This window comes from Coregonus lavaretus, assembly GCF_964263955.1.
Source record: "Coregonus lavaretus genome assembly, chromosome: 5".
Taxonomy (NCBI): Eukaryota; Metazoa; Chordata; class Actinopteri; order Salmoniformes; family Salmonidae; genus Coregonus; species Coregonus lavaretus.
The window spans coordinates 7974877-8119055 of NC_139992.1; the positions used below are offsets into that span (position 1 = coordinate 7974877).

The window sequence follows — 144179 nt, forward strand, 5'->3', positions numbered from 1 at the left end:
CGCAAATATCTGTACACAATTCCTGGAATCTACAAATGTCCCAGTTCTTCCGTGGCCTGCATACTCACCAGACATGTCACCAATTGAGCATGTTTGGGATGCTCTGGATCAACGTGTATGACAATGTGTTCCAGTTCCCGCCAATATCCAGCAACTTCACACAGCCATTGAACAGGCAACAATCAACAGCCTGATCAACTCTATGCAAAGGAGATGTTGTGCTGCATGAGCCAAATGGTGGTCACACCAGATACTGACTGGTTTTCTGATCCATGCCCTACCTTTTTTTTTTTTTGTATCTGTGACCAACAGATGCATATCTGTATTTCCAGTCATACATGTGAAATCCATAGATTAAGATGTCCTTATATGAACTGTAACTCAGTAAAATCTTTGAAATTGTTGCATGTTGCCTTTATATTTTTGTTCAGTATATGTTAATTGCAAGCAAATAAAGGTTGATTCGCTATCACAGGTACAACAGAAGCACAATCATGGCCTCAGATTTGCAGGTGGAGGACTTCTGTGCGGAGGGGATCAGCTCTACTACTTTAAGGAGATATCTGAAACACAGTTTCCAAATGCTGACTACACAAGCCACGCGCTTGCGTCCGTATGATTTTGTCCATTCCCACCAGATGTAATCATGACATGCAGGTTCAAATATCAAAACCAACTGTCAACCAACTATATTAATTTGGGAGCAGGTCGAAACACACATGAAACATTCATGGACATTTAGCTAGCTCGCTGTTGCTAGCTAGTTTGTCCTGGAAGATGAACATTTGGTTGTTATTTTACCTCTTCTTTGTATCTGGTTCTTTGCATATGTGTTTCTACATTTTACATTTACATTTTAGTCATTTAGCAGACACTCTTATCCAGAGCGACTTACAGTTAGTGAGTGCATACATTTGTATTTTTTTCTACTCCAAAGATTAATTCACAGATAAAAAGTGAAAGCTAGTTAGTTTTTAGTTTTCTTTAATGATTCTCTCCTCGTTTGTCTTTTAAGCATCCGTGTGGGTTTGTATCTTCCTGATATCCAATAGGGGACTTGCAGCGCATGGAGCGTCTCAATTAGAACCCATTTCTATTTTAGCACTTGGCTACACAGATACTCGTTCACGCACGAGCGGTGTGGGTGAAATGATTGAATAACGTGAATTTAAAAAAGGTGCAATGCTCGCAAGTGAGGTTTGCATGGGCTACACAGTATTCATCACAGAATAAGCTATCCAATCATTTCAGATACTGCAGAAAGGCTATAACGAGACTCTTTGTGATTCCTTAGTAAAAGGGAGTTATGAAATCAGAATACATGTTACGTTAACCAAGACACATTAAACCAATCATATTCACTCTTTCAAACATTAACTTCAGCGCTGCACAGGTGCGTGAATCGTCTTTCTTTGTCTTTTTAGTGAAATAAACTTTGTGGTTCCTTTAACGTTGTGGTTTCCTTAACATAAGAGGTCGGAGGATGATGATGCTCTGCATGAATCTCAAAAATAACTCTTAATAGGCATGACACACCCATTTGTGTACACTGAGTCAAAACCATACTTTCAGTTGGTATCTGGTAGACTGGGACAGTAGGTTAGATAAACTGGGACCAGTACATGGTATGCACATTTACATCACAATTTGGCACAGTGCATTATTTATGACAGTTTAACATCAAAACAGAAGAAAAGCTATGTCACTGATCTAACTGTCTGCTTCACGGGGTGAGCTTCCTGTTTGAAGCTTGCCCTAATCCCCTCTATGATGTCACACCAATGAAGTGATGTGATTTTGATCACATGATTTCTCTGCAAGGGCTTATTAACAATAGTTTTGATTTTCTCTGGTCAGACCAAGAAGTAAATGTGTCAGGATTACGCTGTTCCAGTTTATATGATGTCCCACTCTTTATGAATTCACCCTACGTCAAGTCAAAGCTCTCAACTGTGTCAGCCTGCTCTTTGTTTCTATTCAGTTCGACTCGCCACAAATTCAGTGTCTGAACTTTGCATAAGTTAATTGAGATGAAGGTTGGGCTGTGTTGGGAGAATAAATTGAGAGATCTGTCATTCATTCACTGATTGATTTGTTCAAGAGAGATCTCAAGAAAACAGCCGTTTTGAAGATGCTTTGGTGCTGAACATGGTCCTTTAGGGCTCTATTCAATCAGATCCGCTTTAGCTGACGTCCACATAGCAGTTGTTTTGGCAGTTGTTTTGGCAGTTGTTTTGGCAGTTGTTTTGGCAGTTGTTTTGGCAGTTGTTTTGGCGGTGTTGGAGTTGGAACTACATTAGAGCTGTCAAATCTCTCAATTTGAGCTGAATTATTTCTACATAGCCACACTTTCTCATTCTGAACTTCTAATGCGAGTGGAGCTTGTGTGGCTTCTTGACAGTGATTGCAAGAGCAACTGCTCACCGATTTGACGGATCCAATGCAGTTCCACCTCCAACACTGCCAAGAAATCCACTATGCGGCTGTCTGCTATCCCCGGGTTAACGCTTGATCAATTAACATTTGCACGCAAAGCATCAACTTTAATGTCTTACAGAATGGACAAACCAAGTATAAATGAAACGCTGGTGTGTGTGTAGTTCCCCTTGGGAAGCTGACTTCTTAACACTGGCATGTCGGAGAAAGAAAGCAGATAAGAGGTGGTATGGATGTTATATGACCGGTTGCCTCTGCGTTGTGTTTTGATCAGCAAAAAGATGACGAGAGGATCAGGGTTGGTATGAGGTTTTATTTTCTGATAATGGAAATACTTCCGTAAAAAAAATGCTGTGCTGCCCTTTTACGCCAACTCCTCTTCCGCATGGATACAGTAGAAAGGGCCCAATACAACAATCATCTTCTTTTACATAACAGAATATTAAAAGGTAAATGCAATGGACAGTATGAAATAGAAATGTACAGTATAGCCCAGTGTTTCCCAACCATGGTCCTCGAGTACCCCCAACACTACACATTTTCATTGTAACCATTGACAAGCACACATGATTCAACTTGTCAACTAATCATCAAGCCCTCAATGAGTATGGGCACAGGCTTGCCAATTTTCTCAATGATTGCCAGGCGTTATGCACAGTGACATGATGTGTACTTACGAACAACTAACAGTCAGTAAAATTTCGTCCAAATATCTTAACAAACAAAAAAACATGACATACCTGATAATGACAGGAAAGACTTCCAGAAACAAAATGGTGTGCTGCCCTTATTCACCAACTCCTCTAAAGTACAAATGAACAACGAAAGGGGTCATGAATAGCCATGCTAGCCCAATGACGACATGTACAGAGAAAAGTACAGAAACTAGCTAGCATGTACAGCATTCACAAATCAACAGATAAAAAGTTCATAAATGACTTAAATGCATACATATCACAATATAATGGTAGGAGACCATTATAATAAATGGTCAGTGACCATACTAACTCATTATACTGTAAGTGTAACATATAGGGTTGATTATGATTTCATGGGACAATTTTACAGTAACAATGCAAATAGTCCGGGTGGCCATTTGATTAATTGTTCAGCAGTCTTATGGCTTGGGGGTAGAAGCTGTTAAGGAGCCGTTTGGACCTAGCCATGGTGCTCTGGTACCACTTGCTGGTGAGGTAGCAGAGAGAACAGTCTATGACTTGGGTGACTAGAGTCTTTGACAATTTTTTGGGCCTTCCTCTGACACAGTGCTACAGAGCCAGACGAGGGTAACATGTTGACACAGTGCTACAGAGCCAGACGAGGATAACACATCGACACAGTGCTACAGAGCCAGATGAGGGTAACAGGTTGACACAGTGCTACAGAGCCAGACGAGGATAACACGTCGACACAGTGCTACAGAGCCAGACGAGGATAACACATCGACACAGTGCTACAGAGCCAGATGAGGGTAACAGGTTGACACAGTCCTACAGAGCCAGACGAGGGTAACAGGTTGACACAGTGCTACAGAGCCAGATGAGGGTAACGGGTTGACACAGTGCTACAGAGTCAGATGAGGGTAACAGGTTGACACAGTGCTACAGAGCCAGACGAGGGTAACAGGTTGACACAGTGCTACAGAGCCAGACGAGGGTAACGGGTTGACACAGTGCTACAGAGCCAGACGAGGGTAACGGGTTGACACAGTGCTACAGAGCCAGACGAGGGTAACAGGTTGACACAGTGCTACAGAGCCAGACGAGGGTAACGGGTTGACACAGTGCTACAGAGCCAGACGAGGGTAACGGGTTGACACAGTGCTACAGAGCCAGACGAGGGTAACAGGTTGACAAAGTGCTACAGAGCCAGACGAGGGTAACAGGTTGACACAGTGCTACAGAGCCAGACGAGGGTAACGGGTTGACACAGTGCTACAGAGCCAGACGAGGGTAACAGGTTTAGTCCAGGCCTCTCTTTATTTTCCCTGCTGTTTATGGACAATCAGGGTGATGTTTGTTGATGTACAGTATTAGGACTTTGATTCGCATGGTTTTATTCCGGTCACATTTTCCTCTCTGTTTGGCCTATGCAGCTCTGTGTGCCTGGGATTCTCTCAATCTGTCTTCAGACAGAGGGTGGTGTCTCTCTCAGAAGGAGTTTTCAAGCAATGTAATAACCTTAATGGGTAAATGTTTTGTGTTCTATTTTAAGAATATAATTTCCATTACTCTAAGTGGCTGTTTCCCCAGCTACAGAGCCAGATGTGGGTCACTGTAACAGGTTTAGTCCAGGCAGCGCTGTTTGTCCCCTACTGTCTGTTAATAATTACTCTGGTAGTAACTCACAGTCTGCCAGGTTATAATAACTTTGATCCCAATGATAACATCCAGACTACAGTTTCCTCTCTGTTTGGCCTATGCAGCTCTGTGTGCCTGGGATTCTCTCAATCTGTCTTCAGACAGAGGGTGGTGTCTCTCTCAGAGGGAGTTTTCAAGCAATGTTAGAAGAGTGTTCTACTTTAATGGGTGAACTGTTCACTGTGTTCAACATGTATTTTATTTTAGTAAGACATCCTTGGCGGACCATATTGTATGTGGTGTGCCAGTTAGCTAATGCTAATGCTAGGCTAATTGTTTATAGCTTAGTGGCTAATTCTATTTCAGTAGCTGCATGACCTCTCTTTAGCTAGCTATGTAGGTCTCCAGACAAATAGATGCAAAACACTCGCCACTTTACATGCTCTATGTAAGTATGATACGGTCAGTTTAAAATAAGTAAACTAGGTCACTAGCCACCTAAAAAACATGCCCCTGTTGACACTGTATGTAAAATAACCTAATCAACAAGACCTTGGGGTGGTAAGCTGAGAGAGCCATTATTCATTCCATGATTGAGTTATTCAAGAGAAATCTCCAGAAAACAGATGTTTGAAGATGGATGATCATGTCTTTGCAGCAATAAGTGGACCCATTTCTTTTTCTGCTATAGTACTGAACATTGTCTTTGCCTTTTGTCTCCTGTGTCCTCCAAGTGTGCAGGGGGTGAACCTTCAGCAGCCTCTACAAGTCCTCCTGGTTTCTACAGTGGTGTTTAGTTTTATCCACCAAACAACGATAATGTTCTTTGTTTGTCAAGTTGCCATCACTCCTTTTGTCTATGGACTTTATTTGACCCTGAAGCAATTGTTCTACTTCACCAATGTGGTCAACCTGTCTTCAGTGACCTGGATCAGCATCCTGTACTACATCAACATTGTGCCAAACAACGGACAACTTTTCATCTGGATAAAGAGACACATCAAGAACGTGGTGTACTTTGGTCTCGTTGCGGACAGGGGTATTGTTCTAACTGCAGGGGTATTGGACTATGTGTCAACACTCAGGCCAGAAGAACAACCCTTGAATTCGTCGTCCTCTTTCAACGTCACTGCAGAATTTGGGAGCGATAGGGATGTATTTTTCTATCTGGGGAAAATATGCACCGCAATATATTCATTTCATCTCCTCATCTCCTTTGGGACTATGATTCTGTCTTGGAGCAGCACCTACATTTACCTGCGAAGGCACATGAAGAGAATGGAGGAGAGTAGCAGTTCTTTCTCCCAGCCCCAGCTACAGAGCGAGATGAGGGTCACTGTAACAGGTTTAGTCCAGGCAGCGCTGTTTGTCCCCTACTGTCTGTTAATAATTACTCTGGTGGTAACTCACAGTCTGCCAGGTTATAATAACTTTGATCCCAATGATAACATCCAGACTACAGTTTCCTCTCTGTTTGGCCTATGCAGCTCTGTGTGCCTGGGATTCTCTCAATCTGTCTTCAGACAGAGGGTGGTGTCTCTCTCAGAGGGAGTTTTCAAGCAATGTAATAACCTTAATGGGTAAATGTTTTGTGTTCTATTTTAAGAATATAATTTCCATTACTCTAAGTGGCTGTTTCCCGGACACTGTTTAAGTCTACTACTAGACAAAAAAAAAAAGCATGTTCAATGGAGATTATACAGGACTATGCTTTATCAGTGTCCGGGAAATTAGCACTAAATAGTACATGAATTAACTTTCTTGGTAATTAATTGTGGTGATGGGTGCAAGTCACAGATGACTGTTTGTGTTAGCATTAGAACTAGCCCAGACCAATAAGGTACGTTTATTTTAGATAAGGCACATCTGGTGATTTGCTTTATTGTATTCAACTATGCAAAACTTAAAGTTGAGTTGAAGTGTAATTAATTAATGCCTCATTAATTTCATTTGATGTCAGGATTTGCATGAACTATTAGAGTTTGTCTTGGTAAATGAGTATGTAAATACTGTAAGTTAGACTTAGGACTCAATTCCACCAGGTTTCAGTCATAAAGTTGGACTCTTTGAGAGCAAAGTGAGAGAAAGACACAGAGCGAGAGAGAGAGATGGAGCCCCACATCAAGATATTGTTGAATGGGTCCATCATCGGTCTTCTGGTGAAGGTCTTCTATCTCCTCTGCATGCTGGCACCTGGGAAGGACCCAGAGAGAGCTCTGAGTCAGCCCGTGAAACTGCTATTTTTCTTAGAAGTGGGATACAGTACGGCGCTTCAAATGTCTGTGCTTGTGATACTTTTTGCGGAGTGGTACTACAACATTCTGGACTATTTGGTGAGGTTGGTCATGCTGGCTTGCATGTCCTCATTCGTATGGCTCAGTGTCTTCTACTACACCAAGATCGTCCCAAACCAGCGACCGCTCTTCATCTGGTTGAGGAGGAACATCAGTGCAGTTGTCGACGGTGGCCTTATTGTTGACACGCTCTACCTTAGTACAAAATGTGTACTTTTCGTAGGTTATGAGTATGTTGACTCCACCCACAGCTTGAACAAATACACAGTCTATACGTTTATATAAATTGAACTATTTTTCACAGACACACACACACCCTGACATTCTGGCTAATGAGCTATGGTTCAAATAACGGCTCCTGTTAACTTTAACAAAGTCTGCGTGGAGTTGCTTAGCACAAATCTATTTCACATAAGGTTGAAGTCATCTAATTTCAGGGACATGTTGAAAATGTGCTAAAACTAATTACAAAGAATAATATAACCATAATATATGTAATGTAACTACTTTTTGAGCTCTGACAGAAATGCAGTATGGTTTCAATAAAGAAATCATGAAATACTCATGTACTTTTCTTCCGTGCTTTTGAAAATAAATACATTTGACTTCATATCTATGAAAAACATGCAACTGGGAAACTTTCATGGAAGTAGGTCCCCTTATTGAATCTAAAACTAGTTACAGTTTATCAAGGAATCTAGATGAGATACACTGTGACTTCACATGAGAAATGACAGTAGACGGAGAATGAGGTCTACAGTAGATCCCTTATCTGGGATAGATGAAAACAAAGGACAACACAGCAGAAGCCTCTGTAGTGCGAAATGTGTGTGTGTGTGTGTGTGTGTGTGTGTGTGTGTGTGTGTGTGTGTGTGTGTGTGTGTGGTGTGTGTGTGTGTGTGTGTGTGTGCTTGCGTGTGTGTGAACAAACACACAGACATAGTATGGGATTCACTGCGGGTGGTATCTCTTGATTAAGAATTGATATGTTTGCTTTATAACGAAAACTTTGGAAAGCTGATCATGGGAACCCATGCCCACACTGTTACCGTTGATGGCACATTAACATATCACGGAAACGTCTGAATCTGCACTTAAAGAAATTGAAAGTTTTACATAATACATTAGCACACACATCAATTATTTAAATAATAGATTTAAGGTATTCTAACACAACAGAACATATCAAGGAAATTGCACTGTAGAAAAAGTGTTGAGACCATCAAATATATTCAAACTAAATTGAAAAAAGTAGCACTTTCTGAGAGGGAAAAGCACTCCACACACTGCGGTAGCAGCATAACATGAGAAATACTTATTTGAGATAAGAAATAAAAAATATTGCTGATGGAAAGCCACAGAAGAGTCTCAGGCAGAAATAACTGATTGTAATGTATGCCATAAAGTTTGGCACAATCACAACGATTTCAGCCGATTGGTGCCTGTACACATATAATAACTCTTAACTACAAATATCCTGCCGTTAATTTACAATTCATGTAACTAATATATTCAGCGTTGTAGATGGGTGAGAAACATGTAATTAAATACCTTTTCAGGTGCGTGCTTGCGTGTTTGTGTGTGTGTGTGTGCGTGAAATCCTCTGAGATAGCCAATCAGAGGTCTGTCTGGGCCTGCCTGTCCATGGGAATGTAGCACTGGATGTTTTCAGTCATTACAATAAACAAGCATCCATCTAACGGATGAGGAGACTGCACTAATGATACAGCTGAGGCAAAATTATACAGCCAAAAACCTGAACGTTTGGTTGGATAATCAAGTGTATTGGTATATTGACATAAACAGCAGAGTGATACCTACTCTGACAAAAAGAATTCAGACAAAACATATTACAACAGGCTACGACAACTACCAAATCAACAGACAGAAAGGGACAAAATCCTTTAAACATGTCTATTGAAAAGTTATGTGAAAGTTCAAGTATGTTAAAATAAATCCATAGTCAGAACTGCATCCGATATATTTCCAATTCATGAAATTAAATAATAAAAAATGAGTGCCTGCAGCAGACTATCAAGGGGCATTTAAAAAAGGAAACCATGCAAATAGATAGTCCTTTTAGTACACTCAGAAAATACATCTATATGGTGTTTTATGCATACACTAAATTTCACTAAATGTGTGACCAAATTGAAATGACACTGTAATGCACAGGATAGGCTACAGGGCTGCTTGCCATACATCAGGGGTACCAGCTGCTTCTCTTGTTCATCTGGGCCTAATTGTTTTGGGTGTTTTAAAATCGCATCTGATTAAAGCTGGAAGACATTAAAGCAGGGAAGATTGCAGGGCTATTCATCAAGTTGAAGTTCAGCATCATTGCATTGTTTATCATTTTCAATAGGTTCATTTGACTTGAATAAAAAAGGCTTTTACTAGGGATGGAAAGAGGCTCAGTGATATTGAAGTGGGAAAGTAATTATACCTTGGGTCATAATTTCATATTCTGTCGTTGTCAGACATGCATATAAATGTACTTATAGAGGCCAAGAAAGGAAAGAGATGGTTAATGTTTATGTATGAGAGAGAGAGAGAGAGAGAGAGAGAGAGAGAGAGAGAGAGAGAGAGGGGAGAAAGAGAGAGAGAGCGAGAGAGAGAGATAGAGAGAGAGAGAGAGAGAGAGAGAGAGAGAGAGAGAGAGAGAGAGAGAGAGAGAGAGAGAGAGAGAGAGAGCGAGAGAGAGACAGAGAGAGAGCGAGGGAGCGAGAGAGAGACAGAGAGAGAGCGAGAGAGAGAGAGAGAGAGAGAGAGAGAGAGAGAGAGAGAGAGAGAGAGAGAGAGAGAGAGAGAGAGAGAGACAGAGACAGAGAGAGAGAGACAAATAGAGAGACAGAGAGAGAGAGAGAGAGAGAGAGAGAGAGAGGGAGTGGGAGAAAGAGGGAGAGGGAGAGAGAGAGCGAGAGAGAGAGGGAGGGAGAGAGGGAGGGAGAGAGGGGGTACTAAAACTAAATGCATGCTTTTCAATCGAACGCTGCTAGCACCCGCCCACCCGACTAGAATCACCACTCTCGACGGGTCTGACCTAGAGTATGTGGACAACTACAAATATCTAGGTGTCTGGTTAGACTGTAAACTCAACTTCCAGACTCACATAAACAATCTCCAATCCAAAGTTAAATCTAGAATCGGCTTCCTATTTCGCAACAAAGCCTCCTTCACTCATGCTGCCAAACATGCCCTCGTAAAACTGACTATCCTACCGATCCTTGACTTCGGCGATGTCATTTACAAAATAGCCTCCAACACTCTACTCAGCAAATTGGATGTAGTCTATCACAGTGCCATCCGTTTTGTCTCCAAAGCCCCATACACTACCCACCACTGTGACCTGTACGCTCTTGTTGGCTGGTCCTCACTACATGTTCGTCGTCAAACCCACTGGCTCCAGGCCATCTATAAATCACTGCTAGGCAAATCCCCGCCTTATCTTAGCTCATTGGTCACCATAGCAGCACCCACCCGCAGTCTGCGCTCCAGCAGGTATATCTCACTGGTCATTCCCAAAGCCAACACCTCCTTTGGCCGCCATTCCTTCCAGTTCTCTGCTGCCAATGACTGGAACGAATTGCAAAAATCTCTGAAGCTGGAGACTCTTACCTCCCCCAATAACTTTAAGCATCAGTTGTCAGAGCACCTTACCGATCACTGCACCTGTACACAGCCCATCTGAAATTAGCCCACCCAACTACCTCATCCCTATATTGTTATTTAATTTGCTCTTTTGCACCCCAGTATCTCTATTTGCACATAATCTCTTGCACATCTAGCATTCCAGTGTTAATACTATTGTAATTATTCTGCACTATAGCCTATTTATTGCCTTACCTCCATAACTTGCTACATTTGCACACACTGTATATATATTTTCTGTTGTATTTCTGACTTTATGTTTTTTTTTTACCCCATATGTAACTCTGTGTTGTTTTTATTGCACTACTTTGCTTTATCTTGGCCAGGTCGCAGTTGTAAATGAGAACCTGTTCTCAACTGGCTTACCTGGTTAAATAAAGGTGAAATAAAAAATAAATAAAAAAAAAGAGAGAGAGAGAGGGAGAGGGAGAGAGAGGGAGAGAGGGGGAGAGGGAGAGGGAGAGAGAGAGGGAGAGAGAGAAAGAGAAAGCATGAGAAAGAAAGAGAGAGAGATGAAGAGATTTTCAAAAGACTAATCAAAACTTTGTGACCAATTTTGTGTGTCATCTTTGCAATAATATTACTCACATGGTTGCCAAGTGAAGTGTAACAGTTGATGAATATAGTGGACATACATACTAGTCCATACATACTAGGCCATACCTACTAGTCCATACATACTAGGCCATACATGCTAGTCCATACATACTAGTCCATACATACTAGGCCATACATACTAGTCCATACATACTAGTCCACACATACTAGGCCTTAGATGCTAGGCCATACATGCTAGTCCATACATTCTAGTCCATACATGCTAGTCCATACATGCTAGTCCATACATGCTAGACCATACATTCTAGTCCATACATTCTAGTCCATACATTCTAGTCCATACATGCTAGTCCATACATTCTAGTCCATACATTCTAGTCCATACATGCTAGTCCATACAGTACATTCTAGTCCAAACATGCTAGTCCATACAACAACCAAGTGCTCTTGTCAACACAATGTGCATAGGCCTCAATACCTCTCTAGGCCCTCCACATGTGTCCCTACCCCTGTTGAAAATGTGACAACTTGACAAAGTGACGTCCATCGTCACCAGAGGGGAAACACTTCACTTCTGCTCAGGCAGGTATTTTTAGACGAGGAGATCAGCACGCTGCTAGAGGAGAGAGCAAAGACAGAAAAGGTTTCACTGCATGTGGCACGAAACCGACGGTTTGGATGTTTAGACTAACTTAGAATCATATCAACTAAAAGTATGAAGCATTTCTCTGGTCTATGAATCACCTGACAGAAAAGTCTGTTTGAAAACTAAATTCAAGGTTAATTTGAATAAAGGTTTGTTGAAACACATAATGTGAGAAACAGATTGAGATTAGAATGTGTTTGCCTAATGGCAAACTAAACTTTCAGTTGTGACTACATGCACATAGTGTACGACAATGTCTTGTTCCGTATTGCTGTATTGATATCTTATACACATCATTTGTACATCTCTGTAGTGTCCATGCATCAATGTTTGATAGTGTTTGCTTTATCTTGTGTCAAAATTGCAAAGAAACATGATGCATACGTTTAGATTTGTTTTATTAAATGCACTGATGGATTTCACACTAGTCATGATCTCTTATTGATTCTCTATATATGTCTCCTCAATCCTTGCCAAATCCCCTCTGGAATAAGGTCAAATAATGTAAGATATGTAAGACGGCACATGATATGCTGCCATAGGCTTTTGATTCAGTTATTTGATATCAGAGAATGGCATTGGGCCAAATTGATCTATTATAGATATTCCAGTGCCACTCAGTAGACTTCCATTTCTCATACCACTTTCTGGCATTGTATTTATCATGATCATCTGGGAATTTTAAACATTTGGATTAAAGTTATCCAAACTCACTAAGGAACTCCGACCTCACACTTAGATTTTGCAGCAAAAATACACTTTACATCAAAATAACTGAAAAACGAAATACTGCATAGTAAGTGAAATACTGCATAGTAAGTGAAACTTTGCGGAGCTACCATATTCTATCTCAATCACATCATGTTGCTTGCTTAGCGACTACCGCTTCCTCCAAATTTAGCTCACACCAAGGTTCGAACCCAGGACTTTTGCCTCCCGAAATGTCTTACCAGCTATTCGGAGGCACAAATGGGGACACTTCAGGCTGAGTTTCATAAATCCCCATGTGCTACATTCACCCCCCCAAGCTTACTCCACAGCAACCCCAGTGTTGGGCTGAGCGGGTTACAGCACCATTTGTAACTGCCGTCACGCTGCTTGCTTAGCCGAGTACCGCTTCCTCCTGATTCAGCTCACACCGAAGACCTCTGCCTTGCTAGCACACGTGACCGCCCTCCCGAAGCGTCTTACCAGTCGGCGCCACCTACAAGCTAGCTATTCGACGGCGCAAGTGTGGACACTTCATTCAGGCTGAGGAATGAGTCACACACATCCCCATGTGCTACATCAGCGCAGTCCCAACCCGGTGGGCACAAACTGGTTGAATAAACGTTGTTTCAACGTAATTTGTCAATGTATTGTGACGCAGAATCTACGTGGAAAATACATTGGATTTGTTAAAAAAGTCATCAACTGTTGTTTTGAGGGTGTAATTTCAACCACAGGATTATGTCATCATGGCAACCAAATTTCAACATAGACAAACCTTGTATAAAATATGTTGAATTTGTACCTTTAAAACAACGTCAGATCTTCAACATTATATCAACTATCAGGAGATTTTTAAAAAACAATAGGCTGGGCACCACCTCCTACTGGAGAATTGATCTGTCTATAGCTAATCTTTGGTCTCCCATCCAGGGTTGTAATGAAGCCCAGCTCTGCTTAGCTGTGATATTTGTCACTGACTATTACCAATGCGCTATCGTGCAAATGATTGTTGAGAAATCTCTACTTAAACACCTTATAAATTCACTGTTGCTATCGAAGTCATTCTAAAGGGTAGGTTTAATAACAGAGCAAATTAAATGCAACCATACTTTATCACTCATATATGATCAATGATGCTATTTGGGCCTACAGTAAATAGCATTTGCAAAATCATCAACAGCTGTTGTTTTAATTCAACCCAGAATTCAACTAGAAAATATACAATAAAATAGGCCTAGGGTTTCATGCTCTGGTTGATTTAAAGTGTAATGATATTTAGTGAAATTGAATTGTGTTTTGTTGTCAACGCAGCCGAATATCAACATTTGAAGGAGATGTATATTCTGCTTGAATAGTACCATCTGTGCCACTGACTTAGTCTGGCTTTAATTCCAGTTTGTCTACAAATAAATAATTGATATGTTGGATTCATGTCTCCATCTCAACCACAAATCTTATTTAAATAATAGGACTAAATCAAATCAAACTTTATTTAAAGCAGTGTTTCCCAACCATGGTACCCCCAACAGTACACATTTTCATTGAATCCCTGGACAAACATATCTAATTCAGCTCATTGGGGGCTCAATGATTAGCTGACTAGTTTAATCAGGTGTGCTTGTCCATGTAATGAATACTAAGGGAGAAAAAGGTGTAGATTCACAGAACCTTACAGTCCAGGGTTACAATAAAAATGTGTACTGTTGGGGGTACTCAAGGACCAGGGTTGTGAAACACTGATTTAAAGTACATTTCAAGTGTTGATTTGATTAAGTGATTTAGATCTTTGGTTGAGATGGAGATGTGAATCCAACATATACATTATTAATTTGTAGACCAACTGGAATTATGGCAGACTAAGTCAGCGTTGACAACCATACACAATTCAAAATCACTTTTGAAATACAATAAATAGCCTATTAACTTGTTGACAAATTAACACATTATATGTTAGATTCAAGTCTCCAACTCAAGCAAAAATGAATGTTAAAGAATGGGATGAAGCCAGTGGCTCAGATGGAACTATCCAAGCAGTACATACATCTCCAATAAATGTTGATATTTGGTTGCATTGTCAACCATCCACAACTCAATATTACTTTTGTAATACAGTAAATAGCCTAAAGTTAAGGCTATCTTACAAAATGAACGTAACATTCAACTTTAAAATGGGTAACACATCCACGGTCACATTTTGAGGTTACAGTAACTATGAATTTCTTCTTATGTAATCATATAAAGCATGCATGTTAAATAAAGATAGCATGCATGGGTCGTCACAGGTCTGTATAGATCTTCACAATTGCTTAATAATTTGGCAGAATCTCAAACAGCATTGATCACTTGCACTATGTACTTTTAATGTAATCTCAACTACAATCCAGGTCATTTGGTTGTGCTATTAGATGAAGCACAGTGATAACACATTAATCAGTTGTATAAATACAAAATATCTGACAACTTTTCTATGGTTTTAAATAGTTGAAAGCAAGTTGATAGGCATCTGGGTGACAACTAAACCAAAAATTAGACATTATTTTTGCATTGGATTTTGGTTGTGCTTTTAGATGCTTGAAAGCTTAGTGAAATTCAACTAACTTTTGGCTGTCTTTTTGAGTGGGTGAATATCAGTTGTAATCTCATTGTTCAACGTCTCAACCAAATATACCCAATTCTCCACGTTGAAATGACGTGATGTGCCCAGTGGGAAGCCTCACACTCAATTATTCCTCGACCAGCATTATAATTCCAAGCCCCACATGGGAAGGGTTAATTAAAAAAGATCTGGGAGAGCATGCATGGGAGCTGGGAGAAGTGCTGTACATTGTCATTCATGGAGCTTAGTGCTCCTGTTCCACAGGAAGCAAACCTATGCATTGTTCTCCATCTACAGTATGTGAGAGGGCTCTTTATTTCAGAGGTACATTCAATAGGCAGGCAATTTTTTTTTAAACATCCCTCTAGAGTCCCTGAGAACAAATGAGGAGTCAGCGTTAGATCCTGCCTCGTTTAAGAGCTCAGATGAGCAGAAATGAAAAAATCCACCCACAGCCCCAATTATCAGAAGAAAGAGACGCTTTATCGTCATTCATCTCATGCATGAGAGCTAATAACATAGGGTGAGACGTAACAGATAAGGAAATTACATTTGCCACATGCGATCATTCATATCAGTCACAACATAACAAGGAAAAGGTCCATTCATTTTCATCTTTGTCATATCCAGATTGATCAAGAAGTTAGGAATGCAAAGTAGCTCTGTTTAAAGATTGCAATGTGCATAATTAACAGCAAATTGTCAAGGAGGGAGTGTTTTTGAGACTTGCAACGTCTTTTGAAAGTGTCTTTCTTGAATCCTAAATCTGCATCACATCGAAAGGAATCACACATTTTCAAACCAAGATTATTCTCAGGGCGCCCACCATTCAGGTAAACATTTCCTATTGAGCAGCACCTTGACATTGCTTTCTCCACATTAGTATTATAGCTCTTCATCCATTCACAGTCTCATCACTTGCCAAAAAGGACCAGACACCATATTGACTAGTCATCCTTTGAAATGTGCAATGGGATGAGAAATGTCCCAATGCCCTGGATTCCTGTCTGAAAAGACACACATATAGACTACAGTCATTGTATCCTGGTCTGAGACTCCATTACTCTACAGAGAGCTCATTCTCTCTCATCTTCTGTGTTTTGCACAAAAGAACTGCCACGATTATTCATCCCTCCCCACAGACTGCAGACAGTATACCCAAATCTGCCCAGGCTCCAGTGCATTCAGAACAGAGCAGAGCCGTGTGAATATACTGGCCTCTCCACCCAGAGGGATCTTCTCCTCCACAAAGTCAGGGAGTGAAAACAACAGTGTCTAATGCCCAGACACAGAAAGAAAAGGGTTGTAATTCTGAATCATTTATGGCCTTGCTTCAATGTCTCAATCAAATATTACCCAATTCTCCACTGCCCTTTCACACCTGGACAAAAGGAACACCTACGTGAGAATGCTATTCATTGACTACAGCTCAGCGTTCTACACCCTAGTGCCCTCAAAGCTCATCACTAAGCTAAGGACCCTGGGACTAAACACCTCCCTCTGCAACTGGATCTTGGACTTCCTGACGGGCCATCCCCAGGTGGTAAGGGTAGGTAACAACACAAATGCCACGCTGGTCCTCAACACGGGGGCCCCTCAGGGGTGCGTGCGCAGTTCCTTCCTGTACTCCCTGTTCACTCATGACTGCATGGCCAGGCACGACTCCAACACCATCATTAAGTTTGCTGATGACACAACAGTGGTAGGCCTGATCACCGACAACGACGCAACAGTCTATAGGGAGGAAGTCAGAGACCTGGCCGTGTGGTGCCAGGACAACAACCTCTCCCTCAACGTGATCAAGACAAAGGAGATGATTGTGGACTACAGGAAAAAGAAGAGGACCGAGCACGCCCCCATTCTCATCGACGGGGCTGTAGTGGAGATGGTTGAGTGCTTCAAGTTCCTTGGTGTCCACATCACCAACAAACTAACATGGTCCAAGCACATCAAGACAGTCGTGAAGAGGGCACGACAAAACCTATTCCCCCTAAGGAGACAGAAAAGATTTGGCATGGGTCCTCAGTTCCTCAAAAGGTTCTACAGCTGCACCATCGAGAGCATCCTGACTGGTTGCATCACTGCCTGGTATAGCAACTGCAGCTTCATTAAATAGTACCCGCAAAACACCAGTCTCAAAGTCAACAGTGAAGAGGCGACTCCGGGATGGTGACCTTCTAGGCAGAGTTGCAAAGAAAAAGCCATATCTCAGACTGCTCATCTTAATATTTTCTTTTTATTGGCCAGTCTGAGATATGGCTTTTTCTTTGCAACTCTGCCTAGAAGGTCAGCATCCCGGAGTCGCCTCTTCACTGTTGACGTTGAGACTGGTGTTTTGCGGGTACTATTTAATGAAGCTGCCAGTTGGGGACCTGTGAGGCGCCTGTTTCTCAAACTAGACACTCTAATGTATTTGTCCTCTTGCTCAGTTGTGCACCAGGGCCTCCCACTCCTCTTTCTATTCTGGTTAGAGCCAGCTTGCGCTGTTCTGTGAAGGGAGTAGTACACAGCATTGTACGAGATCTTCAGTTTCTTGGCAATTTCTCGCATCGAATAGCCTTCATTTCTCAGAACAAGAATAGACTGACGAGTTTCAGAAGAAAGTTATTTGTTTCTGGCCATTTTGAGCCTGTAATCGAACCCACAATTGCTGATGCTCCAGATACTCAACTAGTCTCAAGAAGGCCAGGTTTTATTGCTCCTTTAATCAGCACAACAGTTTTCAGCTGTGCTAACATAATTGCAAAAGGGTTTCTAATGATCAATTAGCATTTTAAAATGATAAACTTGGATTAGCAAACACAACGTGCCATTAGAACACAGGACTGATGGTTGCTGATAATGGGTCTCTGTACGCCTATGTAGATATTCCATAAAAAATCAGCCGTTTCCAGCTACAATAGCCTACACTGTATTTCTGATCAATTTGATGTTCTTTAAATGGACAAAAAAATTGCTTTTCTTTCGAAAACAAGAACATTTCTAAGTGACCCCAAACTTTTGAACGGTAGTGTACATATTACCTCAATTACCTCGACTAACCGGAGCCCCCGCTCATTGACTCGGTACCGGTACCCCGTGTATATAGCCTCGCTATTGTTATTTTTACTGCTGCTCTTTAATTATTTGTTACTTTTATTTCGTATTATTTGATATCGTATTTTTTTGTGCTTTTTTTGTATTCTTTCTTAATACTGCATTGTTGGTTAAGGGCTTGTAAGTAAGCATTTCACTGTTGTATTCGGCGCATGTGATACAATTTTATTTGATTTGATTTGATTCACTTGTATTGGCATGGGGAGCTGCAAAGATGCACATCTAAATCATTAATTTTGTGAAAAGTAGACTTTAATGGTAAATAAATGGATTTCATAAAACTTTGCGAGGTTGGACAGTGAGATGATATCTGCCAGAAGAGAGCACAGCGGCTCTGTATTTATATTTTTTCTGAAAGCAAAAGCTTAAGAATCTGCATGTGCCTGTAGCCTTGAAAACTCCCTCACTGAAGGACAACAAGCAGCTGTAGCGTCTGCCCTCGGTACAACTTGCACTTTTCATTCTCAATAATCAATTCTTATCTGATTAAGTGTTAAGGTTATGTACACCACTTTGCCTCTATTTCATGTGTTTTTATGTTGTCTGGTCTTACATTGCTGCTGACTCTAATTTGACTGTGCTGGGGAGGGATGACTGGTGTGATGTTATTATTGATGCCGATGCTACTGCATGATTCTTGACGTAGTTGTTTCTCTGAGGATGAAAACAAAAACTCAGCTTTTAGTTGATGGCCTTAACACACATCATACGAGCCCAGGATCGAAAGGCCAGTGCTGACAGATTATCAATAAGACTATTATATGACTTGCCAAAGGAGATGACAACTTGAAAAAACAACAACTGGAAAACACAAAAACTGGAAAACAACAACTGGAAAAAACAACAACTGGAAAACACAACAACTGGAAAACAACAACTTGAAAAAACAACAACTGGAAAAGACAACAACTGGAAAAAACAACAACTGGAAAACAACAACTGGAACAAACAACAACTGGAAAAAACAACAAATGGAAAAGAAAACAACTGGAAAAAACAACAAATGGAAAAGAAAACAACTGGAACAAACAACAACTGGAAAACAACAACTGGAACAAACAACAACTGGAAAAGACAACAACTGGAACAAACAACAACTGGAAAACACAACAACTGGAAAACAACAACTGGAAAAGACAACAACTGGAACAAACAACAACTGGAAAACAACTGGAAAAAACAACAAATGCAAAAGAAAACAACTGGAACAAACAACAACTGGAAAACAACAACTGGAAAACAACAACTGTAAAACACAACAACTGGAAAACACAACAACTGGAAAACACAGGTTGTTGATTTCACAGTCTTGTGTTTTTTATTTTCAGTATCAACCCACTGGGCACACACTGGTTGAATCAACATTGTTTCCACGTCATTTCAATGAAATTACATTGAACCAACGTGGAAGAGACGTTGAATTGACGTGGTAATACATTTAGTTACTTTGAATGAAAACATTTCTGTATTTGTTTGCATAATATAAGATGGTAACCGTTGTAAGAGTAATTGTTTTACAATGCTAATGACAAATTAACAATTAATATATTTTTTATCGCATCTAGGTCTAGAAGCGCTTTACATTGTATAGAAGTAACTATTGTTTATTCACTCACTGGTTCCTATAGCTACTGCTGTACATGGAGAAAAGGTTGTTCTGAACCAAACATTTCTTATTTTTCTCAAAACAAATCATTTTGGGGGCAGTGCTTTGTATCATACTGGTTCTACTCAGAAGTGCTATTTGCATAGATCTATGAATTGCCATAATTATGTCTTCCATAGTTTGTTTGTGGTCCTCTGTAGCTCAGCTGGTAGAGCACGGTGCTTGTAACGCCAAGGTAGTGGGTTCGATCCCCGGGACCACCCATACACAAAAATGTATGCACGCACGACTGTAAGTCGCTTTGGATAAAAGCGTCTGCTAAATGGCATATTATTATTTATAGTAGCTTTGCCTTTCTCTTGTTGCCCTCTGCAAGTCAAGTGCTACCACATGGCAATGCTGCCATCTGGTGTATTTGTCTCTTACTGAGACCCACTCAGGAAGCCAGCACAACAGGCTTCAGTCTAAATACAAAAATATTTAACTAAATAGGATATCAAATGTAATTTGATAGATGGGTTACATGTCATGGTGAAATGAATTGCAATTACACAATATCCTTGCTGATCACAATGGAAGGAATTTCCTGGGTGGCCTGCATGTTCTTCTTGATAGAGTCTGGTTTGATGTTCAGCACTCATCTGCTCCCATGGTGTTCTGCCCCAGCTCACAGCGGTTGAGTAATGAATCTCTTTTCCAAACATGTTTCCTTCACTTGATAGCTGGGCTGGGTTTAGCCGTGGGGATCCAGCACAACACATCTTAATGACGCAGAGAAGCAGCAGACTCCAGACTCCAGGATCCAGGCAGCTGGCAGCATCCTCCTGCTCTCTGTTGGGTTTACACAGTAAGCATGTGACTAAATGAGACGGAGTGGAATAAGGTCTAGTCAATAAGGAGTGCAACACTTAATGATGTTGGATGAAGTCAGAGAAAACAGACAGCTGGTGTGTCTGTCATTGGCTAGTCTACTGTAGACCTGGGTGTTCTGTAACCCCGTCGTACTATCGTGAGTGTTGTTTATTGATGCGGTGCCAAGGCTTCCTCATCTTTCAAATCAAATCAAAGTTTTTTGGTGGCGTACACAGTTTAGCAGATGTTCTAGCGGGTACAGCGAAATGCTTGAGTTACCAGCTCCTAACAACGCAGGAAAAATCTTCCCGCTGCCATGACTTCCATCTGTGTGTGACTGTGACCAGGCAGGGTGGGAAGTTGGCTCTCTTCCTGCCACTGTGTGAATTATTCACACCGCCATTGTCAGAGCGGCCCTCACGTGTCAACGGGTGCACTAGAGGGGAGTGGAAGGGTGGAGGGGTGGAGGGGGAGTGGGGCAGACCAGCCCTTATTTTCAGAGGTTGACAGATGGATCAGGTCAGCTGTCTGGTCTGTCTGCTCCGTGTGGTTCGTCTGCTGGCAGTCTGGTCTCAAACCAGACAGATGCTACATGGTGTGCTGAGTTTTACAATTAGGCTACCACAGACAACAGGTAAGGCGTGGATTCTTCGTCTTGATTTTCGCTTAATAGTGTGCTAAAAGCAGTTATTGTTCCTGTCGCTTTGTATGTTTGACAAAACTGTCGTTAATTACAGTAACACTCTAAACCAGCACAAGGTATATTCAGCACACAGTGTTTCAACAGCTATTGTTTTTAGACAGGGTAAAGTATCTGATGTTTGTCTCAGCCTTGTGGGAGTAGCGTTCGCACAAACACTAACAAATAATTCAACGTCATATCATTTTTCAGGGTATGTTGCAAAATGTATGAGCCCTTGCTCTTTTATTTCTTTCAGCAACAGGATGGATTCATCCCATTGGTTCCTTTTCCTCATGTATGCTATCACTTTTCCATTGAAGAAAACTACTGCTTGCTATGACGGGTGCAGCTGCCTCACAGATATCAAATATATAAACTGCTCGGGTGGGAATCTCACCACTCCTCTTAGGAACGTCCCCCACAACACAGAGTACCTGGACCTGTCCAGAAACCTGTTGACAGCGCTCCAAGCAGGTTCCTTTGGAACCTTGTGGAGCCTGAGGGTGCTCCTTTTAAAAGAGAACAACATCAGCCATGTAGCTAACGGAGCTTTCTCTACCCTCCATCGGCTCAGGAGTCTGGACCTGAGCCGTAACCGCCTTTCTGCCCTGGGGCCTGGCTTCTCCCTGGGCCTTGAATCCCTAACCGAGCTCCTGCTGGATCACAACCATCTTACCGTCCTGGAGAGTGGGACCTTCCACAGCCTGGACAGCCTCCAGAAGCTGGACCTGAGCAGCAACCTCATCTCCACAGTAAAACCCAGAGCCCTGGGCTCCCTGACAGCCCTGCGCCAGCTCCACCTGGAGGGAAACCATCTCACCTCCCTGGGCTCCGGCCTCTTCTCCACGCTGCGCTCCCTGGAGGTGCTGGGCCTTCGGGGGAACCTGATCAGATCCACTGAGCCAGGAGTCTTCACCCCTATGTCTTCCCTAACTCTGCTGGACCTGGCCCTCAACCACCTAAGCACCCTGGGCTACAGGACCCTGTTGAGCATCCACACCCCCAGCCTCCACGTCCTGTTGGAGGGCAACCCCTGGCACTGTGACTGCGACCTGCAGAGGGTGTTCAGGAAGCTTTCCAGCATCCACAGGATCTTCCTGGATGACTACCAGGAGCTGAGGTGCAGCCAGCCCACCGAGCTAAAGGGCAGGTCCATGGGAGAAGTGGATGATGAGCTGTGTGTCGGAGAGACCGTGACGGTGCTCATTCTGACGGTCACCGTGGTGATCACTGTGGTAGCTGCCATTATCATGGCGGAGAAGAACAAGAAGAATAGCATGGCCAAGGACTGGGAGGAGAGCGTGGGGCTGGACACCTACTGTGACAATTACAATTAAGGCTGTCACCTCCGCATGACACAATAATGAAAGCTCACTGCACCTCAGCTCCCAATGTAGTTAAAGATCTGATTAACGTCGTGGATCGCAAGCAGATTTTCTTTGATAACTATAACTATCCTCAAAGAGATTAGCCCTCTTAGTTTGTAGAATAGGACATCTTGTATCGATTCCTTATATAAGGCAGTGAAATACTTTTTTTGGCAAGTTACTATTTCGCTGTGACAGTTGACATGGCCACCATTAGGGGCAGGATAACTAACCCACTGCATGCCATATGACTGTACTTTAGGAAGGCAATCATTACAGTACAATAAGAGAAGAGTTTACAAGTGCAATGTGTTTGGTGCTTGACAAATTACAATCATGCATATTTTATGTAATAATTGCCTACACCTCGAAATGGCAATGTTGATACAGATATCCTTTACAGTGCCTTCAAAAAGTATTCATACCCCTTGACTTATTCCACACTTTGTTGCATTACTGCCTGAATTCAAAATGGATTAAATAGATTTGTTCTCTCACCCATCTACAAACAATACCCCATAATGACAAAGTGAAAACGTGGTTTTAGAAATTTTAGCAAATTTATTGAAAAATAAATACAGAAATATCTAATTTAGTACATAAGTATTCCCACCCCTGAGTCAATACTTTGTAGAAGCACTTTTGGCAGCGATTACAGCTCTGAGTCTTTCTGGGTAAGTCTCTAAGAGCTTTCCACACCTGGATTGTGCACCATTTGTGTATTTTTAATATTCTTCAAGCTCTGTCAAATTGGTTGTTGATCATTGCTAGACAACTATTTTCAGGTCTTGCCATAGATTTTCAAGTAGTCAAAACTGTAACTCGGCCCCTCAGGAACATTCACTATCTTCTTGGTAAGCAACTCCAGTGTAGATTTGGCCTTGTGTTTTAGGTTATTAACCTGCTGAAAGGTGAATTCTTCTCCCAGTGTCTAGTGGAAAGCAGACTGAACAAGGTTTTCCTCTAGGATTCTGCCTGTGCTTAGCTCCATTTCATTAATTATTTTTTTCTCCTGAAAACCTCCCCAGTCCTTAACGATTACAAGCATACATATAACATGATGCAGCCGCCACTGTGCTTGAAAATATGGAGAGTGGTACTCAGTAATGTGTTGTATTGGATTTGGTCCAAACATAACACTTTCTATTCAGGACAAAAAGTTTAATGCTTTGCCACATTTTTTGCAGTATTACTTTAGTGCCTTGTTGTAAACAGGATGGATTTTTTGGAATATTTGTTATTCTGTACAGGCTTCCTTCTTTTAACTCTGTCATTTAGGTTAGTATTGTGGAGTAACTACAATGTTGTTGATCCATCCTCAGTTTTCTCCTATCACAGCCATAAAACTCTGTAACTGTTTTAAAGTCACCACTGGCCTCAAACGGATTCCTTCCTCTCTGGGATCTGAGTTAGGAAGGACACATGTACTTTTGTAGTGACTGTGTGTATTGATACACCATCCAAAGTGTAACTAATAGCTTCACCATGCTCAAAGGGATATTCAATGTTTGCTTTTATTAATTTTACCCGTCTACCAATAGGTGCCCTTCTTTGCGAGACATTGGAAAACTTCTCTGATCTTTGTGGTGGAATCTGTGTTTGAAATTCACTGCTCGACTGAGGGACCTTACAGATAATTGCATTTGTGGGGCAGAGAGATGAGGAAGTCATTCAAAAATCATGTTAAACACAATTATTGCACACAGAGTGAGTCCATGTAACTTATTATGTGACTTGTTAAACACATTTTTACTCCTGAATTTATTTAGCCTTGCCATAACAAAGGAGTTGAATACTTATCGACTCAAGACGTCAGCTTAAATTTTTTAATGAATTGCTAAATTAAAAAAAAAATACTTTGATCCACTTTGACATGATGGGGTATTGTGTGTAGGCCAGTGACAAAAAAATGTCTATTTAACCCATTTTAAATTCAGGCTGTAACACAACAAAATGTGGAAAAAGTCAAGGGGTGTTGCAGTTGTCCATCTGTCTTCGCAGTTGCTTTGGCAGTGAACTCCATTATAATTAAAAAGAGTTGCTTTGGCAGTGAACTCCATTATAACTAAAAAGAGGAAGAAAGAGATGCAGGTGGAGTCATTTCTATTAACCAACCATGTACTGTATAATGCATTAATAATAAATGTATAATGCTTTTTATTTAAATAAACCGTGTCATTCGAGCCCTGGATGCTGATTGGCTGAAAGACGTGGTATATCAGACAATATACCACGGGTATGATTCAAAACGACTTGTTTACTGTTCTAATTACGTTCTAACCAGTTTATAATAGCAATAAGGCACCTCTGGGTTTGTTGTATATGGTCAATATACCACAGCTAAGGGCTGTATCAAGGCACTCCGTGTTGCGTCGTGCTTAAGAACAGCCCTTAACTGTGTTATATTGGCCATATACCACACCCCCTCGGGCCTTATTGGTTAAATATCACACATAATGCTATAACCATTCATTACATGACATCCTTTATTGGTTCATATAGTCTAAACACGCATTGCACACAGACAAGATTAATTGAATGGGTTATCAAGGGTTTTAAGATATCAAATGACCTTTTCCCCCCCACACCTTAGCAGTTGTTTTAATGGCATTCTGATTAGAATTGTGTTAGTCTAGTACTAGTATCTGAATTATTTATCTTACTCTACTTCAGCCTGCATGTTTTAGCATCATGTCCCATATCGCTGTTACCGTGGCCTGGTTTGCTCCCATCCAGCATGTTTCAAAGCTCTACGTTGCCTCTCAGAGTGTGGTCAAGGTGTATCCATTAATTCCCACAACATTACATAATTAATTCTGCTGATTTCGAGTCAGATATATGATTAAATATGGCGATATTAAAAATTTTATATTTGAACTAGGCCTGCATTACATTTACATTTACATTTACGTCATTTAGCAGACGCTCTTATCCAGAGCGACTTACAAATAGGTGCATTCACCTTATAGCCAGTGGGATAACCACTTTACAATGTTTTTTTTTTTTTTTTTTGGGGGGGGGGGGGTTAGGGTAAGGGGGGGGTAGAAGGATTACTTTATCCTATCACAGGTATTCCTTAAAGAGGTGGGGTTTCAAATGTTTGCATGGAATCTTAAAAATGTCAACAAATGAACAATTGAAGAAAGCACCCTGACTTATCTTGGAAAGTATTTCATAGATTTGTATGTCCAACTAAATCCAATCCAACCAAATTAAAATGTATATTGGTTTTATATTAGTAGGCTACCTTTTGGTGACCAAACACCAGCTGAACTAACTCGCGCAGAGGTTGGTGTAATATGTTATCTCAACAACAGAGGTCACTAAAGATGGTCTAAACCATATGTTTTTATACAAAGGCTTCTCTGAGTAAATAGTGTACCACCCAAGATTACCACTAGAGGGTAGAAGATCTTAAGGTCTGAGAGGCATAAAAGTTCTACCTGTATTCCGGGAGCAGGTGTCGCTTCACTTCCTTGATTCTGTTGCTGCTACCTTGGAATTACAGGATGATCCAGATCAAGCGACGTTAAGGAGAGTTTGACACTGGTACAACTCGGCACAACTTGGGCACGACCACCTGTAAAACCCAAAACCAGCGGTTCATCCACTTCAGGGGGGACAATACTAACAGGATGTCCCTTTCACAACATGTGGTCCTCTGTAGCTCAGCTGGTAGAGCACGGTGCTTGTAACGCCAAGGTAGTGGGTTTGATCGCCGGGACCACCCATACACAAAAAATGTATGCACGCATGACTGTAAGTCGCTTTGGATGAAAGCGTCTGCCAAATGGCATATTATTATTACAACAACAACAACCCACGTGAGGGCAGGCCATACAATATCAGATTTTTGCGTCATGATAATTTAAACCTTTTATTGGCCACCATACTATTTGGACTCAAATGCCAACAACAACAACAACAAAAACAGTCAGATTAGACGCCAAGCCATTGAGCGTAGCCTCTGTCCTTGTCTCCCAGCTGACAGGAAAGAAGATGACTGATCAGGTACATATGGTGTTGTCTGGGGAAGGATGGACTGGAATCCTCACAACACTCAGGCAGACAGACAGGGGATTGAATGTTGTCTCTAAGATTAAGATGGAGGCAAACATGGGAAATCACTGAGATACCCAGTCAATGTAAAGTACCAGTCAAAAGTTTGGACAAACATTTTACATTTTACATTTTAGTCATTTAGCAGACGCTCTTATCCAGAGCAACTTACAGTTCGTGAGTGCATACATTTTCATACACACCTACTCATTCCAGGGTTTTTCTTTATTTTTACAATTTTCTACATTGTAGAATAATAGTGAAGACATCAAAACTTTGAAATAACACATATGGAATCATGTAGCAACCAAAAAGGTGTTAAACAAATCAAAATGTATTTTATATTTGAGATTCTTCAAATAGCCACCCTTTGCCTTGATGACAGCTTTGCACACTCTTTGCAAACCCTTGAATGAGTAGGTGTGTCCAAACTTTTGACTGGTAGTGTATTTACATATATACACTACCGTTCAAAGGTTTGGGGTCACTTAGAAATGTCCTTGTTTTCGAAAGAAAAGCAAAAAAAAAAAAATTCTCCATTAAAATAACATCAAATTCATCAGAAACACAGTGTAGACATTGTTCATGTTGTAAATGGCTATTGTAGCTGGAAACGGCTGATTTTTAATGGAATATCTACATAGGCGTACAGAGGCCCATTATCAGCAACTATCATTCCTGTGTTCCAATGGCACGTTGTGTTTGCTAATCCAAGTTTATCATTTTAAAAGGCTAATTGATCATTAGAAAACCCTTTTGCAATTATGTTAGCACAGCTGAAAACTGTTGTGCTGATTAAAGGAGCAATAAAACCTGGCCTTCTTGAGACTAGTTGAGTATCTGGAGTATCAGCAATTGTGGGTTCGACTACAGGCTCAAAATGGCCAGAAACAAATAATTTACTTGTCAGTCTATTCTTGTTCTGAGAAAACAAGGACATTTCTAAGTGACCCCAAACTTTTGAACGGTAGTGTATATTTACCAAAAAATATATGGAGGATTGGAAATGATGCAGACAATTACATTGAAGGAAGCCACAATCTATCTGCAATATTACAGCTGATCTACCCACTAAAATATATATGTCTATATATATATTATTACTCAGATCACAGATCAGAGAGAGAGAAGTCGGACTTAAAGCATTATGGAGAAATGTCTACAGAGACAATCACAAGAGCAGACTAACGAGCCTGTTGATGTTTCCCATGGTTTCATGCTAGTCTACAATAAGCTCACTTAGGCCATTCAATGTTATTTATCTGGCTATAAGAGGCCCTTCACTCTTGTGTTAGTTTAATGGACAAGCGACCACAGCAGAATCCACCACAACAACGTCTAGGGGAATAATTTGGTCTCTCTGGGTCCCAGGAGTCAGAGTCAAACAGTGGGGAGAAACACCCTCTGCAGCCTGGCCAAGCTCGTTACAATTAGGACCAATAATTCTCCCAGGGCATTTAACTCAACCATAGCCAGCAGACATGGCACTAACTCAGAGGATGGATATGAGTAGGTCAATGCCAACCCAACAGAAAGTAGTGGCATGGCCTCTATTGAGTATTGATGGACCTGAGGAGTACCACAAGCATCTTCCCTGCACACACACGCGCACACCTTCGATTGTAAGGACACCTGAAGAAAAGTGTACGTAGAATTGTCATGTATTCTGGTACTTCATCCTATACAGCCCATTGTTTACATTGAGATGAACAACATTCCATTACATTCCATGACATTCTTAGGCTGTGATGTGTGGTATAATGTAGTCTACTTCCTGCCTTGTCCACTCCTGAGCCAGCAATATGTCACTCTATCATAGAGCCGGGCGATGTGGACAAATATGTATATAATGATAAATTGATTGAATTATCACGATAACAATAAATTGAATGATATGTTTATAACATTGATGTGCGCCACAGTATTTTTTTGTATATTACCCTTAAAACAACTGCTACTACTTCGAATGTTGTAGCTATCAATTGTCACATTAACAATCAACCATAGCGAACTTATTTCATTTATTTCATAGGGCCCTATAGATTGTTTATGGTAATGAACGATATCAGCAAACTGTCCACGATAAGTGGTCTGTTTGGTCGGTGTCAATAATTTTCGGTTTATCATCCCAGTTCTACTCTATCACTTCATTCCTCTCTCTTCCTCATGGTCTGTGCCTGGCCATGGGATCCATCTTTCATAATCCTGTATCCTGGCCACCAATCTGACTCTCCAATTACACTAAGCTGTCACTGTCACCATGCACGGTGGGATAGCTCTGTTGTTGTTATTGTGTTGGTTGGGTTATTCCTGCTGTGATTTGGCTGGCTGGGGAAGCTAGGATTCAGCATGACTGTGTGTACCAAGATATTGGGCAAACATGTTGTTGGAGTACACTACTTTCAAATTCATTGAAGGTCCAAATGCTCAAAGACTTGAATCAGAGGTTTCAGTGTTACAACTACCATTCTGTTTTCTTGCTCTGAATCTTCCCTAAATGTCTAGAGGTGCATTAAGGACTGTTTCCATGGAAATCCAATTGGCCACCTGTACCACGGTAACCTTTACCGTGCAAAACATTGTGGCTAGGCTCCCTATTGACTTATACACTGTGGTCTATTCCCTCTGAACTTGTCGGGCAAACAGAAGAGAAGTCAGGATGAAGACAAGACGCTCAAAACGTTCAAATTATTTGACTTCTCACCAAGATGGGGCCTGGGTCTGGGACTTTCTATTGTCACATACTGTCAAAAGGAAATGTCACACCGCCGAAGCCAAATGCAGCCTGAGTGTAACCGACATCAAGCCATAGGCTGAATATTGACTCAGTTAGCCCCTTGTCTCCGGTGTCCATAGCAACAGCTGAGGAGGTAGTTGTCACAGCTTGTTTGGCCTCAGTGGGCTAACATGTTTCCTCTGAAAGGCCCTTGTTTCCACATCGGGTCAGAGAGAGCACTGAGGAGTGGAGTTAAGTTGGAATGCCCTTGTGTCCATAGGCTGAGATTCCATTCTTGTTTTGTTATTGTAATAGTATGTGTGTTATTTTACATGACCAGACATAAGCTATGTATGGACGTTTGTTTGATGTACTGTTATTAATGACGTTGAAGACGAGTCTGTAAATATGTAGCTTATCCAGGTTGTTGCCCTCGTTAGCCTTTTCCTATTTTTCAGGATGACTTTTATTTAATAGTGCATTGATTTGGTATTCAGGAAGTGAACCCATTTGGCAACAGGAACCAAAGGAAGTGTCCTGCTACTGCAGAGACCACGCTTGATCTATAATCACAATCTATCAGCAGGATAAAAAATTAATACAACTCTTTGGCCTTCCCACACATCTCTAACCTTTTCTTTCAAAAGCGTTCAGCAAATAGTCCTAATGCCGCTCACTTGTTTGCAGATGATTGTGAATGCCATTAGCTCTTTCGCGTTTATCACACCGGCTAAATCTCTACAGGGTAAACTAAGTGTTTTTAGTGACTGGAGGAAATAATAAAGCACTGTTCTTTTTAATGTACTAACATACACACACACATACATCAATATTTTTCTTATACAAGGAGTACTGAAACTGTGTGTGTGTGTATGTGTGTGTGTATATGTGTGTGTGTGTGTGTGTGTGTGTGTGCGTGTGTGTGTCTCCTTGTTGAAGAGGTCCCTGAACAAATCCCCGGCCTATGAGGCCCCAGGTGAGGTGAAGAGTTTGAGCTCTTCCCGTCTCCTGTGAGAGCGCTTGAACTCCAATTTCCTGAGAGACATGCTGTACTTCTGCTAGTCCTGTGATCAGAATTTCAATGATTTTGGCCTTGCTTGGAGATGTCTCATATCACCACTCAGTGATTGTCTTAGGCTATATGCACAAAATTAACAGACTGCTTTCGAGTAAGGGACGGTGATGGATACAGAGGAGTGCAAGTTTATATGTTTGCTTTTACTGGAGTATGATATTGAACTATCATGGGCAAACACTGATCTGATGATTCTTCCCCTTGCAGAGTTAACATCTGGCTGTCAGTTTTTCCTTGAAATGTATTGTGAAATGTATTGTGATGTATTATGATGTATTATGTAATGTATTGTGTAATGTATTGAGATATGTTATGTAATGTATTGTGTAATATATTGTGATGTAATGTATTGAGATATATTATGTAATGTATTGAGATGTGTTATGTAATGTATTGAGATGTGTTATGTAATGTATTCTGATGTATTTTTATTTTTAATTATTTTTTGTCATTTAGCTGACGCTCTTATCCAGAGCGACTTACAGGAGCAATTAGGGTTAAGTGCCTTGCTCAAGGGCACATCGACAGATTTTTCACCTAGTCGGCTCGGGGATTAGAACCAGCGACCTTTCGGTTACTGGCACAACGCTCTTAACCACTAAGCTACCTGCCGCCCTGTATTATGTATTATGTAATGTGTTGTAATGTATTATGTAATGTATTGTGATGTATTATGTAATGTATTGAGATGTATTATGTCATGTATTGAGATGTATTATGCAATGTATTGTGGTCCTCTGTAGCTCAATTGGTAGAGCATGGCGCTTGTAACGCCAGGGTAGTGGGTTCGATCCCCGGGACCACCCATACGTAAAAATGTATGCACACATGACTGTAAGTCGCTTTGGATAAAAGCGTCCGCTAAATGGCATATTATTATTATATTATTATATGTATTATGTAATGTATTATGTAATGTATTGAGATGTATTATGTAATGTATTGAGATGTATTATGTAATGTATTGTGATGTATTATGTAATGTATTGTGATCAAGTACAGTGCATTAGGAACGTATTCAGACCCCTTGACTCTTCCCACGTTTTGTTACGTTACAGCCTTATTCTAAAATTGATTAAATTATTATTTTTTTCATCAATCTACACATACAGTACCTCATAATGACAAAGCGAAAACAGATTTTTAGACATTTTTGCAAATCGATTAAAAATAAAGACAGAAATACCTTATTTACATAAGTATTCAGACCCTTTGCTATGAAATTGAGCTCAGGTGAATCCTGTTTCCATTGATCATCCTTGAGATGTTTCTACAACTTGATTGGAGTCCACCTGTGGTAAATTTAATTGATTGGACATTATTTGGAAAGGCACACGCCTGTCTATGTAAGGTCCCACAGTTGACAGTGCATGTCAGAGCAAAAACCAAGCCATGAGGTCAAAGGAATTGTCCGTAGAGCTCAGAGACAGCATTGTGTCGAGGCACAGATCTAGGGAAGGGTACCAAAACATTTCAGCATTGAAGGTCCCCAAGAACGCAGTGCCCTCCATCATTCTTAAATGGAAGAAGTTTGGAACCACCAAGACTCTTCCTAGAGCTGGCCGCCCGGCCAAACTGAGCAATCGGGGGAGATGGGCCTTGGTCAAGAAGATGACCAAGAACCCAATGGTCACTTTGACAGAGCTCCAGAGTTCCTCTGTGGAGATGGGGGAACCTTCCAGAAGGACAACCATCTCTGCAGCACTCCACCAATCAGGACTTTATGGTAAAGTGGCCAGATGGAAGCCACTCCTCAGTAAAAGGCACATGACAGCCCGCATGGAGTTTAACAAAAGTCACCTAAAGGACTCTCAGACCATCGGTAACAAGGTTCTGTGGTCTGATGAAACCAAGATTGAACTCTTTGACACCCAACAGCGCCGGAGAAGATGGCTGCCGTTTTACAGCCCTCTAACCAACCCCCTAACCAATTGTACTATTATGTGTGTTTTTCCGCGTTATTTGTAATTTATTTTGTACATAATGTTTCTGCCATCGTCTCTTATAACCAAAAAGAGCTTCTGGATATCAGGACAGCGATTACTCACCTCGCATTGGACGAAGATTTTTTCTTCAACGAGGCGGCCGCGAAGGATATCATACAGACACCCGACAAGGCCCAAATCCCCGTCATTCGCGTGAGGAAGAGACAGAGATATCGCGGACGCAGATCCGGGTGCCTTGTAAGGATCCGACGGCGAGCGAGTAAACTGCCTCTTCCATCAATCCTATTAGCCAACGTTCAAGCTTTTGAGAATAAAATGGACGATTTAAGATTACGGTTATCCTACCAACGGGACATTAAAAACTGTAATATCTTATGTTTCACGGAGTCGTGGCTGAACGACAACAATGATAACATTCAGCTAGCAGGCTATACGCTACATCGGCAGGACAGAACGGCTGACTCTGGTAAGACAAGGGGTGGCGGTCTGTGTATATTTGTAAACAACAGCTGGTGCACAAAATCAAATACTAAGGAAGTCTCTAGGTTTTGCTCGCCTGAGGTAGAGTATCTTATGATAAGCTGTAAACCACACTATTTACCAAGAGAGTTTTCATCTATATTTTTCATAGCTGTCTATTTACCACCACAAACCAATGCTGGCATTAAGATTGCACTGAATGAGTTGTACAAGGCCATTAATCAACAGGAAAACGCTCATCCAGATGCAGCGCTCCTAGTGGCCGGGGACTGTAATGCAGGGAAACTTAAATCCGTTCTACCTAATTTCTACCAGCATGTTAAATGTGCAACCAGAGGGAAAAAAACTCTAGACCACCTTTACTCCACACACAGAGACGCATACAAAGCTCTCCCTCGCCCTCCATTTGGCAAATCTGACCATAACTCTATCCTCCTGATTCCTGCTTATAAGCAAAAACTGAAGCAGGAAGCACCAGTGATTCGGTTAATAAAAAAGTGGTCAGATGACGCAGATGCTAAGCTACAGGACTGTTTTGCTAGCACAGACTGGAACATGTTCCGGGATTCTTCAGACAGCATTGAGGAGTACACCACATCAGTCACTGGCTTCATTAATAAGTGCATCGATGATGTCGTCCCCACAGTGACCGTACGTACATACCCCAACCAGAAGCCATGGATTACAGGAAACATCCGCACTGAGCTAAAGGGTAGAGCTGCCGCTTTCAAGGAACGGGACTCTAACCCGGACGCTTATAAGAAATCCCGCTATGACCTCCGACGAACCATCAAACAGGCAAAGAGTCAATACAGGTCTAAGATTGAATCATACTACACTGGCTCTGACGCTCGTCGGATGTGGCAGGGCTTGAAAACTATTACAGACTACAAAGGGAAGCACAGCCGCGAGCTGCCCAGTGACACAAGCCTACCAGACGAGCTAAACCACTTCTATGCTCGCTTCGAGGCAAGCAACACTGAAGCATGCATGAGAGCACCAGCTGTTCCGGATGACTATGTGATCACGCTCTCCGTAGCCGATGTGAGTAAGACTTTTAAGCAGGTCAACATTCACAAGGCCGCAGGGCCAGACGGATTACCAGGACGTGTACTCCGAGCATGTGCTGACCAACTGGCAAGTGTCTTCACTGACATTTTCAACATGTCCCTGACTGAGTCTGTAATACCAACATGTTTCAAGCAGACCACCATAGTCCCCGTGCCCAAGAACTCTAAGATAACCTGCCTAAATGACTACCGACCCGTAGCACTGACGTCTGTAGCCATGAAGTGCTTTGAAAGACTGGTCATGGCTCACATCAACAGCATAATCCCAGAAACCCTAGACCCACTCCAATTTGCATACCGCCCCAACAGATCCACAGATGATGCAATCTCTATCGCACTCCACACTGCCCTTTCCCACCTGGACAAGAGGAACACCTACGTGAGAATGCTATTCATTGACTACAGCTCAGCATTCAACACCATAGTGCCCTCTAAGCTCATCACTAAGCTAAGGATCCTGGGACTAAACACCTCCCTCTGCAACTGGATCCTGGACTTCCTGACGGGCCGCCCCCAGGTGGTAAGGGTAGGTAACAACACATCTGCCACACTGATCCTCAACACGGGGGCCCCTCAGGGGTGCGTGCTCAGTCCCCTCCTGTACTCTCTGTTCACCCATGACTGCATGGCCAGGCACGACTCCAACACCATCATTAAGTTTGCCGACGACACAACAGTGGTAGGCCTGATCACCGACAACGATGAGACAGCCTATAGGGAGGAGGTCAGAGATCTGGCCGTGTGGTGCCAGGACAACAACCTCTCCCTCAACGTGACCAAGACAAAGGAGATGATTGTGGACTACAGGAAAAAAAAGAGGACTGAGCACGCCCCCATTCTCATCGACGGGGTTGTAGTGGAACAGGTTGAGAGCTTCAAGTTCCTTGGTGTCCACATCACCAACGAACTATCATGGTCCAAACACACCAAGACAGTCGTGAAGAGGGCACGACAAAGCCTATTCCCCCTCAGGAGACTAAAAAGATTTGGCATGGGTCCTCAGATCCTCAAAAAATTCTACAGCTGCACCATCGAGAGCATCCTGACTGGTTGCATCACCGCCTGGTATGGCAACTGCTTGGCCTCTGACCGCAAGGCACTACAGAGGGTAGTGCGTACGGCCCAGTACATCACTGGGGCAAAGCTTCCTGCCATCCACGACCTCTATACCAGGCGGTGTCAGAGGAAGGCCCTCAAAATTGTCAAAGACTCCAGCCACCCTAGTCATAGACTGTTCTCTCTGCTACCGCACGGCAAGCGGTACCGGAGTGCCAAGTCTAGGTCCAAAAGACTTCTCAACAGCTTCTACCCCCAAGCCATAAGACTCCTGAACAGCTAATCATGGCTACCCGGACTATTTGCACTGCCCCCCCACCCCATCCTTTTTACGCTGCTGCTACTCTGTTAAGTATTTATGCATAGTCACTTTAACTCTACCCACATGTACATATTACCTCAACTACCTCAACTAGCCGGTGCCCCCGCACATTGACTCTGCAACGGTACCCCCCTGTATATATAGCCTCCCTACTGTCACTTTATTTTACTTCTGCTCTTTTTTTCTCAACACTTTTTTTGTTGTTGTTTTATTCTTACTTTTTTTGTTTAAAATAAATGCACTGTTGGTTAAGGGCTGTAAGTAAGCATTTCACTGTAATGTCTGCACCTGTTGTATTCGGCGCATGTGACCAATAAAATTTGATTTGATTTGATTTGATTTGAATGCCAGGCGTCACGTCTGAAGGAAACCTGGCACCATCCATATGGTGAAGCATGGTGGTGGCAGCATCATGCTGTGGGAGTGTTTTTCAGCTGCAGGGACTGGGAGACTAGTCAGGATCGAGGAAAAGATGAACGGAGCAAAGTACAGATAGATCCTTGATGAAAACCTGCTCCAGAGCACTCAGGACCTCAGACTGGGGGCGAATGTTCACCTTCCAACAGGACAACGACCCTAAGCACACAGCCAAGACAACGCAGGAGTGACTTTGGGACAAGTCTCTGAATGTCCTTGTGTGGCCCAGCCAGAGCCCAGACTTGAACCCGATCGAACATCTCTGGAGAGACCTGAAAAAAGCTGTGCATCGACGCTCCCCATCCAACCTGACAGAGCTTCAGAGGATCTGCAGAGAAGAATGGGAGAAACTCCCAAAATAGAGATGTGCCAAGTTTGTAGCGTCATACCCAAGAAGACTTAAGGCTGTAATCGCTGCCTAAGGTGTTTCAACAAAGTACTGAGTAAAGGGTCTGAATACTTACGTTTTTTAAATATTTTTTAAATTTGCAAACATTTCAAAAAAACAGTTTTTGCTTTGTCATTATGGGGTATTGTGTGTAGATTGATGAGAGAAAAAAAATACATTTAATCCATTTTAAGATAAGGCTGTAATGTAACAAAATGTGGAAAAAGTCAAGGGGTCTGAATACTTTCAGAACGCACGGTGTACCATTAATATGTGAAAGTGTAGTTTATTTGCAACATAAAAATGTGTGGTTGCACACTTTCGTCCTCACTGTCCTCTGTGGTATTTGACAGAAATACCTCCATTACATACTGTATCTGTGGCACTTCCATTTGTCATTGTAGTATAGCGCATAGATCCCAGAGGCTTGACAGAAGAGGGTTAACGTAAATGTAAAAGCAGCTGACTGAAATTCTTATTACACTTCCTCTATTTTCCAGTTACTTAAAAAGTCAATTAAAAAGTCCATTATCTTTTCATTTTCCAAATGTAATATAAAAACAAATGAATTTCATCCTCTGTGTTTTTGCTGTCATTACATTTTTTGTTTTTTTTGTTTACTATTTTCATCTATCTGGCTTACGAGCTGTTTATGGAATTGAACCATTCTTTTTCTCTAACTCCCCAAGGTGAGGTTTGATGCCTCTCCATTCTCTTTATTCCCATTTGTCCAACACTGAATGTCACCTAAATGTGTTAATACTTTTTTATATTCATGATATCCCGCTTTATCCGCTTGGACCAATTTAATTGAAATTGCAATGGAGCAAAGTATGTGGATATTTAGTAGAAAATACTGAACACAAATATAAACGCAACATGCAACAATTTCAAAGATTTTACTGAGTTACAGTTCATATAAGGAAATCATATTCTATGGATTTCACATGACTGGACAGGGGCACAGCCAAGGGTGGGCCTGGGAGGGCATAGGCCCACCCACTGGGGAGCCAGGCCCAACCAATCATAATGAGTTTTTCCCCACAAAAATAGCTTTATTACAGACAGAAATACTCCTCCATTTTATCAGCTGTCCGGGAGGCTGGTCTCAGATTATCCCACAGGTGAAGAATTCCATTCCAACCATTACAACAAGCCCATCCTCCTATTGCTCTTCACACCAGCCTCCACTGCTACTGGTGTGTGGACTTCCTCAACTTTTTTTATAGATTTTTTTATAGTCATGCTGAGACAAAGGGCTCGATTCAATCAGATCCGCTTTAGCCAACATCCGCAAAGTGATTGTTTTCACAATGTCAGAGGTGGAACTTTGTTTGAGCTGTCATATCCACAAGTGGCTCCTGGCATTATACCTAAAGCGGACATTGCTATTGGCTGCACGGAGTCGCATTAAGAGTAATCCCATGCAGCCTTGTTTACAAGTTCGAACACTGGAATGTGAGATATAATCTACATTATTTAGTTTAATGATCAATTTGAGTGTAATTATTTCTATATAACCTACACTTTCTCGTTCTGAACTTCTGGGGTGGATGCGGCTTTGTGACAATGATCGCAAGAGCAGCTGCTCACCGACTTGAAGGCTCCAACGCAGTTCCACCTCTCACACTCCATCATCAAGTTCGTTGACAACACGACAGTAGTAGGTCTGATCACCAACAATGACGAGACAGCCTACAAGGAGGTAGGCACTCTGACGGTGTGGTGCCAGGTAAACAACCTCTCCCTCAATGTCAGCAAAACAAAGGAGCTGATTGTGGACTTCAGGAGGAACCAGGCTGGACACGCCCCCATCCTCATCAACTGGGCCACCGTGGAGACAGTCAAAAACATCAAGTTCTTTGGCGTACACATCTCAGAGGAGCTGAAATGGTCAAACCACACGGACACCGTGGTGAAGAAGGCACGACAGCAACTCTTTAACCTCAGAAGGCTGAAGAAATTTGGCCTGTCCCCGACGGACCTCAGTGTTCTACTCGGCAACCATTGAGAGCATTCTGTCGGGCTGCATCACAGCCTGTTCTCCCCACTTCCATCACGCAGACGCAGACGCAGACAGTACTGGAGCATCATGGCTAAAACTAACAGACTGGCCAATAGCTTCTACCCCCAGGGCTGCTGAATAGCCACCACTAGTCAGCAACTTGCTCCCCCTGTCCCCCTCCTGCCCCCACCCCCCCCATGAAAACACAGCCATGGAAACACAGCCACATTTGAGAGATTACAAGAATTCAAACTAGGGGATGGAGCGAGGGAGTTGAAGAAAGAGAGAGTGATATATACATATATACTGTGCTGCTTGAAAGTATGTGAACCCCTTGTGCAATTACAGATTTTTTCAGTTTTTACCATGAAATCTTCATTTAATCAGAACCAGTCTTTTTGATCTGACATAACAGGTTTAGATTTACCAATACCATACGTTGGTGTAGAGAAAATCATGCGTGTAGTAGAAAAACAAAATTAAAAAGGAATTAGTGCAGGTGCAAAAATAAGTGAACCCCAAGTTGCATTGGTTAAATGAAGTAGGTAAGTAGAATCAGGTGGGTAAATAATTAGCTACCAAATGAACCAATCAAAGGAGAGATTGTTATGAAAGAGTTTGGGCGGGACTCTGATAAATAGAGATAAGAAACCTGGTCAGTTTGGTGTTACCCATCCAGGTGAATGTAAAGCACTCCATGCCGAGAGGAAAGGAGATCTCAGAGGACATCAGGACGAGGGTAGTGAGAGTAGTCTGGGGAAGGCTATAAAATCATCTCAAAAAGATTTGAGCTCCATCAGTCCACTGTGAGGCAAATAATTTACAAATGGAGAGCATTTAACATGACAGCAACTCGTGGACGCCCTTCTAAAATATCCCCAAGAGCCACAAGAACAATAATAAATCAGGTAAAAGCAACCCACACATAACATCTAGATATTTGCAGACCTCCCTTGCTGCGTCTCAGGCAGTGGCGGCTCCTGAAAAAATTCTCAGGGGGGGCAATTTTTCTGATGATTTAGGTGACCTACACACATTTTTTAAAAGATATGTCCAGCAACAACATGAAGACAGGGGCAGCATATAAGTCAATACCAGAAGCATTTATTGACTGATCTCAAAAGTGTTGGCTTACAAAATCAAAATAAGTTATCACAGTAAAAATAATCAAGGGTGTTCTTTCACATTCCTCAACACTGCATAAACAATATGCATTTCCATAAACAAATGAAATATCAGCTGAAAATACAGCATCTTGGTATTTGTTCAGATTGCAGGATCAACTCCTGAGTGGCGCAGTGGTCTAAGGCACTGCATCGCAGTGCTAACTGTGCCACTAGAGATCCTGGTTCGAATCCAGGCTCTGTCGCAGCCGGCCGCGACCGGGAGACTCATGGGCGGCGCACAATTGGCCCAGCGTCGTCCAGGGTAGGGGAGGGAATGGCCGGCAGGGATGTAGCTCAGTTGATAGAGCATGGCGTTTGCAATGCCAGGGTTGTGGGTTCGTTTCCCACGGGGGGCCAGTATAAAAAAATATGTATTCACTAACTGTAAGTCGCTCTGGATAAGAGCGTCTGCTAAATGACTAAAATGTAAATGTAAAATGTAAACAAGAGCTTTTACCACATTTTTTGCCTCATGGTTGAATTGGAAATATGTGCACCTGAGCATAATTCACAACAAGCAAGCAGGAGCTTTTGATAGAGGCTACTGAAAACATTGATGCAAGTTATTGGTAATAAGACATTTTTATAGACTTCCATATTCTGCCCTCTTGTATAGATTTGTGAAAATGAACAGTGATAGACATTTTGCTTGAAAACAGAATTTGAAAGTAATTTCTAGAAAAGGTAAACACAGCTATCTGTATGGCTTTGTAAAAATGAACAACCATATTCTGGCCAATTGTATAGATTTGTAAATATGAACAACCATATTCTGGCCAATTGTATAGATTTGTAAAAATGAACATGAACAGATATTTTTTTTTGTTTTACTTTTTTTTAAATGAAAAATAACTATTTTAAACAACATCAACTGTGAACTGATTTGGGCGTGTGTGTGTTAAAGAGACAGGGAGGGAGGGACAAAGAGAGAGAGAGGCTACATTACTTGTACTGAAACTGTTCTCTTCTCTGTTTCAATACAGCAAAGCGTTCAATGACTTTCTCATTGAAATCAGGCATACTGAGGACTAGTTCCCTCTCCATGGAAAGCATGGCCAGTGCATTCAGACGTTCCTGGCCCATTGAATTTCGCAGGAATGTCTTAACTCGTGTCAAAGTTGAGAAACATCTCTCAGCTTCAGCTGTTGTCATGGGAGTAGTTATGAGGATGTTCAACAGAGTCACAGTCTCAGAGAACGTCTCCTGGAGGTTGTAGCTCATGAGAACCTGGTACAGTGCCAGTGCACCACAGCCTCCCTTGAATTCAGGATTCTCATAGATCAGAGATAGTTCTGTCTTGAGCTTTGCCTTGCTCAGCATGGGGTATGCATTCACAGTGGCATTCAGAGCCTCATCAGGAAATGAATGGCAGTACCTTTCAAACATGTCTGCTTGCAGTAAGGTAGCACTCACAAGGTGGCCAGAGAAAGAGAACCTTTCTTTGATGTGATCCAGGATGGTGTTGCAGACCTCTTCAGACAGCCTCTGCTTCTCCTCTTCTCTCAAAGCTGTTCTGGGTCTTTTGGCTCCTGTTGCTTCTTGCAGCTGCTGTTGAGAGGAGTCCCTGAAGGCAAACAGACCAATGTGTTTGTTGGCTTTGTACAGTATTGTTGTCTATGTGATGCACAGGTATATGCAATGTATCCATGATGTATAGTACAAATACTTCAGTTCCTATTAAAATGGGCAGGGATGCATAAAGTCTTTAGTGTTTAAGTTAGCCTTTGTGTCTCACATAGCCTGGATGTTCAGCACAGTATACAGTGGTGCTCATAAGCTTATGATCCCATGCTAAAGTTGACTAAAAAGAGGAATAAAAAAGAAAAGAAAATTGGTGTCCATAAAGGTTGGATTTTCCAACTTTTTTAATTAAGTCATTAAGATAAATTTCCAAAATATTATTTTTTTTATTTTTTTATTCCTCTTTTTAGTCAACTTTAGAATGTGTTCATACACTTATGAGCACCACTGCACAGTACACATAGTATATAAAATAAAATAGATTACACCACTGGCCATATATAATGAGAATAATGTAATTTCAAACACAAATGCAGTCTCCTTTCATGCATACATTTTCAAATAAAGCTCTGCTTTGAGAAAGATCGAATGATATTGTTTAATCTTACCTTATGGCCTGCACACTGCTTGTGAAGCTGTCGAGGGCACTTTTGATAAAGACAGCATCGATGTCCTTCTTCTGTAGCTTCTGGTACAGAATGTCGACGTGGGGCATGATTTTGTGAAAAAGCCGCAGGAAAAAAATAAAATCTTCATCATGCAGCATCCTCACGTAGCCAGATGCCTCTCTCACTGTGCCCTGGTCAAATGAACCCAATGAACCCGTCCGGATGGCTTCAAAACATTCTATTAGGTCGTCTCGAATTCTCGTAGACAGTGTTCACGACTCTGCTGTTGAAGTTCCACCGTGTGGATGAAGGTCTGGGCAGTCTTCGTGCAACAGTCTGGTCAAGAATGCTGGTGCGTTTGGGTGACCGGGAAAAAAAAGTTGTAATCCCGCTCAGATCGGAAAAGAAAATGTTCACTTTTTTGATGCGAGAAGTAGCTTGCTGCATGATCAAATTCAGCTGATGCGCATAGCAATGCACGTAATGGGCATTCTTGAAATGCTCACGCACCTTTTTCTGCACACCAGCCTTCTCTCCCCTCATCACACTGGCTCCATCGTAAGCTTGCGCAATGAGTTTGACTTTCTCGTCATCGGCAAAAAGACCGTTCAGTCTCTCCAAAAGTACACTGGCGATTGAGACTGAGGTTGATTTCCGAGATGGGAAGGAACTCAAAAAATCGCTCCTGCACTTTGTGCTTGCTATCTATGTACCTCAGCACAAGCACCAACTGTGTCTGTGTAGAAACGTCCGTGGTCTCGTCAGCTTGGATAGCTACGAAGTTCGCAGACTTCACCTCCTCCACAATATGTTCCCTCGTGACCGCTAGCATACACTCCAGTAGCTCGTTTTGAATGGTCTTTGATGTGCCCTTGAAAACTTTTAGCATTTTTAAGATGGTCATCAAACACCTCATCTAATTGTGCCACAAAGTTGACAAGTCCAAGAAAAATACCAGGGTTGGTGGAGCCCTCAGTTTCATCTTTGCCTCGCAAAGCTAACTCAAACACGCCGCAAAACTTCACACACTGGATTAGCCGGCTGAGGATATGGCGGTTCTTGCTAACCTCATCGTTGTGGCGGCGGACAGCTAGCCTGTATCCCTCATCCAGTTGAGTGGCAATATTCACTCTCCCCAAAGCAGAAATTCTCAAACAGCTATCCATGTGGGTCTTTGACAGCTCATGTTTCTTAATCTTTTCTGAAAGATGGTGCATGTCGGTTACACCAGTCGCTGTCCAAGCGGTGCTGTCTGCCGTGCCGCCTTCAGGGTGAATGAGTAAGCAGGGGTAGCAGAAAACTGCATTAGCTACATCGCAGCCTGCTAGCCAGGTTTTTCGTTCATACCAATTTTTGGAAAATCCTCGGGTGTAGGACTTCCCCCCTTTAGTAGAAACCTGTTGAATTATTAAATTTGGTCTGGGAGGTCCTAATTGTTTCGTTGCCAATTTATCTTCATTTGTTCGCCGACAAAAAGGAAATTCTTTCAAAGACACAACCGAGTTGCACTGAAGCCTAGCCATGTTGATAGTAGTAGTGAATTGATTGACGCTGCTACCCTCTCTTTTCTTAGTTACGTTCATGTGACGAAAGCGCGTAAGTGCAAGCCCACAGACACCCATTGAGATTGTATTGAAGGCTCTGAAATTTGAAAAAAATAGATTTTACATGGGAGTCTATGACAGAAGTTCTGGGCGATTTTCAATCTGACTGAAATCGCCCCAAAAGGGGGTGGAGCCATTTGAAGCACGACTTTAGCCTGATTCGACATTTAGTGGCAGTGTGGCACTGTGGCAGATCAGACGTATAGATTACAACACTGATAACTACTGTTGCCGTGATATAATTGATTAGAAAAAAAATCCCTTCCTTTTCCCGTTTGGCAGTGCGTCGCCCATATCGCCCTATTGAACAGGCCGTCCCTGGTCTCAGGTAACTGTGAAGACAGCTTGTCTGTCGAAACGTTGGTTATTAGGATATTACATTATTGCATCTGAGCTCCTAGAGTGTGCGGCTTTCCTTTTCTTTTTCAACTGTGCATTCTTCAACAATAAGAAAAACACTGAATCGAAATGCCATTCATGGGAGGGTTGCTAGGAAGAAGCCTCTGCTGTCAAAAAAGAACCAAACTGACCGTCTTAACTTTGCCAGAGACCACCTGGACAAACCTGAAGGTTTCTGGAAGTCCATTCTCTGGACCGATGAGTCCAAAATTGACCTTTTTGGTCACAGTCAACACCGCTATGTTTGGCGAAAACCCAAAACTAACTACCACCAAAATAACCTTATCCCAACAGTCAAGCATGGTGGTGGGAATGTCAAGATCTGGGGCTGCTTTTCCTCCTCTGGACCTGGACGACTCCACATCATTAAGGGAACCATGAATTCTGAGGTATACCAGGAGATTCTTGAGCAGAACGTCAGGCCATCAGTCAAGGAGCTAAAGCTGGGCCGAAAATGGGTCTTCCAACAAGACAACGACCCAAAGCATTCAAGCAAATCTACCAAGATTTGTGTTTTGGATTGGCCAAGTCAAAGTCCTGACTTAAATCCAATCGAGATGCTGTGGTAGGACCTGACGCAGGCAGTTCATGCCAGACACCCCTCAAACCTCACTCAATTGGCTGAGTTCTGTAAGGAGGAGTGGGCAAAAAACCCTCAAAACAGATGTCAGAGACTGATTACTGGCTATAGGAGACGTTTAGTCCAAGTTATCACTGCTAACTGAAGTGCCACAAGCTATTGACTGAAGGGGTTCACATATTTTTGCACACATCAAATCTGAGTTTCTGTTAAATAAACCACTTTTGTTAAATAAACAATAAAAATATATATATTTTTTGTTTCTGTCATTTACTTGGAATGTCTTTATTATGAATTGGGGTGTAGATAATGATTTTATATGTTTACTTTTATGTTTTATAGCAAAATAATGACCAGCCCTGTAGGGGTCACATACTTTCAAGCAGCACTGTATATGTATGTATAGATAGGGGGGGGGGGGGGGGGAGAGAGAGAGAAAAAGGGAGAGAGAAAGATGGAGAGAGAGTGAGAGGGGGAGGGGAGAGAGAGAGAGAGAGAGAGAGAGAGAAAGGGGGTGGGGGGGGAGAGAGAAAGAGAGCTTTAGGTATGTGATAAATTAATTTGGAGATTATATTCTGACATTGGCCAATGAACTCCAGAGCACTTCTAAAACTCCAGAGCACCTCTAAAACTCCAGAGCACCTCTAAAACTCCAGAGCACCTCTAAAACTCCAAAGCACCTCTAAAACCTTAGAGCACCTCTAAAACTCCAGAGCACCTCTAAAACTCCAGAGCACCTCTAAAACCTCAGAGCACCTCTAAAACCTCAGATCACCTCTAAAACCTCAGATCACCTCTAAAACCTCAGAGCACCTCTAAAACTCCAGAGCACCTCTAAAACTCCAAAGCACCTCTAAAACCTCAGAGCACCTCTAAAACTCCAGAGCACCTCTAAAACTCCAGAGCACCTCTAAAACTCCAGAGCACCTCTAAAACTCCAGAGCACCTCTAAAACCTCAGAGCACCTCTAAAACCTCAGAGCACCTCTAAAACTCCAGAGCACTTCTAAAACTCCAGAGCACCTCTAAAACCTCAGAGCACCTCTAAAACTCCATACTGTGTGAGGAGAAGTGAACAATCAGGACTCTTAAGTGTTGACTCTCTCCTTGCTCCATAGGGAGGCAAGCAAAGCCTTGGGGATTCCTCAATCAATATTTAATGTTGTTTTTCAGCATTTCAAGGCAGGCCATTTTTTATATTTATTGCAAAGCGATAACTGCTTTTATTACAATTTTGAAAAGTGTCCCAATATCATCTGCTTTAAAGCATGTCCGCTATATCGCAGACTACTTACGTGAGAGGAGACTGCGTTCAGACAGGCATCCCAATTCTTGATCATTTTTCCATTAATTGGTCTTTGACCAATCACATTGGATTTTTTCACATTAGCTCTTTTTCAGCACTTTTCTGATTGGTCAAAAAATACCAATTCATGAAGAAAAAAATTCAGAATTGGGCTGCCTGTCTAAACGCAGCCGTACAGAAACCTTTGGAGGTTGTGGAATGTTTTACTCTGCATTGCTCAGTAGTACAGCTATGTATTGTGTGTGAATCTTATTCTACAGTACCTTGTAAATGGCCTAATTCAATTAGAGTAAAGCAGGAAGTTGAGAAAAGCATTATGTGGGTTGCTTATCAATGGCTGTGGAGAGGTTGGTGTTCCTGTTCTTTGTGTGGCTGCTTCCACCTTTTCTTCCAGACGTGGTACAGTAGTTTCCCTCTCTTAGGTTATGCCAGATGTAATTATGTTTATTTTTTTTAAATGGCCATGTTTACAGTTGTTTTGATGGTTACCATTTACCACTTTAAAAAAAAAATGTCCTCAAATTCAGCTATGAAATGTGGTATTGAATATGCTATGGCTGGAATGTCATTCAACAATTTACCAATTTCACACAAACAATCCTTTAACCTGTAGACGTTAATGTTAATGTTAATGTTTATTATTTACATTAATGTTAATGTAACGTAGTACGACTACGAACTCGCAGGACAAGAACTGATACCGAAAACCGAGTCAAAGTGAGTGATGACACACCCAGTCAATGCTCCAACATAAGCAAAACCATAAACCAGTTTTGACGACATGACAGAACATGTGCTCCCACTACGTGTAATTCTGGCCATGCACACATTGCCCCTGATCAGTTTCACCTCCTTGCAAGGGTCACAAGACAAAAGTAAATATGTATTATATTTATAAATAGGCATTGCTTATGGCTTTGCTAGTCATGAGGCCTTTATTCCAGTTGCTTATGGTCTGAGGCATGTGATGTTTTCACGTTTTAATGTCACATCCACAAGTACAGTGAAATGCCCATAACAGTGTCAGTTATCTACCGGTATAATGGCTTTATTAGCTAATCAATCACACAACTTCTAATAGACCAATCACACAACTGACAATCATTTTATCTGAAATGCAACATTTAATGTGTGAAACAAGACTAAGATCAACTGGATATCAACTTGAATACCACACTCTCTCTGCCAAGTTGTCTTAGTTGTCCCACCCAGAAACGCTTTCATTGAATTGAATTTGGATTGAATTGGGCCCTCAGTCCATAGAAATCGAATAAGTATATATCTATGCCTCAGACTGCATCAGGTGTCTTCCTGCTCAGTGTCATCTCTGCCTTATTGCTGCCGCATGCCTGCTGCTGTTGTATGTTTAAATATCAGTTCTGTCACTCAGGATGTGGAGTCAGATAGGCAGCCAGGCTCCACTCTCTGGTTGATTAGACACTGGCTCCCAAAGCCAATTACTCAACACATCCCTAACTCGTCATCTATCAACCGACCCAGCTGATTTAAGATGTTAAAGTGATGCTCTCAAACGTTTGTATCATTTCAGCCAGTAGTTTTTAAAGTGGTGCTCACGAGTGTCAGAAGAACCGATGTGGATGTGGTGGAGGAGTCAGGCGCAGGACACAGAGGATTCGTCCAAAAGACTTTACTAGTCCAAAGTGCAACAAACAATACACGACCTTGAAAACAAATGGAGGCGAGGGAATTACGCAACATGCGTAAAACAATAAACAAAACTAACAGAGCGCAAAACACGCAGCTCCGCACGACAGGCAAACAACAACACACAATCAAACTAATACAAAACAGGGAACTTATAGGACACGTAATCAGAACACAAACAGACACAGGTGTACAAGACAGACTAAAGCAATCACACCACGAAACATACAACGGTGGCAGCTAGTACTCCGGGGACGGCGAACGCCGAAGCCTGCCCGAACCAGGAGGAGGAGCAGTCTCGGCCGAAACCGTGACAGTACCCCCCCCTGACGCGCGGCTCCAGCCGTGCGCCGACCCCGGCCTCGGGGACGGCCAGGAGGACGCGGACCCGGGCGCGTGGGATGCCCACGGTGGAACTCAGTCAGGAGGGATGGATCGAGGATGTCCCTCCTAGGCACCCAGCACCGTTCCTCCGGACCGTACCCCTCCCACTCCACGAGATACTGGAGACCACTCATCCGGCGACTCGAGTCCAAGATGGTCCGGACCCTGTACGCCGGGGCCCCCTCGATGTCCAAAGGGGGCGGAGGGGTCTCTCCTATCTCATCTTCTTGGAGTGGGCCAGCTACCACCGGCCTGAGAAGAGACACATGGAACGAGGGGTTAATATTTTTGTACTCAATAGGCAGTTGTAACCTGTAACACACATCGTTCAATCTTCTCAGGACTTTGAAGGGCCCCACAAACTGCCGACCCAGCTTCCGGCAGGGCAGGCGGAGGGGCAGGTTTCGAGTCGAGAGCCAGACTCGATCTCCCGGTGCGTACACCGGTCCCTCACTGCGGTGGCGATCGGCGCTCGCCTTTTGTTGACGGATGGCCCGCTGCAGATGGACATGGGCAGCGTCCCACGTCTCCTCCAAGCGCCGAATCCACTCGTCCACCGCAGGGGCCTCGATCTGGCTCTCGTGCCACGGTGCCAGGACCGGCTGATACCCTAAAACACACTGGAAAGGTGTTAAACCGGTGGAGGAGTGGCGGAGAGAGTTCTGGGCCATCTCTGCCCAGGGGATATACCTGGACCACTCCTCCGGCCGGTCCCGGCAATAGGACCTCAAAAACCTACCCACATCCTGGTTGACTCGTTCAACCTGCCCATTGCTCTCTGGGTGGTACCCCGTGGTAAGGCTCACCGAGACCCCCAAGCGTTCCATGAACGCCCCCCAGACTCTGGAGGTAAACTGGGGACCTCGGTCAGACACAATATCCTCGGGGACCCCATAGTGCCGGAACACGTGGGTAAATAGGGCCTCGGCGGTCTGTAGGGCAGTAGGGAGACCCGGCATAGGGAGGAGACGACAGGCCTTGGAAAACCGATCCACAACGACCAAAATGGTGGTATTCCCCTGGGAAGGGGGTAGGTCGGTCACAAAATCCACCGAGAGGTGGGACCATGGTCGTTGTGGAACGGGCAGGGGATGTAACTTACCCCTGGGCAAATGTCTAGGCGCCTTACACTGGGCGCACACCGAGCAGGAGGAGACATAGACCCTCACATCCTTAGCTAACGTTGGCCACCAGTATTTCACGCTAAGGCAGTGCACTGTCCGGCCAATACCTGGATGTCCAGAGGAGGGTGATGTATGAGCCCAATAAATAAGACGATCACGAACCTCGAGCGGAACGTACTTCCGCCCTACAGGACACTCGGGGGGAGTAGGGTCGGCACGCAGTGCCCGCTCGATTTCCGCATCGACCTCCCATACCACCGGAGCCACCAGACAAGACTCCGGCAGTATGGAAGTGGGCTCAATGGACCTCTCCTCCGTGTCATACCGCCGGGACAGGGCGTCTGCCTTACCGTTCTGGGACCCTGGGATGAATGTGATCTTAAAAACAAACCGGGTCAGGAACATGTTCCACCTAGCCTGACGAGGGTTCAATCTCCTAGCTGCCCGGATGTACTCCAGGTTACGGTGATCGGTCAGAATGAGGAAAGGGTGTTGAGCCACCTCAAGCCAATGTCTCCACACCTTTAGGGCCTGGACTACAGCTAACAGCTCCCTGTCCCCAACGTCATAATTGCGCTCCGCCGAGCTGAGTTTCTTAGAGTAGAACGCACAGGGGCGGAGCTTAGGTGGCGTGCCGGACCGTTGTGACAGGACTGCCCCAATACCGGTCTCGGACGCGTCTACCTCTACTTGGAATGGTAAAGAGGGATCCGGATGCGCCAGCACCGGGGCCGAGGTGAACAGGTTCTTCAGTTTGACAAATGCCCTGTCCGCCTCAGCTGACCACTGCAGACGAACCGGACCCCCCTTTAGCAGGGACGTAATGGGAGCTGCAACCTGTCCAAAGCCCCGAATAAACCTCCGGTAGTAATTAGCAAAACCCAAGAACTGCTGCACCTCTTTTACAGTGGTTGGAGTTTGCCAATTACGCACGGCCGACACACGGTCTACCTCTATCTCCACACCAGACGCGGACAACCGATAACCCAAAAAGGAGACGGACTCCTGGAAGAACAGGCATTTCTCTGCCTTGACATACAAGTCATGCTCCAACAGTCTTCTCAACACTCGGCGCACCAGGGCTACATGCTCGGCTCGTGTAGAAGAGTACACTAGGATGTCGTCGATGTACACTACCACACCCTGCCCATGCATGTCCCGGAAAATCTCGTCAACAAAGGATTGGAAGACTGAAGGAGCATTCATTAGCCCGTATGGCATGACGAGATACTCGTAATGACCCGAGGTGGTGCTAAATGCCGTTTTCCATTCATCCCCCTCCCTAATGCGCACCAGATTGTACGCGCTCCTGAGATCCAACTTTGTGAAGAACTGCGCTCCGCGTAATGACTCCGTCATAGTCGCAATCAGTGGAAGAGGGTAACTGTACTTAACCGTGATCTGATTGAGACTACTGTAATCAATACACGGGCGCAAACCCCCGTCCTTCTTCTTCACAAAGAAGAAACTCGAGGAAACCGGGGAAGTGGAGGACCGTATGTATCCCTGTGCCAAGGACTCGGCTATGTAAGTCTCCATAGCCGCTGTCTCCTCTTGAGACAGGGGATACACACGGCTCCGCGGAAGAGCCGCTCCTGTTTGGAGATTTATCGCACAGTCCCCCTGTCTATGAGGTGGTAGCCGTGTTGCCCTCGTTTTGCTGAACACGAGTGCTAAGTCCTCATACTCAGGGGGAATGCGCATTGCGGGCACTTGGTTCGGACTCTCAACCGAGGTCGCCCCTAAGGAAACACCTAGACATCTCCCTACACACTGGGCAGACCACTCCATAAGAGCCCTCTGTTGCCACGCAATGGTAGGATCATGGGTGCTTAACCAGGGAAGCCCCAACACCACGGGGTACGCAGGAGAGTCAATCAGATAAAACTGAATGATCTCCTCATGACCCCCCTGCGTCGTCATAGTAAGTGGTGCTGTGACTTCTCTGATCAGCCCCGACCCCAACGGCCGGCTGTCTAAGGCGTGGACAGGAAAGGGGGCTTCTACCGGCCGAAGGGGAATTCCTAACCTATAACAAAATGCCCGATCAATAAAATTCCCAGCTGCGCCTGAATCTACTAGCGCCTTATGCTGGGAATGAGGTGCCACCTGTGGAAATCTCACAGGAATACTCATGTGACCAACAGAAAGCTCTGGGTAAGTGGGGCGCCTACTCACCTGAAATGACTCCCCAGTGCGTGACCTGTTGTCCCCTCTCCCAGGAGACCCTCCCCAGCACCTGGCCGCGGTGTGTCCTCCACGGCCACAGTTGGTGCAGGGGGTGGCCCCCCTCGGGTTCTCTCTCCTCCTCTCTCTAGCGCCAGCACCCCCGAGCTCCATGGGAATCGGCTCGGAGGTGCTGGAGGGTGGAATGGTCTGCCCCCACTCGGGACGTCCGCGGGTAGCCAGCAGGGTGTTGAGACGTATGGAGATGTCCACCAACTGGTCGAATGATAGGTTGGTGTCCCTGCAGGCCAGCTCACGACGAACGTCCTCTCATAGGCTACACCGGTACTGGTCGATGAGGGCCCTCTCATTCCACCCCGCATCCGCCGCTAGCGTCCGGAACTCCAGTGCGAACTCCTGTGCGCTCCTCTTCCCCTGTCGGAGGTGGAACAGACGCAATTTTTAGCAATTCTTATGATATGATATGATATGCTGCTAATGTCTAGTTGATTAGCCTACATGTCACATTGGTTTTGCAAACCATATAGGCTTAAGGCATCTGCATATAGATTCTGTTTACTCCTAGGCATAAGCAAATGTCTGTGCTTGCATACTCCCAAAAAGGCCTTCGCTTGCAAAACGAGAAAGAAAGGCAGTATTAGTGTTGTTTGTCCCTCTTGAGACACCGTAGCAACCAGTAGTACAGCCAGTACACTTCCTCAAAATAGTCTAAATTAATCTAAGATAAATCAAGAAATCTGCAATTCATTTTTGACGTTTTTGCCAAGGAGGTCTTGGTCGCAACATTTTACATCCAGCTAAGAAGTGAAAAAATGTGCATGAAAACTAGTCGTCTGTCGTTGAATGACAACAAACACGTCATTGAAGAATCCCGTCCATAGTTCCCACTCCTACTAGGAGTGGCATTGTTGACCAATCACAGACGAAGGGGCGTAGGCTTTGGCTACCGAACTTCGACTTGCCTCATGACATTTTTTTGTCTGCGCGAACAGATGAAAACACAAAAACGACACAAAAAAATCACAAAATCTTGTCATAATATTGTATATCAAATCAAATCAAATCAAATTTTATTGGTCACATGCGCCGAATACAACAGGTGCAGACATTACAGTGAAATGCTTACTTACAGCCCTTAACCAACAGTGCATTTATTTTAACAAAAAAAGTAAAAATAAAACAACAACAAAAAAAGTGTTGAGAAAAAAAGAGCAGAAGTAAAATAAAATAACAGTAGGGAGGCTATATATACAGGGGGGTACCGGTGCAGAGTCAATGTGCGGGGGCACCGGCTAGTTGAGATAATTGAAGTAATATGTACATGTGGGTAGAGTTAAAGTGACTATGCATAAATAATTAACAGAGTAGCAGCAGCGTAAAAAGGATGGGGTGGGGGGGCAGTGCAAATAGTCCGGGTAGCCATGATTAGCTGTTCAGGAGTCTTATGGCTTGGGGGTAAAAGCTGTTGAGAAGTATTTTGGACCTAGACTTGGCACTCCGGTACCGCTTGCCGTGCGGTAGCAGGGAGAACAGTCTATGACTAGGGTGGCTGGAGTCTTTGACAATTTTGAGGGCCTTCCTCTGACACCGCCTGGTATAGAGGTCCTGGATGGCAGGAAGCTTGGCCCCAGTGATGTACTGGGCTGTACGCACTACCCTCTGTAGTGCCTTGCGGTCGGAGGCCAAGCAGTTGCCATACCAGGCGGTGATGCAACCAGTCAGGATGCTCTCGATGGTGCAGCTGTAGAATTTTTTGAGGATCTGAGGACCCATGCCAAATCTTTTCAGTCTCCTGAGGGGGAATAGGCTTTGTCGTGCCCTCTTCACGACTGTCTTGGTGTGTTTGGACCATGATAGTTTGTTGGTGATGTGGACACCAAGGAACTTGAAGCTCTCAACCTGTTCCACTACAGCCCCGTCGATGAGAATGGGGGCGTGCTCAGTCCTCTTTTTTTTTCCTGTAGTCCACAATCATCTCCTTTGTCTTGGTCACGTTGAGGGAGAGGTTGTTGTCCTGGCACCACACGGCCAGGTCTCTGACCTCCTCCCTATAGGCTGTCTCATCGTTGTCTGTGATCAGGCCTAACACTGTTGTGTCGTCTGCAAACTTAATGATGGTGTTGGAGTCGTGCCTGGCCATGCAGTCATGGGTGAACAGAGAGTACAGGAGGGGACTGAGTGAACCAGCACAACACATTTTGACTGGGACGCATGTGACAGCCTTTAAAGGCCCAATGCAGTCAAAATAGTGATTTTCCTGTGTTTTATATATATTTCCACACTATGAGGTTGGAATAATACTGTGAAATTGTGAAAATGATGATAATGCCGTTTTAGTGTAAGAGCTGTTTGAAAAGACCACCTGAAATTTCAGCCTGTTTTGGTGGGATGGAGTTTTGGCCTCCCTGGTGACATCAATTAGTTAATAGACCAAAACGAAAGAGATTTCTAAATCTCTCTGCCAATAAAAGCTAGTTTTCAGTTTTCCCCTCCGCACTCAGACCACTCCCAGACAGTCCTAGTAAAATGTTTGCAAAATTCTTGCTTGCATTTTTTCTTTTTTTTGTACTATTTTAATTTAAAACAATCACAGTAAGATACTTCATTGTTACCCAGAAATTATTTGATATTGAGTTAAGCATTGGACCTTTAAAGACGCCCATATGCTAGGTTTGGTTTGCTCCAAGCAGAACTCGGTTAGGCAAAGCAAACGTCTGTGCCTTATACTCCCTTAAAAGATCTTCGCTTGAAAATCAAGAAAAAATTGGCAATATTACTGTTTGTCCCTCTTGAGACAAAGTAGCAACAACATAGCCAGTATACATGCTGTGTTCAAAACAACTGGGAACTCAGAACTCGGAAATCTCCAACTTCCGACTTCAGTGCGTTCAAGACAATTTGGAACTCTGAAAAAAACGAGCTGGGAAAATTCGTTTTGAACAGTCATCCAACTCGGAGTTCCAAGTCAAAAACTCTGGGATCTTTCTATAGCTCTGACTTTCCAACCTGAAAATCAGCGCTGTCATGATTTGACAAAAAAAAAAAATCAGAGTTCCCAGTTGTCTTGAAAGCACCAACACTTCCTCAAATTAGCCTGACGATAAATCAAGCAATCTGCAATTCATTTTGACAGTTTTTACAAGGAGGTCTTAGTTGCACAATTTTACATCTAACTAAGATGTTTGGTGCAGTATTTATCAAGTGCAAAATGGCCATGAAAATTAGTTGTCTCTCGTTGAATGACAACAAACACTTTATTGAAGAATCCGGTCCATAGTTCCCACTCCTACTAGGAGTAGTACTGTTGACCAATCACCAACGGAGGGGCGTAGACTTCGGCTACCGAACTTCGACTTGCCTCAAGAAAAAATGAGGCGTGCGCAAACAGCGGGAAGAAAACCCTGCCGAAACCAAAACGAACAAAAAAGTCACAAAATGTGGTCATAATACTGTATATGCGCAAACTGTTTCGACTGGGAAGCATGCAACAGGCTTTATCACCTCCCTTGTCCGTCAGACACAGGTTGGGGGCCCCCTGGAGGTTGGGGGACCTCTGGCAAGGGCCCTGCATGCCCGTTCGGTAATCCGGCCATGGGTAGGCTACCCTTCCTTCCAGTTATCCTCACCCCCACCTCCCCATTAACCCAGAATAGGCAATAAACAATATCCTAGCCTACACTGCAAACAAATAAAGTATGTCATCTAATGGAATTACTTCAAACTTCCAAGAACCTGTTTTTTCTCCTCTCAGGCATAAAATAGATTGGTTGGATGGTGTGATACACTGAGAATAAAATGCAACCAGCCATTACCAAGACCAGTCATAGATAGGCTTTAGCTCCTGATGAAGGCCTACTTCACACATCTGATTTTGACATCCAAAGGGTCTGTTTATGAGAACTATATGCCTATTGACCTTACAAATCTCTTATGTGGTATTTTCAAATAGTGTAGTATGATGAGAATGAGAGTAGTATGCCAGTCTATTAGATTTTTTCTTTACATTAAAGTGTAGTACAGAGAAAAGTAATCTGAAACTCCTAAAATTACATCATATCCATATGCAACTACTCTGATCCACGCCCCTCCCTCGCGGTGACATCAGCAGGGTCCTGCTCTCGCTCTCTCTTCCCATCGCCAAAGACTCACAAAGGAGTACAACTGGATAGTAGGAACTCGCAAAACTACGCCCGTCTGATGCATTTATTTCAAAGGACTTATTTAAGAGACTTTTACTAGGTGAGCTAAGATTTTTAAGTTCTTATTCCCATGTTTTCAAATGTTCTCATAGTTTAGGAACCTCGTTAGCTCATTTATGAATAACTTTTAAAAATTCAGAGTGGGGACCGTAGTTGTGACGTTCTTTTAATGGAAATTATTGTAATTTTAATGGTTGATAATTTTACGAGGCGAGGGGGCAGTGCAGCCACTTAGCTGACCAAAGGTGGGTGGGTTTTTCTGTCTTTGCGGTGCTAATTTGTAGCTCTACCTACATTGTTTATTTTTACCACCACATGCACCCTATAAATCACTAAAACACTATCTCTCTGCCACCGCTCAAGTTTTGCTCCCAATTATAAAAGCAGTTTTGCCTTCTTGAATAATGGCAGTCATAAATTGTCGAAATTGTCTCCACTCTCCATCACCTATTGAACACAACAATTTAAAATGTTTTAAGAGTGGTGCATTCGCAATATTGATGTACTGTATGTGACAGTCGGTGCCGAATTAAGATTAGGGAAGACGATTTTTTAATGAGCATGGCCTTATTTCTATGACAGCATATTGGATGACTGTCATTTATATTCCATTCACCCAGCTCAACGTATCATCGATAGGTTTAGGCTACTCGAATATGCCCTAAACCCATCATGAGCATTCTACAACCTAGCCTACAACTGAAAGTTTATAATGTAGGTGAACAGGTCGAGATCTAATCAAGGTGACACATTCAATACTGCCTTGTATACTTTTGCGTGAATCGAGCTGATCTGGTGTGTTAACATTAGTCCAAACAGTTAAAACGAGAGTTTCTATTGGACAGATTCAAATAGGCCCCTCCCTGTTTCATTCCGTTTGCTTCCGTTTAAGAAACATTTTGCAACAGAATCGGCGGAATGAATAAACCCCTGATCACCCCTGCGCAGCACACAGTTCACTTTCATAGCAGCCACATACAGCATCATCACTTTGCTCAATGTATAATTCCTTCTTGCATCTACTCTCTTCCTCTCACCTTTTCCCTTTGCTTGTGGACTTCAGTGCACAACACAACAGCTGTCTGTGACCAGGCGCAAAAACCACTTCAAGCCAAACCTTCATACCAGAACCGCTAACTGCTACAAAGCCTACATCATTGTCACTACTCATTAGTGTCGTGGCAAGGAAACAAAACACAAAGCGGATTTAACTTCTTTAGGAAAACAGCCCTAATGTTCGATACAAACATAATTGTGTTGTCATCCAGAGTCACATTTATTTTCCAAGCTATAGCACCCAATATTTTACATACAGCATATTTTTTTTATGGACCATAGAGTTTGGTCTGCTTCGTGTTTTTCATTTTTGCCATGGAAAAAATATTGCAATTCTGGTATCGTTCCGGTTCTAGTTGTAACCATATTAACATTATAGTCAACAAACTACAACTAACGCGTTAGTAAACCCACGATCCAATAGCATTCCTCTATGTTTGAGTCGGGTTGTTGAGTAGGCTAAAGTAGCTGCCCAAGTAAGGGAAGGTAAAATAAGAACAATAAAACATACAACAAAATATAGCTAGCGCTCTCTCTCTGCTGCTTCTCCTTCATTTTTAAGAAATTAATTTGTTAAAATCTGTTCAACTATTGTGTTTCTCTTTCTGAGTCAACTACTCACCACACTTTATGCACTGCAGTGCTAATTAGCTGTAGTAAAATCTTTCAGTGCTAGATTCCTTCTCTGATCCTTTGATTGTATGGAAAACATGTCAGTTCATACTGCAAGAGCTCTGATAGGTTGGAAGACGTCCCCCAGAAATCGTCACAACAAATCTATGGAAGGGGTTGAGAACCACGAGCGTCCTAGGGTTTTTATTGAAGTCAGTTTACTCAGAGGAGGAAGGAAAATAGCTGTCCTCCGGCTACACCATGGTGCTCCCCTACAAGGTGCTGTTGAGGCTACTGTAGAACTTCATTGCAAAAAGGTATTTTAATCAGTTATTTGGTGATGTGAATATATTTAGGTTAGTTTTATCTAGAAAGGATATCTTTTTTAAAATGTTTCACAATTTTATTTCATGAAACTTACTTAGTAGGATGGTCCTCTCCTTCCTCCACTGATGAAATCAAGTCTCCCCCTCCATTTAAAAGTTGGTCAAACGGCACTGGCTCGCATGCGTGAAATTCGTTGCCATGGTATCAAACAATCCAACTCACACAACGTAAATTAGGAGTTTGAATAGTAGTGAATTTGTGTCATGTGGATATGGTGCACTTTCTCCTGTTAATGTGAAGTTTTCCCGATCTGCATTCAATATTCCCTTGCGAGTCTCCGCATTCTATTTTAAAGCCTTGCTTGGGGAGAATAGCTTAATTGGTCAGAATGTTCATTTATGCATTAAGCTCAGGGTGAAATCTCACAAGCCTTGTAATCTGTTTACTCATCACTCTCCTCATTGAGCAAGGCCTTGAGGAAGGCTTCAGTCAATGTGCTTCTAAATCAAATCACATTTTATTTGCCACATGCTTCATAAACAACAGGTTTAGACTAACAGTGAAATGCTTACGGGTCCTTTTCCAACAATGCAGAGTTACAGATAAAAATAGAAATAGTGACATGAGGAATAAATACACAGTGAATAACAATAATGAGTAAAACATAACATGGCTGTATACAGGAAGTACCAGGTAATAACATGGCTATATACAGGAAGTACCAGGTAATAGCATGGCTATATAAAGGAAATACTAGGTAATAACATGGCTATATACAGGAAGTACCAGGTAATAACATGGCTATATACAGGAAGTACCAGGTAATAACATGGCTGTATACAGGAAGTACCAGGTAACAACATGGCTATATACAGGAAATACCAGGTAATAGCATGGCTGTATACAGGAAGTACCAGGTAACAACATGGCTGTATACAGGAAGTACCAGGTAACAACATGGCTGTATACAGGAAGTACCAGGTAACAACATGGCTGTATACAGGAAGTACCAGGTAACAACATGGCTGTATACAGGAAGTACCAGGTAACAACATGGCTGTATACAGGAAGTACCAGGTAACAACATGGCTGTATACAGGAAGTACCAGGTAACAACATGGCTGTATACAGGAAGTACCAGGTAATAACATGGCTATATACAGGGAGTACCAGGTAATAACATGGCTATATGCAGGGAGTACCAGGTAATAACATGGCTATATGCAGGGAGTACCAGGTAATAACATGGCTATATGCAGGGAGTACCAGGTAATAACATGGCTATATGCAGGGAGTACCAGGTAATAACATGGCTATATGCAGGGAGTACCAGGTAATAACATGGCTATATGCAGGGAGTACCAGGTAATAACATGGCTATATGCAGGGAGTACCAGGTAATAACATGGCTATATGCAGGGAGTACCAGGTAATAACTTGGCTATGTGCAGGGGTACCAGGTAATAACATGGCTATATACAGGGAGTACCCAAGCCTTACTTACGATTCAGTACTACACAAATTGGTTTAATTATTTCTTTACTAGCTAATAAAATGGGAACACAGGATAAACATACACACTCTGCACCGGTTATTGACTGGAGAAAACAGGTCCCTAGCGGAATGACAACAACATGGCTGCTTGTTAACAAGAAGAGATGGAGAGAGAGAGGGACAGAGATAATACTTTGATACATTAGAAACTACGCTCACCTACTGCACCCATATACTTTGAGTAAGAAATCATGAATGTATTTACGTGCAAGGCCTGGTTCGCCGTGTATCTCTTTGTGGACAGGACCTCCCTGGAAAAGGAGTTGGGCCTTCTCGTGGCATGCTTGTAAGGCTCTGATTGTCCAAAAAGTTCCAACAAGTCTTCTACTGTTGTTCTCTTCTTTGTAGTGGTCCAGTGTCCGATGTCGTGTAGTCCTGAACAGAACTACAGAGTTGATTTTCCTTCCATTCGCTCTTGAAGATGCTTCTTTGAAAATAGGCTAGCCAGCCGTATTGATGATTCCCAGTGGGGTGATGGCGTAGCGTAATAGGATGAGCCTACTTAAATTCGCTTTCGAAGATACTTTACTTAGGACAGCTAATCAGCCGTACCAGTGATTGTCCGGGAGGGGAGTTTATTATCTTCACCTCATGTTGAGATTCAAAGTTCCAACCATTTTAAACGTGTAGCTGCCACTTTCACGTTATCTGGTCTGATATGTTAATTCCTTTACCCATCTGTATGCACTCTGCACTAAAAGGGGCGGATCCATCAGGCTGACACGCTTTCTGACCTCACTTTGGGCGGTGACTAGTAACTGTGACTAGTTATGAAAAACAATTCTCATATAAGTTCTCAAATCACATCCCTCTTTTAACAAAAACACTTTCATCATTTTTCATATTATATGCCCAAAGCATAGGATGGACACTTTGTACATGTAGTGGGTATACTTTCCAAGTTACAGTATTTCCTATATAACATTTTTAATCACAAAATAACAAACAGAATGGATCGCCTCTGACCATTCCCCACGTTATACGTTAGGAATATTATTCCAGTATTTGCTAAAGTTTCAGCTGAAAAAAAGTATTGTTGAAACAAAGACATTCCTTTGGGGATCTTGAGAGGGAGAGCCTGGGCTTTCTTGATGTACGATAGGGCGTGAGCTGTTAACCCCCCTCTACGGGTCTGATTTAAAGTTATTAATTGCAAACCTGATCTGACCTATTTGGATTCACATGAACTGTCATGACAGTGGGTAGAGACCAGTGTGCGTGCATAGAGTCAGTGCAATAGAGTTAGTATTAAAAAGAAAACAAGGGTCAATGCAGGTAGTCCGGGTAGCCATTTGATTAGCTCTTTAGCAGCTTTGTTTAGCAGTCTTGTGGCATGGGGGTAAAAGCTGTACGGGTCCTGTTGGTTTTAGAGAACGACTGATGTGTTTTTTTTAAGGCCGATACCGATTTCTGGGGGTCAAGGAGACCGATGGACGATATTGTAGGCCGATATTCAATAGCGTTCAATTTGAACATTTTGATGACAACATTTCCCAGAGACAGCCATGTGTGCATTAATGCATCCATTTAAAAATCAAACAATACATTTTGATTTTGTTTTGATAAACTGGGTAAATTTAAGATGGCATGTTCAATAGGAGTGTGTGCATGCATTGAGTTATTGAGCTTGTTTTGGCTGATCTGTGGAGTCTATGGTGCTACAGATAACAAACAATATGTTTGCTTTCCATTTGGGACTTCTATTACATACACAAAAAAAACAAAACATGTATGCACGCATGACTGTAAGTCGCTTTGGATAAAAGCGTCTGCTAAATGGCATATTATTATTATTATTATTATTATATTAGCCTACTGATTAACAACTTTTGCATAGAAGCATCACTCCAGCATGTCACGTCTGTATTGAAGGACATATATATAATAATATAATAAGCCATTTAGCAGACGCTTTTATCCAAAGCGACTTACAGTCATGCGTGCATACATTTTTGTGTATGGGTGGTCCCGGGGATCGAACCCACTACCTTGGCGTTACATCATATAGGCACTGCTGTTAGTTTGGGAATATAAAATAACATCTATTCAATGCAAATGAGTCCAACGTAATGTCGTGATTTGTGATCACGGATGTGATTGGGAAAACATTTAATTTTTTTTGCTGTCAGGATGAAATTCAAAACAACTAAATTGGCTAGTTCAGCTATATGTCAAGAAATGGGCGGGTTGTAACTTGATCCTACTGCTACGATTGGATAAAACTAGGCTGTAACGCCGCTGCCTTTCACATCTCTTTCCATTGCTCATACCACTTGGTGCTATTTACTGATACTATGACAACTAGCTCAATGGTGAAGACATTTACTGCCAAGCCATAAATGTGCCTAATATCTTACTAAACATATATTCTTCATTTGTAAATGATGTCTGAGTGTTGGAGTGTGCCCTGGCTATCCGTAAATAAAAAAACAAAACTAAAAAATGTTATTTCTTCTGGTTTGCTTAATATAAGTAATTTGAAATGATTTGAACTTGATACTTAAGTATATTTTAGCGATTACATTTATTTTTGATACTTAAGTATATTTAAAACCAAATACTTTTAGACTTTTACTCAAGTAGTATTTTACTGGGTGACTTTCACTTTTACTTGAGTCATTTTCTATTAAGTTATCTTTACTTTTAAAGTATGACAATTGGGTACTTTTTCCACCACTGCAATTACGGATACGATTGCGGTTGGTCAGATCAACACATCAGTAAATAGCTAACGTTACCCCGCAAGTCAGATGGCTCGTTGCCGAAAAAGGTGCATGTTCAAAATTTTAACCGGCTAATGTTAGCTAGCTACGTTGGCTATCTGCTCCTATCTGAAATCTAAGCACCATGTTTATCTAGCCAGCTAGCATAATAGCTAATATAGCTAGCTAGATAACACCACAGATGAAAGGGTTAGTTATCGTTATCTTTTCTAACAGGTCACATAGGTACAGTATCTACTTAGCTAGCTTGCTTATTGCATGGATGTCCGGGCATGTTGACACGAGCCTTATTGTTAGTGAATTAACTAAACTAATATTTGCAACAGGAGTTCGATTTTGGTCACTGTGTCATTTCATCAATTTCTCAATACTGCACCTTTCTGTTGGAGAATGAGCTCTCTTGATGCTTGCTGATGATTATCTAGACATTCTAGACATTCCTCGGCATTGTGCAGTGCTCGTGGCTCAGGCGGTGAGTGGCGGCTGGCGTAGCAGCAGTTTTGCTATGTAGAGGGTCTATCGGCAAAGCCAATAGACAGGGGCCGATAGACTTTAAAAGGCAATTATCGGTCGTTCTCTAGTTGGTTCCAGACTTGGTGCACTGGTACCGCTTGCTGTGCGGTAACAGAGAGAATGGTCAATGGTGGCTGTGATTGGTGCTATTAGGGAGACAGTCCTAATAGTAAATTAAAAAACAGTAGCCATGGATGACTGCTGTCATTGGGCGGATTCGATTGCTTCGCAGTGCTAACTGTGCCGGCTGCGACTAGAGATCCTGGTTCGAATCCAGGCTCTGTCGCAGCCGGCCGCGACCGGGAGACTCATGGGCGGCGCACAATTGGCCCAGCGTCGTCCAGGGTAGGGGAGGGAATGGCCGGCAGGGATGTAGCTCAGTTGATAGAGCATGGCGTTTGCAACGCCAGGGTTGTGGGTTCGTTTCCCACGGGGGGCCAGTATAAAAAAAAATATATGTATTCACTAACTGTAAGTCGCTCTGGATAAGGGCGTCTGCTAAATGACTAAAATGTAAATGTAAATGTAATGCTGAGCCGCGGATTACCGGTCTATGGCCCGTGACGTGAACGGGCAAAAGCGGCGAGGGAGGAGCGCCCTTCTCAATAATCTGCGGCGCTCGGTCATGTTGTCAACAAGGCAGCATGGTGCATCGTCCAGAATCCTACAACTTCTCTTTTCCATAAAATATATGTTTGAATTTTCAAATTAGTTTTCATTGGGAAGGCAGATACAGCGTTTTCATCAAAAGCAGTCACTTTTGCATGTGAAAACACAGAATCCTACTCATTATTCCAGGTGCTTAATTACTTCAATTTTGTTTTGAGCCGACTTCGCCGTGGGCTTTGAACGGTGCACCTGGCTCAAGCCCGGGAGGCAGCCCGGTTCCAAAACCAATGCAATCAACTTTCACCCGGTGCAAAATAGGCCTGCCTGCTCAGATTAATCTAATTCCCTCATTCCTGTCCTCTGTTATATTTATTTACTTTAACCTATCTGCATTAGATGGACTCCTAGGAGAATAATAATCAGCCTTTAAAGTGTGCATAATTAAAATCTGCATGCGGAACAGCATATCATCTCAAATGCTTGTCTTTTCCCATCATACGGTCAGTCACCTTCAAGCTTCATAATTAGTACAAAATCTCTACAAATGTATTTTGCACAGCTGTTCATTCATCTTTATACACTGAACAAAAAGATAAACGGGTTGGTCCCATGTTTCATGAGCTGAAATAAAAGATCCCAGAAATGTTCCATATGCACAAAAGGCTTATTTCTCTCAGATTGTGTGCACACATTAGTTTACATCCCTGTTAGTGAGCATTTCTCCTTTGCCAAGATAATCCATCCACCTGACAGGTGTGGCAGATCAAGAAGCTGCTTAAACAGCATGATCATTACACAGGTGCACCTTGTGCAGGGGACAATAAAAGGCCACTCTAAAATGTGCAGTTTTGTCACACAACACAATGCCACAGATGTCTCAAGTTTTGAGGGAGCGTGCAGTTGGCATGCTGACTGCAGGAATGTCCACCAGAGCCATTGCCAGAGAATTGAATGATCATTTCTCTACCATAAGCCGCCTCCAACGTCGTTTTTAGAGAATTTGGCAGTACGCCCAACCGACCTCACAACCGCAGACCACATGTATGGTGTCATGTGGGCGAGCGGTTTGCTCATGTACATGTTGTGAACCGAGTGCCCCATTGTGGCGGGGGGGTTATGGTATGGGCAGGCATAAGCTACGGAAAACAAGCACAATTGCATTTTATCGATGGCAATTTGAATGCACAGAGATACCGTGCCGAGATCCTGAGGCCCATTTTAAGGTATATTTGACCAAATGATGCATATCTGTATTCCCAGGAATGTGAAATCCATAGATTAGAGCCTAATTAATTGATTTCAAATGACTGATTTCCTCATATGAACTGTAACTCAGTTAAATCTTTGAAATTGTTGCATGTTGCGTTTTATATTTTTGTTCAGTATAGAATAAATAACTTATAGCTTGGAGCACCATTAACCCATGTTTGTGCACAACACAGTGATCTATTTTAATAGATTGAAATGTTTTCCACAGTTTGTGGGCCTGAGAAGAGTCTTGCTCTTTTACTTTGACTGAAGTTCATATTAAATAATGCATGGACTTGGCTGGTCCTGGTATGTTTTATTTAGTCAGCCGGGACAGAGCGTCTTAGTGCGCTAGCGGGTGACATGGAGATCAGATCTTGTCTCATTGCTGCAACTCCCCAACGGGCTCGGGAGGCGAAGGTCGAGTCATGCATCCTCCGAAACATGACCCGCCAAACCGAGCTTCTTAACACCCGCTCACTTAACCCGGAAGCTAGGCACTCCAATGTGTCAGAGGAAACACCGGTCACCTGACTACCGAGGTCAGCCTGCAGGCGCTCGTACAGCCACAAGGAGTTGCTCGAGCGAGATGAGCCAAGTAAAGCCCCTCCGGCCAAACCCTTCCCTAACTCAGACAATGCTGGGCCAATTGTGCACCGCCCTATGGGACTCCCGATCACGGCCGGTTGTGAAACAGCCCGGGAACGTACCAGGATCTGTAGTGACTCCTCTAGCACTGCAATGCAGTGCCTTAGACCGCTGCGCCACTCGGGAGTCCACGAGATCAGTCATTTTCAATGTGGAACTATATGGTCTCCAGAGATCTGAAAACAATCAATCAACAGGCAGACATATTGATATAAGAGATCAATGACAACATAGTGCAACCAATAATGAATAGGTAATGAAGTCTGTTCAGTATGACATTTGAAGTTGTAATCTGGTGATGGCATTTAATTTCCCGTGGATGGAATTTCCTTCTCTTATCTCCCATCTCCAGCCTACTTTCTGATGTTTCTCAGGTCACTTGTATAATACCAAAACCTCTGACAAAGCATAATTTATTTTTTCATCTCTCAGAGCTCCCTCTTGAGTGACAAATTGATTTAAATGGAGTTCATTGTGTGAATGAATGTGCATGTGATTCCAGATAAGCTGCTCCCACAGTGAGAACGTGCCTCTCCGCACTCTCCCTGTGTACGTTAGTGCTGGGACGAGGGTCCAGCTGGTTAGTTACTGCGTGCTTTACAACAGAGGGCACACTGGCACAATTGGCATCAGACAGGACAGCTTTGTTGGCCCCGGGGCACCCTGTCTGACTCATGGATAATAGCCACATATGGCCTGGTGTGACTCATACTAGAGGTTTGGTTGTGTCATTCTGTATCCTTCCATTCAGCGTGGGTTGTAAGTGATTGTGTTCTTTAAGTGTTGAACAGTTTTAATCAACAGTGATTTCTTAAGATGGAGGAGACCGACCTTCCTGTAGCTTCTGTTTGATTGTGTCCATGTTTCTAATGCCCATCTCCACAGGGATGTATTAACTGGATCACCTAGACAACCTTTCTCTCACCTTTATTTGTATAACACCAGCCCATCAGCTTTTGGGTGTTCCCATTCTGAGTCTTGGTGTACAACCAGTGTTGTTGATAACCTGGAACATGCAGTGGCTTGTCGAAAGAGAGATTAGGAAGTGAAACCAGAGGCTACATTTCCCCTTGGATTCCAACGTTACCATACCATTCCTCGTACTTCATGGTGAGACTGGCAATGTGATGAGAAGAGAATTCCACAGACATGTCTGATTTATAAAGCCTGTATTGACAGTTGGAACACACCCTATCTTTGTTATTGAAATAATGATTCTTTTTCACTTCATCCCCTGCGCCAATTTAGGATGAAATATTTATGTTCAAAGCTTTCAAGTGAATGAGGTGGAGAGGGATAGCCAACGCTAGTAGCCATATTTCACCTCCGTTAGCAAAAAGGGGCTTTCCACTAGGCATAATGCCAGTTTTTTGACTCTTTGCAATGTCATACACAACCACAACATAGTTTTAATGCATTTTCGGCAAAAGTTTAGAAAGGACATTGTATTACCATGTCTGATTTGCAAGACAGATGTTTGCATGCATAGAAATGTTGGGCTATTAGTCAAATGTTTACCAACCCCTTCAAATCTCCTCACTGGCTGTAAACCAATCTCAGTACCATGTGAGACAAATGATGTCACTGAAGAATCCAGAATCTGATGTTTTCAGAGCTGGCAGACAAAATCAGTCAATGTACACAGTGAGGCTTCTGTTATGGTTCTCCATCAACATTGGTCTTTGATTACATTATCTTTGATTGGCCAATAGTCAATAGAGCCACACATAGTGCCATGAAGAGTGTCTCTGAATTATGTCGGAGCTAAATCTTTAGAAAGTTGTTTGTTCTCCTAGACCACAGTTTATGTGCAGGCTATCAGGGCTTCATGGTGGTTATAAAACTCACGACACAGAGGAGTCTAGACCACTCCTGAAACATTCACCTCTGGGATAACACCTATTCTTTATTATCTAGATTCAGCCGCGGGCAAAAAATAATATTGAGCGGATGGTCGGGGGGCCGGAACATAATATATATATTTTTAGACATAATATATATTTTTTGACCACAAGAAGCCTAAACAGATATAATATTGGACTAAAACGTAATCATTTCAAACCTCGATTACATTTGGGAACGTTGTTCTGCGTAGGGTGGCGTCTTTCGGATGGGATGTTAAAACGGGTGTCCTGACTCTCTGTGGTTATTCAAAATCCCTTGCCGCTTATTGTAAGAGTAGGGGTGTTCACCCCGGTGTCATGGCTATATTCCCAACATGGCCACATTCCATCATGGCCACCTAATCATCCCCCTCATTCCTAATGGGCATACATCACTCCTCACCTCTCCACCTGATGGCTGATGTATGGTGAGAGTTCTGGCACAAAAATGGTCGCCGTGCATCACTGAGGTGGCTGCTACACATTGATGGTGGATGAGCTGAGTTTCCCCCTACTATGTAAAGCGCTTTAAGTAACTCAGTTGGTAGACAAGTGCTATATAAATCCAATCAACATATTTCCAAAATTAAATCACTTGGAGCTGATTTCCTGGTGTTTTTACAGTCTTTTATGTCCAACAATGAAAATGCAACAATTTTTTTGGCTCAGAAAACTTGGGGGGGCAAATAAAACCACCCGCAGGCCAAATCCGGCAAGCGTGCCGCCAGTTGGGGAACCCTGCTTTAGTGCATGCTTTCAGTAGATTTCTGGTAGCCAAAGATATTCAGCTTTCAGGAAGACTGGTTACAATGGTTTACAAGTGAGCTTATTATTGGCTAAGACTGCCCTTAGATCGGAGGGTGACGTCCGGTTTGGACCAGCCAAGACCAGAGCAGTGTTAACATAAGGCGATAGAGAGCACACACAGTTTCCTGGGATTGAGGCATCTGTGTCGTCAGCATTATCTGGTAATTCCCCAAACAATTCAAGAACCTGAGCCTTGGATTTGAACAAGAGAAGTGACAACATGCCTTTGAGTTTAACTAAGGATTGTATCGACTGTATTGCCATATTCCATAGATTTTTAAAGCACTTCTCATTATTTGCTTGCAGTTTCTTTTTAAAATCGCAAGAGCTGAGAACAATGCACAGTCAAGAAGAAGTCAAGCTGAGTCACAGTTGAAGTCAGGGGATGTTACGGAGGAGGCAGTGGGACGCATGGGGGATCTGGCTGCCCCTCATCACAAAGGCATTTCCTCCTTGTTGCTGCTCCTCAGGCACGTCCTGTTCATGAACGGCCCTCCTTAAACATAGAGGCAAGAACCTCCTCTGTTCCTATGTACTAGGGATGGGCATTTGAAATGATTTCACTATTCAAACAATACCATTGTATTTTTTTCGGATATCCGTATAGTTGAAATGGATGTTTTAAAGACAACATGTTTTATTGTTTATTATTGTAATTGTTTTATTCAATGGGGACTTGCTTGCGCGACTCAGGAGAGGAGATGCACTCAGCTTGTTGTTAGAGAGGGAGAGAGACTCGCACAAGTTAACCTATTGCAGCGACAAGTTAGTCTATCTATCATCTCATCAGGTAGTGTCTGTCTTGACTGCATCAAATCGATGTAAAGAAGCTACTCTAGCCAGCTAGGAAGGCTTATTGAGGCTATTTTAATGCGCTCCCTGGGTCCTTGTCCCCCTGTTGGTTGAAAATGTGGTATATTTGTAATTCCATTTTGCATTGATTAGAAATCTCCTACTTCACTTGCTACACATGGAGCCTCTGACGGTAGTGCTGCTCTGTATTACTAATGCGGTCCGCACCAGTGAAATCTCATCACTGGAACGCTCTGTCCATCTGGTGTCAGTAAACATTTCTGGAGCACTATGTGCACATATTCACTGTCAAAAGGGAGCCAACACAATGTCCTGTATGTACCCTCCAACAGAAGAATAGCTCTACATGGAACATTAACCACATCATCTTGGTGTCTGAGTCCATATCCTGTGTGGAGGTTGATGGTGGATTGAGAATAGCTTCATACCTGAAGACATTATAGATTTGTTGATACTTCAAGGGGCTTTAAAATTCTGAATCAATTAGCAAAATGATCCTTGGTATGACCTTAAAACAATTCCATATAGCTTAGTAGTAGCTTGTAGGCATTGTTTTACTTTGTTTCCTTTGGACACCCTTTTCCTTTTGAGATGTGAAAGCAGGGTCACTCTTCCCTTCCCTACAGTGCCTTTCAAAAGTCTTCATCCCCCTTGGCGTTTTTCCTATTTTTATGCATTACAACATGTAATTTAAATGGATTTTTATTTGGATTTCATGTAATGGACATACACAAAATAGTACAAATTGGTGAAGTGAAATGAAAAAAATTACTTGTTTAAAAAAATTCTAAAAAATAAATATGTATTCACCCCCTTTGCTATGAAGCCCCTAAATAAGATCTGGTGCAACCAATTACCTTCAGAAGTCACATAATTAGTTAAATAAAGTCCACCTGTGTGCAATCTAAGTGTCACATGATCTGTCACATGATCTCAGTATATATACACCTGTTCTGAAAGGCCCCAGAGTCTGCAACACCACTAAGCAAGGGGCACCATGAAGACCAATGAGCTTTCCAAACAGTTCAGGGACAAAGTTGTGGAGAAGTATAGATCAGGGTTGGGTTATAAAAAAATATCAGAAACTTAGAACATCCCACGGAGCACCATTTAAATCCATTATTAAAAAATGGAAAGAATATGGCACCACAACAAACCTGCCAAGAGAGGGCCGCCCACCAAAACTCACGGACCAGGCAAGGAGGGCATTAATCAGAGAGGCAACAAAGACACCAAATATAACCCTGAATGAGCTACAAAGCTCCACCGCGGATATTGGAGTATCTGTCCATAGGACCACTTTAAGCCGTACACTCCACAGAGCTGGGCTTTACAGAAGAGTGGCCAGAAAAAAGCCATTGATAAAAGAAAAAAATAAGCAAACACGTTTGGTGTTCTCACCCCGAGAACACCATCCCCACAGTGAAGCATGGTGGTGGCAGAATCATGCTGTGGGATGTGTTTCATTGGCAGGGACTCGGAAACTGGTCAGAATTTAAGGAATGATGGATGGCGCTAAATACAGGGAAACTCTTGAGGGGAAACCTGTTTCAGTCTTCCAAAGATTTGAGACTGGGACGGAGGTTCACCTTCCAGCAGGACAATGACCTTAAGCATACTGCTAAAGCAACACTCGAGTGGTTTAAGGGGAAACATTTAAATATCTTGGAATGGCGTAGTCAAAGCCCCGACCTCAATCCAATTGAGAATCTGTGGTATTACTTAAAGATTGCTGTACACCAGCGGAACTCATCCGACTTGAAGGAGCTGGAGCAGTTTTGCCTTGAAGAATGGGCAAAAATCCCAGTGGCTAGATGTGCCAAGCTTATAGAGACATACCCCAAGAGACTTGCAGCTGTAATTGCTGCAAAAGGTGGCTCTACAAAGTATTGAATTTGGGGGGGGTGAATAGTTATGCACGCTCAAGTTCTGTTTTTTCTGTCTTATATTTTGTTTGTTTTACAATCTTCAAAGTGGTAGGCATGTTGTGTAAATCAAATGATACAAATCCCCCAAAAACTCCATTTTAATTCTAGGTTGTAAGGCAACAAAATAAGAAAAATGCCAAGGGGGTGAATACTTTCGCAAGCCACTGTATTTCAGTTGGACCTCTCAAGTTTCACACCGAAACAATAAACTGTAGAGCTGGTATCTTTTTCCATTTTCACATTCAGCAGATTGTCTGATAACAGAAAGTAACCTAGCTATGCAGGAGAGCTGGATAGATATGGTGCCAATTCAAGAACACTATTTCAGGGATTCTTTAATTATGTAGCCCATCTTTTCACTTTCTCATGCACTTATGTGTTTTTGTGAACATAGATATTTTCCTACAGTGTGAATAATGTTAGCACCAGGGCCCATTTTAATTTACATTTCAGTGGACATATTGATGACATTTGGGTTTTTGCAGGATGTATTTGATGACATATTTCCTCATGTCACACCTTAGATGAGGAATATATGAGCACCTGTATCTGACCTGGAAGTAAAAGACAGCCTTGGATTTTCATCCACTCCCCTGTAATAAAACCCATTTGGACCAGCCCTCCCCTGGGGGCCAGAACACTGCAGGAACCAAATCACTGGATAAAAGGAGTGGCGTGGATGACAGATTCATAGTTCCTCTGTGGGGATTTTAGCGAAAAGGGAAAGCGTATTTTGGCCTGTTCTGTCATGGCCTCAGAGCTGTATCAGAGTTTGATGGGCTAATCCGCTTACACTGCCTTCCTGGTGCTGCGGGTGAGTTAACCGCCACCATCTAGCTGCCTGCCGCTCTTCTCTCTCACTCGGTCACTCACTCTCGCACTCACTCTTCCCTTTGAACTTAGGCTTAAACTCACTAACACATGCACACACAACAGGCTACACACACTGTAGACATATCTTGCCAGGCAGTCTTATAAGGCAGCCATTTGATGTTAAGAATGCTGACTGGCAGTACTGGTAAAGTAAAAGTACGAGGCGCATTAGGGCAGTTTAATTTCAGCCGTAAATAATTCTGTTTTTCATTGCTTCTTCATGTGACATTAATGGTGTAATTAATTTGGCAAGCGAGGTTTACAATGAGATGGCCTGCAGTAATGGTAGATATCAGGTTTACAATGAGATGGCCTGCTGTAACGGTAGATATCAGGTTAATGACATGACCTACAGTAATGGTAGATATCAGGTTTTCAATGAGATGGCCTGCAGTAATGAGACATATCAGGGTTTAATTTAAGGCACCACCTTTAGGTTGATTTGATTTGTGTTTTAACCTGTTTTAAAAGACAAATTAAGAAACCTCATGCAAACCGCATTCCCCCCTCACTGTCATTCATTAGTCCAATGCATTTTGTTTTGTTAACATTGGCTATTACCACTTGCCTGACGACTCATCCTGCATTTAATTCCGCTGCTCTATCCATCGGTTTGAATGTGTTGGCATTCGATAAGTCAACGTGGAGAATAAACATTAGTGGCGTTTGAGCAGCGCCATGTGGAAAGGTAACCAGGCAATATTGCCACTGTCTTTGAGAGATATTTGGGCTGACAGAAAGTGTCATATTTAAAGCATATTTTTAAAGATGCACTTCTCTGAAGTTGTGGGCTAGAATAGATGCGGGTGCTTTTAGAGTAAGAGATTATCTAAAACGTGTAGCAAGCAGTTCAACCTGTGAGTTCCATTGCTGTAATATCCTGCTAACACACCTGCGTTTGAGCATGGAATACTCACAAGATAAATCCCTGATTAGTTGCATGAAGCAGCCATATTAACTTATCTCCCCATTATGTGAACCAAGGAGGCAGAGAGAGCAGCTAAGCAGAGCAGAAATGGCGTCTGGCACGTCCAGTGGGACTCCAGATGACATGCCATTGTTAGATAAGTTGGCTTGAAACCTCATTTAGCTCTCTCCAAACGCTTTGTTACTTAGCGTGCTACTTTTGCAACTACTTAGATGTACATCTCAGGTAACATCCTTACCATTTCTTTCTGTTTGTTACATTCCAGACGCCACTTCCCGCAATTGTCCTTCTTGAACTGCTGCTGTGAGGTTAAGTATGGCAGGGGGGTCACTGGTCAAGGCCAGGGGATGGGTCTAGAGAGATGTAGACCATCCAGGGGCAGTGTCAAAGCAGATGGACACATGCATTTGATACTGACCATTAAATTCCCCCAAACTCTTTATCAAAGGCTCATGTTTGCAGTCGTAGGACAGAGGGGATCATCTTCACCATCATACTCTCCTTTCACTGGCTGTTGCCTGGCAGAGCATCATGCTTTAGTCAAAACATGTCAGTGAGATCATAAGACATTTCTCCCTAAGAAAAAAATCCCCTCCCCAGAACTTACGAGGTTATTGAATTATAGATGGGATGTAAAAAAGCTCAGAGTAGTTTGTTGGTGTGTGTCGAGAAACAGAGCTGGGTTCCACTGACCCACATCTGGTTTCAAGGATAGGGCGAGAGTTGAGAGATACTGGTAACTGCCAAAATAATGGAAACACTCAACTAAATGAGGGATACAAAGTGCACTGTGTACAAAACATTATGAACACCTGCTCTTTCCATGACAAACTGACCAGGTGAATCCAGGTGAAAGCTATGATCCCTTATTGATGTCACTTAAATCCTCTTCAATCAGTGTAGATGAAGGGGAGGAGACCGGTTAAAGAAGGATTTTTAAGCTGTGAGACATTGATTATGCAGAGCCACAGGAAGGTTCTGTAGCACCCCCTGAAAAATACAAATATTATAAAACAAAATAATTATAAACAATGTCAACAAAAATAGATTCTCTAAAATAGTGCACTGGGCCTTTACTAGTCCTGTATTAGCCGTCTGTAGCGCATTAAAAAAAAAAATCTGAGACACTACCCCCCCCCACCACCACCACCACCCACTCCCCAAAATATTCTCAGCACCCCCCCGTCCTAAATGCCCCGAAGTCATATTACAGTTCAAATGTTATATTTTGTCACATGCCACCCCCACTGTGTGCTGTTGTTTCTCTGACTGCACAGGGGAGCAGATGGGGGAATTTTGGCACTTTACACAAACCACCTCTCCTTGAGTGTGGGAGAGGCAGCAGATGCGCCTGTTGATTTGATGTGTTGCCGTTGGGTCATCCACTAAATATGCGTAAAGAAAACGGAGACTAGCTGAGACGAGGTCTGGCTTTTCCCATATGTCATCAGTGAATATGTCATCAGTGAGTAGCAACACCTGGTCTGTTGTTTTTGTTACAAGCTGCAAGAATTATAGAAAGGCTTTTTTTCACGTAGGTTGTCTTGACCGAAATGTTCTAAACATTTTTAACATTGAGTGAGAGTCACCTGTTTTGTCAGATTGTTTTGGGGCTGCAGCTCGAAGTGCTGTCTACTCCCCCTCCTGAAGGATCCGAGTCTGTCAGACAGAATGTTTACTTGAAATCAAATGGAGCTTTTTGGATATGTACTTCATTTATCATTCTGTTTCAGGATGGCTCTTTAGCTATCCCATTTCCTCTCCAATATATCCTCTTCCAGGTCCATTTTCATGTCCCTCTTAGTACAGAACCTCTTCAAAGGAGGATCAAGGATCAAAGTTTCAGAGGGAATGGAAATTAGCTTGACACACTATGTGTAACTAATATACATATTCTAGAAATCACTTTCACTGATTTATCCTTGATGGTTAGATTTATTTCAAAGTACAGGAAAATGGAGTGAAGCGAATCTCATGAAAACTGTTCAAAGTTAAAACAAATTTTGGGGGACTCAAGGGTTTACTATTTCAAGGATTGTGTAACGAAAGGGCCCTACTAACATCAACAGGATATATTTCAAAGACAGGAGGCAAACCACTCTCACTTTTACTTTTTCCTACTAGCTCTGACTTTGCTGAGCTACTTTGAGGAAAATGTGTACTTACTATGACTGTGATATGTGGTTGTCCCACCTAGGTATCTTAAGATGATCTGTAAGTCACTCTGGATAAGACTTAAATGTAAATGCGAAAAAGGTAGTAAGCTGTTGGTTGCATTCTCTGTATTGTCACGATACCAGAATTTCGACTTTGATACCAGGTTTAGTATCACAATACTCGATACCATCATGGTACTCGATACCAAAACAATACCACAGTAACAAATGAAGGCATATTAGCCAAAGTCACAGTGGCATTTAATCCAGACAGATCTTTTGAGTTAAATATCATTACATAAATAATATATATAAACTCAGCAAAAAAAGAAACGTCCCTTTTTCAGGACCCTGTCTTTCAAAGATAATTAGTAAAAATCCAAATAACTTCACAGATCTTCATTGTAAAGGGTTTAAACACTGTTTCCCATGCTTGTTCAATGAACCATAAACAATTAATGAACATGCACCTGTGGAACGGTCGTTAAGACACTAACAGCTTACAGACGGTAGGCAATTAAGGTCACAGTTATGAAAACTTAGGACACTAAAGAGGCCTTTCTACTGACTCTGAAAAACACCAAAAGAAAGATGCCCAGGGTCCCCGCTCATCTGCGTGAACGTGCCTTAGGCATGCTGCAAGGAGGCATGAGGACTGCAGATGTGGCCAGGGCAATAAATTGCAATGTCCGTACTGTGAGACGCCTAAGACAGCGCTACAGGGAGTCAGGACGGACAGCTGATCGTCCTCGCAGTGGCAGACCATGTGTAACAACACCTACACAGGATCAGTACAGCCGAACATCACACCTGCGGGACAGGTACAGGATATAATAATAATAAATAATAATATAATATATAATATAAATAATAATATATAAATAAATAATAATAATTGGTCATTTAGCAGACGCTCTTATCCAGAGCGACTTACAGGAGCAATTAGGGTTAAGTGCCTTGCTCAAGGGCACATCGACAGATTTTTCACCTAGTCGGCTCGGGGATTAGAACCAGCGACCTTTCGGTTACTGGCACAACGCTCTTAACCACTAAGCTACCTGCCGCCCTATGGCAGGTACCTGCCGCCCTATGGCAGGATGGCAACAACAACTGCCCGAGTTACACCAGGAACGCACAATCCCTCCATCAGTGCTCAGACTGTCCGCAATAGGCTGAGAGAGGGCTTGTAGGCCTGTTGTAAGGCAGGTCCTCACCAGACATCACCGGCAACAACGTCGCCTATGGGCACAAACCCACCGTCACTGGACCAGACAGGACTGGCAAAAAGTGCTCTTCACTGACGAGTCGCGGTTTTGTCTCACCAGGGGTGATGGTCGGATTCGCGTTTATCGTCGAAGGAATGAGCATTACACAGAGGCCTGTACTCTGGAGTGGGATCGATTTGGAGGTGGAGGGTCCATCATGGTCTGGGGCGGTGTGTTACAGCATCATCGGACTGAGCTTGTTGTCATTGCAGGCAATCTCAACGCTGTGCGTTACAGGGAAGACATCCTCCTCCCGCATGTGGTACCCATCCTGCCATGACCCTCCAGCATGACAATGCCACCAGCCATACTGCTCGTTCTGTGCTTGATTTCCTGCAAGACAGGAATGTCAGTGTTCTGCCATGGCCAGCGAAGAGCCTTGGTGGAAGAGTGGGGTAACATCACACAGCAAGAACTGGCAAATCAGGTGCAGTCCATAAGGAGGAGATGCACTGCAGTACTTAATGCAGCTGGTGGCCACACCACATACTGATTGTTACTTTTGATTTTGACCCCCCCCCCCTCCCTTTTTGTTCAGGGACACATTATTCAATTTCTGTTAGTCACATGTCTGTGAAACTTGTTCAGTTTGTCTCCGTTTTTGAATCTTGCTATGTCCATACAAATATTTATACATGTTAAGTTTGCTGAAAAATAAAACACAGTTGACAGTGAGAGGACGTTTAATTTTTTTGCTGAGTTTATATATATATGTTTTTGAATGTATGCATTAATGAATCAATGATACACTCATACAATCAAGTTGACATAGTTTTTTACCATTCTAACTGCATAACATAATGGTTGTCATTCATTTTTATGGCAAATCTCTATTGATAAACTGGATAAATCAAGATGTAGCCAATTCACAATACAGGTGAATGCATGTTCAATAGGAGTGTGTGAATGCATTGAGTTATTGAGCTTGTTTTGGCTGATTTCATGGTGCTACAGATGACAAACAATTTGTTTCCCTTCCATTTGGGACTTATTTTATTGTACTGGGCCTGGTTTCCCGATAGCGATGGAACTAATGCTTACAAGTGTTTTAACGGTGCATTTTCCCTACAACGGAAATACATCATGTGGAGAGAACGGTCGCTAAGTGCGTCGTTCGAGCATGTGTCGATTGCTGATGGGATCGAAAGAAAGGGAGCGCTGCTCTCGGATCACCTTTCTCCATTCAAATCTTTCCTTAACATTATAATTATTTCACAATACTGATGACGGATCAGCTCTCGCACATGTTAGGCTACAGTGTCACGATCGTTAAAAGACGGGACGGACCAAGGCGCAGCGTGATATGCATACATGTTTATTAACGAATAAACACAACGACAAAACAATAAACAAACGATACGTGAAGTCCAAGGCAGCGCAACACAACATACCTAAACACGGAACAAGATCCCACAACCCACTAGTGCCAATAGGCTGCCTAAGTATGGTCCCCAATCAGAGACAACGAGCTACAGCTGCCTCTGATTGGGAACCACACCGGCCAACATAGATCTACACATACTAGATCTAAACATAGAAAATCAACATAGCAAAACACAACACAGAAAAGACACACCCTGACTCAACATATACGAGTCCCCTGAGTCAGGGCGTGACATACAGATCATGAAATATATTGAGACAAGTTAGACAGTCGCCTACAAGTAGCAAAATAGAACTCAGTTGAATGAACATTAAATGTATTTAAATAGAGATTGAAGTAGGCCTATAGCCTACTGTTTATGTTTTAATGCAGTCATCTCGGTTTTCATTTGAAGCACCTTTTTATACGTCGCTTGTTTGTATCAATTGCAACGACATTGGCAACTTTGTATTTGTAGTCAACTTTGGTCTGATGTTGTCGGCCGTCACAAAGATGCGGCTAAACCATGTGATTCTATATTTACCGAAGATCTTTTGTGTATAAAGTGACACAGGATGGCAAAAAAGCATCTGCCGATGCACTTAACTGTTCTACAAGTGGTCTGAGGCAGGCGTTAAATTGAGTGTTTTCAAGTGCAATGTTAATAACAATGGTTTTGGGAAAAAACTCGGAGATTTTAACGATGCTCCTACAACGGTTCTAACGATGAACTTATCCTTAAGATGCTTTTGGGAAACCGGGCCCTGATCAACAACATTTGCACTTTTTTATAAAAGTGTGCGCTGTATCTTTTGCGCCGTCTCTTTAAGACCCATGACCTCATTCACACACACAGGCTTGAGCAAAGATGATCTTGACTGGGCGAGACATGAGGCGGGGGAGACGAAGTTAATGAATGTTTTTGGTGACCATCAGCTTTGAAATCAGAAATATACAGTGGGGAGAACAAGTATTTGATACACTGCCGATTTTGCAGGTTTTTCTACTTACAAAGCATGTAGAGGTCTGTAATTTTTATCATAGGTACACTTCAACTGTGAAAGACGGAATCTAAAACAAAAATCCAGAAAATCACATTGTATGATTTTTAAGTAATTAATTTGCATTTTATTGCATGACATAAGTATTTGATCACCTACCAACCAGTAAGAATTCCGGCTCTCACAGACCTGTTAGTTTTTCTTTAAGAAGCCCTCCTGTTCTCCACTCATTACCTGTATTAACTGCACCTGTTTGAACTCGTTACCTGTATAAAAGACACCTGTCCACACACTCAATCAAACAGACTCCAATCTCTCCACAATGGCCAAGACCAGAGAGCTGTGTAAGGAAATCAGGGATAAAATTGTAGACCTGCACAAGGCTGGGATGGCCTACAGGACAATAGGCAAGCAGCTTGGTGAGAAGGCAACAACTGTTGGCGCAATTATTAGAAAATGGAAGATGACGGTCAATCACCCTCGGTCTGGGGCTCCATGCAAGATCTCACCTCGTGGGGCATCAATGATCATGAGGAAGGTAAGGGATCAGCCCAGAACTACACGGCAGGACCTGGACAATGACCTGAAGAGAGCTGGGACCATAGTCTCAAAGAAAACCATTAGTAACACACTACGCCGTCATGGATTAAAATCCTGCAGCGCACGCAAGGTCCCCCTGCTCAAGCCAGCGCATGTCCAGGCCCGTCTGAAGTTTGCCAATGACCATCTGGATGATCCAGAGGAGGAATGGGAGAAGGTCATGTGGTCTGATGAGACAAAAATAGAGCTTTTTGGTCTAAACTCCACTCGCTGTGTTTGGAGGAAGTAGAAGGATGAGTACAACCCCAAGAACACCATCCCAACCGTGAAGCATGGAGGTGGAAACATCATTCTTTGGGGATGCTTTTCTGCAAAGGGGACAGGACGACTGCACCATATTGAGGGGAGGATGGATGGGGCCATGTATTGCGAGATCTTGGCCAACAACCTCCTTCCCTCAGTAAGTGCATTGAAGATGGGTCGTGGCTGGGTCTTCCAGCATGACAACGACCCGAAACACACAGCCAGGGCAACTAAGGAGTGGCTCCGTAAGAAGCATCTCCAGACCTGAACCCAATAGAACATCTTTGGAGGGAGCTGAAAGTCCGTATTGCCCAGCGACAGCCCCGAAACCTGAAGGATCTGGAGAAGGTCTGTATGGAGGAGTGGGCCAAAATCCCTGCTGCAGTGTGTGCAAACCTGGTCAAGACCTACAGGAAACATATGATCTCTGTAATTGCAAACAAAGGTTTCTGTACCAAATATTAAGTTCTGCTTTTCTGATCTATCAAATACTTATGTCATGCAATAAAATGCAAATTAATTACTTAAAAATCATACAATGTGATTTTCTGGATTTTTGTTTTAGATTCCGTCTCTCACAGTTGAAGTGTACCTATGATAAAAAATTACAGACCTCTACATGCTCTGTAAGTAGAAAAACCTGCAAAATCGGCAGTGTATCAAATACTTGTTCTCCCCACTGTATATATGTATGTATGTATGTATGTATGTATATATATGCAGGAAATATTATATATATATATGAATGTGTTATTCAATGTGTTTCTCTGGGCTATAGAAGTAAAGGCCAAATGCACTATTTTATCAAATCGTTTCTTTATAAAAAATGTTGATACCTAAAGGTGTCCTAAAATTCCTAATCAAATAGCTTGTTTTGCAAACAGTAATTAACAGTATCAATATTTCTACATGCCGTGTTGCATTATTCAAGTTTGTTAACTTCTGTGCAGCATAAGAATGATGAAGCCCAGACCCCCAGTGACTGGTTCCTCAGGACCAGCTAGCGCTAGCAGTTAGTAAGTGGAGCAGGCATGTTGCGCTCGCGCTGTAAGGGGACTTCGGCTGTGCTGATAGACTGACCTGATCCTCTCTCAGTCAGTAGACGACATGAGACTCATTTGACAGAAGTACCGAAAGTAACAAAAATTCTAGTACCTAACCGTTTTTCATGTTCTAGTATTGAAAAAGTACAGAAGTTTCGGTGTACCATGCAACACTACTCTCAGGACGACCTGTCTTTTGGTATAGTTTAATAGAATGTAGAATTTCAAGATTGTAGACCAAGGAAAGATGAGGTTAATACAATTCAGAGTCTATAGAGTTTCACAGGTTTCACACGAATTTCCCAAAATATTTTTTTTAAATTCTATTGGAAATGATCATGCATTCCTTGAAGTCTCACCACCCACCTCAACGAAGAGAACTTTGTGTTTGTGTGTGCAGGAATTAGGTCAGACACAACCCCCATGCGCACGCACGCACACACACGCACACACACACACACACTAGGGACTAGGGGTGTTTCTTTCACTTGCCACATTCAAAATCCTACCTTCTGGGATGTAAATATCTGGGGAATATTTACATCCTGTCAGCATTTGGTAATCCATTATTTGAGCAGGTTGCAAGTCTGATTTAGTTTTCTAATCAGAATGCATCTGGCCCATTTCATGAGATTGTCAAGTGTCGCTAAAAGCTAATTAGATAGAAATAAGCCATTAGTTAATCCAGTTTTTTCTCTCTCTCCTCCAGACACCATGGGAGGCTGTTGATGGCTAACTCTGCCTTTGGCTAAAACGTAACTCAGGAGAACAGCCTGAACACATAGGTTGGGTGTGCAGGGAAATAAACAACAATGGCCGCCCATCGGATCAGAGTGACCAACAACAACATTGCACTGCCGCGCTGCAAGTCAGAGGGGACACTCATTGACCTCAGCGATGGACTGTCTGAATCCAACTGTCTCACAGATGTCAAAGGTACGCTATGAGGTTGATTATTACATGTTAATTAACTGCGTAAAATACTTTTTGATTGTGTAAATATACAGTCATCACATGACTACGATAAACCTTACGTTGAGATATTCTGTCGTAATATTGATTCTCTGATAAGATTGCCCTATTTTTTGATGTTCTGTTTTTCCAGTGCCTTCTCCTAGTGCCTTAAGACTGGACGCCACTGCCTCCTTTGGCACTGCTAGGGAAGTTGTTGCTATTAAGGATTACTGCCCCTCCAGCTTCACCACCCTCAGGTTCTCCAAGGGAGAACATCTCTTTGTGCTGGACACATCGGGTGGAGAGTGGTGGTACGCCCACAACAGCACTGAGATGGGTTACATCCCCGCGGCATACGTCCAGCCCATCAACTACCGGGACTCCTCTTTCAGTGACAGCGGTATGATCGACAGCCTAGGAGACTGCTCTGTGGAGGAGGGAGCGAAGGAGCTGGACCTCCTTGGAGATTGGACCGGGGTGATCCTGAAACCTACTGCCCCCCAAAACGGGAACCCCTTTGCCCCCCATCACCAGCCCCTTAGCCGTAGCTCCACTAATCCTTTCCTCAACGAGGCCCTTCAAGGTTCATTGGATCAGAACAGTAATGAGAACAGTAAGTCAGTGGACCTTCTTCTTTTTGATAACCTAGCCCCCTCTGTCCCACCAAACTCTACCAGCGTCAACATCAACGGCTTTGGCAGTGGCATCTTCGATCTGAAACCCATCAGCCCCAGTTTGGGAGTGGGCCAGACGTTACGCAGGGACAACCCATTCTTCAGGAGCAAGCGATCCTACAGTCTCTCAGAACTTTCCATCCTGCAGGCTCAGAATGACGCCCCGCAGGCATCCTCAGGTTTCTTTGGAGGCATGAAAGCCCCTGCACCTGAACAGTTCAAGAGCAGAGAGGATTTCCGGGCGGCGTGGCTCAATCACCGCAAGCTAGCCAGGTCCTGCCATGACCTGGACTCCTTGGGTCAGAACCCAGGCTGGGGACAAACACAGCCAGTGGAGACCAACATTGTGTGCCATTTAGACAGTTCTGGAGGGGCCGTCCAGCTTCCAGACACCAGCATCAGCATCCACATCCCGGAGGGCCACGTGGCCCCTGGAGACTCCCAGCAGATCTCCATGAAGGCCCTGCTGGACCCACCGCTGGAGCTCAACAACGACCGAACAACAACCGTAAGCCCTGTGGTGGAGATCAAGCTCGGCAACATGGAGACCAAAACCACTGTCACCCTTGAGATGAAGGTGTCTGTTGTGGTGAAGAAGGAGAGCAGACAGACGACAGAGGTCATATGTGTGAGGAGTGACTGCAAGGAGGGGCCCTACACACCAATCCCCCAAGCCTATATGTATGAGGACACCGTCCAGGTCTGTCTGGATAACCTTGAGCCCTGCATGTATGTGTCTGTTGTGGCCCAGGCCCAGTCAGTTGCTCCAGGAACCACTGTTTGGGACAACGTGGTGAAGAAGGTCACCCTGGGTGTCTATGGGCCCAAACACATTCACCCATCCTTTAAGACTGTAGTGGCCATCTTCGGCCATGACTGTGCCCCAAAGACATTACTGGTGAGTGAGGTAGGGAAGCAGGCCCAAGCCACCCCTCCAGTGGCTCTTCAGCTCTGGGGGAAGCACCAGTTTGTCCTGGCAAGGCCCCAGGACCTTCGGGTTGGTGTTTACTCCAACATGGCCAACTATGAGGTAAAGGCCAGTGAGCAGGCCAGGGTGGTCAGGGGGTTCCAGGTAAAACTCGGAAAGGTTAGCCGGATAGTCTATGTGATCGCCTCACGCACTGCTGATGATGTCTCAGATTTCACATTGCGTGTCCAGGTCAAGGATGACCAAGACTGTATTCTCGCCCAGTTTTGCGTTCAAACTCCAGCACCTCCACCCAAGACCGGTCCACAAACATCTGTGCAGAGGCGCTTCCTGAAGAAGAAGGAACTAGGGAAAATTGTCTTGTCCCCTCTGGCCATCACTACCAAGTACCCTGTGTTCCACGACCGACGAATCCGCAACCTGAAGTTTGGCAAGTTGATCAAAACAGTCATCCGTCAGACCAAGAACCAATACTTACTGGAGTACAAAAAGGGGGATTACATTGCCCTTCTGAGCGAAGAGAAAATCAAATTGAAGGGACAGTTGTGGACTAAGGAATGGTACATCTGTTACTATCAGGGTAGAACAGGGCTTGTCCATGCAAAAAATGTTCTGCTGGTGGGGAAAGTAAAACCCATTTACTTCAGCGGGGCTGAACTAACCACTTCACTCTTACTGGAGCAGGTCCTCAAGCCCTGCAAGTTCCTGACGTACATCTATGCCTCCGTGAGGACTATACTGATGGAGAACGTAGGAAGCTGGAGGGCGTTTGCCGATGCCCTGGGTTACGTTAACCTACCGCTGACACACTTTTGCCGTGCAGAGCTGGACAGTGAGCCTGAGAGGGTGGCGTCTGTTCTGGAGAAGCTGAAAGAGGACTGCAACAATGCAGAGGGCAAGGAGAGGAAGTCCTTCCAGAAGGAACTCATGACCGTAAGTAATGACCAAGGGACTTGAGTTTTATTTCTCTTTTGTTGCAGCGAGTTAGCATTTTCTTTCAGCTATTATTCAGTCAGAAATAGGTGCTTTTGTCTGTCGTTTTGATGTGTGATTAACTTTTTTGTTTGTCTATGTGTTTCGTCTAGTGTGCAACTTTTTTGTTTGTCTATGTTTCGTCTAGTGTGCATGCTTCAGTCCCTTATCTACTTACAGCTGCTTGAGGTTATGGTCCAGTGGGCTAATCCTGTTGAGAGTGCAGTCAATAAGTGCTGCGTGGGCATCGGCATCTAAGGAGTTGAGGAGAGCAGCAGAATGTTTTGGCACAGTCCAACCCCCACCGTCTCCGTCTTGTAAATCACATTGAGTTAGAGATGTGCTGCATTCGTAAATCTACCTGATGGCTCAGCCTGCCTAGATAATGCTCTGTCTTCATTTATTGTGTAAATAAAAACCTACCAGAAAACAATAGTACTGTCAAAAGTCCCTGACTTTTGTAATTGGCTTGATCTTGGAAGTCATATTCAGTGTTCTGACCATTTCTAGAGGGTGTGGAAAATACTGTTATGTGACTTAACATGATAAAGTCACAGACACACTGAAGAAGAGAGCCATAGAAACGTGCTATACTGTGGATTAGCAGTATATCTGATGAATACTCTATAGCAGTGTATCTAATGAATACTCTATAGCAGTGTACCTGATGAATACTCTATAGCAGTGTATCTGATGAAGTTTATCCTGCCCCTTTCAGAGAGTATCACTATACTCCCTGTTCTGTTTGATAGCTGAGGTTTATGTCACGCCGTAACAATGACGTCGATATTATGCAATACTTTCTTCCCCTCAGATGTGTCTGAGATGGGGCCACACACCAGACAGAACTATTGGTGTTATTATATTTTACATTTTAGTCATTTAGCAGACACTCTTATCCAGAGCGACTTACAGGAACAATTAGGGTTAAGCGTTTTAAACATCTGCATTATTCAGTCATCACTGTCCCCATTGGTGACCCTGACGTGTCAAAACTCTTTAACATTAGACCAGAAACCAGCTGATTTGGCCTGACTTCAAAACATTCCTGCAAACCCAACCCTTTCTGTCTGTTTCCCTTTCTCCCACTATTCTGTGCAAAGATATTGGCATCAAAACAGTTTTGTTCAGTATTGCCCAGGATTGCCTCTGGCAAAATTGACAGCAGGTCCCACAGTGAATTTCTATACAAACCAATATTGAAAGAAATATCAATATGAAGTCTCTCCTTCCCTCCCCATGTTTCAAAGTGTTGACAGCATCTAAGAGATGTGATATTGATTTGAAAATCATCGATGTTGTCATTTTGTCATTTTGGATGCAGTATGTGCTATTTGAGAATTCTCACACACTTAAAGTGCAAGAATACTCCCCCAAAACTTCAGCCTGCCTCACTCTCTGTGCCTTCATAATGATTAAAAAAAATTCAATAACATTGCGTTGTTGTAGTCCCTTAGAGGTCATGGCCGTAATAGAGGTAAGATGGAACATAAACTATAATTTAGGTTGGGTTGTAAACACCAGTTACAACCATTTATATACATGGGGGAGCTTCAGTGTGGAGAAGAAGAACTTACTATAAAGATGTGTCCGTGGTGGTGAGTTAAGGGCCCAATTTCTCAGGGCCCTGTTTAATTCATTTGTTTGGCTTACACGTTCTAATTATGTGATACAATCAGCGCTAATATTGGGTGCGTTTTCCCTTTCAAATATAATTAGAATATCTTGGCAAATAGGATGTACCTCATTGGATGGACCTTTGGAAACGATGGTGCAGCAACCAATAATACAGATGTTATCACAGAATTCCAAAGTATACACAAAACAAGTGGCATGCTTATACCAAACTCCTCCAGCCTTGCATACATAGAATGTACAATTCCTGATGGATGACTCCCAAAGACCTTCACATTCATGCTTATAGTTTATTTATGGCAAATACCGTGGTGTAAACAACTTCACACAATGTTATTTGGTGCTTATGCAGAGTGGAAATGGAGAAAGTTAATCCACTTCCTTCCACTGAGAGGATGTTAGTCTTATTTGAGGCGCCACTGAGTTAGCCCAAGGTACAAGGGAACTGAAACGTGCAGGATGGATATTTGTTAGCAACTGCGTTGTGGTCTACATTTACAATTTAATAATTTAGCAGACACTCTTATCCAGAGTGACTTACAGTAGAATGCATCGCATTTTTCTAACTGGTCCCCCCTGGCGTTGCAAACGCCATGCTCTACAAACTGAGCCACACGGGACCCATCAACGTACATGCAACTTTACTGGTTAGTATTAATTTAATAGGTTAATCCAATGTAGGTAATCACTTTTCTTGTGTACACAACAATAACTAAACTGTTGCTGCTTTTGCACCGTTGTATTTCAAGAGCTGTTTTGTGGACATAAAATTGGGCACTGACTTTTTAAATGCATAGACTGTCAGCCATTTTAAGAGAAGCATCTTTTGTATCTGTGTATTCCCCAAAATATTAGATTTCATACATCGTGGTGGGCCTCCATTGTGGTCTTCTGAAGCTTCATATGTGGCTGTCAATTTAATTACCCTCTCCTACGTCTCTCTGCAATTAAGTGTTTTCACTGACACTGAAAACAATTCCTCCTGATTCGCTTGCATGTCACCTGACGGAGAGCTGAGAGTGTATTTTTAGATACAAAGCAAAGGGATTGTGTGCACCTCTGAAAGGGAGATTTACATTTACATTTTAGTCATTTAGCAGACGCTCTTATCCAGAGCGACTTACAGTTAGTGAGTGCATACATTTTTCATACTGTCCCCCCGTGGGAAACGAACCCACAACCCTGGCGTTGCAAGCGCCATGCTCTACCAACTGAGCTACAGGGTGGTAGGAGATTACAGGCTTTGTGCTCAAGCATCTGAATGCATGCAGAGTGTCTCTCATTGTTCAGGAAGAAAGGAATTATCAGCAATGTGTTAGGCATGGGACTATATCCACTTCTCCCAAATGGAGAGAGAGATTCCTCGGATTTTCTCCCTCCGCCTCCCCCATTTTACTATTTCTGAGTTAGTGGAACTGCATTGCCTGTAGTAATTGCCTATAAACTTTAGCAGTAAAATACAGAGCTCCTCAAGGGCCCTGCCAAAAGCCTCAAGCAAGCTAAAGAGAGAGTGGAGTGGCCCCCTCTGTCACATCAGATATCGTTTCAGCAACAATACATTGTTACATTGACAGAATGAAAATATGTTTATTGCCTGAACAGATGAAACCATGGTTTCAAAAATATGACAAACTACTCATGACCCTCATAGTTTTGAATATATTGAGACTGTTTTTGTTTGTTTGCAAATCTTTGTACTCCGAATGAATCCAGTGCCAGTTTTATTTTTCATTCAACCCACTGAGAAGAATGCCACAATACTTCTCTTTCGTCAGGAAGAGTAAAGCTCTTTTGAAACAGGGCTCTTGGAGATAAGTTCCTTTCACCCAGAGCTTGGCCCTCATCTGCCAGTCATGCCGTTCTCTCGTAGCTAGCCAAAGGGGTAACAACACAAAAGGTACTTGATCCAATGTGTTACCTGCACTAGGTAAAGTTACACCTACCCCAGCTTAACCTGCACTCACTCATTTTTCCTCCAATATCCATGAGTCAACAAAGCTCAGCAGTCTGGGTCAACGTAGGTATTAGGCTTGGGCGGTATACCGTATACTGGGGTATTTGGGAAAAAGCCACAGGATGGTTTTTCAATACTGTCAATACCGTCAACTATTTATTTGAAGTTTTTCAATACATTTGAATATTTGTAGCTACTTTTTAAGTTAATGCCTGCAGTCAACTTGTACAATACATTAGGAGATTAAGCAAATTGCGATCTTCATTTCACCGGTCACATTATTTTAAATTATGAAGCTTACCGTAGTTCCCCAGAACAGTTGAGCCAGTCACATGTTCGTTGTAAAGAGCACAACAAGAGAAAGGGGGAGCTGGTGAGTCCATAGCAGTCTATCGGTGAGGTGATGAAGTTACACTTGTATGCGGTTCACCACTAAATGTTTGCCATCGGATATCTTAACAGCTTTCTGCTGTGTTTTAGAAATCAAAGAGCTCTGTTATCTGAGTTAAAGTACAGCTGCCATTTTTCCCCCTGTGCTTCCTACTAGTGTTTTTTTCCTCCCTCTGTTCTTCTCCCCTCTGCTCTGTCTTCCTTAAGAAAAGCATGCATCACAACTTTGTTCATTTCCACAATTACTCTTGCTCACTTTCGCTCTAAAAAATGTCCACACTCACCGAAAAGGACATTCGCTAGCTACTAGCTGTGCTTGTATAACTTTATGAGCTGGATTTGCCTGTCTTTGCAATTAACTAAATGCTAACGAGCAAAAACTAACACAAACTAACAGCGTTTCTGCGTTTTTGTTTTTTACTGCTTGCATCAGTTACCGGATGTGGAATAGAGTTTCATGTAGTCATGGCTTTATGTAGAAATGTGTGCCTCCCATAGTCTGTTCTGGACTTGGGGATTGTGAAGAGACCTCTGGTGGCATGTCTTTTGGGGTATGCATGGGTCTTTTAATCGTCAATTTCTCTCAGCCAATCATCAGTCATTTGTGTAAGTGCTGTGCTTGTTGAATGTCCTTCCCTATAAGTGTGCTGAAAGTCTTATCAATTAGTTTACTGTAAAATAGCATTGTATCTGGTCAAAACACAATTTTTTCCAAAAGTTTACTAAGGGTTGGTAACAGGCTGATTGGTCGGCTATTTGAGCCAGTATAGGGGGCTTTACTATTCTTAGGTAGCGGAATTACTTTTGCTTCCCTCCAGGCTTGAGGGCACACACTTAAAATGAAGATATGGCAAATAGGAGTGGCAATATCGTCCGCTATTATCCTCTGTGGAAGACCAGGGGGTTTGAACTAAACGTTTACACAGATCAGACACGGACACAAGTGTGATACCTCAGTTTCAAGGGTGTATGTCTCCTCCAGGAGACCTCTTCCGGGTTACCGTCTTCTGGGATCCGGGGAATGCTGTCTCCTCTGGGGTAGAACACAGAGCCCCTCGGTTCTAGCAGACCGTGAGGACGTCTATCCGGTAGCAACCTCTCACTACCTCCAACCTCTCCCGTGTGCTTCCCTCCTGGCAGCTTTATAGGCCCCGTCCGGCTGGTGAGCAATCAGCCCCAATTAGTCCTGGCCGGAGGACCCGTCGAGACCTGGCACGTCCAGCAGAGGGAGCCACCTCTGCGTGATGTAGACTCCATCTGTCACCAGGCCTCGAAAAGCCTCCCCCTGGTGGCTTGTCCGCGGTACACCCCCACCTCCTGCTTCACGGTCTTCCTTCGGGCCTCAGGGATCCAGTATGGACTCTTTCGTACTGTTTCTCTAGGCCGGTTGCGTACGTGGTGTTCAATGAGGGTCGTTCGGCCCGGTTTCTCTGAAAACACGGCGGTGTTCGGATCAATGAGCGTTTGCTTCTGGGCCAGTCTGATGTTCTCATTGCTCGGGACCACCACTGGTCCCGTCGACGTCCCAGGTTTTGACCACAACACGGCCAAGGCTGTCCTCACATGCAACCTCTTCAACAGGTTCACGTGGTAAATCTGTTATGGTTTCCATCTCCCTGGCTGCCGTATGTGGTGTCCCCCACCTGGAACTCTTTGGGCTGGGTCCCCCGATTGTAGACCTTGTCTTGGGCGCGCTGTGCCTTCTCCATATGTTCCCTTACCACTGGCCATATGGCTGTCATCCGCTCCCTCATCGTTTCTACGTGTTCCACCACGCTGTGTAAGGGGGTCGGCTGGGCTTCCCCTACTTCCTTGGCGAGATCCAGTAGGCCGTGTGGTCTCCTCCCGTAGAGGAGTTCAAAAGGGGAAAACCCAGTGGATGCCTGGGGCACTTCTCGAATCGAGAACATTAGGTGGGGTAGTAGCTGGTCCCAGTTCTTCCCATCCCACTCGATGACCTTCTGCAGCATTTGTTTGAGGGTCTTATTGAACCGTTTCGACAAGCCCATCCGTCTGCGGGTTAAAGACAGAGGTCCGGATCTGCTTTATCTGTAGGCGAGCACACAAATCTTTCATTAGTCGGGACATGAACTCGGTACCTTGGTCGGCCAGGATCTCAACAGCACCTCTCAAAGTTCCCCCTGTTCGTGCGACACCTGATACAAAAGGTTATTTTTGATTTGGAAAATGGGGGTATCGCCAATCACTCACCCCCGGGAGAAGCTGGCCATCCACTGCTATCACTTGGGCCATGGCGGCTTTCAAATTTGGATCCTCCCACTGGGCGGTCCAGAACTGTCCCCTCAGGGGGCTCAGGGCAGGTGTCTCGGCGGGTCCGTAGACACGGGGTTGGCAACTGCTTGCTTCCGGGCCGCACAGGCGAGGGTCCGTCCCCGCTCTCGTCGGTCGCCGGCTCGTACTCTTTTTCCCAGCTCGTGCCTCCACAGTGCCGCGAACAGAGGACAATCTCGTCCAACGAGGAGGGGTACCGGCAACTCAGGTATGGCACCCACCACCATCTGGAAGCTCCCTTGTTGCATCACGATAGTGGCCTGCCCGGTCGAATACCGCTTGGTGTCGCCGTGGACACAGAAGATGGACATCTCCTTGCCACGGTCGGTCGGCTGGGCCAGCAGGCGCACTTGTACGAGCGTTACCACACTCCCGGAATCCAACGAAGCGTGGATGTCGTGACCGTTGACTTTCACCGGGACCATGGGTGCTGGTGGTTCGCTGTGTGCCTAACAGGAGGTGACGTAGTTTACTCCGTGGCCCGGCTCGTCTCCGGGGCCCCGCTGATGGCATCAGCTCCTCTCGGCCCGGGCAATTCCATGCGAGGTGTCCCCGGGTGCCACACTCAAAACACCTCCTTTGGTCTTCATCCACCTGGAGTTGTCATCGGCGGGTCGACTCTCCCCCGGCTGTCTCTCCGCGGGTCTGCAGTCATTTAGCCCGGCTGACTGTCAGATTGGTGAGTACTGTGGTGGGGTCGTCGTTCCATCCCATCTGACGGCTCCCGGACTCGGCCTGTGTCCCCTTCAGCAGGGCCTCGGTATTCTGGTGCGTCTCCACGGCTCCCAAGAGGTCCTCCAAGGTCTGAGGCGCGCGTAGGCTCGCCGCCCTCTTCATGTCGTGAGGTAGCGCCCGTAAGAAGCGATCCGTGACCACTTTGTCGATAACAGGGAGGGTGGCTACGTCGGTTAGGAGCCATGCCCTGGTGATGCGCAGTCGGTCGCTCATCTGGGCTTGGGGGGAAGCGTCGGCCACGAACCGCCAGTCTTGGACCAGCTGGGCCCGACGGGCCAGGCTGTACCCGTAGCCTGTACCCGTAGCCTTATCTGCCTGTATGGTGTTGAGGTCATAATACTCCTTTTGGGCGTCTCCGGACAGGAACAGGGCCAGCAGACTCGTCCACTTCGCCTTGGGCCATCCTTCCCGGAGTGTTGTCCGTTCGAACGTGCGGAGGTAGGTCTCTGTCGTCATCCTCCGTTAGAATGATAGAATGATTAAAAACTGATTGGAAAGCGATTCGTCTGCGTTTCTCCTCACAGCGTCCTGACTTCCTCAAGCAGGTGGACATTCTGTAGACGCTGTTCTTCCAGCGTTCGTTCCTGAATGTCCTGTTGTGCTTGTTGGGCCCGAACAAACTGCTGAAACTGCGTAAACGTCAACCCTGGTCAGACCACGTTGTCAGATTTCCTGCATTCTCCACCACTTGTGGCAGACCAGGGGGGTTGATCCTACAGGAGACCTCTTCTGGGTTACAGTTTTCTGGGATCCAAGGAATGCTGTCTTCTCTGGGGTAGAACACCGAGCCCCTCGGTTCTAACAGACCGTGAGGACGTCTATCCGGTAGCAACCGCTCACTACATCCAACCTCTCTCCTGTGCTGCCCTCCTGGCAGCTTTATGGGCCCTGTACGGCTGGTGAGTAATCAGCCCCTTGATTACACACCAGCCTCAATCAGCCCCAATTAGTCCTGGCCGGAGGACCCGTCGAGACCTGGCACGTCCAGCAGAGGGAGACACCGCCGCGTGATGTAGACTCCGTCTGTCACCAGGCCTCGACGAGTCTCCCCCTGGTGGCTTGTCCACGGTACGCCACACCTCAGTAATTTTCCATCCAGGTTGTCAGACCCCGGTGGCTTGTCATGTTGATAGACAACAATTTTTTCACCTCTTCCACACTCACTTTACGGAATTAAAAAGTACAATGCTTGTCTTTCATAATTTGGTCAGAAATACTTGGATGTGTAGTGTCAGCGTTTGTTGCTGGCATGTCATGCCTAAGTTTGCTAATCTTGCCAATGAAAAAAATCATTAAAGTAGTTGGCAATATCAGTGGGTTTTGTGATGAATGAGCCATCTGATTCAATGAATGATGGAGCCGAGTTTGCCCAAAATTTCATTTAAGGTGCTTTTTACTATAATTCATTATGTGATTTATTTTTGTTTCATAGTATAATTTCTTTTTATTTAGTTTAGTCACATGATTTCTCAATTTGCAGTAAATTTGCCAATCGGTTGTGCTGCCAGACTTATTTGCCATGCCTTCTGCCTCATCCCTCTCAGCCATACCATTTTACAATTCCTCATCAATCCAAAGGGATTTCACCGTTTTTACAGTCATTTTCTTAACGGGTGCATACTTATTAGTAACTGGAATAAGCAATTTCATAAATGTGTCAAGTGCAGCGTCTGGTTGCTTCTAATTACACACCACAGACCAGCAAATATTCTTTATATCATCAACATAAGAATCACTACAGAACTTCTGGTATGACCTCTTATACACTATATTATGCCCAGCCTTTGGAACTTTGGTTTTCCTAGATATGGCTACTATATTGTGATCACTACATCCTATGTGTGTGTGATCACTACATATAGTGTGTGTGTTGTAACCCTGTGTGGGTTCATGTTTGTTTCCTGCTTTTAACAATGTTTTCTGTTCCTTTCTCCATGGCATTTGTTATATCACAGACTCCCACTCGTAAGATGAAAGCCCCCTGTAAATTTGAACATTATGGAAGCATTTAAACTTCACATGCATTCTGGGTTTGCAAAATGGCCACTTTGCATAGTACGTGTGCAATAATCGTCACATTAACGCTTGGCGGTCAGGCACTTCTATTGATTTGACGATTTCAGCACTTGTGAGTCTGGACAACTTTTTAATTGTAAGTTAATTGCAGATCAACAGGACAATAACGACATTGAAACAAACCTAAACCTTTAGAGGACACAGACTCTCTTGTGCTTTGCTTTGTCTGTCAGTTTTATGTAATCCCGAATACATTGAACAAAAATATATACGCAACAAGCAACAATTTCATAGATTTTACTGAGTTACAGTTCATATAAGGAAATCAGTCAATTGAAATTAATAAATTAGGCTCTAATCTTTGGATTTCACATGACTGGAAATACAGATATGCATCTGTTGGTCACAGATACCTTAAAAAAAAGGTAGGGGCGTGGATCAGAAAACCAGTCAATATCTAGTGTGACCACCATTTGCTTCATGCAGCACGGCATCTCCTTCGCATAGAGTTGATCAGGCTGTTAATTGTGGCCTGTGGAATGTGGTCCCACTCCTCTTCAAATGTTGTGGAATTGTGTACAGATCCTTGCGACATGGGGCTTTGCATTATCATGCTGAAACATGAGGTGATGGTGGCGGATGAATGGCACGACCATGGGCCTCACGATCTCGCCACGGTATCTCTGTGCATTCAAATTGCCATCGATAAAATGCAATTGTGTTTGTTGTCCGCAGCTTATGCCTGCCCATACCATAAACCACCACCACCATGGGGCACTCTGTTCACACAGTTGACATCAGCAAACCGCTCGCCCACACGACGCCATACATGCTGTCTGCCATCTGCCCAGTACAGTTGAAACTGGAATTCATCCGTGAAAAACACACTTCTCCAGCGTGCCAGTGGCTATCGAATTTGAGCATTTGCCCACTGAAGTCGGTTACGATGCCGAACTGCAGTCAGGTCAAGAACCTGGTGAGGACGACGAGCACCCAGATGAGCTTCCCTGAGACGGTTTGTGACAGTTTGTGCAGAAATCCTTCAGTTTTGCAAACCCACAGTTTCATCTGCTGTCCGGGTGGCTGGCGTCAGACGATCCCGCAGGTGAAGAAGCTGGATGTGGAGGTCCTGGGCTGGCGTGGTTACACGTGGTCTGCAGTTGTGAGGCCGGTTGGACGTACTGCCAAATTCTCAAAAACTACGTTGGAGGCAGCTTATGGTAGAGAAATGAACATTAAATTATCTGGCAACAGCTCTGGTGGACATTCCTGCAGTCAGCATGCCAATTACACGCTGCCTCAAAACTTGACACATCTGTGGCGTTGTGTGACAAAACTGCTCATTTTAGAGTGGCCTTTTATTGTCCCCAGCACAAGGTGCACATGTGTAATGATCATGCCGTTTTAATCCGTTTCTTGATATGCCACACCTGTCAGGTGGATGGATTATCTTGGCGAAGGAGAAATGCTCACTAACAGGCATGTAAACAAACAAATTTGTGGACTAAATTTGAGAGAAATATGTTATTTTGTGCGTATGGAATATTTCTGGGATCTTTTATTTCAGCTCATGAAACATGGGACCAAAACTGTAAATGTTGCGTTTATATTTTTGTTTAATGTAGAAAGAACTCAATTCTCTATAAGATGTACGGAGGTTCTCGCTCACGTATGTATGAAATCAAGCCTCAGCTGTGATGTCTGAGCTCTGCACTTCAACATCAAACATCCAACCCTTTCACTGACTGAGAGACAAAAATAATCAGAAACAGTATCTTGTGTTTTATGTGTATTGCGTCTTCTAGACTCTTACAGATGTAGGATCTTAATTTGATCAATGATGGAAACTTAAAACGTGTAGTGTATTTGATGTTTAAAAAGGCTTTTTTTCCACTTTTAAATTTGACTTGATTTTTTGTAAGGGAAAATCATCAACCTCTACAAAAATGTAGGATTATTTTCATGCTGTAGCAAACTGGCTCAAATGATGATCCTACATCTGTACAGAACAATAAAGTGGGCTTGTATAAACCCCATTCTGAGTCTGTGTAATGACCATGGAGTTTGGCGTCTGATGGACGTGGGCCAGGATATGTGTCTGTGGAGGATCACATCCCCACAGATGTTTCCTGTCTCATTGTTAACAGGCTAAACAGAAGCGCCAGTTATGGACCAAGAGGCGCCTGCGGTCCACACGTCCTCCCCTTTCCCCCCTCGGATAGCCCCTCTACCTCAGCCCAGCTACGACCAGACAACCTACCTCAGCCCAGCTAGGACCAGACAATTATGCAGAAACACTCCCTGTGCTGTCCGGTGTTGTTGGGTCATATATTGGAGGCCAGTGAGTGTGTTGTGTGTGTGTATATACTGACTTCAGTTTTCAGATGGGCTCTGACCGAGCTACCGTTGCACCTGTTCCATTCTGCAAATAGGATTTGGAAAAGAGAGAAAATCTGGAGAGGTTCTAAACCACGTAGGTGGGCACCCCACTGTATCCTGCGCTGAGAGGGATTTCTTCCCCATCCGCTCACGCACACAACTCTGTAGCAGACCCCACCCGAGTCCCAATCCTCATCCTACTCTTTGATTTATTTGCAGAGAGAGAGAGAGAGAGAGAGAGATCCCATGCAGTTGGTAGTACTCAGGAGTAATAATAACAATCTATTTCTGGAAGACTATTTTGAAAGTTGGAAGCGGCCATCGGGATGATTATGTGTGGTCAGCTCTGTGCGTTGCCATTTTTGTACACAGCCCCCATTTCTTCCCCCAGCATCCCTAGACTCCTCCATCTTCTGTTCTTAACTTTCTGCTCAGCGCTCTCCCTCCCTGCTTCCTTCAGCAGTAAGGTGTGGCCAACTGCTGTGCTGGTACAGTTGACAACTCTCCATATCTGTGTCTCTCTGGAGAGTTGAGACGTTGTTTGTTTGTTTTTCACTATTCTGCAGAGGGGCGGAGTGGCACAATCAGAACCCAGAATTCTCTAATCGCGGCTAAGCAGACTCTTGCTTGGTTGAGGGTATGGAGGCATTCAGTTGGATATGTGTATTTTCAAACAGTAAAACAGGAAGAGAGCCTACAGGTTGAAAGGGAAAAGTAGAACTAAGTAGAGAGCATGACTGAAATGCACATTAGAGTGAGTGGCTGAGATGGAACGAGGGAGCAAATGGAGAACAAGATGATAGAAGAGAGACTGACAAAGCCAATATACACAGTACATGAGTAATGAGAGAATGAGGAGGAGTCTAGAGAGACGAGAGAAGACGAGCTATTCTTCAAGAAGCATCACATTCCTCAAATGAACTCCCTCAGTTCTCTACCAGCTCCTGATCACTCGGAGCTATCCTTAGATCTTGCTTTTGTACACTTTGTTTACAAGTAGTAAACGATAGAGCCAAGACTGATTCACACTGTGTAAAGACCGATACAGCAGAAAGCCCCTGCCTGCCCCTCTCAGAAATATGCATTCAGTGAGATGATTTATGCAGTGAAGAGGATGCATACTGACTGCTGTGCTGGTGAAACGATCGTTGTGACATTTAGCTAAACCACTCGCACACAGACACAGGCAGACACACTCGGACACACAGCAACACACGCATCACACACAAAATACCAATCCCTTATGCCTCAGTGACATTTGAGAATAACAGCACAGCATATAAGTCCTCTTCAGCTATCTGTGATGGTCTGTGGCCTAAAGCTGTGTAAATGGCAATTATGCCCTACATAGATTTAACCCATTCTCTATTAGTGAACAATTATTAAGTAGAAATCACTTCAAATACCATAAAAATTGAAAAAGAAGTTCAAACTTCCTTGAATCCTGTCCCAATGCCGACATGTTGTTATCATACGACTCTTGACAATGTAAATACATGACGTGTCACGCGTCATAACAGTAGTAACACTTAATTTCCTATATGTGACTAGTTTCAGGAAACTAGGCGTATGTTGAGCGTCACTACTTCAAAGGAGAGCCATTTGAACATAACTGTTGTTTTTTGTCAAAATGCAGAATTGGCAGAAATGCCTTCTGGAACATGTGAACTTTCATGTGCCTTGAATAACAAACGTGTTATCGTATCTGTAAATACGAATAAAATTGTATTACATCTTCAAACTAAGGGCAACCATGGCATTCCATAACAGAGAGGGAGAAGCGTCCATCCATATATACGGGTAAGATAGTCTAGCTAACTACATTTTTAGATATTACACGTTCCTAATTTTGTCAGAAAGTCGTTTTCATTTCAAGTTAAAGTGTACTGTTAGCTAGCTAGCTAACGTTAGCTGGCTGGCTCGCTAGCTAATGTTATGTGTATGATCTGTGTAGTTATATTACTCAGAGCAATTTGCATTGCTAGTTATAGCATAATGTTAGCTAGCTAGCATTGAACCTGGTTGGTTAGCTACCTGCAGATTCATGCAGGGTATTAACGTTATGAGTTGGGATTATGGTTAATTATTTAGCTAGCTAGCTACATGTCTAAACAAAAGACTCCACTATGCAAGTAACCATTTCAATAGAATGTTCATGTCACTGCGACAACTGTCGATAGACGTAGCTGGTAAATTCGCTCTGGCTATCTACTTCAGAATAACTGATGAATTTACGAACGCTCAACACCCATTGAATATGGTCGGTGTCAGTAAACGTTAGCAAAAAAGTATAATTAAATTGTTGCCAGCAGCACAGTTGCAGTCACAAACGCTCTGGATAACATTAAAACTGCCTAACCAGCTCTGCTAGGGCGACTAAAATGCTTAGAGTGAGCTGTTCTCTCATTTGTGTCTGGAACGTTAGCCAGTTAGCTTGGGTGCTTGACTGCTGTTGTCTGGTCAACCGTACTCCAGTGTGCGCTCTGAGAGCGAAATGCTCTGAATTTACGAACAGACAATCTGACAACGCTCTGAGGTTACGAATGCCCAGAGCGCACTCTGAACACACTCTGGTACTCCAGATTAAATGTACGAACACACCCGTAGTATAAACCAGCCTTTAGTCTTGAAATCTTTGTTGTTTAGCACATGGCCTCACATGTGAATCCTTAAAGAGATGGGTGGGGCTAAGGCTTTAGAGGGTGTGAACAATGCTGAATGGGTGTAGACAAAGAAGAGCTCTATAGTAGGTGTACTGAAACATTCAAGGACCATTTTCTCAAAAGTGAGGTTACACATTTATCAACTTTCAAAGCAGAATTACTTTCCCATTGTTCCTCAACTGTAGTGTATGATGTATCATTTTCTTGCTCTTTGTCTCTACTTTTATCCAATATAAAAAACACAATTTCAAATTTTGCTAGATAAGACCGAATCGAGCCGGTCTTTCACATATTCAGTCTTGAAGTATGTAGATATATTCATTATGCTCTGTGCTCATAAACTTTCACCATACATCCACTCGTCAACAATGGATACAGTGGGGAGAACAAGTATTTGATACACTGCCGATTTTGCAGGTTTTCCTACTTACAAAGCATGTAGAGGTCTGTAATTTTTATCATAGGTACACTTCAACTGTGAGAGACGGAATCTAAAACAAAAATCCAGAAAATCACATTGTATAATTTTTAAGTAATTAATTTGCATTTTATTGCATGACATAAGTATTTGATACATCAGAAAAGCCGAACTTAATATTTGGTACAGAAATCTTTGTTTGCAATTACAGAGATCATAAGTTTGCTGTAGGTCTTGACCAGGTTTGCACACACGGCCAGTACATTTTCATACTGGCCCGCCGTGGGAATCGAACCCACAACCCTGGCGTTGCAAACGCCATGCTCTACCAACCGAGCTACATGGGTTTATGATGGAAAAGCAATGTCAATGTTGTGTAGGAGGAGTTCAACTCACAAATAAGGACTTGGTCATTAATAAAAATGTTTGTTGTTCCTGACAGCTTCCTTAATTAATCAGTCACAGGTAGTTAGCTTTTTAGTCACAGGAGGGCCTTCATCTAATTTCTACCTAACTATTTGGGTTTGTCATCACAAGCAAACAGTGTAGTATACACTGAGTATACAAAACATTAGGAACACCGTCCTAATATTGAGTAGCACCCCATTTAGCTCTCAGAACAGCCTCAATTCGTCGGGGCATGGACTTCAAGGTGTCGAAAGCGTTCCACAAAGATGCTGGGCCATGTTGACTCCAATGCTTCCCAAGGTTGTGTCAAGTTGGCTGGATGTCCTTTGGGTGGTGGACCATTGTTGATGGACAGGAAACTGTTGAGCATGAAAAACCCAGCAGCGTTTCAGTTCTTGACACACTCAAATCGGTGCACCTGGCACCTACTACCATACCCTGTTCAAAGGCACTTAAATATTTTGTCTTGCCCATTCACCCTCTGAATGGCACACATACATAATGTCTCAATTGTCTCAAGGCTTAAAAGTCCTTATTTAACCTGTCTCCTCCCCTTGATCTACACTGATTTGAAGTGGATTTAACAGGTGACATCAATAAGGGATCATAGCTTTCACCTGGTCAGTCTAAGTCATGAGAAAAAAAATGTATACACTCAGTTTAGGTCAACACTGAAACTGTCTGTGATGTGTGCAATGTCAACTTTACTGGTTCTATATGTGCAGTATTGTTGTCTGTCTGTTAGCACCAGGACTCCTGGCTGGGCCAGGTGTGAGCTGAGCACCAGGACTCCTGGCTGGGTCAGGTGTGAGCAGAGCACCAGAACTCCTGGCTGGGTCAGGTGTGAGCAGAGCACCAGAACTCCTGGCTGGGTCAGGTGTGATCAGAGCACCAGGACTCCTGGCTGGGCCAGGTGTGAGCAGAGCACCAGAACTCCTGGCTGGGTCAGGTGTGAGCAGAGCACCAGGACTCCTGGCTGGGCCAGGTGTGAGCAGAGCACCAGAACTCCTGGCTGGGTCAGGTGTGAGCAGAGCACCAGGACTCCTGGCTGGGCCAGGTGTGAGCAGAGCACCAGAACTCCTGGCTGGGTCAGGTGTGAGCAGAGCACCAGGACCCCTGGCTGGGTCAGGACCTAGCTGAAGGTGACATGGGAAGCGCTCTCCTTGATTCCTGCAGGGATTTCCTGTTGCTGTTATCCAGAGAGGAAGCAGGTGCTTGTCTCGGGCCTTATTTCTCCTGTAGGACTGTTCCCTTACCTCCACAACACACAAATGTATACAAACAAATGCACACAGATGGGAACAGAATCCTTCTTTGAATGTCCTTGTTATTCGCTCTGGATAAGGGTGTCTGCGTTAGTTAAATGTGAATATGATGTGTTACTTTTAGCAGAAATAGAGATGATGAGATTATATCATGTAGACTGGGCTGAAGAGGAAACCCCCTCTGCTATTGAACTCTTATCTGGGCTGAAACTGTGCATTCCTGGCTAGCTGTTAGCAGGAACTCCAGGCATCCATCACGCTATCTCATCCTCTTGTCTGGAACCTGTCGATGTCTCTGTACACACAGAGCGAGAGAGAGAGGGAGAGAGAGAGAGCATCTCCACCGACCACATTCCTTTCTCATCCCCCCTCCTCCTCCTCTCCCCCCCCCCACCCTGCCCATTTCCTGTCATTCCATGCATTCCTGCCCAAATAAGAGCTTTGAGTCTGCTAGTCAGAGAACGGATCAGAGTCACTGAGCTTAACCATGTGTGCTGTGATTGCTGAGTATCAGTGAGGGATGGCTCTTTGGTGTGTACATGGGTTTGTTGTGTGTTCATGTATTTGCTTGTGCTTGGGTGAATGACATTGCGTGCTGCACTTCAGTCATGCCCTATGATTCTCTTTGCCTGAGGCTGTGCTACACGAAAACGTATTCAGATTCCATGAGCACAGGCATGGTTTAGTTTCACCTCAACTTGACAAGACAGAGGCAGTTAAAGTGTGACAGGTTGGTCTTGGCGATACTCCAAACAGATTAGATATACAGAAACAAGCCATGCACTACACTGCTACCAAATACCCGAGTTTCAGACTCCTAATTATCCTTACACCTCTGAGGACTCTAGCCACTCTATGCCAGTCTGAAGAACTTAGGTGTTTTATCTCTGATAAAACTCTGATAAAACACCTATTGCTCCAAACAAATTATAAAATACATTTATAATAAAAATTTAAATTAACTGTACAACATAAGACATATAGGTAAAAAATATATATTCCCAAACCCCCTTCCAAAAAATAAATAATGAAATAACAAAAAAATGGCAAGCTGTCAGCGGTGCAATACACATAAAAAAAACACATTATCAAGACATTTATCCCAAAAACTATAAGCAATAAAGAAGAGGGTGTTCTGTGTGTGCGTATATGTAAGGGTGGGTGGGTGAGTGGAAGACCCAGCCACGACCCACCTTCAATGCTCTTACTGAGGGAAGGAGGTTGTTGGCCAAGATCTCGCGATACATGGCCCCATCCATCCTCCCCTCAATATGGTGCAGTCGTCCTGTCCCCTTTGCAGAAAAGCATCCCCAAAGAATGATGTTTCCACCTCCATGCTTCACGGTTGGGATGGTGTTCTTGGGGTTGTACTCATTCTTCTTCTTCCCCCAAACACGGCGAGTGGAGTTTAGACCAAAAAGCTCTATTTTTGTCTCATCAGACCACATTACCTTCTCCCATTCCTCCTCTGGATCATCCAGATGGTCATTGGCAAACTTCAGACGGGCCTGGACATGCGCTGGCTTGAGCAGGGGGACCTTGCGTGCTCTGCAGGATTTTAATCCATGACGGCGAAGTGTGTTACTAATGGTTTTCTTTGAGACTGTGGTCCCAGCTCTCTTCAGGTCATTGACCAGGTCCTGCCGTGTAGTTCTGGGCTGATCCCTCACCTTCCTCATGATCATTGATGCCCCACGAGGTGAGATCTTGCATGGAGCCCCAGACCGAGGGTGATTGACCGTCATCTTGAACTTCTTCCATTTTCTAATAATTAGGCCAACAGTTGTTGCCTTCTCACCAAGCTGCTTGCCTATTGTCCTGTAGCCCATCCCAGCCTTGTGCAGGTCTACCATTTTATCCCTGATGTCCTTACACAGCTCTCTGGTCTTGGCCATTGTGGAGAGGTTGGAGTCGGTTTGATTGAGTGTGTGGACAGGTGTCTTTTATACAGGTAACGAGTTCAAACAGGTGCAGTTAATACAGGTAATGAGTGGAGAACAGGAGGGCTTCTTAAAGAAAAACTAACAGGTCTGTGAGAGCCGGAATTCTTACTGGTTGGTAGGTGATCAAATACGTATGTCATGCAATAAAATGCAAATTAATTACTTAAAAATCATACAATGTGATTTTCTTGATTTTTGTTTTAGATTCCGTCTCTCACGGTTGAAGTGTACCTATGATACAAATTACAGACCTCTACATGCTTTGTAAGTAGGAAAACCTGCAAATTTGGCAGTTTATCAAATACTTGTTCTCCCCACTGTGTATATATATATATATATATATACACGTGTCTGTCTGTTGGTGGTTAGCAGATACGCTTGTATGTGTAGATGTAGCCCTTGCAGTATGTGTAGATGTAGCCCTTGTGTATATATATATTATTATATATTATGCACACATTAGCTTGGCCCTTCTCCGTTCTGCAGTAGACTGAACCAGATTTTCCTCTAGGATTTTGCCTGTGCTTAGCTCTATTCCGTTTCTTTTTATTCTAAAAAAAACTCCCAAGCCCTTACCGATGATGAGCATATCCATAACCTGATGCAGCCACCACCATGCTTGAAAATATGAAGAGTGCTAAGTGATGTGTTGTGTTGGATTTTTCCCAAACATAACGCTTTGTATTCAGTACAAAAAGTGAATATCTTTGCCACACTTTTTTTCAGTATTACTTTTGTGCCTTATTGCAAACAGGATGCATGTTTTGGAATATATTTATTCTGTACAGGCTTCTTTCTTTTCACTCTGTCATTTAGGTTAGTATTGTGGAGTAACTACAATGTTGTTGATCCATCCTCAGTTTTCTCCTATCACAGCCATTGAACTGTGTTTTAAAATCACCATTGGCCTCATGGTGAAATCCTTGAGCGATATCCTTCCTCTCCGGCCACTGAGATAGGAAGGATGCCTGTATCTTTGTAGTGACTGGGTATATTGATACACCATCCAAATCGTAATTAATAACTTCACCATGCTCAAACGGAAATTCAGTGTCTGCTTTTTTATTTTTTATCCATCTGCCAATAGGTGCCCTTCTTTGCAAGGCATTGTTGACTCTGTGCTTGAAATTCACTGCTCGACTGAGGGACCTTATAGATAATTATTGTATGTGTGGGGTATAGAGATGGGGTAATCATTCAAAACAATTTGCATACGGTAAGAATCTTTGGACTCCCATTTAATCATATCTGTTACAATTCCATGTTGCACAATCACACATAATAATGAGGAAGGTACAAGGGCATGAAGTAATCGCAAACAACCGAGCAAATCCCATATGCTGCAAAAACATGTACAGTGGGGAAAAAAAGTATTTAGTCAGCCACCAATTGTGCAAGTTCTCCCACTTAAAAAGATGAGAGAGGCCTGTAATTTTCATCATAGGTACACGTCAACTATGACAGACAAATTGAGGAAAAAAATCCAGAAAATCACATTGTAGGATTTTTTATGAATTTATTTGCAAATTATGGTGGAAAATAAGTATTTGGTCACCTACAAACAAGCAAGATTTCTTGCTCACAGACCTGTAACTTCTTATTTAAGAGGCTCCTCTGTCCTCCACTCGTTACCTGTATTAATGGCACCTGTTTGAACTTGTTATCAGTATAAATGACCCACCTGTCCACAACCTCAAACAGTCACACTCCAAACTCCACTATGGCCAAGACCAAAGAGCTGTCAAAGGACACCAGAAACAAAATTGTAGACCTGCACCAGGCTGGGAAGACTGAATCTGCAATAGGTAAGCAGCTTGGTTTGAAGAAATCAACTGTGGGAGCAATTATTAGGAAATGGAAGACATACAAGACCACTGATAATCTCCCTCGATCTGGGGCTCCACGCAAGATCTCACCCCATGGGGTCAAAATGATCACAAGAACGGTGAGCAAAAATCCCAGAACCACACGGGGGGACCTAGTAAATGACCTGCAGAGAGCTGTGACCAAAGTAACAAAGCCTACCATCAGTAACACACTACGCCGCCAGGGACTCAAATCCTGCAGTGCCAGACGTGTCCCCCTGCTTAAGCCAGTACATGTCCAGGCCCGTCTGAAGTTTGCTAGAGTGCATTTGGATGATCCAGAAGAGGATTGGGAGAATGTCATATGGTCAGATGAAACCAAAATATAACTTTTTGGTAAAAACCCAACTCGTCGTGTTTGGAGGACAAAGAATGCTGAGTTGCATCCAAAGAACACCATACCTACTGTGAAGCATGGGGGTGGAAACATCATGCTTTGGGACTGTTTTTCTGCAAAGGGACCAGGACGACTGATCCGTGTAAAGGAAAGAATGAATGGGGCCATGTATCGTGAGATTTTGAGTGAAAACCTCCTTCCATCAGCAAGGGCATTGAAGATGAAACGTGGCTTGGTCTTTCAGCATAACAATGATCCCAAACACACCGCCCGGGCAACGAAGGAGTGGCTTCGTAAGAAGCATTTCAAGGTCCTGGAGTGGCCTAGCCAGTCTCCAGATCTCAACCCCATAGAAAATCTTTGGAGGGAGTTGAAAGTCTGTGTTGCCCAGCGACAGCCCCAAAACATCACTGCTCTAGAGGAGATCTGCATGGAGGAATGGGCCAAAATACCAGCAACAGTGTGTGAAAACCTTGTGAAGACTTACAGAAAATGTTTGGCCTGTGTCATTGCCAACAAAGGGTATATAACAAAGTATTGAGAAACTTTTGTTATTGACCAAATACTTATTTTCCACCATAATTTGCAAATAAATTCATAAAAAATCCTACAATGTGATTTTCTGGATTTTTTTTCCTCATTTTGACTGTCATAGTTGACGTGTACCTATGATGAAAATTACAGGCCTCTCTCATCTTTTTAAGTGGGAGAACTTGCACAATTGGTGGCTGACTAAATACTTTTTTCCCCACTGTATGTTATCATTCTAGTAGCCTATGCACTCACTACCTGGTTATATTTTGAGAAAACCTCACAAAAATACGAAACAAGTCTTGTGAGTGTTAGAAAGAGCTTGGGCTTGTATCTAAATTCTTTATCAGGATATTCATTCCTTGGAACATGTTGATCATGTTCTGCTTCGTGTAGAAGTGGAATTTAGATATCATTCATTTAATCGGCAATAACAAAGGCGAATGCCATGTCTGCCATTTTTCCTAGAAACAGTAGTTATCCGACTTTCTGTCAGTGCGTATGTACCTCCCACAACTTCACTAGTTCACTTTCGTCCACTTTCGCCTTACCACTCAAACGCGCCCAATGACAGTTTAGAAACCCCGTGGCAGAGTTTTCAAACAGCGGCTGCGTTCGAGCGGATCACTTTTTTCAAGTCTTTCAAAGTGTGTTGCATTATCAGGATAAATATTGTCCGACTTGCGCCTACGTGTCGATTTTAGGCAGTTGCTCCTCACCAGCTGCAACTTGCAGCCATCGTCTTCATTGTGGAGGGCACTATTTGTCAACCAATCATTAGTGGGGGGTTTTTACCCACGCGAACGGGACCAAAGACGTCACTGAAACAGGAAGCGTCTTTGCCCCCGATCCATATGTATACAGTGGATAGGTATAAATGAATGTGATATTTGAGTTTCTCTCTTCCCAATTGATAGTACATGTTATATGGGGGTTGGAGACGTTTATTTCGACATTACAAATACAAACGTTTATAAACAATCAAATCAAATTAAATTGTATTGGTCACATGCGCCGAATACAACAGGTGCAGACATTACAGTGAAATGCTTACTTACAGCCCTTAACCAACAGTGCATTTATTTTAAACAAAAAAAGTAAAAATAAAACAACAACAAAAAAAGTGTTGAGAAAAAAAAGAGCAGAAGTAAAATAAAGTGACAGTAGGGAGGCTATATATACATGGGGGTACCGTTGCAGAGTCAATGTGCGGGGGCACCGGCTAGTTGAGGTAATATGTACATGTGGGTAGAGTTAAAGTGACTATGCATAAATACTTAACAGAGTAGCAGCAGCGTAAAAAGGATGGGGTGGGGGGGCAGTGCAAATAGTCTGGGTAGCCATGATTAGCTGTTCAGGAGTCTTATGGCTTGGGGGTAGAAGCTGTTGAGAAGTCTTTTGGACCTAGACTTGGCACTCCGGTACCGCTTGCCGTGCGGTAGCAGAGAGAACAGTCTATGACTAGGGTGGCTGGAGTCTTTGACAATTTTGAGGGCCTTCCTCTGACACCGCCTGGTATAGAGGTCCTGGATGGCAGGAACCTTTGCCCCAGTGATGTACTGGGCCGTACGCACTACCCTCTGTAGTGCCTTGCGGTCGGAGGCCAAGCAGTTGCCATACCAGGCGGTGATGCAACCAGTCAGGATGCTCTCGATGGTGCAGCTGTAGAATTTTTTGAGGATCTGAGGACCCATGCCAAATCTTTTTAGTCTCCTGAGGGGGAATAGGCTTTGTCGTGCCCTCTTCACGACTGTCTTGGTGTGTTTGGACCATAATAGTTCGTTGGTGATGTGGACACCAAGGAACTTGAAGCTCTCAACCTGTTCCACTACAGCCCCGTCGATGAGAATGGGGGCGTGCTCAGTCCTCTTTTTTTTCCTGTAGTCCACAATCATCTCCTTTGTCTTGGTCACGTTGAGGGAGAGGTTGTTGTCCTGGCACCACACGGCCAGATCTCTGACCTCCTCCCTATAGGCTGTCTCATCGTTGTCGGTGATCAGGCCTACCACTGTTGTGTCGTCGGCAAACTTAATGATGGTGTTGGAGTCGTGCCTGGCCATGCAGTCATGGGTGAACAGAGAGTACAGGAGGGGACTGAGCACGCACCCCAGAGGGGCCCCCGTGTTGAGGATCAGTGTGGCATATGTGTTGTTACCTACCCTTACCACCTGGGGGCGGCCCGTCAGGAAGTCCAGGATCCAGTTGCAGAGGGAGGTGTTTAGTCCCAGGATCCTTAGCTTAGTGATGAGCTTAGAGGGCACTATGGTGTTGAATGCTGAGCTGTAGTCAATGAATAGCATTCTCACGTAGGTGTTCCTCTTGTCCAGGTGGGAAAGGATGGGTGTGGAGTGCAATAGAGATTGCATCATCTGTGGATCTGTTGGGGCGGTATGCAAATTGGAGTGGGTCTAGGGTTTCTGGGATAATGCTGTTGATGTGAGCCATGACCATTCTTTCAAAGCACTTCATGGCTACAGACGTCAGTGATACGGGTCGGTAGTCATTTAGGCAGGTTATCTTAGAGTCCTTGGGCACGGGGACTATGGTGGTCTGCTTGAAACATGTTGGTATTACAGACTCAGTCAGGGACATGTTGAAAATGTCAGTGAAGACACTTGCCAGTTGGTCAGCACATGCTCGGAGTACACGTCCTGGTAATCCGTCTGGCCCTGCGGCCTTGTGAATGTTGACCTGCTTAAAAGTCTTACTCACATCGGCTACGGAGAGCGTGATCACATAGTCATCCGGAACAGCTGGTGCTCTCATGCATGCTTCAGTGTTGCTTGCCTCGAAGCGAGCATAGAAGTGGTTTAGCTCGTCTGGTAGGCTTGTGTCACTGGGCAGCTCGCGGCTGTGCTTCCCTTTGTAGTCTGTAATAGTTTTCAAGCCCTGCCACATCCGACGAGCGTCAGAGCCAGTGTAGTACGATTCAATCTTAGACCTGTATTGACTCTTTTCCTGTTTGATGGTTCGTCGGAGGTCATAGCGGGATTTCTTATAAGCGTCCGGGTTAGAGTCCCGTTCCTTGAAAGCGGCAGCTCTACCCTTTAGCTCAGTGCGGATGTTTCCTGTAATCCATGGCTTCTGGTTGGGGTATGTACGTACGGTCACTGTGGGGACGACATCATCGATGCACTTATTGATGAAGCCAGTGACTGATGTGGTGTACTCCTCAATGCTGTCTGAAGAATCCCGGAACATGTTCCAGTCTGTGCTAGCAAAACAGTCCTGTAGCTTAGCATCTGCGTCATCTGACCACTTTTTTATTAACCGAGTCACTGGTGCTTCCTGCTCTAGTTTTTGCTTATAAGCAGGAATCAGGAGGATAGAGTTATGGTCAGATTTGCCAAATGGAGGGCGAGGGAGAGCTTTGTATGCGTCTCTGTGTGTGGAGTAAAGGTGGTCTAGAGTTGTTTTCCCTCTGGTTGCACATTGCCATGTTGCGCTGAGCTTTGCTGTTGGAAAATCACATCAGTGTCCAATTTCGGCTGTAGCAGATGCAGCTCCCCCGACTTCAATCTTCAGTAGGTTGCTTCAGCCTTACCACTCAAACAAGTCCAGAAACTATGGGTCGTCACTAGTTACCACAGCCACAATGCCATAAACCCCTCCTTTTTCTACAATTTATCTTCCTAACATTTGATTTAAACCTATCCCTAACATTAACCACACTGCTAACCTTATGCCTAACCTTCAATTAAGACCAAAGAGCTAATTTTAGTTTTCATTCATTTTTACGATTCTGACTTTGTGGCTGTGGTATCTAGTGGAAACCGAAACTGTGATACAAGTGTGTTGCTCCCAATGACTGTATAAGGTCGCTCCAGCAGAGACTGCTAATTTTTCTAGTTCATATACAATTAGACCCAGCTGGTATCGCATTGGTGTCTATGGGAGAGCCACCCCTTAAGTGGACAGGAACTGTGACCATTTTGTCAATGGTAAAAGACCTGAGTAAGACATCTTCATTTATCCACCATCTTTGGCTCTAGGTGCACAGATCCACAAGACTTCGCTCAAAGCCTGTGTCGGTAATTCTACATAGAATATCTCTGCCTCACATATTATTTATTGACGATTGGCTGTAAAAAAAAATAGTTTGTTGCTATCATGTAAAAGTGCAAGGCAGATCTCAAACCTAGGACTTGACCCATGAAAGTGTGGCCACTGCCACATACTTTTGGGAAAGACTGCATACTATGATGAACATAATTTCATAAAGCTAAGTTCTATGATAAATTCACTCATCGATGGACAGTTGAACGGCAAGACACAGCCACCTTTCCTGAGGAATTACCATTACAGCCATAACAGACCCAGGAGTTATTTTGGCAGGATGAACATGGTATGTGTGTGTTTGTTATTACAGAGTTGTTTGCGTCTCTGTAAAAGCATTAATAATCGTGTCCCCCAGTAGCCTATTCTCCTACTAACAGCTTGTGTACATCGATAACATATCATAACAATTTATAAAGTTGGCTACTTTATTGCCGAGCCTTTCAGGCCCCTGTTTATTTTCAATGTCATTCTATTAGAAACCTTTTATTATAAATGTTTTTTTTTGTTAGCGTGATGTTTTTAACTTTCATGTAGCCTACTTGGGATTTCACCACAACGTTTTTATCTGCTCAACAACACAGATCCAGGTCAAGCTCACACAGGTTGCAACAAATGCCTACAGACATTTCCATGGAAATGGGATAAAAAAGCAGATGACTGTCATGCACTGGATGGACAACCATGTACTGCAACGTCAGAATTAAGTTCACAAAATGCAAAGGAGTATGTGGACACAGTCAAAGACCAAGGCAGAGAGTAAAACAATAGAGACTGAAACTGGGGTCAGATTCTCAGACCTATTGAAATGGCCATATTTCATGCACATAGACATGGCTGCAGTGGACCCTATGCATAATCTTACTGGGGGGCATCAAAACACATTTTCACCATCTGGAAGAATATTGGTGTGCCTGAGGATGGAATGCTAAGCAATATTCAGCTTAAGTTGGCAAACTACCTGCTAAAATCTCATCAGAGTTTTCTCATTTCAATGCACATGAATCGAAAAATGTGACATGCGTTAACTCCTTATTCGCTCTTAAGGGACTTGCCCATTATGATTGCGGGACCCATTTTGTCAAAGCCTGTACCATCTTATGTACTAGATGTATCGCAATGGAGCGAGTTGGCTCATTTCCACTTGCAACAGTTCTGTGAGAGCTTTGCAAGGTTGTATGGAAAACAGTATTGCACATCAAATATGCACCTCCATAGCCACTTGAAGAAATGCGTTATGGACTATGGTCCAATATATGGTTTCTGGTGCTTTCCATTTGAGCGAGCAAATGGTTTCATAGGTGAACAGAAGACCAACAATCACAGCATCTCAGTTCAGCTACTGAGAGAGGTTTTAACTTTTTTTGTGTGGGCCTTCTTGTTCTAGTATTCTTTATTAGCCCAGCACCTATGTTTTTAAGGATGTGCGTATGACCACAAACTTTTCTATAGCGGTTTTAACTGGCAGGCATACTGACACTGTTGTTCTCTTGTGATGTGCTTGTTGGTCCAGCACATGAAAACACACGCATTTCTCATGTCATGGCTCGTGTAAATTGGTTCCAGAAACATCAGAATCAGGATAATTTAAAGCCCCCTGTTGAGGTTTGGGGCAAGGCATTGGAATCTGTATCAGAGACACAGTTTACTCCAGTTCAGAGAATTATAAAGCCCTGTGCAGTTTGCCAGGACTACAGAGACAGTAACTCGGGTAGTACCAGTTTAAAGCAGGGCTGCTTTTTAGACATCAGGCTACTTGGACGTGAAACTATGAGAAATCAAGGGGCTTAGCATTGGGAATTTGTGTGCAAAGCTACTGTTTATTTCTTAAATTTTAGCGGTAAAAAACATTCGATTTTTCATAATTGTTTGTTTATTTTATAAAGTGTATAATACTTTTAATGTTTTATTAATGTCACGATCGTCGTAGGGAGTAGACCAATGCGCAGCGTTAGTTGCAAACATATTATTTATTTAATGAATGCACGAACAAAACGAAAACGTGACGTCCTCGGTATAACACAACCGACACGACAACAAACCAAAACGGAACAAGATCCCACAAACACAAAGGGAAAACAGACAGTTTAAATATGGCTCCCAATCAGAGACAACCAGCAACAGCTGACACTCGTTGCCTCTGATTGGGAGCCACTCTGGCCAACATAGAAATAGCACCCATAGAATACACCATAGAACAAAACACATAGAGCTTACACACCCTGGCTCAACATATAGAGTCCCCAGAGCCAGGGTGTGACAGTACCCCCCCCCCCCCCCCCCCCCAAAGGCGCGGACTGCGACTGCGCCTGAACATCAACAAACCAGGGGAGGGCTGGGTGGGCATTCCTCCTCGGAGGCGGTTCCGGCTCCGGGCTAGACCACCACCCTCTAATAATCCCCCCGTAGCGCCCCTGGTCCGGTCTGGCCCCGCTGACTGGAGCTGAACTGGACATCGTAGGAGCGGATAGCTTCAGCTCCGGTGTGGAGCAGCTGACCGGTACCTGACCAGGCACCGGTGACCCAGGCACGGGTTGTGCCGGACTGACGACGCACACCCCTGGCTTGGTGCGTGGAGCAGCTACGGGCCGGACCGGGCTGACGATGCGCACCCCTGGCTTGGTGCGTGGAGCAGCAACGGGCCGGACCGGGCTGACAATGCGCACCCCTGGCTTGGTGCGTGGAGCCGGAACGGGCCTTACCGGGCCGACGATGCGCACCCCTGGCTTGGTGCGCGGAGCCGGAACGGGCCTTACCGGGCTGACGACTCGCACCCCTGGCTTGGTGCGTGGAGCGGCAACGGGTCGGACCGGGCTGACGATGCGCACCCCTGGCTTGGTGCATGGAGCCGGAACGGGCCTTACCGGGCTGACGACTCGCATCCCTGGCTTGGTGCGTGGAGCAGCAACGGGCCTTACCAGGCTGACGTCTCGCACCCCTGGCTTGGTGCGAGTAGCAGGAACAGGCCGGGCCGGGCTGGCGACGCGCACCGTAGGCTTGGTGTGAGTGGCAGGAACAGGCCGGGCCGGGCTGGCGACGCACACCGTAGGCTTGGTGCGAGTGGCAGGAACAGGCCGGGCCGGGCTGGCGACGCGCACCGTAGGCTTGGTGCGAGTGGCAGGAACAGGCCGGGCCGGGCTGGCGACGCGCACCGTAGGCTTGGTGCGAGTGGCAGGAACAGGCCGGGCTGGCGACGCACACCGTACACTTGGTGCGAGGGGCAGGAACAGGCCGGGCCGGGCTGGCGACGCGCACCGTACACTTGGTGCGAGAAGCAGGAACAGGCCGGGCCGGGCCGGGCTGGCGACACGCACCGTACACTTGGTGCGAGGGGCAGGAACAGGCCGGACCGTACTGGGAACACACACCACTGGCCTTAAACGGGGATCAGGAACGGGCCGGACCGGACTGGCAATACACCTCAGTACCTCTCGCCGCGCCTCTACATCTTCCTTCCCTCTTCTCACCAATGGCTCCCGTAACCTGGTGGCCTTCTGAATTTGCCCCTTGTCTGCCTCCGTCAGCCCCGTCGTCCATGCCCTGTGCCCCCCCCTAACATTTTTTTGGGGTTGCCTCTCGTCCGTCCGACGACGACACTGATTACGCCATTGCTCCTCTCTCCATCGCACCTCTACCGTCTCCTTCCATGGCCGGCGATCCATCCCGGCCTGGATTTCCTCCCAGGTCCAGGACCCCTGCCCGTCCAAGATCTGCTCCCACGTCCAGGCTGCCTGCTCCTGGACACGCTGCTTGGTCCTGGTATGGTGGGATCTTCTGTCACGATCGTCGTAGGGAGTAGACCAATGCGCAGCGTTAGTTGCAAACATATTATTTATTTAATGAATGCACGAACAAAACAAGAAAACGTGACGTCCTCGGTATAACACAACCGACATGGCAACAAACCAAAACGGAACAAGATCCCACAAACACAAAGGGAAAAAAGACAGTTTAAATATGTCTCCCAATCAGAGACAACCAGCAACAGCTGACACTCGTTGCCTCTGATTGGGAGCCACTCTGGCCAACATAGAAATAGCACCCATAGAATACACCATATAACAAAACACATAGAACTTACACACCCTGGCTCAACATATAGAGTCCCCAGAGCCAGGGTGTGACAATTAACAGTTTTTTATATGGAACTTTGCATTGTACTGTGAAACTGCTTGAGGTGATAGTCTAATTTGTCAACCAGCCTTTTTAGCTTGAAATTTAACCAATTATGCCTTTTTGTTTTATGTTTTTTGATAACCTTTGATCTATTTTATTGCTGTGCTTTATTTTCTTCTTCTTCATTTTATTGTTTTAAGTGTGTTGCTATTTTAAATGGTTTCAATTTAAGTTTGATTTGAAATTAGACCTTTATTGATGATTGTATGAAATAGACTCTGTTAACTTTATAGTCTATAATTCTTGTTAAGACTTCTTTTTTTTTTATGTATGAACTAGGTTATAAGCCTGCTAAATAAATGTTTGGAGTAGATTGCCTGCTGAGCTGAACTGGACCATGATATGAGGACAATAGACTAGGTGTTAGAGGCTATTCACGTGTGTAAATATCCATGACCTTCCAGAGCCGACTAATCAAGACTGGTCAGGCTCTTGTTTTTATTCTGACATCTCAATACTGAGTTTCTACTTCTCATCATTAAAGATATTCTGACTTACATGTACACACTCGGAAACCAGGCCATTTTACACAGTGTAGCCAGTCTCTCTTTCTCCTTTTGAAGTAGTGTAGAACAGCATGGGTTTCCTGCTTAATCAAACAGGAATCGCTCTCTTCCTCTCAGCCCAGCAGCACAGCCAGCTAGTGTACCTAGCTGGAGCCAGAGAGTTGGAGCCTGCATGGCTCTGGAATGCTGTAGCCCTCCTGGTGAGGTGGTGCTTGGCGCTGCAGCCCTCCTGGTGAGGTGGTGTTTGGCGCTGTAGCCCTCCTGGTGAGGTGGTGCTTGGCACTGTAGCCCTCCTGGTGAGGTGGTGCTTGGCGCTGTAGCCCTCCTGGTGAGGTGGTGCTTGGCGCTGTAGCCCTCCTGGTGAGGTGGTGCTTGGCGCTGCAGCCCTCCTGGTGAGGTGGTGTTTGGCGCTGTAGCCCTCCTGGTGAGGTGGTGCTTGGCGCTGTAGCCCTCCTGGTGAGGTGGTGCTTGGCGCTGTAGCCCTCCTGGTGAGGTGGTGCTTGGCGCTGTAGAGGCTCTTCCCGTCAGGCCCTCCGGAAAACATCTGAAAAATGACACAGACCTGAGATTATGGAAAATGACACAGGCCTGAGATTATGGAAAATGACACAGACCTGAGATTATGGAAAATGACACAGATCTGAGATTATGGAAAATGACACAGACCTGAGATTATGGAAAATAGGATATTTAGGAACAATGGGAAGCATAGCCAAGAAACAAAACTCTTAATCTTGTGTTCTTGTGTGTTTGTTCCTGTATGTTTTGTATGTTATCCTGTCCTGACCAGCTCTCCTTGTTGTCTATGAGCCAATCATTTCATGGAATTGTACTGTATTATAATTTTTTTATTAACCAGTCTCTGTCTTCCGCTTCAGGCGTTGCTGAAGATGGACTGCCAGGGCCTGGTGGCCAGGCTGGTGATGGACTTTGTCCTGTTGACCACGGCGGTGGAGGTTGCTGGGCGGTGGAGGGAGCTGGCTGAAAGGCTATCCAAAGTGTCCCGTCTGCAGCTGGATGCATACGAGGGACCTCACAGAGACAGGAATGGAGTGGTGGACCATGAGGTGAGGCTGGGTTCTGATCTGGCATTATTGAAATACTACACATAGCTTTTTGAAATTACATTACCTGTGAACTGTAGATGGTGAGATACTTTTTGTGCTTTACATACTTTTGGATTGATATACTGTGAATGTCAGCCACATAACCATAGTTAATTAAACTGGTGGAACGTAACATGCCAGTTCCATGTGATTTTATTGTCACCCTCACTTCAATATGTTCCCTTCAATTACCACCCCACATTGTCCTCTGTCTTTATCTCTCCCCTTGCTGCAATGTGTGTAAGCCAACAACATCATTATGACCATAGTAAGTAAGTAACCTTGCTCGAGCGTTGGCTTGTGCGATCTGGAACAGCTCATAGGAGCAGGAGCCTATCGCCTGTTTCTGTAGCATGAGGCAGCTTGATGTACAAGTACACCGCCTGGACAGATAGGACGCTAGTCTATCGCAGAGCCTTACCCCTAATCTATCTCCTTAATGCTGAGTGTCAAGCAGTGATGCATCAAGTCCCATTTTTACAGTCTTTGGTATGACTCGGCCGAGGATCAAACTCACAACCTTCCAATCTCAGGGCGGGCACAAGGTCACTGAGTTTGTTATTTAATTATGACCATAGAAACATCCGAAAACAGAATGCAATTCCCATGTGATCTATTGTCAGTCCAATATGCTCACTTCAATCGCCACCTCTCTCTCTTTCTCCCTGTGTAGGCCATGTGGAAGCCAGCCTATGACTTCCTGCTGACGTGGGCGGCCCAGATTGGGGACAGCTACCGGGACGTGATCCAGGAGCTCCACATGGGCCTGGACAAGATGAAGAGCCCCATCACCAAGCGTTGGAAACACCTGACGGGCACGCTCATCCTCGTCAACTGCCTGGATATGCTCCGGAGCTCCGCCTTCAGCCCCGCCTCTCAGGACGACTGTGCCATCTAGACCAAACTTGCCATCATCATCATCACTCATAGGGTGAAACTCGTCTCCTTCCCTTATATCTCCGCTAATTGGAAAGCAATTTATTTCCCATCCATATAGATGAAGCATAGAAGAGGAGGAGAGGAAGAACCATTATACTGTTGAGATAGACTCCGCCTCCTGCTGTCCTTCCTACGTCCATCACCATCCTAACCCCACCCCTGACCCTACCCTTGTGGATAATTTTTGCATATCCTCCTACGCTCCACAACCTTATTCCCTGTTTGTATTGAAGATTCTGAACAACAGCTGTCTGCCTGGTCCGTCTGAGTCCTGCTTCTTCCGAATCTGCCTTTAGTCCTCCTGGGGGTGAGGGGCTAGACTGCTAGACTGCCCTTCTCACCCCCCCCCCCCCTCACCCCCAGGAGGATTAGACTGCTAAACTGCCACCCCCCTCTCACCCCCAGGAGGACTAGACTGCCTCCCCTCACCCCCAGGAGGACTAGACTGCCTCCCCTCACCCCCAGGAGGACTAGACTGCCCCCCCCCCTCACCCCCCCCCACCCCCAGGAGGACTAGACTGCCTCCCCTCACCCCCAGGAGGACTAGACTGCCCCCCCCCCCCACCCCCAGGAGGACTAGACTGCCTCCCCTCACCCAGGAGGACTAGACTGCCCCCCCCCCCTCACCCCCAGGAGGACTAGACTGCTAGACTGCCTCCCCCCTCACCCCCAGGAGGACTAGACTGCCTCCCCTCACCCCCAGGAGGACTAGACTGCCCCCCCCCCCCCTCACCCCCAGGAGGACTAGACTGCCTCCCCTCACCCCCAGGAGGACTAGACTGCCTCCCCTCACCCCCAGGAGGACTAGACTGCCCCCCCCCCCCCTCACCCCCAGGAGGACTAGACTGCCTCCCCTCACCCCCAGGAGGACTAGACTGCCTCCCCTCACCCCCAGGAGGACTAGACTGCCTCCCCTCACCCCCAGGAGGACTAGACTGCCCCCTTTTTACTCTAAATATGGCACAGCTTTTTTTAAAGACACTTTAGCACCTTTCGTTCACCACTGTGGACTCGACACATTGCTAAGAGAATAAACTTTTTAAATGGTATCCTTGTTCTTTAGCCTTGTCACGTGTGTCAAACGAGCTAAATATAATGTGTTTATTTATAAAGCTTTGGAGTTGTTGAGATGAAAGCACTGTCTTATTGTTCAGGGTTTCCTCCTACTGTGGTCCGTTTTATTTCAACTTCTTTGTTAGTGAACATATTTTTAAGGACCGAGTTCATAACTGTGCATAACTCTCAGATTAATGTATGTTCTTTTTGTATGTTCTTTTATTTCAAATAAATTATTCTCTCACATCTTTTTCACCTCTAACTCTCTTGTAAATTGAACCTTTTTGGCCTGCAGTTCTTTATATACTAGACTTTGTGAATTTATTGTGCCGAAGCTTGTCAGCAGTTAATATGACTCTTCATATAGCTACATAGATGCCTCATTCAATATCCAACCACTGTTGTTACAATGCTAACTCTGTTAAAGATTCTGGATATGTTTTGTCCCCTGTATGTGTTGTATAGCTACATGTTCATACACATTTCGCATCTGTTTTGTGACTGAATACTTTTGTGTAGAATATAAATAAAATGTGAATATTTTTACGCAATTCATTATGCTGAATGATTTGATTTCTTACCTACCACAGTAGCAATAATTTCTCTTCATGTCAGATTTGTTTGTGTTCTTGAATTACATTTTCCCTTACAAGCACGCAAATAATGTTAGTGACGGAAGAGGTTATGTTTGTTTTTCAAATCAGCGTTCTGTTTGTGCTGACCATCCAACGACATCCCAGAGAATACAGCATGTTCTGTTGAGAAGAGATGTACTGGCACACAGGGAAACAAAGGGGAGATGGGGGTGAGACACTAATGACTAATTGGCTGATACAGATGGAGTGAAAGAGGTTGATAGACACCCATGAAAGAGGGGAGGAGGAATAGATGGAGACGTATGGAACGGAGGAGGGGTTTAATTTTTTGTCTGGATGACCTCCAGCAGCCAGTTTGCTTATCCAACTTTCTGCTTTGCCAAGCATTCCCATCACTCGATAAGTCTGATGTTGAAAGCAACTGTCAAACTGTTTACAGCTCCAGCAAAATGGTTCCATGGGTCTCTCTCTCCCTGCACAATAGGTGTCTCTCCCTGCACCATACTGTAGGTGTCTCTCTCTCTCTCCCTGCACCATACTGTAGGTCTCTCTCTCTCTCCCTGCACCATACTGTAGGTCTCTCTCTCTCTCCCTGCACCATACTGTAGGTGTCTCTCTCTCCCTGCACCATACTGTAGGTGTCTCTCTCTCTCCCTGCACCATACTGTAGGTGTCTCTCTCTCTCCCTGCACCATACTGTAGGTGTCTCTCTCTCCCTGCACCATACTGTAGGTGTCTCTCTCTCTCCCTGCACCATACTGTAGGTGTCTCTCTCTCCCTGCACCATACTGTAGGTGTCTCTCTCTCTCCCTGCACCATACTGTAGGTGTCTCTCTCTCTCCCTGCACCATACTGTAGGTGTCTCTCTCTCCCCTCACCATACTGTAGTTGTCTCTCTCTCTCTCTCCCTGCACCATACTGTAGGTGTCTCTCTCTCTCTCCCTGCACCATACTGTAGATGTCTCTCTCTCTCTCCCTGCACCATACTGTAGCTCTCTCTCTCTCTCTCCCTGCACCATACTGTAGGTATCTCTCTCTCTCCCTGCACCATACTGTAGGTGTCTCTCTCTCCCTGCACCATACTGTAGGTGTCTCTCTCTCCCTGCACCACACTATAGGTGTCTCTCTCTCCCTACAACATACTGTAGGTGTCTCTCTCTCTACCTGCACCATACTGTAGGTGTCTCTCTCTCTCTCCCTTCACCATACTGTAGGTGTCTCTCTCTCTCCCTGCACCATACTGTAGGTGTCTCTCTCTCTCACTGCACCATACTGTAGCTGTATCTCTCTCCCTGCACCATACTGTAGGTGTCTCTCTCTCCCTGCACCATACTGTAGGTGTCTCTTTCTCTCCCTGCACCATACTGTAGGTCTCTCTCTCTCTCTCCCTGCACCATACTGTAGGTGTCTCTCTCTCTCCCTGCACCATACTGTAGGTGTCTCTCTCTCTCCCTGCACAATACTGTAGGTGTCTCTCTCTCTCCCTTGACCATACTGTAAATGTCTCTCTCTCTCCCTGCACCATACTGTAGCTCTCTCTCCCTGCACCATACTGTAGGTGTCTCTCTCTCTCTCCCTGCACCATACTGTAGGTGTCTCTCTCTCTCTCCCTGCACCATACTGTAGGTGTCTCTCTCTCTCCCTGCACCATGCTGTAGGTGTCTCTCTCTCCCTGCACCATACTGTAGGTGTCTCTCTCTCTCCCTGCACCATACTGTAGGTGTCTCTCTCTCTCCCTGCACCATACTGTAGGTGTCTCTCTCTCTCCCTGCACCATACTGTAGCTGTCTCTCTCTCTCCCTGTACCATAATGTAGGTGTCTCTCTCTCTCCCTGCACCATACTGTAGGTGTCTCTCTCTCCCTGCACCATACTGTAGGTGTCTCTCTCTCCCTGCACCATACTGTAGCTGTCTCTCTCTCCCTGCACCATACTGTAGGTGTCTCTCTCTCCCTGCACCATACTGTAGGTGTCTCTCTCTCCCTGCACCATACTGTAGGTGTCTCTTTCTCTCCCTGCACCATACTGTAGGTGTCTCTCTCTCTCTCCCTGCACCATACTGTAGGTGTCTCTCTCTCTCCCTGCACCATACTGTAGGTGTCTCTCTCTCTCCCTGCACCATACTGTAGGTGTCTCTCTCTCTCCCTGCACCATACTGTAGGTGTCTCTCTCTCTCCCTGCACCATACTGTAGGTGTCTCTCTCTCCCTGCACCATACTGTAGGTGTCTCTCTCTCTCCCTGCACCATACTGTAGGTGTCTCTCTCTCCCTGCACCATACTGTAGGTGTCTCTCTCTCTCCTGCACCATACTGTAGGTGTCTCTCTCTCTCTCCCTGCACCATACTGTAGGTGTCTCTCTCTCCCTGCACCATACTGTAGCTGTCTCTCTCTCCCTGCACGATACTGTAGGTGTCTCTCTCTCCCTGCACCATATTGTAGGTGTCTCTCTCTCCCTGCACCATACTGTAGGTGTCTCTCTCTCTCCCTGCACCATACTGTAGGTGTCTCTCTCTCTCCCTGCACAATACTGTAGGTGTCTCTCTCTCCCTGCACCATACTGTAGGTGTCTCTCTCTCTCCCTGCACCATACTGTAGGTGTCTCTCTCTCTCCCTGCACCATAATGTAGGTGTCTCTCTCTCCCTGCACCATACTGTAGCTGTCTCTCTCTCTCCCTGCACCATACTGTAGGTGTCTCTCTCTCCCTGCACCATACTGTAGGTGTCTCTCTCTCCCTGCACCATACTGTGGGTGTCTCTCTCTCTCTCCCTGCACCATACTGTAGGTGTCTCTCTCTCTCCCTGCACCATACTGTAGGTGTCTCTCTCTCTCCCTGCACCATACTGTAGGTGTCTCTCTCTCCCTGCACCATACTGTAGGTGTCTCTCTCTCTCCCTGCACCATACTGTAGGTGTCTCTCTCTCTCCCTGCACCATACTGTAGGTGTCTCTCTCTCCCTGCACCATACTGTAGGTGTCTCTCTCTCTCCCTGCACCATAATGTAGGTGTCTCTCTCTCCCTGCACCATACTGTAGGTGTCTCTCTCTCTCCTGCACCATACTGTAGGTGTCTCTCTCTCTCTCCCTGCACCATACTGTAGGTGTCTCTCTCTCCCTGCACCATACTGTAGCTGTCTCTCTCTCCCTTCACGATACTGTAGGTGTCTCTCTCTCCCTGCACCATATTGTAGGTGTCTCTCTCTCCCTGCACCATACTGTAGGTGTCTCTCTCTCTCCCTGCACCATACTGTAGGTGTCTCTCTCTCCCTGCACCATACTGTAGGTGTCTCTCTCTCCCTGCACCATACTGTAGCTGTCTCTCTCTCCCTGCACCATACTGTAGGTGTCTCTCTCTCCCTGCACCATACTGTAGGTGTCTCTCTCTCCCTGCACCATACTGTAGGTGTCTCTCTCTCCCTGCAACATACTGTAGGTGTCTCTCTCTCTACCTGCACCATACTGTAGGTGTCTCTCTCTCTCCCTGCACCATACTGTAGGTGTCTCTCTCTCTGCCTGCACCATACTGTAGGTGTCTCTCTCTCTCACTGCACCATACTATAGCTGTCTCTCTCTCCCTGCACCATACTGTAGGTGTCTCTCTCTCCCTGCACCATACTGTAGGTGTCTCTCTCTCCCTGCACCATAATGTAGGTGTCTCTTTCTCTCCCTGCACCATACTGTAGGTGTCTCTCTCTCTCTCCCTGCACCATACTGTAGGTCTCTCTCTCTCTCCCTGCACCATACTGTAGGTGTCTCTCTCTCTCCCTGCACCATACTGTAGGTGTCTCTCTCTCTCCCTGCACAATACTGTAGCTGTCTCTCTCTCCCTGCACCATACTGTAGGTGTCTCTCTCTCTCCCTGCACCATACTGTAGGTGTCTCTCTCTCCCTGCACCATACTGTAGGTGTCTCTCTCTCCCTGCAACATACTGTAGGTGTCTCTCTCTCTACCTGCACCATACTGTAGGTGTCTCTCTCTCTCCCTGCACCATAATGTAGGTGTCTCTCTCTCTGCCTGCACCATACTGTAGGTGTCTCTCTCTCTCACTGCACCATACTATAGCTGTCTCTCTCTCCCTGCACCATACTGTAGGTGTCTCTCTCTCCCTGCACCATACTGTAGGTGTCTCTCTCTCCCTGCACCATAATGTAGGTGTCTCTTTCTCTCCCTGCACCATACTGTAGGTGTCTCTCTCTCTCTCCCTGCACCATACTGTAGGTCTCTCTCTCTCTCCCTGCACCATACTGTAGGTGTCTCTCTCTCTCCCTGCACCATACTGTAGGTGTCTCTCTCTCTCCCTGCACAATACTGTAGGTGTCTCTCTCTCTCCCTTGACCATACTGTAAATGTCTCTCTCTCTCCCTGCACCATACTGTAGCTCTCTCTCCCTGCACCATACTGTAGGTGTCTCTCTCTCTCTCCTGCACCATACTGTAGGTGTCTCTCTCTCCCTGCACCATACTGTAGGTGTCTCTCTCTCCCTGCACCATACTGTAGGTGTCTCTCTCTCCCTGCACCATACTGTAGGTGTCTCTCTCTCTCCCTGCACCATACTGTAGTTGTCTCTCTCTCTCCCTGCACCATACTGTAGGTGTCTCTCTCTCTCCCTGCACCATACTGTAGCTGTCTCTCTCTCTCCCTGCACCATAATGTAGGTGTCTCTCTCTCCCTGCACCATACTGTAGGTGTCTCTCTCTCCCTGCACCATACTGTAGGTGTCTCTCTCTCTCCCTGCACCATGCTGTAGGTGTCTCTCTCTCCCTGCACCATACTGTAGGTGTCTCTCTCTCTCCCTGCACCATACTGTAGTTGTCTCTCTCTCTCCCTGCACCATACTGTAGGTGTCTCTCTCTCTCCCTGCACCATACTGTAGCTGTCTCTCTCTCTCCCTGCACCATAATGTAGGTGTCTCTCTCTCTCCCTGCACCATACTGTAGGTGTCTCTCTCTCCCTGCACCATACTGTAGGTGTCTCTCTCTCCCTGCACCATACTGTAGCTGTCTCTCTCTCCCTGCACCATACTGTAGGTGTCTCTCTCTCCCTGCACCATACTGTAGGTGTCTCTCTCTCCCTGCACCATACTGTAGGTGTCTCTCTCTCCCTGCACCATACTGTAGGTGTCTCTCTCTCTCCCTGCACCATACTGTAGGTGTCTCTCTCTCCCTGCACCATACTGTAGGTGTCTCTCTCTCTCCCTGCACCATACTGTAGGTGTCTCTCTCTCTCCCTGCACCATACTGTAGGTGTCTCTCTCTCCCTGCACCATACTGTAGGTGTCTCTCTCTCTCCCTGCACCATACTGTAGGTGTCTCTCTCTCCCTGCACCATACTGTAGGTGTCTCTTTCTCTCCCTGCACCATACTGTAGGTGTCTCTCTCTCTCTCCCTGCACCATACTGTAGGTGTCTCTCTCTCTCCCTGCACCATACTGTAGGTGTCTCTCTCTCCCTGCACCATACTGTAGGTGTCTCTCTCTCTCCCTGCACCATACTGTAGGTGTCTCTCTCTCCCTGCACCATACTGTAGGTGTCTCTCTCTCTCCTGCACCATACTGTAGGTGTCTCTCTCTCTCTCCCTGCACCATACTGTAGGTGTCTCTCTCTCCCTGCACCATACTGTAGCTGTCTCTCTCTCCCTGCACGATACTGTAGGTGTCTCTCTCTCCCTGCACCATACTGTAGGTGTCTCTCTCTCTCCCTGTACCATACTGTAGGTGTCTCTCTCTCTCTCTCCCTGCACCATACTGTAGGTGTCTCTCTCTCTCCCTTCACCATACTGTAGGTGTCTCTCTCTCTCCCTGCACCATACTGTAGGTGTCTCTCTCTCCCTGCACCATACTGTAGGTGTCTCTCTCTCTCCCTGCACCATACTGTAGGTGTCTCTCTCTCTCCCTGCACCATACTGTAGGTGTCTCTCGCTCTCTGCACCATAAAAGCAAGCAGGGCCTTAATTAAATACACAGATTAATGGAGGAGAAAAAAAAGCCAAAAGGACTGGAATTAATTATGACAGAATATGGGCAGACATGCATCACAACCCTGCTTAGTGTGGGTTATGATATCCCCGCGGGCAGCGGCAGGGAAACAGCTTGGCACATCACACACAGCACAAGAAATGTCTGTATACACTTTCAAAATAGGTCTTCAATTGTGGATAATCCATACAATGGTGTGTCATTGGGGGTTGTGTTGGTGTTTTAAAATTACATTTGTCCAACTTGGTATTGTGATTAGTCAGTTGACTGGGATTTTGTTTAGCATAGCATTTCTCTGTTTTGTAGAGAGATGGCTCATCTTCAGAGGCCTCTTGTGTCTAAATAAATAATTAGTCATTTAGCAGACGCTCTTATCCAGAGCGACTTACAGGAGCAATTAGGGTTAAGTGCCTTGCTCAAGGGCACATCGACAGATTTTTCACCTAGTCGGTTCGGGGATTAGAACCAGCGACCTTTCGGTTACTGGCACAACGCTCTTAACCACTAAGCTACCTGCCGTCTAACCAGTGACTCTGGACATTACTGTCTTGGGAGCTAAAGATCTGAGGGAGGAAAACACTATTCCATACTTCTTACACACCTCCATACACCAGTGGCGGTGCCGTTGAAGATGATACTCTAATTTTCCCTATACCCATCATGAGGTTGCTACAATCTAGCCTATGAATGAAACTTTACAATGCAGGTGCACAAGTCAAGAGAAATGTGTACAGTGGGGAAAAAAAGTATTTAGTCAGCCACCAATTATGCAAGTTCTCCCACTTAAAAATATGAAAGAGGCCTGTAATTTTCATCATAGATACACATGAACTATGACAGACAAAATGAGAAAAAAAATTCCAGAAAATCACATTGTAGGATTTTTAATGATTTTATTTGCAAATTATGGTGGAAAATAAGTATTTGGTCAATAACAAAAGTTTCTCAATACTTTGTTTATACCCTTTGTTGGCAATGACACAGGTCAAACGTTTTCTGTAAGTCTTCACAAGGTTTTCACACACTGTTGCTGGTATTTTGGCCCATTCCTCCATGCAGATCTCCTCTAGAGCAGTGATGTTTTGGGGCTGTCGCTGGGCAACACGGACATTCAACTCCCTCCAAAGATATTCTATGGGGTTGAGATCTGGAGACTGGCTAGGCCACTCCAGGACCTTGAAATGCTTCTTACGAAGCCACTCCTTCGTTGCCCGGGCGGTGTGTTTGGGATCATTGTCATGCTGAAAGACCCAGCAACGTTTCATCTTCAATGCCCTTGCTGATGGAAGGAGGTTTTCACTCAAAATCTCACAATACATGGCCCCATTCATTCTTTCCTTTACACGGATCAATCGTCCTGATCCCTTTGCAGAAAAACAGCCCCAAAGAATGATGTTTCCACCCCCATGCTTCACAGTAGGTATGGTGTTCTTTGGATGCAACTCAGCATTCTTTGTCCTCCAAACACGACGAGTTGAGTTTTTACCAAAAAGTTATATTTTGGTTTCATCTGACCATATGACATTCTCCCAATCCTCTACTGGATCATCCAAATGCACTCTAGCAAACTTCAGACGGGCCTGGACATGTACTGGCTTAAGCAGGGGGACACGTCTGGCACTGCAGGATTTGAGTCCCTGGCGGCGTAGTGTGTTACTGCTCTCTGTCCTCGGTCCCAGCTCTCTGCAGGTCATTCACTAGGTCCCCCCGTGTGGTTCTGGGATTTTTGCTCACTTGTGATCATTTTGACCCCACGGGGTGAGATCTTGCGTGGAGCCCCAGATCGAGGGAGATTATCAGTGGTCTTGTATGTCTTCCATTTCCTAATAATTGCTCCCACAGTTGATTTCTTCAAACCAAGCTGCTTACCTATTGCAGATTCAGTCTTCCCAGCCTGGTGCAGGTCTACAATTTTGTTTCTGGTGTCCTTTGACAGCTCTTTGGTCTTGGCCATAGTGGAGTTTGGAGTGTGACTGTTTGAGGTTGTGGTCAGGTGTCTCTTATACTGATAACAAGTTAAAACAGGTGCCATTAATACAGGCAACGAGTGGAGGACAGATGAGCCTCTTAAAGAAGAAGTTACAGGTCTGTGAGAGCCAGAAATCTTGCTTGTTTGTAGGTGACCAAATACTTATTTTCCACTATAATTTGCAAACAAATTCATTAAAAATCCTACAATGTGATTTTCTGGAAAAAAAATTCTCAATTTGTCTGTCATAGTTGACGTGTACCTATGATGAAAATTACAGGCCTCTCTCATCTTTTTAAGTGGGAGAACTTGCACAATTGGTGGCTGACTAAATACTTTTTTTCCCCACTGAGGAAAACTATGCTAGATAACTGACAATTCACCCCCTTTCTACCTTCTATACCTGAATCCAACCTGATTCTCAATATATTTAATCAACAAAGGTATACATTCTCAGTCATCTATCTTATTTATGCGATATCAAACCTCTATACACTCAGTCTGAGTAAAAGATAAACACATAATTAACTACTATATATTCATGCTAATAATCTATGTAGTCAAAACCTTACTTATGTATATATATATACAGTGAGGGGAAAAAAGTATTTGATCCTCTGCTGATTTTGTACGTTTGCCCACTGACAAAAAAATGATCAGTCTATAGTTTTAATGGTAGGTTTATTTGAACAGTGAGAGACAGAATAACAACAACAAAATCCAGAAAAACGCATGTCAAAAATGTTATAAATCGATTTGCATTTTAATGAGGGAAATAAGTATTTGACCCCCTCGAAATCAGAAAGATTTTTGGCTCCCAGGTGTCTTTTATACAGGTAACGAGCTGAGATTAGGAACACACTCTTAAAGGGAGTACTCCTAATCTCAGCTTGATACCTGTATAAAAGACACCTGTCCACAGAAGCAATCAATCAATCAGATTCCAAACTCTCCACCATGGCCAAGACCAAATAGCTCTCCAAGGATGTCAGGGACAAGATTGTAGACCTACACAAAGCTGGAATGGGCTACAAGACCATCGCCAAGCAGCTTGGTGAGAAGGTGACAACAGTCGGTACGATTATTCGCAAATGGAAGAAACACAAAAGACTGTCAATCTCCCTCGGCCTGGGACTCCATGCAAGATCTCATCTCGTGGAGTTGCAATGATCATGAGAACAGTGAGGAATCAGCCCAGAACTACATGGGAGGATCTTGTCAATGATCTCAAGGCAGCTGGGACCATAGTCACCAAGAAAACAATTGGTAACACACTACACCGTGAAGGACTGAAATCCTGCAGCACCCGCAAGATCCCCCTGCTCAAGAAAGCACATATACAGGCCCGTCTGAAGTTTGCCAATGAACATCTGAATGATTCAGAGGAGAATTGGGTGAAAGTGTTCAGATGAGACCAAAATCGAGCTCTTTGGCATCAACTCAACTCGCCGTGTTTGGAGGAGGAGGAATTCTGCCTATGACCCCAAGAACACCATCCCCACCGTCAAACATGGAGGTGGAAACATTATGCTTTGGGGGTGTTTTTCTGCTAAGGGGACAGGACAACTTCACCGCATCAAAGAGACGATAGACAGGGCATGTACCGTCAAATCTTGGGTGAGAACCTCCTTCCCTCAGCCAGGGCATTGAAAATGGGTCGTGGATGGGTATTCCAGCTTGACAATGACCCAAAACACACGGCCAAGGCAACAAAGGAGTGGCTCAAGAAGAAGCACATTCAGGTCCTGGAGTGGCCTAGCCAGTCTCCAGACCTTAATCCCATAGAAAATCTGTGGAGGGAGCTGAAGGTTCGAGTTGCCAAACGTCAGGCTCGAAACCTTAATGACTTGGAGAAGATCTGCAAAGAGGAGTGGGACAAAATCCCTCCTGAGATGTGTGCAAACCTGGTGGCCAACTACAAGAAATGTCTGACCTCTATGATTGCCAACAAGGGTTTTGCCACCAAGTACTAAGTAATGTTTTGCAGAGGGGTCAAATACTTATTTCCCTCATTAAAATGCAAATCAATTTATTACATTTTTGACATGACTTTTTCTGGATTTTGTTGTTGTTATTCTGTCTCTCACTGTTCAAATAAACCTACCATTAAAATTATAGACTGAACATGTCTTTGTCAGTGGGCAAACATACAAAATCAGCAGGGGATCAAATACTTTTTTCCCTCACTGTATAAGGAAAAATCCCACATAGACATCCCCCATTTTAAAATGACCCCTTTTTCTGAGACATGCGACCAAGAAAAACATACATATAAATAAATTGTGACCATCATGTCATCATCCCCACAAATACAAAGATACATGACACTTTGTAAGTTACATGAATATTACAATATATTCAAATGAATATATCAAAATAAAACAACTTCAATCTTCTTCATCCATCTTCATACAGATGAACCCCAATCATGTCACTGGTCACTTGGGGCGCTATCTGATCGACTGCGATAGTCTTCTTTCCAAATCTTCAACCCTGTACACCTCAATCCACTTCATACATTTCCAACTTAATATTCCTTATTCCTCAATCAACATTATCAATGTACTCTAAACTGGAATAACATATAGATGAATAATTTATCCTTTCTCTCCTTGCATTAATATTGACTGATACATCTCTATTCATACTCCTAATACCTTCCTATATGTCTCTAATATTTATCATAGCTTTATTTAAATTCCCAATACCTTCCTAATCTTAATGGCCAACATGTATCCCCCATATAATCACATACATTCCCTCTTTATCTACTATAAAAGCATCCAATGCTATGTGATTATCACTTACATAGTCTAATGAGTAACATCTCAGACCCAATTGCTTATAAACCCATGATTGTTAAAAGATACAATGTTCAACTCCGACTTTGTTCTCCTAATATACCTGATATGACATACACATTATAACACTCTGTTTTCACTCCCTGCTAAATCATTACATCCCTAAACTATTCATGCTTTAAGAATTAAACAAAAATCAGATCATATGAAAATATCATAACACCATGATAGTAACCAATTAAGTACTTGCCTAGCAACATAGATATTTACCACTCTAAACATCCATATCAATATCACTTTTATACTGTATATAATGACTAAAATGTTAATACGTTAACCCAATTAATCAACATATTAATAATTTCATTCACAATCTTCCCATTAACTTCCATGTTTCAAACAGTATGATTCAACAATGTCTACTCAAAATAAATCATATAAGTGTATCCTAAGACATTACCATAATTTACCACTGTTTTTAACCCATAATATATAAAACATTTCTCCATTGAACAATCAATATCCTTCATTTTGAAAATAATTATACTAATACATACTAATGATTTACTTAAATCACTCAGTCATCTTATAAATTATAACCAACCAAATTACCTAACTCGACCAAATTTAAAATGACAATTGTTATTGATTCACTTTATCCTTATCAATGAAAATTAAACCCTCAACTTTATCAGCCATTACAACTGTCAGAATGTACACTTATATTAACATACAGTATAATTATCCATAATTCAATTATGACTTTCCTCATCCTGATAATAAATACAGATCATTATCTCAATGCATTCTTAATACTATTAATTTAGCAGTGTATATACCTACTACCCAAATTAGCAAATTTAGATAAATCCAATGTTATTATCAACACAGCTAAGCAACCCCTCTTTCTCCCGGCACTTAAATCTTCTGGCGTCTCTTCATTATGTTCTTCAGACATCTTCACATTTCAAAATGACTTGCCCATGACAATGTCACAACTACAATGTCTCATCCGAGTCACCACCTTCCCTACAACCTCATTGTCTTGTCCATTTGCCAACCATTATGCCCACAACATTAAAAATGTTGCATTTGAACATATCTTTCTCCATTCTCACTCAATGGTGGACTCCTTTCCCATTCCCTTGATATAAAAACATGAGAAAATCCATTGATATCTTTGATTGGTTGTTGTACACCAGTTGCATGTAGACGTGGTATTTTACAAAAACATCTTCAACGCCTCTGATATTCATCTTCAGCCGGTTTATAAATTGTTACTTTTATTTATTTAGGGTCACACCATGCTAAGCCAAATTATCCCTGCTATGCATCAAGACACCATCTGTATTTATCTCACTAGAAGACAAACACAACAGTTTAATTGATTACATTTCTAATCCAATAAATCCATAAAATCATTGACCATATGACAAATTATTATGTTTTAACAATTATTCTTAATACCAATTTCTAATATACGTCCCAATTTCTGTTCACATCGCTTTGTGTAGCGTCCTTCTTGCATCGCACCAATATGGATTCAAGATTCACTGCACTCCTTCTAGATTCTGTCCAGATCTGACTTCCATAGTCCTCCACTTCCACATAGTCACCCATGCCCAGAAAATGCCCAGATTCTCCTTTCATGTTGGCAGAGTTGCCTTCACCTTTTTGAAAGAAAGTCTGCATAACATTGTTAGTTGATACACAATATGCTACTTTACACTGTCTTCTTCTCAGTCAGGAAAAGACTCTATTAGGAAGTGCACATTCTTGCATCTTGTTATAGTCACTAGTTTCCATAGACATGCCTCCACTACATTCTACCTTATACCACATACATTTTCACCTAAAACATTTAATCTAACCCGTAACACATGAATTACTACTGCTCATATTCTTACTACAATATGCAAATGTACCAATAAAACCACTTACCATCATTACTACCCCCTTTTCTGAACACATGAGTCACAACGTGACTCATGCTTTCAAAAACAAAACAACAACATTGCCTATCAAACCATAATAATAAATGAAATTAAAATGACAACATTTGATAATACCTTAACTTCTATCCCGTAAAGTAATCCAAGATTAGTACAATTGACTAGCAACAGGTATCCCTCATTCAGGGAAAGCTCTCTCTCTCTTTTGTTATTTTATGTTTCGAATCACATATATTATTACCAAATTATAAACTTCTTCACAATTTTCAGTATTATAAACTACCCTCAACTCATGCCTTTAGAATTACCAGTGTGGATGATCAATTTACACTAGAAAGTCAAAACAGAGTTCAGAGGTCATTGAAATCATTAAACGAATTGTTCCATCCTATAGTATACTAATCATTACCAACATTCAAAACATTTCATAAATGTTACTTATCCCAAGTGTACATTAAGTCCTCATGACAGTTCTTCTCATAAGAAATCATGTGTACCCAAAACTCAGTCAAAAAAGAAAAAAAACTCCATAAAATTCACTGTGTGTGCTCCTTTAAGACTTATCACCTTTGACCTGTTGAAAAAAACCCTAAAATCAAAATAACAACCTTTTATAAACATAATAATAGATGTGTTGTGTTTATTTGAAAAACCCAATTGAAAAACAACAAACAAAAATAGCCAGGCCTTACTTTTTAATTTGGTAGCTCCCTTTTACGACCTAATACTGCCTAACTTCACTAAACTGCTCCCCCTAGCCCTGGGCAACATTCCAATGAGATAAGGAAATCCCCTTTCTCCTGGAAGAGAAATTATACATTTTGTTAACATTCAATTACAAACAGTAATCCAAAGACAGTAATTACACACAAAACATGATACAGATATACACAGTCCTATCTCATCAATAATCATTTGTACCAATCTAATTCCTCATAACTACTCCATAAAAAGATTATATAAAATCTCTCAAAAGATGAAAACCACTCAAAGTTCCTCGAGTATACAATTATTATTTTTAATTGATTACTCTTCATAATTTATCCTCTTTAAATATCACAATGATTATTAAACCCCTAAATCTGCTCCATGTGATCCCATATAAAATGATCCATTATCGTTTACTTGATCAACAACATAGGAAATATCTGTTTCCCCTTCTATTGTTCCTGTCACCCCTGTAAATGTTATTTTTCATTCATTAGCCTAATACAATCACGTACTCCGGGTAAGTAAGACGTGATATTTTATCCCAGGCATCTATTTAAAAATTGTTTGATACATTTTATCCTACTCTCCCCTTAACATAATGCTATAGGATACTTCCATCAATCCTGGAAAAAAACAAACTCCCACTCAGAAGACACTAGATAATACCACGTTTCATTAAGTTCACTACACCTTCTACTATGAACCTATAACCCCTTTCTAGTAATTTAATCATCGCAATCTGTTGCATTGATGTTTTAAAATATAAACCTATTGTTTAATAACTTCATAACTTACAAAAAATGTTTATTTAATCCATCATCCTAATAGTAACAACTATCTCCCATTGTCAACATACCATAAACAGATTATCGTTTTTAGAATTAATGAACTGTCTGCATACAGTGGGGAAAAAAAGTATTTAGTCAGCCACCAATTGTGCAAGTTCTCCCACCTAAAAAGATGAGAGAGGCCTGTAATTTTCATCATAGGTACACGTCAACTATGACAGACAAAATGAGAAAAAAAAAACAGAAAATCACATTGTAGGATTTTTAATGAATTTATTTGCAAATTATGGTGGAAAATAAGTATTTGGTCAATAACAAAAGTTTCTCAATACTTTGTTACATACCCTTTGTTGGCAATGACACAGGTCAAACGTTTTCTGTAAGTCTTCACAAGGTTTTCACACACTGTTGCTGGTATTTTGGCCCATTCCTCCATGCAGATCTCCTCTAGAGCAGTGATGTTTTGGGGCTGTCGCTGGGCAACACGGACTTTCAACTCCCTCCAAAGATTTTCTATGGGGTTGAGATCTGGAGACTGGCTAGGCCACTCCAGGACCTTGAAATGCTTCTTACGAAGCCACTCCTTCGTTGCCCGGGCGGTGTGTTTGGGATCATTGTCATGCTGAAAGACCCAGCCACGTTTAATTTTCAATGCCCTTGCTGATGGAAGGAGGTTTTCACTCAAAATCTCATGATACATGGCCCCATTCATTCTTTCCTTTACACGGATCAGTCGTCCTGATCCCTTTGCAGAAAAACAGCCCCAAAGAATGATGTTTCCAACCCCATGCTTCACAGTAGGTATGGTGTTCTTTGGATGCAACTCAGCATTCTTTGTCCTCCAAACACGACGAGTTGAGTTTTTACCAAAAAGTTATATTTTGGTTTCATCTGACCATATGACATTCTCCCAATCCTCTTCTGGATCATCCAAATGCACTCTAGCAAACTTCAGACGGGCCTGGACATGTACTGGCTTAAGCAGGGGGACACGTCTGGCACTGCAGGATTTGAGTCCCTGGCGGCGTAGTGTGTTACTGATGGTAGGCTTTGTTACTTTGGTCCCAGCTCTCTGCAGGTCATTCACTAGGTCCCCCCGTGTGGTTCTGGGATTTTTGCTCACCGTTCTTGTGATCATTTTGACCCCATGGGGTGAGATCTTGCGTGGAGCCCCAGATCGAGGGAGATTATCAGTGGTCTTGTATGTCTTCCATTTCCAAATAATTGCTCCCACAGTTGATTTCTTCAAACCAAGCTGCTTACCTATTGCAGATGCAGTCTTCCCAGCCTGGTGCAGGTCTACAATTTTGTTTCTGGTGTCCTTTGACAGCTCTTTGATCTTGGCCATAGTGGAGTTTGGAGTGTGACTGTTTGAGGTTGTGGACAGGTGTCTTTTATACTGATAACAAGTTCAAACAGGTGCCATTAATACAGGTAACGAGTGGAGGACAGAGGAGCCTCTTAAAGAAGAAGTTACAGGTCTGTGAGAGCCAGAAATCTTGCTTGTTTGTAGGTGACCAAATACTAATTTTCAGCCATAATTTGCAAATAAATTCATTAAAAATCCTACAATGGGATTTTCTGGATTTTTTTATCTCAATTTGTCTGTCATAGTTGACGTGTACCTATGATGAAAATTACAGGCCTCTCTCATCTTTTTAAGTGGGAGAACTTGCACAATTGGTGGCTGACTAAATACTTTTTTTCCCCACTGTAACTCAATGTTGTTTAAACAAACTATATAATGTAATAATAATTATTACCAATTATCAAATATCATTCCATATTCAACTATCAAGACATGTTCTTCATATCATCCCAATGCTTCCTACATATTTCAATATAGCCCAACTATCACTACTTCTTTTCACCCTCTTAGTAAATTTTCTCCACAAAGCACTACTACCTAACATATTTTCATTCACCTAAATATAAATAATTATTTTAATACCAGTCTTATTAAACAATCCAATTCAACATCAATTCAACATGTCTCATCACCCAATTAACTTACTTACTTTGTAAACCCTCTACAATATCTATTATTCTCTATCGCTAAATTTCCATATAACAGTACCGCAATAGATGACAAATTATTGTAATGTTATAAATGTCAAAACAAATAAAACATCTATTCACCGATATGCAGCTTTAATTACTATGTTATACTATTCGCATTGTGTTGGTAAGACAATCCCTTTCACATAATGTTATCAATTCACCTAGTAATCTAGGTCAATAGCATCAATGTAAAAGTTATGCTTTCTGTCCCTTCCTGGGCTCGAACTAGGGACCCTCTACACATATTGACAACATTTACCATCAAAACACCATTACCCGTCGCTCCACAAAATCTGTGATCCTTGCAAAGCAAGTTAAACAACTACTTTCACGTCGCATAGCAAGTTACGTCACTACTCTAAAGGTCACTAGTTCGCACCACTAACTAGCTAGCCCTTTCACACCAAACATTCAACCCCCTATTACTTCCTTCTCCACAGCAACCACTGATCCTTGTACACCTAATGTAACCCATAATGTCCCTTACAGCGTTCTCATGTTCCAGCGAGCCCCAAAGGTTAACACCCGCAGACAAAAAACATGGAAAATCTTCCTTTTTTTTTTTCAGAGCGATTTACATGAGGGTTAAGCATCTTGCTCAAGGGCACATCACCAAGATATTGAAAAATCCTAATTTACTTAATTTACATTACTTTTACAAGAAACGTATTCTAAATGCGGATTTGCTTGTAATAATTCACTTCCTGTCTCTCTCTTCTAGTTAAATGAAGCTCTGATTTACAATTAAAACATACATACACCGGTCTACTAAGCTGGCCATTCATTACTGCTATTAGTACATGCAATTATTAGTAATAAAACACTTAAATAAAATCCCCATCCTGATATGTATTAAAATGTAGTTTGCCTTTAAATGTCATTTTGGTGCTATGATTCAATATGTTACGCTGCATTGGCTCCATCTCCTGGCCGTGTTGAGTAATTACAAGGCTCTCTTCTGTTTATGATGATTTATTACGTCAAAGGTCCGTAACCTATTCCTCTCTTTTATAGTGTTATTTTACAGTAAGGGAATAAACACCCTCTCTCTTTACGACGTACTTGACATCAAGGGTTTCCTGCGCCCACTCATTTTATGATGTATCTTAGCTTACATCAAGGGTGCCTTGCCCACTCTTTTTATGATGTGCATTTTATTGCATGACATAAGTATTTGATACATCAGAAAAGCAGAACTTAATATTTGGTACAGAAACCTTTGTTTGCAATTACAGAGATCATACGTTTCCTGTAGGTCTTGACCAGGTTTGCACACACTGCAGCAGCGATTTTGGCCCACTCCTCCATACAGACCTTCTCCAGATCCTTCAGGTTTCGGGGCTGTCGCTGGGCAATACAGACTTTCAGCTCCCTCCAAAGATTTTCTATTAGGTTCAGGTCTGGAGACCGGCTAGGCCACTCCAGGACCTTGAGATGCTTCTTACGGAGCCACTCCTTAGTTGCCCTGGCTGTGTGTTTCGGGTCGTTGTCATGCTGGAAGAACCAGCCACGACCCATCTTCAATGCTCTTACTGAGGGAAGGAGGTTGTTGGCCAAGATCTCGCGATAAGTGGCCCCATCCATCCTCCCCTCAATACAGTGCAGTCGTCCTGTCCCCTTTGCAGAAAAGCATCCCCAAAAAATGATGTTTCCACCTCCATGCTTCACGGTTGGGATGGTGTTCTTGGGGTTGTACTCATCCTTCTTCTTCCTCCAAACACGGCGAGTGGAGTTTAGACCAAAAAGCTCTATTTTTGTCTCATCAGACCACATGACCTTCTCCCATTCCTCCTCTGGATCATCCAGATTGTCATTGGCAAACTTCAGACGGGCCTGGACATGCACTGGCTTGAGCAGGGGGACCTTGCGTGCGCTGCAGGATTTTAATCCATGACGGCGTAGTGTGTTACTAATGGTTTTCTTTGAGACTGTGGTCCCAGCTCTCTTCAGGTCATTGACCAGGTCCTGCCGTGTAGTTCTGGGCTGATCCCTCACCTTCCTCATGATCACTGATGCCCCACGAGGTGAGATCTTGCATGGAGCCCCAGACCGAGGGTGATTGACCGTCATCTTGAACTTCTTCCATTTTCTAATAATTGCGCCAACAGTTGTTGCCTTCTCACCAAGCTGCTTGCCTATTGTCCTGTAGGCCATCCCAGCCTTGTGCAGGTCTACAATTTTATCCCTGATGTCCTTACACAGCTCTCTGGTCTTGGCCATTGTGGAGAGGTTGGAGTCTGTTTGATTGAGTGTGTGGACAGGTGTCTTTTATACAGGTAACAAGTTCAAACAGGTACAGTTAATACAGATAATGAGTGGAGAACAGGAGGGCTTCTTAAAGAAAAACGAACAGGTCTGTGAGAGCCGGAATTCTTACTGGTTGGTAGGTGATCAAATACTTATGTCATGCAATAAAATGCAAATGAATTACTTAAAAATCATACAATGTGATTTTCTGGATTTTTGTTTTAGATTCCGTCTCTCACAGTTGAAGTGTACCTATGATAAAAACTACAGACCTCTACATGCTTTGTAAGTAGGAAAACCTGCAAAATTGGCAGTGTATCAAATACTTGTTCTCCCCACTGTATCTAACATCAAGGGTTACCTGAGCCCATTCATTTTATAATGTACTCTTTTACATTAATGGAATCATCCACTCTCTTAATGATGTACTATTACATCATAGTGGCCCTGCGCCTACTCGTTTGTCCTTCTGTTGCTTTTACTCCTTACTTCGACCACACCCTGTTTTTTAAAATCATAACACCATGTCATAGTCCTAATTTGATATTCCTCTACATCCCACTAAATAACTCAATACCACTCATCGTCCCCCTTTAAAAATATTGAATTTCAAACATCCGCTACAGCTAAGCCTTAGCAAAGATAAGCAGAATCTGACATAATCAAAAAAATGAAAGTCTGCTTACCTGTTAGTTCGGCTGTGAACTGCAGCCTGTTCGTTTAGACGGCAATCTGTTATGATGAGCTTCTAGGGTATCAAGTGATTACGAATGTAAGGATGTACTTAGACACTTTTGATGGGGAGTTCATACAAGATATTTAATATGTACCATGGTTAGTTATAACAGACATAGCCCTGCCTCTTCCAACTTCCTAACTCCAGAACAAAGATCCACTCTCTCTATATATACACTCTGTTTCAAGTCTCTCCACGAACATCTGGTAATCATCATGGGCACTCCCTTTCTTTGATGTTATTACCCTTTACCCCTGTCAGTATATCCTGTCCATCAATTATTCTAAGATCAACATCAGTAATCTCCTTTGACATAATGGAATGTAGACTCCATGGCACCAAGCCACTTATCTACTAACTCTAACCTGGTCCCCACGATACTATGACATGGCATCATTACAAGGGATAAGTGTGATCTCTTACTAAATAAGATTGCAGTCAGAGTTCAGTATTATTATTATTATTATTATGCAATTACTGCGTCCAAAATACCACAGTCGACTGCAGTTACTGCACTTTTACTGCAGTTTTAAAACTGCCAATTCTTTTTTATTAAGGAGCCCTCATTAATGCGATCCTTGCCCCTGGCTCTCGCTCTCTCTCTTTGTCTCTCTCTCACTCACTTTCTCTGAGAGGATGAATAAGGATTATTTGGCCCTTTGTGGTGACCAGACAGAAAACACATAAAATCTAAGTGCAGATTTGAAACAGAAGCAGAGAAATACATCTGATCTCTATAGACGGCCTAGTTTTAATTTTAACGCGGCTTTAGGGAGTTGTTTTTCTCACACACATTTTTTTATCACATTTTATGAGAGGAAAGAACACAGGGAAAATCGTTGGTTTGCGAAAATAAAGCTTAAAAATATCAAACTTTGATAATACAAAGTGTAGCAGGCTCTCTCTGACAAACAGTCTGGGCTGCTTGTTGCATTTTCACTCCCCATCACTTTTCCTTATTCACACTGTGTTCAAAGACTTCTAATGTTCCACAGAAACGAATGGCACTATCTGCACACAGAATAGTAGCATAGATGAAAAAGTAAAACATTATTACTAAAGTTGTTTATCTTTTAACTCAATCATGAATGATTTGAAAAGGGGAGGAACAGGCAGCTACCATTGACAGCAAAAGTATTTGTCTCGTCTGTAAACTGGTCTACTTTATAAAATGAAAAGCTCAGTATGATTTTTCTGAGTTTTGGAAATGTTATATTCTGTCTATTTTAGTAGCTATCAGGAGAGCCAAATAAAGGTCAGCCTCTGGATGATCCTCTCAAACTGAGCACACTCAGGGCATCTCAGACAGGTAATGGGCCTGTTTCCTCTTACGCTTTTAAAATTGGACAGGGAAAGGTTTTCACATGCCCTCAAATCATTGCTTGTGCACTTTATCCTTTCCATCGTCTTTGCAAGGAAATGGCATATTGAAGTATGAAGAATATCTTTGTTCATTTTCACTGGCGCAGGCCAAGCTAGCCACCCACTGGGCACAGATGTCAATTCAACGTCTATTCCACATTGGTTCAACGTAATTTCATTGAAATGACGTGGAAACAACTTTGACTCTAGCATTGTGTGCCCAGTGGGCACTCACATGTTACTGACAGAGATTAGTTGGCTTGGAAGTGGAACATTGACTTATTTCTATAACTCGCCTGCTGGCAATTAAGTATACACGGGTGAATGTCACTGGTAAGATTAGTTATTTAAGTGATAATTTAGAGGTTACATTGGCACAATTGTTGTTCGTCGAGGGCCGGCAAACCATTCCAATATATCCTCCAAACACCGGCTTCGAGGACATTATCACTTTTACACAACGGGTTACCAGCATATTGAAGTAATGATTGACGTATTTCCATTAAAAATATTATTTTGATTAATTTATTCATACTATTTCATCCTTCCATGAGATATAGTCCTGATACAAATCTAAGGTTGCTACCCAAGCCGACTGGACGTTCATCCTATCGGTTCGGTTGCCAGTAGTTAACTATTTTTGTTCTGTATCTATGGACGCAACCCAGTCGTTCGTTCTAAATGTTCCATTGCCATGCTGGCTGGCAACATTCTTATCCCATGCTTGCTAGCTAGCCAACTATGGCTAACTTACAGTCACGTCAAACAGTGCAGCCAGAATAACAGCAAAGCAGCTGCATTCGCGTTTGTTTAACCCGTTTTCTAGTTACATTTATTTGAAAACATCCATAACAATGAGCTAATAATGTGCAATTTGCCTGGCATAGAAAATGTGCTCTCTCGTCAGGACGCTGTTGTTCAGAGGAGCTCGCCAAGGACACAGCTAACACAATCACTTCAAACTGAAGCTGGAAAGACAGCAAACTAGCTGAATTTTGTTTAGTTTGACCTGTTTTCTATTGGCATTTCTTTGCATACTGTATATCCATAAAAATGATGCCTGCTGATTCTTGATTTCGACTAGCTGAGAAAATCTGTCTGTCTTGTCCCAACTCCCAACAAGTTCATTACTATGGGACAGCTGAGATAGAATTTAAATATAGAAACAAATGTTGCAAATGTCGGAGAGACAGACAGCAAGGTTTATACAAATCTCTGCTGTTGAAAACCAAATGCTAGTCTAAAAGAAATGGGAGATAATGTCTAGATGATTTTAGAGAGGGCTTGCAGTTGCGTCACAAATCACCTAGCAAACTCACCAAGTGCCATGTTGGAAGACCAAACTCAGTCTGTTAAAAGTCCTCCAATCGTCCACATGGCTGGCTGCGTTTTGCTACCACCTGAAATTTCAGGTATATTGCTCATTATTTTGTTTTTCTAAGGATGCAGAAAACAGAGGCAGTGGGAGAACCTATTCAAGTAAGTAAATATATGTTGAAAGTGATCAAAACTATGTATTATTATCTAGCTTGCTACAGAAACTTAGTGTGCAGGCTACCTCAAATGAGCTGCTAATGTAATGTTTGCTAGTTAGCTAACTTTACATACTGTATAGCTAGCTAGCTACATGAATTAAATATCACCAGCTTGCTAATTTCATATTAGCTAGATAACCATCTTGATGTATTTATCATTGTAGCTCCAAATGCATTTGTAGCTAGGTAGGTAGCTAACTAGTTAACAGCCATGAAAGAGGGTGAAAGGATTAGCTAGCACATCCAGATGTCAGAGAAGGGAGAGTAGGCTACTCTGGATAGGGCAGGTAACTTTGTGGGAGGACATTATGAAACTATTCTCCAGAAAAACTGAGGACAGAGAGATATAGCAACATGATATTCAGGGCTGTCTAACTTGAGTGCATTCGGAAGGTATTCAGACCACTTGACTTGTTCCACATTTTGTTACGTTACAGCCTAATTCTAAAATGGATTACATTATTTTTTTCCCTCATCATTCTACACACAATACCCCATAATGACAAAGTGAAAACAGGTTTTTAGAAATGTTTGTTAATTTATTACATAAGTATTCAGACCCTTTGCTATGAGACTCGAAATTGAGCTCAGGTGCATTCTGTTTCCATTGATCATCCTTGAGATGTTTCTACAACTTGATTGGAGTCCACCTGTGGTAAATTCAATTGATTGGACATGATTTGGAAAGGCCCACACCTGTCTATATAAGGTCCCACCGTTGACAGTGCATGTCAGAGCAAAAACCAAGCCATGAGGTCAAAGGAATTCTCCGTAGAGCTCCGAGACAGGATTGTGTCGAGGCACAGATCTGGAGAAGGGTAACAAAACATTTCTGTAGCATTGAAGGTCCCCAAGAACACAGTGGCCTCAATCATTCTTAAATGGAAGAAGTTTGGAACCACCAAGACTCTTCCTAGAGTAGGCCGCCCGGCCAAACTGAGCCCAATGGTCACTTTGACAGAGCTCCAGAGTTCCTCTGTGGAGATGGGAGAACCTTCCAGAAGGACAACCATCTCTGCAGAACTCCACCAATCAGGCCTTTATGGTAGAGTGGCCAGACGGCCAGACGGAAGACACTCCTCAGTAAAAGGCACATGACAGCCCAAATTACATGTTATATATTCATACGGTTTAAGGGGGCACTATTGTCATGATGACAAGGTTAAGGTGCTCTACTCAAATGGCACAACAGAATCATTCAGATTGACCAAAGCACAGCATATAAAAACCATCTCGTATAACTGAGGGATGTCTCCTTTCATATCTGGAAAAGAGCAAGGTAGTAGACGTAGAAACTGACGCTGCTGTAGCATTGCTCATCTTCACAGTGGGAATCCAGTCCACATGGGTGTCTTGATAGAGGTCAGCTGGTGAACCTACAGTAGTACAGAAATAAATGAAAGGCACAGCTGATGTTAGAATATCCCTTCTTCAGGTCACCTATACCATCAGGGCTCTTAATTGTTTGGTTGTGTTTAATTAATTCAGGTGTTTTAGTGTCATATAAAGATTAAATCTATTGTTGGGCTTGAACAACCAATATTCAACACAGCAGGTTGTCCTATCCCATTGAGGCCTTTGTCCTATGCTTTAATTTCCATACATTTTCCCTCCTCTTACGAATAAAGTTCTCAACAAATTATATCATTGGGTTATCATATGAATATATAATAACCACTGGAGTTTTTTTTGACAATAATCACCTCCAGGCTATATGTCGATCATATTGTACAATTTGCGTCTCCCCTTTTCACGGTCATGGCTAGAAGAGATCCAGGTTTTGTAAAATTAACGTCATATTTGCCATTTCGTAGCAGATTAGGAGAATTTAGGCTGGAGGTTAGGAGAATTAGGTTAAGGTTTGGAAAGGGGTTAGGGTTAGCTAAAATGCAAAGAAAATATTTTTGACAAAATCTGGATCCTTTTAGTCAGGAGCCCTATTTCATAGGCCTAGATTACATGGTTGCATTCAAGACAAGGTGGTTTTTATTGATCTGTTGTCAGTCAGTAGAGTAGGCCTCGGCTACCATCGTATTAAAAATGATTCTGCAAATTTCTCCAGTCATATAAAGTGTAGTAGAATTGCATGAAATGTTTATCAAAGGCCACAATTTTCTGGTGCAAAGTAAACGTCTCTGATATAGCCTATAAACCTATGCCACTACATGCTTATTAACAGCCTAAATTATCACTATCTAATCAACTCATCACATTAGGAATAAATAGTAGGCTTTCATTAGTCTGCAATGAGATGATAGAGGCAGGCAATCCTTTGATATAAAGGTGCATTTTTATGGTGAAAAATAGCATCACCAAAATTTTAAACTCACGCGAAACGTGCTAATTGCTAGACTACAAGCTATCTAGCTAGCTAATTATGGCTAATTTGGTGTTGTTGTTAAGACCTGGTTAGCATAACAGCTAAACTAAGGTTGAGATCGATCAGACTTGACTTACCAGTGATAAAATGATTGTAGCAGACCCTGTACTGACAGCTGTCTGGGTTCAGGTCTTGACGGGCAAAAAGGTTTCTTTTCTGAAAGTTCTTGAGTCTTATCTTGGTGTCACCGATGGTGTTTCATGATTGCAGGGAATCTGTAAACATATTTTTTCCCCGTTGTCTTTCCTGTCTTGTTAGAGCAGCCAGATACTCTACAGAAAATGACCACAGTGATGAATCAAATAGTTTTAGGCGCTGTTATCATGCAGTTTGGGGTAGCCCCTCGGCTGTTGTTGTCAGAAGAATTAATGCGGTGGTCTTCCAACATGGCCGCCAACTGCGAGCCCTCTATAGTGGAGATCAAGTTTATAACTTGCCTGGATGTAGGGGTGAACGGTTTGTCTCCAAGGAAACCGCTCCAATGTAATTGGCTACAGGGAGAAAGAACAGTAAGAGCGTGTAAGAGATGCTCCTGGCCCTATTCTACCCTATCCACAGTGGTCAGATAAACTGCCACACGTTGGTTGAAGTGCCATGGCCGAATAGGAATGCTTCTTAAATGTCTACGACCAGACCTCATTATCACGTCCTTGATGCTTGAATCAAATCAATCATTTGATACTTTCAATTCCAACACCCTTTTACCTCAATCCCTCAGTTTCAAGTCAAACTCTTAAGAATGTATGTTTAATTAAAGACGGATTATAAAAGGGATATAGGGGGCATAGGACAGAATTCAGTAACAATGGGAATTTTTTTTTGGAAAATCTGATGATTAGGCTGAGCAGAGAGGGGATGGAGGTTTTTCTCACTGTGTCATTATCTGTGAATATGGGGTAATGGTCTGAGAGAGGCTGGATTTCACAGGATTCAGACGATTAGGCTCTTGTTAGTGCTGCTCTCTCTCTCTCTCTCTCTCTCTCTCTGCCTTCTCCTGGGCTGCAGAGACATCCTTAGGGCTGTTAGCCATGCTGTCTAAACCAGTAGTTACCTATGGTCTGCGAACCACTGTTGGTCCACAGGGATACTGCAGGTGGTCTGAACATTAAAATAAAAATGTATTGGTTTTGTATTGTTCATAATAGTAGGCTTGTAATCTGTTATATTCACCAAGATACTTTATGTAAAAAAAATCCTGACTCCTCGAATGGCGTGTCTCGCTCTTTCTTTCTTTCTCTCTTTCTCTTTGACATGCCTTTCTCACTCTCTTCCTCCATCTGTCTCGCTTAGCAACGGTCATCAAAATTGTAAGAAAATATATATAATAATGATAATAAATGCAACAGTTGGACAATGGATGAAGATACTCCAAACTTTTAGAATTGTTATAATCCATCAGATATTGACTGAATTATAACACAAAATATTTTACTGGCATGGACAAATAATGAATGGGTTCAGGGATTTTGGTGGGAATTTAGTTATTCAATTTGTAAATTTGTTGTATTTGTTTTCTTAGAATGCAGTCATATATACAGTGGGGAAAAAAAGTATTTAGTCAGCCACCAATTGTGCAAGTTCTCCCACTTAAAAAGATGACAGAGGCCTGTAATTTTCATCATAGGTACATGTCAACTATGACAGACAAAATGAGGAAAAAAACTCCAGAAAATCACATTGTAGGATTTTTAATGAATTTATTGGCAAATGATGGTGGAAAATAAGTATTTGGTCAATAACAAAAGTTTCTCAATACTTTGTTATATACTCTTTGTTGGCAATGACACAGGTCAAACGTTTTCTGTAAGTCTTCACAAGGTTTTCACACACTGTTGCTTGTATTTTGGCCCATTCCTCCATGCAGATCTCCTCTAGAGCAGTGATGTTTTGGGGCTGTCGCTGGGCAACACAGACTTTCAACTCCCTCCAAAGATTTTCTATGGGGTTGAGATCTGGAGACTGGCTAGGCCACTCCAGGACCTTGAAATGCTTCTTACGAAGCCACTCCTTCGTTGCCCGGGCAGTGTGTTTGGGATCATTGTCATGCTGAAAGACCCAGCCACGTTTCATCTTCAATGCCCTTGCTGATGGAAGGAGGTTTTCACTCAAAATCTCACGATACATGGCCCCATTCATTCTTTCCATTACACGGTTCAGTCGTCCTGGTCCCTTTGCAGAAAAACAGCCCAAAAGCATGATGTTTCCACCCCCATGCTTCACAGTAGGTATGGTGTTCTTTGGATGCAACTCAGCATTCTTTGTCCTCCAAACATGACGAGTTGAGTTTTTACCAAAAAGTTATATTTTGGTTTCATCTGACCATATGACATTCTCCCAATCCTCTTCTGGATCATCCAAATGCACTTCAGACGGGCCTGGACATGTACTGGCTTAAGCAGGGGGACACGTCTCGCACTGCAGGATTTGAGTCCCTGGCGGTGTAGTGTGTTACTGATGGTAGGCTTTGTTACTTTGGTCTCAGCTCTCTGCAGGTCATTCACTAGGTCCCCCCGTGTGGTTCTGGGATTTTTGCTTACCGTTCTTGTGATCATTTTGACCCCATGGGGTGAGATCTTGCGTGGAGCCCCAGATTGAGGGAGATTATCAGTGGTCTTGTATGTCTTCCATTTCCTAATAATTGCTCCCACAGTTGATTTCTTCAAACCAAGCTGCTTACCTATTGCAGATTCAGTCTTCAGAGCCTGGTGCAAGTCTACAATTTTGTTTCTGGTGTCCTTTGACAGCTCTTTGGTCTTGGCCATTGTGGAGTTTGGAGTGTGACTGTTTGAGGTTGTGGACAGGTGTCTTTTATACTGATAACAAGTTCAAACAGGTGCCATTAATACAGGTAACGAGTGGAGGACAGAGGAGCCTCTTAAAGAAGAAGTTACAGGTCTGTGAGAGCCAGAAATCTTGCTTGTTTGTAGGTGACCAAATACTTATTTTCCACCATAATTTGCAAATAAATTCATTAAAAATCCTACAATGGGATTTTCTGGATTTTTTTTTATCAATTTGTCTGTCATAGTTGACGTGTACCTATGATGAAAATTACAGGCCTCTCTCATCTTTTTAAGTGGGAGAACTTGCACAATTGGTGGCTGACTAAATACTTTTTTCCCCCACTGTACATGAGTTCAGGTGGGCCTTCGTGCTACAGCTTACAAAGGAAAGGAGGGGTGCTCAACAAAAATAACAGAAGTCATGAGAAGGGCTTATCAAGAAAAACTTCCAAAAGGACTGATTCAAGGAAGAAAGGAGTTGGAGCAGTTGATTTCTTTTAGCTCACTTTAATCCATTGTACAGGATGTGAACAGGTGACTGACGTTTCGACCTCAAGCTGACATCTTCCTCAGAGTGACGAAGAAACATCAGTCACCTGTTTGCCTCATGTACAATGGATTAAAGTGAGCTAAAATAAATCAATCTCAGATTTGTTTTGTTGAGTGCTCCAACTCCTTTCTACCTCGAATTAGTCCTTTTGGAAGTTTTTCTTGGTAAGAACGTCTCATATAGTTCTTATCTGTTGTGTTAAAATCATAAAAAATATATGTGCCTAATTCAGAAAGTATTCAGACCCCTTCACTTTTTCGACATTTTGTTAAGTT

At 43.5% G+C, this 144179-nt stretch overlaps 2 protein-coding genes across 2 annotated transcripts; both read left to right on the forward strand.

The window, feature by feature from the left end:
- Positions 1 to 21691: 21691 nt before the first annotated feature.
- Positions 21692 to 22765, forward strand: LOC311129382 (uncharacterized protein; the record flags this gene model as incomplete). Its single annotated transcript, XM_084161667.1, has 1 exon — positions 21692 to 22765. The coding sequence occupies one exon, from the start codon at positions 21692 to 21694 to the stop codon at positions 22763 to 22765; it is 1074 nt and encodes a 357-aa protein (XP_084017793.1).
- A 32265-nt stretch (positions 22766 to 55030) lies between these two features.
- Positions 55031 to 114706, forward strand: LOC311129383 (SH3 domain-binding protein 4-like). The gene is made up of 5 exons (XM_084161668.1): positions 55031 to 55111; positions 79974 to 80200; positions 80370 to 82753; positions 113240 to 113428; positions 114141 to 114706. Exons 2-5 carry the CDS (start codon positions 80077 to 80079, stop codon positions 114363 to 114365), a joined length of 2922 nt encoding a protein of 973 aa, XP_084017794.1. The 5' UTR covers positions 55031 to 55111; positions 79974 to 80076; the 3' UTR covers positions 114366 to 114706.
- Positions 114707 to 144179: the final 29473 nt, after the last annotated feature.

What these genes read in the sequence shown, in the direction of transcription:
- LOC311129383 (XM_084161668.1), top strand. Translation starts at nt 80,077, where the DNA reads ATGGCCGCCCATCGGATCAGAGTGACCAACAACAACATTGCACTGCCG. An exon ending in TCCAGAAGGAACTCATGACC is followed by an intron (nt 82,754 to 113,239) that starts GTAAGTAATGAC and finishes CTTCCGCTTCAG; the next exon opens with GCGTTGCTGAAGATGGACTG. An exon ending in ATGGAGTGGTGGACCATGAG is followed by an intron (nt 113,429 to 114,140) that starts GTGAGGCTGGGT and finishes CTCCCTGTGTAG; the next exon opens with GCCATGTGGAAGCCAGCCTA.